Here is a 144179-nt window from a genome sequence, read left to right as displayed (position 1 = left end):
CTAGTTTAATATAATGTTACATTTGCAATTTGCACACATAAAACTGTATTACACCAGTATACACAGCTCCTTCTGAATGTCTGTAAAGATGCTTTTGTAGCCAGATGGTGAAGCTACAACATCTGCTAGCAGAGGCTAACCGGTCGAACTCTGACCCCTGGGCTCCCCCTTGGTGATGCTCTTTAAATAATCATATGGCAGAGCTGGAGTCACGGTCCTGAGACCTCTTGAATCTACATTAACCTGGCCTTCATCTGCCTCGGGGTCGAATACTTACAGCAGAGTCCTGGTCTGGGTCTCGGCTAACGGTCAAGATCACAGTCCACTTACAGCAAACTAATGGTGATCATTAACAGAAGACCATTTAAGATCTCGATCATCTGGTGTTCTGGATCTGACGGCAGTTTGTAGTTCCAGTCATATTTAGATATAATGAGGGAATAGTACATTGAATTTATATATCAATGCAGGAGAGACTCATTTGTGTTTTCAAATTTAAATGAATGGAATGTTCAAGTTATGAATGTTCAAGATGCTGCAAATGTTCTAGTTTACATTGACAAACAGAATAAAATAAAATACAATTAAATTAAAATAAAAAACACATAAAGAATACAATTTAATAAAACATTTAATAGTTAAACTAAACAAAAATGTATGTACATTTTATTTTATAATTAAATAAAAATAGATAAATAGTGAAGGTAGATGCTGCAAAATGCTTATTTACAGTGACTAACAGAATAAAATAAAATCATACAATTATTTTTTTTTAAATAAATATTTTTTCAAATAAAAGTTGAACTCAAAATAAATAAATAAATTTATAATAAAATTAAATAAAACATTAAATAATAATTAATATTAAAATCAATATCCGCATCAGTCACTAGAGGGCACTCTCATTAGACTTTCTAAAGATTCATTGCTTCAGTCACAGGACATCTGTTCGACATTTCCAGTAATTAAAGAGCAGTTAAACACTCCCTTTCTTCTGTGGGACATCTTATTACATTCTGATTTAAACTGACTCCCCTTTGTATCGTGGACACGTGTTTTTCTTGGATTTAGTGGGATTATATAAGTCTTGATGATTATGGCAGTGATTAGCTTGGTTTGAAGAAATCTGGACTGTTTTGGCTGTTTGTTTTATTATTATTACTACTGTGCCATTTACAATAAATACACAAATGGATTCAAGTCGAACAATGTCCTTTGATTTAACCCATGATAAAGTTGTGTGCCAGCATAAATAAATCATCCCTGATCTTGTGAGTTGTGATATATCTGATGTCTATAATCTCATCAAACGTCATGAAAACAGTACAACACACTCAACTTCTTCAGTGAAAGCCTGCAGCTATATAAACCTCATTAACATAAACCTCATAATAGGAGCACAGCTCATTTATAAGCTTGCCAACTGGATGCCGAACTATACACACACTCAAGATATTGAAGACAAACAGAGTACTCAACATTAGTATGTATTATATAATATAAACTGGAAAATAATATTAAATAATAGTAAAAAATTTAAAAGAAATATTAGCATCCAAAAGTTTGAGGATGGTATAATTTTTTTAAAGATTAAATTTGATTTATTTCCTTTCATACATAAAGGATGCATTAAACCGGCAAAATGCAAAAAAAAAGTAAAAGTGACATGTGGCGAGTGGGGCGGGGCCGAGAGGCGTGGGAACGAGGAGTGAGGCCAGGTGTAGTGATTGGAGATGAGCTACACCTGAGCCCCACCGCTATTATCGAGTCCCACGTAGGAGATGGAAGGATATAAAACTGGAGTGACGACCGTGAAGGACGAGAGAGGACCAGGCCTGGGACATTATTTTATGTTTGCTTTTTATTTATGCGCACCAGTCGGCCGTGAGGGGCTGGTGCGCTAGTTTGTGTTTATTTTTGCATTATTAAAATGATTTGATTGTGCGCCGGTTCCCGCCTCCTTCTTCCCGATGAGTATGGAGTTTGAGTATCATTACAGTGGTGCCGAAGCCCGGGAGAAGGAGGGACGCGCTGCTGAAGATCCCTCGCCGCTGTGGTGAATCCGCGGTGCCCTCGAGCAGGCGAGGTATGTGCCGCCAGGGACGCTCGAGGCGGTGGGCTGGAGCGAGTTGCCGGGGACGGGCGAGCTCGCTGCCGACCGCCCACGACAAGGAGGGGCGGCTGCCGTCCGTGAGGGAGCGGAGGAGTCGGCGCCGTTCGCCAGGGGGCCGGAGCCTGCCGCCTCCGTGACGGAATCCGGAGGGGCAGGGAACGGGGGACTCCTGCCGCTGCCCAAAATCGGAGGAGCCGTCGCCGTCCATCGGGCGGCGGAGGAGTGTCGCGCCGTCCGCCGAGGGCCGTCCAGTGCCACCGCCAGGCACCGCGGAGGAGATCACCCAGCTGGTGGAGGGCCGAGCAGCAGTGCGTCTGGGAACCGGATTTTTTTTTTTTTTTTTTTTTTTTTCCTCTCTCCCCTCTCTCGTCCCTGTCGCTCCTCCTTCCATCTCCTTTTCTCTCGCCTCGTCTGTCCTACCCCCAGGTTCCCGCAGGTCCCCGTGAGCGGTCCCCCCCGGAGGGAAGGGGGGGGGGGGGAGTAGAGCGCAGTCTCGGGAGTACCCCCCGGCCTGCGAGGGGCGATGGGGGTATGTGGCGAGTGGGGCGGGGCCGAGAGGCGTGGGAACGAGGAGTGAGGCCAGGTGTAGTGATTGGAGATGAGCTACACCTGAGCCCCACCGCTATTATCGAGTCCCACGTAGGAGATGGAAGGATATAAAACTGGAGTGACGACCGTGAAGGACGAGAGAGGACCAGGCCTGGGACATTATTTTATGTTTGCTTTTTATTTATGCGCACCAGTCGGCCGTGAGGGGCTGGTGCGCTAGTTTGTGTTTATTTTTGCATTATTAAAATGATTTGATTGTGCGCCGGTTCCCGCCTCCTTCTTCCCGATGAGTATGGAGTTTGAGTATCATTACATGACAGTAAAGACAATCCTGGAATAAATGTTTCATGATTTCCACGAATATATAAAGCAGCACAACTGCATTCAACATTTATTATGAAGAGAAATGTTTCTTGAGCAGCAAAATCTCATATTAGAATGATTTCCAAAGGATCATGTGACACTGAAGACTGGAGAAATGATGCTGAAAATTAGCTTTGCATCACAGGAATAAATTACATTGCATAATATATTCAAATAGAAAACAGTTATTTTAAATTGCGATAATATTACACAACATTACAGCTTTTACTGTATTTTGTGATCAAATAAATGCAGTTTTGGAGAGCATAAAAGACGTTCAAAATCGTACCAACCCCAAACTCATGCCATTCATAGCAGTTGTGATGATGATATTCCTCATCTCACAATAATAATGCTCTACAGATTTACACAGAATTTGAAAGCAATGATTAAAGCAATAGTTTACCTATTAATTTGCTCCATGTTTTATTACTGAAGGGAAGGCTATGTTTAGGTCAATAAAACATGCTATGAAATGGTTTCAGAAGAAATATTTCAAACACGAGGACATAATTTTAGGAGAAAATGATAACCTAATTTTTATATTTAATTTTGCACAGGTTGATAATGATCGGATCACTCCAGTCTCAGACTGTCAACACAACACTTAACTATTCTGGTTCTACTTTCAGAACAATGTGACAGTGAATCGTAACTGGTGGATTGTTTTGTTGCTGGGCTGTCAGTCAGAACAATGTGAACGCGTATGCTTTTCAGGTCTCATGATTCCCGCTGAAGCTCTGACACTAATGAGTGTATTACTGCGGATGGTGTGGGTGTTTCAGAACGGATGCTGCATGCCTTCAGTCCCTGTCTGAGACGCTGGGAGGGGGAAACTTTGGACTGCTTCTAATTATGACAGATAAAAGAGGAAAAAAAAGTTTTCAAATGTGTATCTCTCAAACCCTTTCCAACTTTCTAGTCTTTGAGAATTTTTTAATTTGATCCACAATCCTTAATTACTTTCTCCAGGCACGACAGAGCTCCAGTGCAAATAATCAAGTCAAAATTGCATCAGGCAACATGCAACACACATAAAAAGGTAGAAACCTCTAAAGATAGAAGTGTTTCCAACCCACATTACGTTCCAAAAGATCCAGAATCCTGAGGCATTCTGGCCATCATTACAACATCAGCGTCGCCCTTCCTTTAAATATACACGAACAGCTCTGCTCTTCTCTTCTCTCTCGATTGTGGAATGATCAAAAGCAGAAACATGAAAGAATCTCACACTTTATGAGAGCAAAGATTAAACAGTAGGCATGCAAAAAATGCTGTCTGAAAAGTTCAGATTAAATTATAACTCCCAAAAACCAACTTTTTTTTTTTTTAAATTAACATGATTACTCAGTTTTCAACAAAATACCATTGCTACTATAGCTAGTTATCGGATAAACTGAGGTAATTTGGTGTTATGAATCACAGTCAATAAACAGGTAACGTTAAATAGACAAAACAGCTTTTGACTTGCAAAGTTTGAAGGATTGCAAATTGCCTCAATTTGAAGAGTTAGGCTTCTGTTTACACTATTTACACATCACTTCTGAACACTATTTTCTGATTTTTCACATAAAATATTTAAAAGAAATCGATAAATTCTTGTTAAACAACGTTAAATGCTCTTCTGATTCTAATTGGCCAGAGTGTCTGTGTGCTTTTTCTCATTATAAGTTTTGTGGTAACTAGTTTCCTTATTGCACAACTCCACTTTTTGCTGAGCAGTCATGTATTATCCGGTTAGTTACTCACCAAAGCTAGTCCAACTGATACATCTCCAACTGGATCTGTAGATGCAAACCTGAAGAGACATTCTCGAATGTTTGTGTTGTTTGGAGGGAAGCTATGAACCTGCTGCAGCGTGCTAAAGTGCTTCCACGTGTCTCCACTAGACGGCGACAGTCATCGACACAAACACTCAAATAAAAACGTAAAAAAAAAATGTTTTAATTTTGATGCGTGGGTACTGACCTGATGGATGCAGTTGTATCATGGTTACAGTAAAATTATATATATATATATATATATATATATATATATATATATATATATATATATATATATATATATAATACTTAAAATTGCATTCCATTTGTTCAATAACCATGCATCAAAATAATAGGTGAACTTATATTTTGTGTTTGTGGTGATGAAATAACATTTAATTTAATTCAGTATTAAAATAACTTAAATTATTTAAATTGATTGCATTTAATAACATTAAATCACCTATAATAAATTATACATACTAAATTATTATTATTTTGTATGTATGATTTATTATAGGTAATTAATATATTTTTTTAAATCTTAAAGTGTGGACAACAGCAAAGTTCATGGTTTCCAAAGCCACATGGACTCATGCATGGATGCTTAATATTAAAATAGCTCATAGTGATTTCAACACTAAAAAATGTGAGCATGAGGTTTTAAACCCATTCAAATTGGGGTGATTTGCTAGTCACTGAAGATGCTCAATAACGGTTGTTTTATGTAGCAGATGGGTTGCTTGTGGACTCGTTTAATGTTCTGCTGTTGAGACATGTGGACACAAGCTTTAAAATGTGTTTGGTTAGTGACAAACTCAGATCCCCATGTTAAAATCCAAGATGTTTATTAAGCCTTTCATGTCTATCCAAATACATTCTTTTAACAACACTGATGAACAATATCTCAGTGAACGCTAGCCTTCAGACACAGCTTTGGCTTTTGGCTGAGTGACAGAAGACAACCATCACCAGATGATTATCTTTTATTAATAAATACGAAACAAATATACTGTAAGCTTTCAGAGATTTGAAATAAAATGGCAAATAGATACATTATATTGCTCACTATCATTAAAGCGAAGTTTTAGATTAAAGCTCTGAGACTTCAGATGTCTTTTATGAAGGCTGGTAAAACTTGGCAGTCAGCATTATCCCTTAGCATACTGTTAGTCTGCTCTCTCAATTAAAATTGAAATGATGCACAGGGTTTCTAGACCGGTTTTAGAGGGCCACTGAATTAAATCCATCGTTATACAGAACATTTACATTAATTAGGGCTGCACTTGTGAGAAACAGAGGCTTCATTAAATACTTGAACACTTATACCACACTTGTCATTGTGTTGCATAATAAAACACCCAAACCAACAGTGTTCATTTTAAAGAAATGTAGCCCAAGTTCACTTTTCAATATTAAATGACATTTATTAGGCTTTAAATTATCAAATTAACCAATTAAAAAATTATTTGGACTTTCAGACTTGGATCATGTTCATATGAACTATACTGTATGTGATCGATCTGATGTGTCTGCTGACTTTATAAGTATCAGATTAACACCAGTTCATTCTGAGAAAATTCTAATATATTTTGTTTGTTGATTTCACCTGGTTTGATATTTTTATCTAATACGATGAAAGTCACACATTTTATTTTAGGGGTGTTTTGCTGTTATTTATAGGACTGCAGAATGCAGAGAGAAAAGTGAGAGAAAGCTAAAATGGGATCAGGACGTGAACCAGGTCAGACTCAAACCAGCAGCTCTTATTTGTCCTGTGCACAACTATGCCACAGCACTAGCAAACTGTAAACGTGTGTGACCTTAGTGCTTTTATAGAACACTTCTAAGATTGGAATGTCGGAAACAACACAAAAAAAAATCGAACAGATCCGTTCAAAGTATTTTGCATTAGGCTCTGATTTATGTGTCTGAGATTGCCAGTGACATATTTTCCATTTTCTTCCAGTGACATTTAACCACAAATCAGTTGTCACATGCTTCAGAAATAAACAGCTGGATTTACAAAGTGTATGCCTGTTCTCCAAGTTATTCACAATACTGCTGTATAAATCAGTTTCCAAGCATTATAACAAAAACCAAGTGCAGCCGAATCTGTACTTTTGCATAGGCCAAACACACTTTATCCATGTTATTTTAACTTCTGACTCACTCTGGAAACCTAAACCATTGTTTCTAGAAAACCAGCTTAGCCATAATGAGCAGAAAAGGTTTGCATTTTACAAAAACACAAACAACAGCTGAAAGGCCTCTTCCAATCTAAAATGGAAAATCATACAAATTAGATGATTTATTTTCAAACAGAAAGTGCAAACAAGGTAAAGAAGATGAATAATGCTGAAATGATACTGACAAAAAAACCTTGTTGGTTCATTTCGATATGGATATCACTGGAAATAATGATCACTTAGTTAGGTAAGGGAGTCAGACGTTGCTTCAGTGCCTCGCTGGATTCAATTCAGTGAACAATTAATCAAACCTGTCTTTTTGAATGATTCATTCTTCAGTGACTTCATTCTGGTTGGGCTGCATGGTTTTGATTCACTAAACTGAACTTGCTCATAAGAGTCACCTGCGCTGAAACAGAATTAGCTAAACTGTTTAAGCTGTTCATCCACGATGACTTTATTAGTATTGTTATGTGAGGTATTGTTCATCATTGCTGTGTGAACATTTGTCTCAACATTGCGCTCAACAGCTCTGTGCGCTGCAGTGCTTCTGGAAACCCCAATCTTTTTTTCCGCAGCAGCAGCGGCACTCAGCTGAGGGAACTGTTTGGTGTACAAAGCTGAGGTGTACTGTAGCTCAGGTGTAATCAACCTCTGACAAAGCTGACGAGTGTCATTGTTTAACCCCAGTCGGAGGTTATAACCCTGAATAACTGCTACACCATACTGAAACGGCTTCAGGGATGAATCCTGGACCCGCGCAGGATCTACCGCCCCTCCTTCCTGAAGACATGTTTTCTCAAGCTTTCTCCTCTTTGCCCTCAGAAGTATAACTTCCTGTTGGAGCTTCGCCCGCCCGAGTGTGGATTCTATGCGTTTCCAGAAAGTGGCATTAAAGTGCTGATACAATCGCCAGTCAAGTGAATTCCACTCTTTTAACCGCTCTGCGGTCTCTGTCCTCAAGGGCCTGCGCGAGCGTTCACTGCGACTGTTGAGGCGGAAAGATAAAACGTCATCTAGTGACCAGCAGAGGGCATGTTTTAGAAGCACTAGCGATTCATCAAAATACTCTGAGATGAGGATCAGCGGAAAGTCACGTTCCACAGCGGCGATGACCTCGGCGCTACGTTTGTCCAGCTCGGTGTCGTTCTTAGGTGCTGTATTATCCAGACCGAAGTCAAAGGTCAAAATGTTACGTGCATAGTGGTTATAAGGCACAGACGCATTGTAGCTCCGCCCACCCTGGATCAGGAACTCCTCAAGGCTTTTGACACCACGGAAAGCTGGGATCGCTTTGTAGTAAACAAACAGGGATTCCATCATCGCCACTGGATTCCGAAGAATGGAAAAGTAGAATGTATCTTTAGGCATCACTTTCCTGACCTGCAAGTCAGAAAAGACAATACAGACTTATGAATAAAATATTTTATTCAGCTTTTCGTCACTCTTTAAGTACACTTTTGACCTCTTGCTAGAGTCTTAAATTGCTCTCTTAAAATTGTTAAAATATTCACCTCAAAGGTTATTGATAAAGGCATTTAATGTTAAATATAACATTAAAAACACAGAATAATAAATACAATTAAGTTTAAAAAAAGCAACATAATGCAATTTATTTAATCAAAAAGCGTCCAAGTTTTAATGCATTGTCATTTTTTTTACCTTGTGCTGCAAAAAAAACAGCCACACTCCAAATAAAACATTATAGATACAAAATAAATTAATAAATTAGTAAGTAAATATTAAAAATAAAAAAAACATTAAATTTTTATTTGTTCTTTTGCATCACTAGGATAATCGCTTTGCTGTCACCATCAACAGCCAGAAAAAAAAAAAAGTTTCCAACTCTAGGTCTAAATTGTAATATAAACCAGGTGAATGATAGATGTCAAAATCTCAAAATTGACCAGTGCATGAAAATTTTTTTTTGCCTTTTGTGTCTTAGCTTAATATCATGGATATTCTATTATTTATCCAATCCTGCAACAGCCTCCAAAGGCTGGGTAATGTGCTCTCGGACTGACCTCCTGTGATCTGAATCTCATGTGGTTGCACAGGATGTGGAACTCCTTCACGCTGCGAGACTTGACACCCTCCACAAAGCGTGCTGCAAAGAATGTTGGGTAAAATAACTGGCTCTGCATTTTCGCTGGCAAGGCAAAGGTCAGATTATGGCTTTCCCCATAACGATAGAGAATGTTCAGTATGGTGCTGCTGGCAGTCTTGTGTGTCTTGAGGAAGACGATATGATTTTTGGGCTGACACATCACAGTGTCGTCAACTAGTGATTTTACTGCATGTTTATCAGCTTTGTCATCAGAGGGTGGAGGTGTTTTCATTTTTGGGATCCTTTTGGGGAAAACTGGCCTCTGTGGTTTCTTTGGAAAATCTTGGTCAAGCCATAGTTTATTGGCCTCTATTAGTGGAGCTGCTTTGGTAGTGTTAGAACGCTTTTTTCTTGTATCCTCCAAGACTTGGACCCTCTCCTCTTCTGAATGAGGGTTTTCACTCTTGTCTTTTCTTTGTATGAAAGGTTGCTGGTCTACTGGTTCCTCAAAAATGGCTGCTGAGACGGACCAAAGATTTTTCCAGTCTCTGTTCTTTATGGGCCCGTGCATCTCTGCAGGCATTCTGACCAGCTGCTCGCTCACAAGTTTCAATTCCTTGGAGCTCCTGAGAGTGAGAATGAGAATATGAGAGAGAGAGAGAGATGCTGTCCCTTATGGAACCAACACAAATCAATCATATTCTATGTCCTCTATAATATAATCCCATTAATGTAAATATTGTCCCATGCAAGCTGTAAAATCAGAGTCAAATATAATAATATAATTTTTACGTTCATAATTAATTAGTAATTTTGACAAGATATTTACATTGCACATTGTTCAATGCAAGCTGTTAAATCTGAGATGTTTATAATACTTATATGTTTATAAGTTTGTAACTTGGTCAAGGTGTTTTTTTTTTTTTTACATTGCTTTTAAAACAAATAAAATAAAAACAATGCAAGCTGTTAAAAATAGATATTATATTCATATAACAGCGGTTCTCAATTCCAGTCCTCCAGACCCCCGCTATGCACATATTGTATGTCTCTCCGTTAACACACCTGATTCAGATAATCAGCTCGTTAGAAGTGAGCTCCGTGCATGAACTGTGCTCCCACTGAAATGGTCCCTACACAGTGTTCATTGCTCCCTGAGCAGGGGAAATCTGTTCAAGTTACCTCACTTCTGAACATTCATTCACGGATTTGCGCTGCCCAACGTCTTCACACACGAACAAGTGTGACATTATATACATCTTTAAATAAATACAATTTAAATGCATGTCTCGCACAGTTCAATGCACTTTAAATGGAACATATACATTCTCTTCGAAATGGAATCAAGGCGGAATATCCCGTGATGTTCACTTCTCAGGGCACTTATGTTCGAATGGAGAAGTGATCCTCATATCTGGCTCGCGAGTGTTTAGCTCTAAACCTAATCAAACACACGAGTTTGCAATGTCTTCAGGATCATTAGAAAATCACAGGTAGGTTAGTTTGATTAGGATTGGAGCTAAACTCAGGTCTACAGGACAGTGGATCTCCCGAGCCAGATTTGAGGATCATTGGAGTAGATAAAAGTGACATACAAAATGTGCAGAGCAGGCTGGCGCGAGGACTTTAACAATTTATTTGTATTGCCCTTAATTGAAATATCGTCAAATGCAAAGTTGAAGTCTTCCTCGGTCTGTTTATAATGTCGATGCATAAGTTACCATGAGTTACCTGGCCTGTCGGGCGACTCCCATCATCTGCAGAGCCACGCAGAGGACCGTCAGGAACATCAGAGAGAACCACATGAAGCGCATGCGACTACAGCACGCCGCTCTCACGCACCTGCAAACACACGGTTCAGAAAGAAGAACAGGTTCAACAGCAACCGTGAATGTTAGTGAGATATGTGCATAATATATGTGCATATACATTCTAGCTGAACAGACGATAAGGTCAAGTGTAATGTGGGAATATAAACGGCGTGGGAGATCGATTATCTAACCGTTGAACCATTGTGTTCAGCGACGCAAATATTGCGAAGGCATCAGCAGTTCCTGTTATTAAAGGGCATACTGCAGGTTAGACCCCATTAAGAAAGAAAAATGCACTTCAACAACGCCAAACCGGAAATTACGTAATGGGAGGGCGAGCGCAGATACATGCGGTTTTCCTCTGTATATGCTTAGATTTTTTTATTATCTTATGTATTAATTTATTTCTTTATTTTTATTTTTTTTAGTTATTTGTCTTTATTTATTTAAATTTGTTGGTGAAACTTTACAAGGTGTGATATGTTTTCCCTTGTTTGTAAAGTAGAGGTTCTAACTGTTCTGTATTTTATTTATAGTATTTGTTTAATGTTTGATGCATAATAATAAAAAAAAAGATTTATACCATAGGAAAACAATGGATCACAATGACAGATCAGACACTGAGGAAATTGTAAATGTTTATTTAGACTCGTCTCCAGCCATATAATTATGAGGCTGCTTTGCGGCCAAGAGAGCAGGGATAGGCCAGGCTTAGACAGAACAGTCAGAGATGACAAATATGGGTGGTGTGAAGACCAATTTGGTGCCCTATAGGCAAGATTTTAGCTTGTGCTCCTTCGGTGGCAGCCAATTTAACCACTGATCATTCACACAGAAACAGCATATATTTATGTCGTAAAACAAATAAAATATGACAAGACACACAAAATAAATAAATTGAAATTAACTCAGGTACTTGAAGTAGAGAACATTATCATCCAAAGGCAGCTACAATACTAACATTTAAATAATATTTTTTTTATTTCAGACATTCTTAAATGTAGGGATGATTTATAATGTATTTAAGCGAAAGACAAGATAGAATGAAAATATATGAGTAAAGGAAGAATATGGTTTGTTGCTTTATTAGCCTATATTTTTTTTAATCTAAATTAGACTGAATCATTTCAAAACTGAATGGTCTGAAATGAGCTTTGTGAAATTAGGCTACATAAAACATACCAAACAGCGGATGGGCTTAATGATAATGCAAATTCACTCTCTGTCAGCAGGTGGCGCTTAAGGAACAGCAGTGATGCATTGTTTTCTTGATTACAGGTAGGGTTGGGAATCGTTAGAAATTTTCCGGTTCCGATTCCGGTTCCGGTTCCACCTAATGGTTCCGGTTCTGATTCCGGTTCCATTAAAATCATTAAACAGTTATTAAGAAATATGGTAAGGAAAAATGCACAATACTCAACTACTCAATGTTCAACACTGTTTATTACTTACTGTCAACTTAATTTAAAGGTTGGCAATGTCAAAATGCAACATATATTACAGTGTACAGATCTTTATAAGTAGGGTGGGGTATTTTTAGAAATTTTCTGGTTCGGCTTCTGGTTTCATTTAAATGAACTATATTTTTTGTTATTTTACCTTCACTGAATGTAGCGTTTGCTGGAAGGTAGTAAGTAAGGTTGAGTAATGCTAGTCCATCAATCAGCATGTGTTTCAAAGTTGATGTTTTTTACACGATCAATAACGTTTTGCTTTTCAAGCAGGAATAAGCTTGTTGGCCAAATAGTCCCTTGAGGACACTTGTTAATTTCCCTTAATTAATGAAATATAAACGGTTAAACTTAAACATGTATACACACTCTCCATAAAGTCCCTATTTTACAAATAATAATGCAGTCAGGAGATGGTGTGATGCAATGAGTGGTTTCCACATTTTTAAACATTTAAAAATGCATTAAAATAAATATTTTCTATCACTTTGTTTATCACTCTTGAAATTACCTGTACACTAAATAATCTAACCCTCATACTTGTATAACAATAGCAGTCTATTTATTTAGTGGTCCAAGTTGAAGCCATTATGTATATTAATGACAATATGGGACAATTATAATGTAATTTAGTGGCGTCAGGTGCAGCGGGCTGGTATTAGATGTACAGTCAGACAAAACGATGTGCAGTTATCAAAGGTGCAAGTGCACATACAGTCGTGGAAAACAATGTGTTCGGCAATTAAAGACGGGACAGCGCAAAGAGTTTGTGGATGCACGTCATTGGAATCAATGTGCTCAGTAATTAAAGAGGCAGGGAGGCATGTCTGTTATTCAGTTCGTAGCATCCTTTTAAAGAACAAAACCGGTTCTGAATAAGAACCGGTTTTCGGTTCCCATCCCTAATTACAGGTGTTAACACTAAATGCATTATACTGAGGCAAGGTGAAAGGAAAATGCCATCTAAACTGTTTCGAAAAAACAGTCAGTTCCCTTCAGAGATACATTCATAATTTGCACATTGTGAACAGTGAGCTTGCTCTGCCTGCTAGTGCTAATGTATTTTCTCCTCTTTTTGTCACACCAGCCCCCACAGGAAATGGACCTAGAGGACCCCACCTCCTGGAGCGTGAACCTGTGGGGAATCCTCAAGCAGAAGTTGGAGAAGCACGGTGCGTCTAACATCCAGCAGCTACGTGATGTCATTATGGAGAAATGGAAGAGGATCCCAGCAAAAACCTCAGCAGCTCTGGTGAATTCCATGCCTAGGAGGATTCAGGCACTGCTAGATAACAATGGTGCTCACACAAAATATGGACACTTTGGACACTGTTTTGACATGATCACTTAGGGTGTACTCACTTTTGTTGCCAGATATTAATGAAAAGAAAATAATGGCTGTATGTTAAATGCATAGTACACCAAAAAATGAAAAATAAATTAATTACATACAGTCATCTACCAGGTTAAAATTAGACTGCGGCTGTCATTGACAGAACTTTCATCAAGTCACATACACACAGAGAATGTTTTTCTTCAGACCAAGGAAACCACTATTGCTGAAACAGTAGTCCTTCAGTACAAAAAACTCCAGCAGAACTGTTTAAGATCTAAGTTACTTCACAAAAGACAGAGCAAATCAGTCAGGGAACAGAAGACTTTAAATGTGTTAACACATTTTACAGCTTCATTTACCTATTCTAATATATGGTTTACTTCCCATGGCTTGTTGCAAATGACTACCTCTTTGCCTAATTTACTTTGTGTCTTCAACGCAAAGAGATCCAGTTTAAAGTATGTGTGGGTTTAAATTGAATTATATTGTCTAAATGAACTCCTGTCTAAGCATCCACAAGTTCATTTCATGATGAATACAGTCAAGGTTACAAAGTTAAACATATTTTCTTGTGGAAATATGAAAACAATACTTTTTAATGACCATACTGACTTGCATGAAATTGAGTTTGAAATGGAAGTCTGCATTTAATTCATCAAAAGATGAATAAAGGAGTGAGGTAAACAGCTTTAAACTATTTTCCAGCATGCTAACGAGAACAGCCTGTATTTATCTCTCTAAAAGATTTTATAACCTCATGAACAAGTTAACTGTTGAAATGCTTTATAAGAATTGGAGGGCATAAAGACATTTTAAACAATATTCCTACAAGTACTGAACATGTATGAATGTTTATCCTCAACATGTTTTGAACTGTAAAACACCACAATACATAGTAACTATTTTTCCCCCTCTTTATGAAAAACAGTGACTTAATGGAGGCTGTGGTCACAGAGAGAGAAACACATGCAAACAAGAGGAAAAAAATTTAACTAACAAAACCTATCAAGTGCCCTTCAGCCACAGAAACATCTAGAATAGGCAGCTCAACCTCAATCTCTTGTCACTTTATAACACATATGCACACAAAACACACTTGTATGCCATTTTGCCATAATGGTATTTAATTATTTAGGGTGTGAATAAATGAACGCATCTTCCCAGTATGTCATAATGCATCCATGGACCCCAACCAGATTCAGTATCTAACACAAACATCTGTTTCTTCAACAGCCTTTACATGCATATGAAACAATGCTGTAGCTTAAATGCACAATCGAGTATTGGATATCATAAATAAAAAGTAAACAATGAAATGAGACACTTTACATTATAGTTTACATGTTACTTTAAGTAATTAAGCAAACATGATTTCTGTTGAAGCTCCAAGCACACCCTACTGTGTCCATTGTCAACTTCAATATACATTTCAAATCTTAATTTTTTGATGATGATATTAGCACAATCACTGATCAAAAGGACCAATAGATAAAGTCACGCACCACCCCCCAACCCATTCCATCAAATGTTTTCTAACTAGTTGATTGAATATATTATATTTCGACATTATTATTAAAAATTACCTTACATTAGCATCAGCTAACAATATTTTTCAAATGGGCTATTAAAATTTTGTAATTCATACTTTTTGCTTACATTTTTTTAATTTTAAGCTAAAACAGTCTGTACTCTGATTTTGCCGTAAATGTATAAAGCAAATTTCTTTGTCACGGCCACCCCTGTATAAACTCTGGCCACCCCTGTGGCCACCCCTAGGATGATTTGCAGTGGGTACTATTAATTTAAATGCAGAATGTAAATTCACAATAGTTTAAGAAGTGAAAAAAATGCAGCACCTGCTGCAGCCACAGTTTTGAGTCTCTGAGCAACATTAAAGTGCTTCGTTCCTGAATGAATCAACCATTTAAATGATTCGGTTCAATCGCAATGACTCACTTATTAACAGTGACTCGCTGCCACCTATTGGCGGTTTTAATTTCACATTTTATGGAACCTTTTCATTTTTTTAATAATTTCTAACATCAGTTTTCAATGTTTTATCTTTAAAATATCAAAACATTATTTATTCATTTGTAACTGTAGGCTAAAGTATTCCATGTCCCACTGAGCTGCATTAAACAGTGTGTAAAAACATCTAAATGGCACTTCAGATGCAGCTTCTATTTTATCTGCATTGCAAAGATCAGTTTTGTTTATAATGATTGCATTTGCTTGGTAGAAGCCCGAATGCAAGTATTTGACCTAAAAGATGGTGCACACTTTTAGAAACAATGGTGTAAAGGTAAAAATAAAATGTAAAAAATCAGGTGTCAGCACAATTAAACATAAGATATAGGCACAATAACACTCAGCAAAATAGTCTAATTATCGTTATCGATAAAATCCTAGAACTCACAGAGATATAACTTTTTGTCTATATTGCAAACCCTTATTTTTTTTTCTTTTATTTTAATGTGCCACCCCAAAATTTACTGTGGCCTCATTTGGCCACCCCTGTTAAAATTTTCTGGGGGCGCCACTGGTCAGACTGGGGGCCTTTTACTCCACCTGCGGGGCAAAATGTTCCCTTTATACAAATACAATTTTTGTTATAAATTTGATAACATGAAAACTCTGGACATTTTTCATAGATGGTTTATGTCATTGTCAATACAATTATGGTACCTACTTTAACTTTTGTTTCACAGGAGTAAAAAAAAAAAAAATCTTTTGAAGAACAGAATACAGTAGGCTACATGGAAACTGAATACATGGAAACTGTATTCACAAACACAAATTAAATACATTAGAGAAAAGTAAACTAGAAAACGTATATGACATTAAATACAACTTAATTTGTGCGACTGTGGGATCTGTGCAGCCTATATATTGTCACTAAGTGAGAAATAAAACAATGAGACCGGATAAAACTCTACTCGGTTCTTTGAAACACAATAAACTAAGCGGTGAAGAGTTTCAGAAGGAGCGCGCGCATTATCGAGGTGACCCGGCGCGCCTCGCGCATCCAGCGGTGCACTCACAATTTTCTAAAACGGTAAGTAAGATGCATTCTGGAAGGAAAGCGAATACCGAGGCATCTATACTGTAAATTCAGAGTTCACTTACGTGGTCCACGGTGATGGGGTTCGCAAGTGAAATGTTCTCCGCTCTCGGCCCGCGATTCTCTGATGCGGGAGCATGTCGCTCGCTTGTACCGGAGACGACTCCCCCGAACAAGTCCCCCCACCGGACCTCGGACCTCCGGAGTTGTGAAACGCTCCTCCGAACTCGTGAAACGCCGCTATCCGTCCCCCAGGTCCACTGCTGGGACTCCTCCCGCTAACAACCGATTGGTTCTGAGGAAAAGAGAGAGAGCTAGGCAGAAAAAAGTAGCGAATGAAAGATAAACAAAGCTTCCATTGGCGAAATGTACAGCTATGACAGAAAAGGAAGATTTAATGTAGTAATACCGGGAAAGAATGTAGAAACCACGTCCTGAGTTAGAGGAGCACTCCTAAAAGCTTGATGTTTAAGACACAAGCAATGATGTCAATAGTAATGGTAACGGACGTAATCAACTTCAATGCCTTCCTGTGATCCTATAATTCTGAGTTCATTACAGACTGAGCACACCTGTCTTCCATCTCTCTCTCTCTCTCTCTTTCTGTGTGCACTGATGGCATTGGAGGAGAGCAAGAAGTATAATCCGTTCTATGTGCCCTTGTTGTTCTTCCCTTGATGCTGAAACTCTGAACACTGTGATTGCTTGGAGCACAAAGATACCTTTGTGCCCTAATAAAGATACTGTACACTGTAAAAAATGTACTGTAGAATTTACAGGATTTTACTGGCAAAAAAGTTGCCAATAAAATCCTGTAAAAATGATGTTAATTGCTGTAAAATGGATTACAGGATATTACTGCAAAGCAAATAACAGTTAATTGCTGTATGTGAAATACAGTAGTTTGTAGTATTTTTTACAGTAACATTGAATTTTACAAGTAGTTTATTTTACAGCAATATTTTGTAAATTCACTAAAGTACAGTATTTACCTGGCAAAAAAGTTGCCAATAAAATCCTGTAAATATATTTTACAGCATTTTTTTGTAATTTCATTAAATTACAGTATTTAGCTGGCAACAAAAGTTGCCAATAAAATCATGTAAATAGCCCTAAATACAATATGATGTTGTAATAATTTAACAATGAAACTGCTTTAAAGAATAATTTTAACAGTAAACTATAAAATACTGATATAAATGCATTATCATGAGCTCTATCTTAATACATTTACAAATGAATGAAAACCAAGTCAATGATGTTGCAAATAAGTATTTATTAAAACTGGCAGAAAGACATTGCAAGGCTTTTACTGGTAAAATACAATTTTCAGTCTTTCAACAGTTAAACCTTATCATAAAAATAGCATAGCATCACAAATAACTTAAAAAAAAAGCCATATTCAGAGTAGAACATTAAATTTCTATAAAAATGAAGGTCAATCAACAGAATTTGTATAATTTTTTTAAACATTTAAAAATTAAAAAAAAAAATGTTTTAAAGAAAAGGATTCCAATAAAATGCTGGAATCAACATTAAATCACAAATTCTGTTGTTTGAGCTTATGTTCTATTAAAATAAGAATATTCCTGCAAAAGACAATTTAATAAATACATACTGAAAGTCCATCAACTTTCTGAGATGAGCACACACATGAGGGAGACTTTTCCACTTGTTTTGCCTCCATGTGTCCGTCTTGTATCCAGTGAGTGTAGTGATTCCAAGAAAACATCTGCACATAAAGACAAGCAAAAGCATTAGGATAAAGTATTGAATGAAACTATCTCAATAAAATAAATGTCAAAATCCCACTTATACAATACAATCAGCATTTACCAGTACTTAAAAGGTTACTCCACCCCAAAATGAAAATCTTGCCATTAATCACTTACGTCCATGTCGTTCCAAACCCGTAAAAGCTTCGTTCGTCTTCGGAACACAATTTAAGATATTTTGGATGCATCCGGGAAGATTGTGACTGTCCCACTGACTGCCAGGTAAATACCACTGTCAAGGCCCAGAAAAGTATGAAAGACATCATCAGAATAGTCCATCAGTGGTTCAACAGTAACTTTATAAAGCGACGACAATACTTTTTGTATGCAAAGAAAACAAAAATAAGGATTTATTCAACAATTCACCTCCTCTGCGTCAGTGTAGTGCCATTTTTGGAGAGTATCTGTTGGACACACACTACATAGCCTGTTCTGTGTCAGCTGGGTCACATGGACATGCTTTCTATGTTTATTTACGCTTTGATTTGAACGAAAACAGCGTATCCGTGTGGTGTGGCTGACATAATCAAAAATAACGTCTTTTTGTTGAATAAAGTTGTTCTTTTTGTTTTCTTTGCATAAAAAAATTATTCTTGTAGCTTCGTGAAATTACAGTTGAACCACTGATGGCAGATGGACTATTCTGACGATGCTTTTCATACTTTTCTGGGCTTAGACATTGTTAATTGTTTGGCTGTCAGTAGGACAGACGCAAGCCTCCCGGTTCTCATCTGAAATATCTAAAATTGTGTTCCGAAGATGAACATAGCTTTTATGGGTTTGGAACGACATTAACAGTTAACAGTGATGAATGACTACATTTCACTTTGAATAAGTAACCTTTTTCGCGAATGAAATTACTTAAGTAAAACTTGTTACCTTTGAAAAAATTAATGTGTGCAAAAGATGCCTGCTCCCGGGACGCACAATGTTGAGGTATGAATTCACAACCATCTGACCCTCAAATAGTCAAAGCCACTGGGTGGACCTGAAATGAATAAATATAAGCAATAATGTAACCTACAATGCAGTATTTCAATATAAAATGTAATCTAAATTACAAGTTTATCAAATTATTTAAATAATTAATATATTACCTAATAAAATCAGCTTCAGAGTCTTGAAGCATCGAACATTTCTCCACATCAGCTGATATTCTTTGCACCTAAAAGACATAAAGAAAATTATCTTGTGATTTCTTTAAAGCATTATGTACTGTAAATGAGACCAAAATTAACACCCCAAAAGGCATATATATTAGAATAAACAAACTATTATAAATTATATAATTTATAATTATAAATTGTAATATTACATTGTAGGACTGTACCACCAATCAAATTAAATAATTAACAGTGCAAAATTATATGAAATTTGAAAATACAATTAATAAATGTTGGAAAAATGCAATGCTGCTTATTAAACCTGAAACTAATCCGCCATTAGGTGGCAGTAAATAACTTAATGAGGGAATCAACTGAGTCATTTATTGAACCGATCCGTTCAAAAAGATGAATCATTTAGCTCAAGTTTGGAGAGTTTTGATTTGAGAATGAGCAAAATAGTTTTGCTTTGGTCTTTGTTTGGAACTATATTCGTCGGTGAAATACAACAACAGTTAATATTGTGTCTAAAAAAGTAAGTAACTTGTTAACTAATTGTTTATTGAACTATGTATTTGCAATCGTGATACTCAGCAAAACAACTCACTTGTGATGCTTCTTATATGTTATAAATAAACTCAACAGCTGAACATTTAACTTACCTCATGTGTTTTCTGTGAGTTTATGTGTGCCGTTAAGCTTTTTTGATGTTGAATGAAACGTTAATATAATCAGAATCAGTCTCGCGTTTCGATGCTTCCTCAGTCTTTTTTTTTTTTTTTTTTTTTAAATCAGGCGAACTTGTCCAGTCGGGCATATAAAGATGTCTTTCATTTATTATAGTAAGGCGTCGAGTCAATATGGGATAGCTGAACACATATAAACGAATGAAATTTCAAATGTTGCTGTTCGTCAGTTATTTAGATAGATAGTAACGTTAGTTACTATGACAATCGTTCGCATTAGGTAAACAATACTTTTAAATGCTCTCAATAAGAACATTGTACTTCCAAAAATCGAACATTTGGCGTAACTATGCTATGATAGCAATTCCCAGTTTACTGCACAGAAGTTACCAAGGCCACTAAATGTCAGGATAGGAGGCTATTGTGACATGAAATCGCTTATAGATTAACTTAAATAAATATAAAGGGTTATATTTCTTAAGTATAATTAAGTGAACTTACCAGGAATTATGAATAAATCATCTTATCTTCAATCGTTCTCGGGCTGCTCCAGTCGGCTGGGTTTCTGAATTTGAATGATGCGCGCGCAATCCCATAATGCCACACTACAGTAAATTAGTGTAGGAAACACCTGCTTCTTGTAAATGAATTACAGTTGACGTGGAAATATACTGTTAACAACTGTAAAACCTTATTTGACCCATAATGCATTGCGAATTACAGCTGCATCTTGTAAAATGTTTATACAGTAAAATTCTGTAAAATTTTGCTGTAGAAACTACAGCAATTTTTTACAGTGTACTTATACCAGGAGAGCAGCAGGTAAAAAGAGGAGACAAGAATACAAGAAAGAGGAGGACGAAGTAAGCAAAGAATGGAGGATCTAAGTGTATACAGTACTTAAAGTCTTTATATAGAGTGACTTACAAGTTTCTTTTTTTTCACCCAATGCTTATCAGAAAATGTACAAATAATATATAGAAAATATATAGCTAGCCTATATGTACTGTATATATATATATATATATATATAAATAATGACAATTAAGGAACAAAATTTTTATATTTTTTAACTACCAATGGAGACACCCCTTTGTAAATAGCAAAATAATAATATACTAGTGATGTATCATTCAAGGACTTATGAGCACATGCTTTTACTGATTTCACTGTAAATTACAAAAAGTCTTATTAAAAATAGTTTAACACAAGTATGTCTTGTTGAGTATAATATAGGCTTGATTCTCTATATTATTATCATAATTCTTTTCAGTATTTTACTTATTAATAGTTTTACTGTACAAGCACACATTCCCACAAAAAGCTGAATAAACTACTGCGGTTCATAAAAAAACATTGTGCTGCGTCGCTCAGTGCTTCCTGCAGGGATTGCACTCACATGCATAATAAGAAAGGAAACACTTTCTATTTTGTTTAATTTCAGCCCACTGACAGATCAATAATGATGACATCATCACTAAAAGCCTGCAGGCTGACACTTTTCCACCAATCGATCAGTCGGGCAGAGAGCGCCTGCCGAATCGTCTGGGAAAGCTCTGCTGGCACAACAACAGCTCCAACAGGAAGCAGGACAACCGGCAAACCATAAGACACCCACACAGAATTCCCTCGCACTGTTCATCTGTGCAAATAACCCTGGCACGTACCATTCACCATCAGTGTACTGTATCACAGCAGCAGTTTCTAATGTCTGTAATGAGGACTTTCAAAACAACAACATTAATCACCTTTTTTTTTTTACATTTACCTTTTTCGATAAACCCACTGCCAGAATCGTTTTCCAGTTGTGAGAAGCAGTGTAAAACATGCTAGTATACCAGTATAAAAACTGCTGTGATTTGCAGTGCAGCAAAAGCGATATTAAACCAGCATGAAAACAAAAAATCATGAATATAAAGTAATATCACACCAGTTTAAAATGTGCAGTACGACACTGCATGTTATAGCTTTACATTAGCACAATAGTTGGATACAAAATTCTGTCTTCAGGCATCTCTCTATAAATAGCTGAAAATGAGAGGGGGGCGTTCAATAATTCAATTATTCTACCACATTAAAAATGAGAGAGAGAGAGAGAGAGAGAGAGAGAGAGAGAGAGAAGGTCATGTGTACAAAAAATATGCTGCTCCATTTCTCAGTTCATACAAAGACACACAAAAAACACACACAAAGATTGTGTGCTTGTTGCACCCAGGTGTAACTCCTCATTCAATTGAAATCATAACAAACCAAACTTGTGTACATTGAAAATCTATGTTAAATATATTAAATAAAAGGTCAAGACAATATATTTGAAAATATATATATTTTTTTAAAATCAGTTTTGTTCCTCATTTACATTGTAAGCAATCAGTGTTGAAGTGTGTATCTTGTCTTTGACGTGGGTGTATAAACTTTACGGTTTAGCATATTACACTCTTAAACTGAGGCAAGCAGTAGGGGAGAGCAGGGGCGAAAGTACCATTTTTCAGAAAAACATAATTTTAAAAGATAATGTTGTATACAGAGATATATTTCTGCTGTGGCCAGTAACTCAGAAGTGTGGTCTAACAATACCAGGTGGTATTTTGTAGAAATGTAGAAAGACTTCAGTATAATTTCACTTTGAACATAAGTTGAACATAAGCACATTGTTACTTTCGACCCCATCGGTTGGGACAAAAGTAACACAAAGGTGGGTCAAAAGTAACACAACAAATATAAGCTAGATTTTTTTCTGTTACTCTTATTTTTCTTAAGTATACCTGATTGTGACCTTGTTAATATGTAACTGCAAACATATTTAGTCATTTATCTTTGCAAAAAATGATTAAATTACATTTTCATATTTTCATTTTAAATTTAAGTTTCATCAGATGTCTTAAAACCTGACTGTATTTTTTTATTGTCAATTTCAATGTATTTTTATAAAACTTTGTTTTTTCTACAGAATGCACAATATAAAATTTTAATCACATTAGCATAATAAAAAAAAACTCTAAACATAATGTAACAGTAGGCCTGTTACATTCCATCCAGTTGTTTTTATGCATAAATTGAAAATATGCATTAAAACATCTGGAAACACTGCAGATTCACAGGTGGAGGTGTAAAGGCTAAGATATGGCTAAAACTTAAATATAAATGTGATGTAGCAGCTGCCCAGAGAGTGATGTTCCTATATGTCCAGAAACACCCTCTCAAAAACATCTGGACAAAACCAGACCTCTGTCTGTCTTTTTTGACCCTCACTCAGACATATTCTTTTGGTATAATATGACATAAACATTCGTAAGAAATGATGCAAGACACATAAATTCACAGTATAGCTTGCACTGGAAAAAAAATTATACTTTTTGTCACTGTAGCGGGACAAAAGTAACAACTGTTACTTTCATCCCAACAGGAACTCCTGACATTTAAACTCGATTTAATTTTATATATAAAAAAAAATGAAAATGCAAACTTTAGGATGTGTTAAAGCACGTTACTTTCGACCCCGCTCTCCCCTGCTCCTTTTCCAGTATGTGTGTGTGTGTGTGTGTTTAAACAGTGATGTGGGAGTATCATAAGTACAGCTGGGCCCTGGTGTTTGCTGATCCAACAGTGACGCTCAAATAAGAGCCATATATTTCCCTCTCTCTCTCTCTCTCTCTCACTGCCTTTTTTTCAATTTACCTACTCTTTAACCTCTCGAAGTAATGTGTGTTTATTGCTGTAATAAACAGCATATCCTTGAATCATCCAAGGTAAATTATTCTTATTTGATGATGTCACACATGGAATTGGAATTTAAAGTTTGACTGGGCTCAGATTTGCTACCATTAACACAGTGGAAACAGAATTACGCCAGTGTGTGAGCGCATGCTGTGAACGTGTGAATGTCCTGGTGGATTTCTGAAGACCATCTTTCACTGTCATGTGTGATTCAACATTATAACTACTTGCTAAAAGTACATAATGATATCCTGCGCACTGACCATCTCAGCCAAATACTCCCCACAAGTCCTGTTAAATCACCACACACTCTCCCACTACAGCCATTAAAAGTCAAACATCACCTATAACATTCAGTGAACCGAAACACACACGCAAAGGCAGAAGAAGAAGCAGGCTCTCAGTGGTTTAAAATAAGCATGTGTGTGTGTGTGTGTGTGTGTCCTGTGGTTGAAGTGGTGAATAATGCAACAAGCCCTTTAAAGTTTTATACAGAAAAAAGAAGTCTCAGAAACCAGATCTGGATTTACAGCCCTCTCTCTCCTTTCTCTCGCATTAATGCAAAGTCACTGACACGAGACAAAAACTGAAAAGAACCACTGAATTCATGAAAATTAACTATAGACAGAGAGACACACAAAATCTATAAACCCTGGTTTTTCTCAGAAAACAGGGCGGATAACAAGAATGAGGTGAACGTAAACAACACTCGGGACGCATAAAAGATGCAATCGGGTTTTGCTTGCCATGTATGTAAAACTTTCTCATTGTAAACAGCATTAGCACCATCACTGATTTTAATTGAAAATACCACTAGTAGGAATAATCATACTTGTATTAAGTTTTGGAGAAACCTTCATGTGCATGTCAAAAATGTGCAAAGCAGTTTAAACAATTAAGAAAAATTAAGTGAATAAGTGTAAATAGGCCATAAATATGAGAGCGATCAGTTCTCTAGACTTAATTCTACAAAGCAGGAGAAATTATTTCAGTCAAACTAAACAAATAAAAAGAGCAACAAGAGTTGGCATGTTAAAACCATTTCCACTTTAACCACTTTGGAACCTTTTCTATGACTTCCTTTTTCTCATTTTTCTCTTCACAGCCAAAAAAACTCAGTATGGACTACATTACCCATAAGCCCAAGTGCTGGACTCCATCAATTTGCTCTCCATCAGAACCAGATGCTTTCCCTCCCTGTTTGACAAATTGATGTTCTTTCAGCTCAGGAATGTCTAGCTCTCCATAATTTGGTCTTCTACATTGCTATTTTTTTTTTCTTTTTAAATGTACTTTTCTCTCCTCTCTTCTCTTATCTCATTCTTCCTTGTACAGACATGCTCACATAATGTACACGCTCATATGCTCAAAATCTCTCTCTGCCAACCACAAGACACTGGATACAGCAGTCCTTTTCAGAGCCTGTAAAGAGATAGATATAGAACAGTTAACATGTTAAAATAAATTAGGAGTGAAATAAATGGAGCACATGTGAAAGAAATAGCCCAATGGTGAAAAAGAGACTTTTAACATATGCAATAAATAGAACAACAAATTTGTTGAATAATAACATTTATATAATGGTTCAAAAGTCATAGATTTCATTACAAACCCAAACATTTCCTATAAAATACTTCCAGACCAAAATAATTAAACTATATAGCCACATTCATTTCATAGCCTAGCTGGAATAATTCACACAGAAATTTTAATTTACTCACCCTCATGCCATCCAAGATATGGATGAGTTTTATTTCTTCAATGGAACCGATTTTGAGAAATATTTGCTCACCAATTGATAATCTGCGATGAATGGGTGCCGTCAGAATGAGTCCAAATAGTTGATAAAACATCACAATAATCCACAACTAATCTACTCCAGTCCATCAGTTAATCATTATCTCTTTGATCTGTGCATATTTCTTTACTGTTTCAGACAAGACAACTTTTTCAATGGAGATAGCAATATTATGGATAGAGGACTCATATTTTAACCAAAAGCAACAGTTTGAAGTTGAAAATGTCTTGATGGACTCGGTTCTTACAAACATGCTGCTTTTCACTTCACAAAACATTAACTGATGGACTGGAGTGGTGTGGATTACTTGTGGGTTATTGAGATGTTTTTCTCAGCTGTTTGGACTCTCATTCTGGTGTGTGTGTGTGTGTGTGTGTGTGTGTGTGTGTGTTGTAGTCTGTTATGCTTTCTTGATGATTCACTCATTTTATTGAATGCTCAAACAATGCCAGCGCTGTCTGGGCCCCAGTAAACACACACACACACATAAAGTCCCAATGAATTCTAAGAAGTGACTTGCTCGAAGGAACATGTGTCCTTTTCCATGTCTTCTTGATTTCAGTATATTCAGAGCACTTAGTTCAGTTCTATAAAAGTAGGATTAGTATTTTTAGACCAGTAAACCTGAACAGCCCCAACAGAGGAATAATTCCCAAAAATCATACTTTTTTATCTCACTTTCTCGATCTCTCACTTTCCATCAGATCTAGTCAAGTCATCATCACAAAAAGTGTCAGAGGTCACTAAGGAGGCAGCGTTCCAATTTCAACTCTTTGGGGATTCATATTATGTCTGGCTTAGAAAAAACCTACTTTAGAGGCGAGGCCCAATCGACTCGAACAAAGCCAGAGACTTTTAATCATCCTGCTCCTCAAAGACAAGACCTGAAAGCAAATGTTGAAGAAAAAAAAATAGCTTTTAATCTTTTCACAAACATGTTAGAATGTTTTCTAGGTAGTGAGCAGAAGCATCTGAATTTGTTGATCAGCGAACAGACTGGCACAATTTACGTCTGATACAAATGTTGCTAGTAAAGTGAAGTCAGACACATTGACAAACAACTGACCTCCTTGAAATATTGAACACAGAATTGGGGAAAACAGTGTTGTACTAGGCTCTTGCAACAAATAGAAAGTCTTTCAAACTGGGTGAAGCATCTCCTGTCCTGAAATATAGAAGGCATCCACTGTTCAGGTCTTCATTGTGGATAGGAAAGCACCAAAACTCATAGAGGGAAAACATTAACATTCACTATAATACAGTTGGCAAACATTTAAGGTAGACATTTTTACATTTGATCATTTCTTGTTTTGCTTGGGAAACTTTGAGGTCAACTTTCCTCAACCAAATGTATTAAGTAAAGGGAATTGGCTCCTTCACTTAATAAATAAATAATGAATGTATCGACACAAAACAAATGGCTGGCAATATGTCTGAAAGAAAAAAGAAAGTATCTTTTTTAGGGCTAATCAATGTAAATAATTAGGGTACACTATATTTTAAGGACCCATTCTCACTGTTAATGTCTTATTCTGAATGATTTTAGATCCCTTAATCCATTATTTAAACTTAACAAACTTACAATCTAAGTAGCAAATTTAGCTTATAGGTTTGATTTGAATACACAGATTTGTGAATTACTTGTGAATAATATAAAGTTTTATCTGCTGTTTGAAAGAAAATGTCGTTTAACAATTAATAGATATTTCTTAGCTCAGAAAAAATATTCATAGCCACTTATTTTAGAGCAATACTGTACAAATAATAACGTTTTAGTGGACAAATATTGGTAATGCTCATGTTTTGCTCACAGTTTTGATGTGAATGCAATGCACCATACATCATTTGTTTAAAAAAATCGAAATATTTTAGTCATCCAGAGTTCAAATCAGATCTGAAAAGTTTTCACGCCCATGATTGGAACTTCATGCAACTCCATGGAATTCCATTGATCTCCATCAGGAATGAATGACTTCTGGACTGTCGTTTGTCAGAAATAGTGAAGAGTAAAGACATACTTAGGGTTAAGGGTTTTGCAAGCAGCTGTTGAAGCGAGGTCTGCTATTGTTATCTTGCTGAGGCAGACAATAAAATGTGCAAATATTACTATAGTTTTGCATTGACGGAGGGACCCTAGACCTATCTAGAGAGCTGAATATCATCCATAGATGCTCTTTTGACTTAAGCAACCATCCAGAGCACCTTAGCAGCCACATAACAACACTTACATTGTGGCATTGTTTTACATGAGATAGCAGTGCTCAAACTTTCTTCAGACAATGTAAAAAAAAAATCTTGTTTACTTTGAAAGTTTCTATTGGTTTACATTCCATTTCTCATCTCTGACCTCTCTTTCCATTCTCTCTCTCTGCTCACAGACCACCCGTCGTTTGTTTCTGCTACTTTTCAATTTCTTGGTTCTCTTGCATTCTGTTCTTCCCTTTCCCTTTGTCTCAGTCGGACAGTGTTCCTTCTGTGTTGTGACCTGCTTTAACAGTAACAGTAGAACTGAGCTAAAGCAATACCCCAGACTCTGTGAGAGTATATGTGTGTGTGTGTATTTCGACAATTCAGTGGACTAAATGTGTGTTCTCACTGGCTTTAGTAATTTGTTCATTATTCTTGTAAGTGGTGTGCATATACTGGGCATTAGGAAACAGGGAAATATTATTTAAATAACAGTCAAACCATCCAGTGTTATCATTGCACCCAGCTGACCCTGTGTCTGACCACAGAAGAGTTCACAATGATTTATCTTGAATGGTTCAACTGTCACAAAGCACCTATGCAATTAAATAAAGAACAAATTGACTTTTGGTGCAAAAAGGCATTTTCACCATAGAAATATATCAGAAGATTAAAACAAATCTCAAAAATATCTCAAACTGTGCTCAGATGAGCAAAACTAAAGTCTGCAGTCAAAAAACAAAGATTCCTGTTTTAAAAAACTTTTCTCATTTAATTCTTCCAAAAGATTTGAGTTGGTATCTACATTCATTTAATGTCTCATGTACTCATTCTGTCTGTTAACAATTGTCTCATTCATGGCTGTTTTTATTTCTCCTGAAGAGTTTTATTAGAAACATCTGTTAAAACATAAATGAAACAACCCAAATCCCCATGAAGTCTTCCTTGTAAGAACCACTGAGTAACGATTCTTCCTCTGGGTTTATGTAACACTCACACTAGTCCTGTCATGTTTGAAGAGGAATGTGATGAGGAAATTAGTTTGATAAGCCTAATATCTAGGGGCAAACAGTGGACTAGTTTCACAACAGTAATCAGAAGGTTTAAGTGTCTGGTTCCCAAATGTTTCAAAAAGGACCGAATACAGGAAGTTGGAGTTTCTGTTCCTTCAGCCAAACAGCACATTAGGAAAGAAGACAACAGGAAATTTTGTTCAAAATAGTCTCAAATTTGTTTATTGTGGCAAAGTTAAGCCAAGTAAAGCTCATTAAGTGTGAAGATCAGATTGCTGTGATTCATTTCCTGTTTTAAAATTAGTTTCCAAATGATAATGAGTAGTTTTTTTATTTATCTACCCGTGTGTGTATAGAATGTAATTGTATACCTATAATTCGCAGTAATCAGACACCAAGCAAAGAGACGTTCTCATTGAATACACACACAGTCTTTTATAGGTAACTGTGTGTCTATTGATTCACACATTTGTCTCTGTTAAAGTGTGCTTTAGAGCTTCTGTGAAACATTTGTTGTGTGAGGGCAATAAGTGACAGTGAAGAGAGAGTGTTTATTAACCAAAGCCCTTCCAGCTCAGATTGAATGATTGTGAGGTTTTGTTCGTGAATACAGTGCGCCATCTGCTGGTATTCACGAAAACACAATCAACTTAAAAAAAATAAAAAAAAAAGTTCAACGAATAAAGTTTGAATCGTACAGTAATGACTGATATTAATCAAGGTCTTACATCTAGTTCTAAGTATTATAAAAAATATATATTAGAATATCAACACATCACAGTAAAAATTATTATTCTTATTATTATCTCTCTCCAAACATTCCAAACATTTCTCACACTTCCTTATCATAATATTTTAGATTTTTTTATTAAATATATATATATTTATATAATTGTTTTTTCAAATATTTAAATTGTTATTCTCTTGACTATTACTATGTGATATTGACTATTTTTAATGATAACTTTCATTAGTCTATTATTACTGTAATACAATAAAAAACACCAGACAGATCTGATGAAAACCAGTATAAATTAAAATCAGTACAGCAAATACTAGGTTGATGTAGAAATGTAAGAGTTATATATATATATATATATATATATATATATATATATATATATATATATATATATATATATTAATTGTATTATACTTTTGGCATTTTATTGCAGAGTGAAGCACAATTATAAAGCTCATTAGTTACAAATTACTTAATAAAAAAATATGAGGGTTTTTAATTATCATGAAAATGTCACAATGAAAGAGAAAAATAACATACTGAAATTGCACAATTTTATTTTAGTGCCAAATTAAGCGCAATACTAATAGAGTATGGTTTCTCGATTATGGTTAATAGAGTACAAGTTACTTAAATTACTCAACAATTATTTATTTAATTTTATTATTTTTAATAGATATTTTTAATGAGAGTGCTAAATTGTCTTTTTAAATTATATATATATGTTTTTTTTTAGTTAAAATTTTAAATAAAAAGTATATATAATATGCTTATACACTCCTATAGTTTTAGACTACTACCAAGTTTGACTGTTCTGACTTTCAGTAGCTGATGATCAAATATCCCAAACCCATGAGCTGAAAAGCTCATAAATTACTGCTGTTGACTAAAAACCTCCAGGTCGTGTAAGTTCTCTGGTGCCTTGCATGCTCTGCACGTCTGAATTCTCCTCACAGCGCTCAAAGATGCAGAGGCCCAGCTTGGCCTCAGGACTATTGAGAGACTGCACAACTTTCACAAAGGCTCTGAACCGGCACTGATGCTCGAGGAGGCAACACAAGGTATGTTAAACAGGATCTTTTTCTGCAATTTCAGTTTGTTTTATTAGTAAATATCTTTCACTTACACTTATGTCTTTTGTATGACTGATACTTTCAAGGAAGACAACAGGTCAAACGATCTTCAAACTTCTCAAGTGTTGTTCTACAGAAGAAAGTTAATCACAGAGGTTTGAGAGTGATTGAGAGTGATGAGAGTGATTAAATTATGACAGATCTTTAGAGTGAAGCATCCCTTTAATCATGAGTAAATGTTGGAGAAAGAAGTCATTAATACATAAATATATCATTGGTATATTCACCTCACCAAATGATTGTAAATAAACAAGGTTTGCTCTGTGGCAACATACAAAAGTTAGCTAGCTGTTATCTGTTATCTAGTTCACAGGGAAGACCTTCAGATTTCTTATCATTGCAATAAACTGAGGCCATTGGCTGTGTGATGCAACTATTCTGTATTCAAATGGCAACTCACCGAAAATGATGAGCTTGTTTTGCCCCACGGGAAGCTGTTCATAAACTGCCATAAAAATATTTTATTTGTTGATATTTTTATGTTGATATACTTTTGTGTGGAGCTCTCATTTAGATAAGATGGCCCTGTTACAACACTACAGTTTCCCACAGGCAACTGTTTTTATTTGGAAATTTTCAAGTTAGCTTCACATCACCTCCAGAAATATCATTTATTGGCATTTTAGTGGCTTTTTAAGTAAAGAGCAACATTTATTGTGTGTGGTTACTTACCAGTGTTAAATTGTACAAGTGTAGTCTTGCACAAATCTTGAATTTCTCAATTCTTTCTTCTAGAAAGCACTGAGATTAAAGACAGACTTTGGAGCTTCTCATATTTTACTCCTGAGGAAAAGGAGCCCAGAAAAGTCACATTTTGAGTCATTTAGAGTTTCAGAAAAGATCTAAACAATGTCTTACACTGTGCTCAGGTCTGTCTGCAATCAGAAGTCAGAGATCCCAGTATGAACTTATACATTGCTTGTAAAGCGTTTCTAACTAAACCAAATGATCTGAGCTGTGCAAGCAATGCAATTAGAAAAAATATCTGAGATAAAGTTGATACTTACATTAAAGTATCTTAAGAAGAAATGAGCAACAACACTGCAAAAAAATAAATAAATAAATAATTAAAATCTTACAGTATTTTTGTCTTGTTTTACAGTACAAATATTTACACATTCTTGAATCAAGGCATATTTAATTGATAAGCAAAATAGCTCAATATATTAAGTATTGTTTAAAAAAAAATTAAAAACAAATTTAGGTTTCTATTTCTAAAACTAGAAATTGGGAAAAATATTCTTGTTTTCCCTTTGGATTATGTATATTTGTCTAACCTTATTGTTTTAAGCATAAACACACTTGCTTTTAATACATTTTGCAGAAAACAAGATTTTATTTTATTTTATGTCGTTTTGCTTCTATAGTAATTTTGCCTTGATTAAACAAATCATAAATATTTTTCCTGGAAAAGAAGAAGAAAAAAATAAATCAGAAATAGTTTTCTCTGCAGTGGACAATTAAATGTGATCACAAGGCCATCCAACTCATCAGCAATGTGAAAAGTGTGACCCTTTCCTGCAAATGAGCGATATTATGTAAGCATTAACACAGGCACTCATGCAGAAACTCTCACGCTGACCAACAAAAACAGGACAAAATCTGATTTCACTCCTTACCCGAATGAAAAGTTTGGATTGGGAGAAATTCATCTGTTAAAGCGGCTTCATAAAGATGGGTTAGAAAGACAATTACTGTACTGTTCCTTTCATCACACACACACGCAAACAAACACACACACACACACACAGAAGTGACTCTAGGTGTTCTCCTCCTCTCTCAAGCACTCCTAATTGGCCACATGCTGAGTAATGTGACCAATGAGTTTCAGGGCCGGCTCTCTTCATTGAGTGTGTGTTTGTTGGAGTTCATCAGTGCGTTTGACTCTTTGGTGTCTCCTACAGAAGGATCTGGATTGGTTTTACACTCCGGCCGAGGATCTACGGTTCCTCACGTTCTAGATCCTGCTTGAACATCTCTAAAAGTTTGACGCTCTGTCGAAAAACACTGAGGAATCCCTATTTAACCCCGAAGAGAGAGAATTGGTGAGTAAAACTGGTGTGTGTGTGTGTGTGTTTTATGCTGTGTTAGAGAAATTATTAGATAAGACTTATAGCTGGAAGAGAAAAACCAAAGACATTCTACCTTGGGTGACCATGACTAATCATAGTCTCAGCAGACAAACTCTCTATTAAAAGCAAATCAGCATCAAGATCTTCACAGGGCAGTGTTTGTGTGTGTGTTTTTATGAATAATTGTTTATTCATAAAGGATTTCCTGACATCTATTTTTTATCCCCCCCCCCCCCCCAAAAAAAAAGTCAAAAGCTACTGACCTTAATGTCATTCCTAAAAATGAGTTATTTATTTCTTTATTTATTTTACCTGAACACCAGAGGTGATAAAAATAAATAAATAAGTAAAAAATATTTCCAGACCAGAAACCAAAATGCAATAAGGACCGGGTCTGTCAAACTTAAAAATAATAAAAATAGCACCATAAAATCAGCCGTATAAAGATTGAAATGTAGGTCTTCCCCTCTGCCAAAGCTATGAAACGGAAACCAAATATATAACATTGTAATTTGACACCAAGCATCATTGCCCTGTAGCAAAAAAAAACTTTTAAATGATGCTCTATTTCTCACACAAAGCTATCATATGACTATGAATAGAGTGTATGAGTAATATAGACTACTTTTATAGTAATTTTATGATGCTTTTAGTCATTTTGGAGCAGATACAGACCCTTTTTCACAAAAAATGTGGCAAGGACTCTTAACATACTCTTAATATATATATACATATATTGTATTTCCAAGGTACATTTAGGGTAACTGTCTTTAAAATATCCATATCTCTCTCTATTCTCTTCTCCCTCTTTCACACACACACACACACACACACACTTGAAATAATCATTTACCCATGAGCACACCAGACTCATTTGCACTCTGACACATTGAACTGTGTGCAGTGGAGAATCACTCAGATTTAATCAGACCAAATCTCTGGTTAAACTCGTAACTAAAATCACCGAAACAAGACACATTTTTTCCATTCTAATTCAGCTTGAAGTTCACACAAGTAAACCATGCACGACATGTGCTAAAGTTCAGATACAGTGCTTACAGTAACTGACAGCACCATCTCAACCTCTCTCTCTCTCTCTCTCTCACACACACACACACACACACACACACACACAAAGGTCGGGGTTAATCTTATATCCAGGAATCAGCTACTCATTGTTTTGCTATTGTTTCTCATGTGTTGAAGAAAGCAATCACAAGGTGAGAAGTCATTGAGGTAGCTTAATAATTGCAAGATGTCAATCAAAGATATGACTGATGAAAGGGGAAAAAGAAATCAAAGAAAATAAAGAACAATTCCTCAAATGCAAAGAAAATGATGTTCTTGGCTAGATTTACTCAAATACATTATTTGATTTTTATATAATTAAATAATTTGTAACCTATGAAATATCATTTTGCTTTTCAAATAATTATGCCTTGATTTAGGAATGTTCTAAGTGTTTGAAAAATAAGATAAAAAAAATGTTTTTGCAGTGTATAAAAAACAAAACAAAACATTTTTTCATACAAACTTAGTACCATCTGTAAATATGACCAGCATCACGCTATCATCTGAAAGCCCATCATTCATAAGCTAATGAAACCTTGTATGGAGACAAGCAACAAGATGGTTATGTGGCAATGATTCATGCTCTGTCTGCAAAGGGTTTGTGTAAATGAATGGCATTTATACGTGGATCCATAGCATCAGATGTCCAGAATGTGCTACACTAGATTCACTAGAAGTGGATCCATGGAACCGGACACATAAAGAGACGTGTGTTTTAATCGCCCCGTGGCGGATCCAATCACATGAATTACATGCGCTGGAAACACACACACAGCTACGGTCTACTGTGATTTATCATGTGATGGATTCTCTCATGAAGTTTAGGTTAAGATAGAAAACGTTCATGGTCTTGTCTAATCGAATGTGTACTTCAGGGACCAGGGGTTATATTGTGCCAGAATGATCCTAGGGTGGTGTTAACTCTCATTGAAGAATTAAAAACAAATTATGATATAATTATATACAGTAACATTCGCAATAAATGTGTCCTCATTTCTGAGTATGTATATGTATATGTATATGATCTAAGTTTATAAATATTAGGATATTCGATGCATTTACGGAATGTACAAAATGGAAATTTATCATTCATTGTTTCATTGTTATTATTTTTAATAAAACTGTTAAAAAATTTTGGTAATTCAAATCAAACTGAAATAAACAAATATTACTTAAACTTGAAATCTTAAAAATTTTAATGAAAACCATTAAAAAAAAACTACAAAATTGAAATACAAGTCTACTTTTCAGTACTAAAATTACTACAGCTATCAATTTTATATATCAAAGTTGTAATGGATACAGTTACCACAAACATATGAAGAATCAGAACTGCTTTAAACATAATAAGAAATATTGTGGGCACCAAATCTGCATATTAAAATGATTTCTGAAGGATTATGTGACACTGCAAGAAATTTAGAAATTTTCCATTACTAGAATAAATTACATTTTAAAATACATTTAAATAGAAATTTTTTTTTTTTTTGCAACAATATTGCTATATTTTGGCCTAAATATATGTATCCTTGGTAAGCATAATTATCTTTTTTTTTTTTTTTTTTTTGCTATATATATAAATATATATTAGTATTATTATTATTTTTCTTTCAGTAAATATATTTATGTAGTAATATGGCAAAATGCATTCTACATTGAAACAATCATGTCATATCTTGTCTAAGTTCACCAGAAAAACCCAGAAATCCCATTTTAACCTCAGATGGGGATCAAGGTCAGGGCACAATTTGTAAAGATTGAAAGCAAAGCTCACTCATCTTCAGGCATGAGGAAAACATTCCCTCTCCTCACCGGGAGAGAAGCCGGAGGGCAAGTTAACATTTGTTAAATGAAAATGTGACACTCTCCTCTTATTTACAGTTTAACCTGAAGTGTTGGCCTCCAAACATCCTCAGGCACTTTCATTTAGTGCACCAGCATAATATTTACAGACACATTTAACTTGTTATACAAGGGGCTGGTACATTATTCTTTCTCATGTTCTCTAGCACACAATCTAATATCATTAAGCAGCGTGACACATTGGAAAAAAAACACATTCCTTTTTTTATTATTATTTCAGTGTATTTTTTTTAGTGTCAGACTAACTACTTGCAGTCGCCTGGTAGAGCTAAAAAAAAAAAAAAAAAAAAGTGGATTAAACACACATTCCGGCTGTCTTTTCCACACACACACCCCACTGAGAAACATCACTAATTAAATCCCATCAGTGCAGAAGTACACACACTACACATCTCTCTCAGTAATAACACAGGTGACTAATGTTCATCCTGCTGGTTAAATGTCAAAGGAATAGTTCACCTGAAAATCTGATGCCGTCATCGTAGTTCCAAACCCAAAGAGAGAAACTTTTTATATTTTGACGGCTTTCAAGTTCCAAAAAATGATAGAAATACACCATACAAGTAGATTTTGTGTTAATACATAACTTAGGCACTATTTCAAGTTTATTTTTTTCTATCAGTTTCCTTTTAATTTTGTTGTGTGCTCTGGTCATTTAGTTTATATATATTTCTTTATAGGTTTAATTTTTATTCCTTTAACAATGTGTTTTTGTCATCACTTTTTCAGCTTTAATTTCAGGTTTAGCCATTTTGGTTAGTTTAGTCGTTTCTGTTATTGCTTAGGCAACAGTTCCAATTTTCATTTTCATAATTTTCAAGTTTTTGAGGTTTAGATTGTAAGATTATGATTTTAATCTATTATTTATATCATATTATTTCAGCTTTATTCCAATTACAGAAATTGAAGATTTAGTAAGATATATATATATAAAAAAAACATCAACCTTCATCCTTCATCCATTTTCTGTTAATTACATCAAATCTGGCACCATTTTTAGATTTTTTTTAATTTAGCAGTACATCACTTGTTCACCAGTGGATCCACTGCAGTGAATGGGTGCCATCAGAATGAGAGTCTAAACAGCTGATAAAAACATCACAATAGTGTGTGTGTGTGTATATATATATGTAATGTACACCACTAAAGATTAGATTGGTCATATAAAAGTTTGGAGCATCATACATCTGCATACAAATTCTTCAAAATCTCTCCTTTTGTGTTTCTTAGAACTGAATAGTAGGTAAACATACAGGTTTAGATTGACTAGTGATTGAAATTTCATTTTCATTTATTTCATTAGAAGAGGTGAACTTTCCCTTTACAAACATCAGATCTTCATACGCAAAAGTGCTGAAACCCAGCATGTGTAACTGATATCAGGTGGTCTTTGCTCATTTTTCCAGGTGCCAACCGTTCACCAACTTTCCATCACCATGACAAGCACCACCAGTGACCAAAAGGCCGTGTCCTGCGCCCTGATGGCCAAACCTCAGCGTCAGCGGCTGGTCAGTAAGGACGGACGGAGCCTGATGCAAGGCAATGCCCCGGGCTCCAGAGAGACGTGGTTCGGGGCCATGCGGGACATGTGGGGGACGTGGCTGGCGCTGCGCTGGCGATGGGTGGTGCTGGCGTTCTGCGGCTCCTTCCTGCTGCACTGGCTACTGTTCGCTGTGTTGTGGTACCTGCTCGCCCGTGTTAACGGAGACCTGGACGTGCTCGACCATGACTCCCCACCACCCGGCCACGTGCTGTGTGTCAAACACGTGACGGGCTTCACCGCCGCCTTCTCTTTTGCTCTCGAGACACAGCTGACCATCGGGTACGGCACCATGTACCCCAACGCTGACTGTCCGACCGCCATAGCCCTGCTCGCCCTGCAGATGCTGCTGGGACTCATGCTGGAGGCCTTCATCACTGGTACACCACAGTCTTCTTCTTCACTGTAGAAATGTGCATGAAGTCTATATAAGAGATTTAACTCTCCTTGGAAATGAGGTTTTTAAATTAGTTTTTTATTTACTGGAATATTATATTAGCTCAATCGACAAGCACCTGCATAATAAGAAAAAAATCAAGGCTGCATTAAAAAAACGTTTACAATAACTCTTATTATAATTTGTTTATCATTTGTCTTGTCAAATCTACTTTTTTAAACAAAACAAAAAAAATTACACAATAACAAATAAAACAAGTTATCATTTATTTTTATTAATTGTATTGCTTTACTAAATTTTTCTATTTGCAGTTTTGTTCTTTCAGTTCCTTTCTATTCTATTTGTTCTACATTCAACATTCTGACAGAAATGAAAAAAAAAAAAAAAAACATAAATCTCACAATGACCTATAGATGAGGACTTCAGATATATGTAGAGTCAGTCATGGGACTGAGTTCCCATGCTTTTAGGAGAGCTCCAGTAAAAGACTCTTTTATGGGTATATTTTAAATAAAACCTATCACGAGTAGACTGCCTCTGAACTACAGTCAGGGCCGTGCACAGACCTTTTGAGGGGCATGTGCTGAAACTGAAAAAGGGCACCCCCCTCCCTTTTTTATATCAATTATATATATTCTCTTTTTTAGCTATTCTGTTTGGTTTTATAAGCTAATTTGTATTATTTGGTTAACATGATTATGAATGACATTGAGAAGGTGAGCAATGAGTCAAGTATTTTTGACAAACTTTTTTGAAATATAATTTAAGTAATTATGTCCAACTCAATTCCAGATTATAAGAAACTATAGCCATACCGATACTATAACATATCCAACATGTATCCGCCTTCCTGGCAAAAATTTGATACTGTGGTGGACCAGAAATGTTGGTCTCTTGAAGGTCTCTTATTCACCACACTTTCCCTAAAATAAGCCAGCAATGAAAAAAATAAATAAAAATAGTGTGAAAAGTACAGTTGCAGTGAAAAGCATTTCTGAAGGATCACGTGACACTGAAGAGTACTGAACTGTAGTAATGATGCTGAAAATTCAGCTGTGATCACAAAAATAAATTACATTTTAAAATATATTCAAATAGAAAACAGTTATTTAAAATTGTAAAAATATTACACAATATTACTGTTTTTGCTGTATTTTGGATCAAATAAATGAAGCCTTGGAATGAATCATGAATTACATCTTGCATGATAAAATATAAAGATTTCACAGTGATCTTCTGTAGTTGTTTTTAGTTACTACTACATTACTGTAGTAAAACCATGTTTTACTGCATTTTATACATGTGAGGACGATCGGAGAGTATACCATAACATGATTAGCCTAAATGTTAATAAATTAAGTGTATCAGCAATCATAAATCAAAGAAGAAATTTCTCAGAAATATATGTTATGTAGGTGACGAGGATCATTCGTCAATATATAGTTTTTGACCAGCGAATGTGTGCAAATGTGAATTTATGTTTTGTCCGTCATAGCAGTCGATTCTGTTCCCCTCGGAATGTCTGTTCCCCTTTACGCAAACATCTTGCGTAGTTGCCAAGTTACTATACGTACGATCAGAACTAGCGTGCGCAAGAAGCGTGACTGGATGTACGGCAAGTCAAATAGTTCAAAATACCGTCCTAAATCTTAAACTTAAATAAAATAAATTTAAGACGAGAGGTTTTTCAACTTGAAATGGTTGAAAACATAAGACAAAAATAACAACTGCAAGATGAATGAATAAAAAAAAAAAGAACATAAACGGGAGTGTGAGAATCATTTTACTATGCTGTAGCAAGAAATGTGTCCCTTTTTGCTTTCCTTACATCCAGGTGTGTTTGGTGTATTTTTATGCGGGAATGTGGCCAAATCCGCAGAATTTAGGCTACTTTGGGAAAATGTTTGATTAACTATTTGGTTGGGTTTATTACACGGACCTGGCAACCCGAGGGGAAACAGAGATTCCGAGGGGAACAGAATCGACTGCTACACCGGCATCACATTACATTTTAATCTACAGGTTATAAACTAGTTTTTGTAGCTATATAGACGGAGCGCTCAGTTTTTCCTGTGGTAAAATGCATTTGACCAAAATCGCATTTTATAAAAGATGAAATGCTACTGTATGCACAGGCTATTTAAGTGTTGGCTATGTATTGGCTATGACTAGATGGCAAATGCTAGCCCTCTCTCAGGCGACGTCCCACATCTCTCAGTCAGTGAGTCAGTCAGACATCAAATAAATAAAATATGAGCCTTTATAGACATAGTGTTTAGTAGTACTTATTCACACAACAAGATATTTATTTACCCTTCACAAAACTTTGTTCAGCTCAGCTGTTGTCTACTGTGCGGCTGCTGTGGAACCTCAGTTGATTCAATGAATATAGAGGGGGCGGAGTTATCAGCTGACAGCTTGAGGATCCAATAAGATTTACACAAGCTCTTTTTAAGAACTTTCATTTGCGAAATATTTGTAAAACAGACAGAAAGACGTGAAGGGTAACCAACAGCATTGATAAAAAAAAAAAAAAAAAAAAAAACACCAAAAAAAGGGCACTTCGGAGTGTAAGGGCAAAAAGGGCATGTGCTCTGCACAGGTTGAGCCCTACCTGTGCACGTGCCTGACTACAGTACAGGGTAAATGTAAACGCATCACAAATCTGGCTTTGTAGAAGACAGTGCTGCTACTGAAGTCCTCAGAGGAAATGCAAAAGGGCTTGTAGATGACATCTATTGAACTAGAAAATATAAATGTATGTAACAGTATGCACTTGATCCTACTTTAGAGTTTTAGTTTAGTTTTAGAGCCACCCATAAACACAAATACTGTAAGTGAACTGACAAATGAACTTTCCAAGATAGCAAGGGTCACTTACACAGTCTGCATGCTGCCATCTTGGCTCAAATGCAGCATACATAAGACAATCAGCTGAGCTGCAGATGTCATGTGACTAATCACTCTGCTAGAGGAACTATCCTGTGCTTTGATACCAAAGACAACAGACAGAGGGCAAGTCCATTTACAAACATTTATTATAATTTAATGAAACATTTGCTTACATACATATCACACACACACATATATATATATTTACTGTCAGCATAGAAAAAAAAATGTAGTTGCAGATTCTACCAGCAGGGGTTGACTGCTCATGTAAACTATATGGGTACTTTGAGTGTTTTTGACCAGGATTGGGCAAAATTCAGAATTTAAGAATTATGATTGTGAACAAGAGGTTGAACTGTAAATAAAGGAAGGGGAATTCACTGAAACACAATTCAGATAATGGTAACAGATAAATGCAGTTTAAGAAAATTAAGGTTTTTTATATATTGTTTATTTAAAATAAATCTAATGACATTTCAAATAAATCTATGTCTGTAAAGAACTTTTAAAGACCTTTATTTCTTGAATTATTTATTATGCATTGTTTTCATTTTAATTCCTTAAATTCAGTTTCATCTCTCATTTGTGGCAAAGTTTTTATTTATTTACCCTTTTAACCTTTTTACCTTACTTACCTTATTATTATTATTGTATACACATGTTCTATTAATATTATTATTGTCATCATCATTAATAGTTAAATTATTAGCAGTTTTATTAAGCTTCATTTAATTTCCTTTTCATCATTTCATCCTATTTTTCAATTACTTCTTATGTGCATTTGTGCCAAAGTTTGTCCAGAAGTATAAATCTTCTATTGTTATTATTATCAGTATAAATACTTTATTTATTAAATAATTTATTTTGCAGTTTATTTACTTTATTAAATATTATTTAATTCCATTTTTTCCCTGTCACTGCTCAGGTGCATTTGTGGCTAAGTTCTCCCGGCCTCAGAAGCACTGCGGTGGGATCCTGTTCAGTCCTCAGGCCGTAGTGTGTGAGGTCAGAGGTCAGCGTTGCTTGATGTTCCGTGTCTGTAACCTGCTTCCACGGCCGCTGGTGGACGTGTGTGTGAGCGCCGTTCTCTACGAAGAACATGACGATCATGAACTCCACCAAACCGCGATTGAATTCAGCGTCGATAACCTGGGGTCACGACCTTGCCCCCTTTTCCTGTCACCTCTGACTTTTTATCACCCTCTAACACCATCCAGCCCTCTAAACAATGCCCCAAACACCAAACACTTCGAGTTGGTGGTGTTCCTCACCGCTTCTCAGGAGAGCACAGGCTCTGGGTACCACAAGAGGACGTCCTACCTGCATGACGAGATCCAGTACGGCAGCTGCTTCACCAAGGTGACGTCTCAGCACGGAAAAGGCCAGAGCAAAGCCAAAAGCATGCGCTATTTTGACACGCAGCCCTGTCCACTCACGCTCCCAAACACACACACCAGAGATGCACTGGAGAAAGAGCACGTGGTGGTCCAGATCAACGGAGAAGGCAGTGAACGGGTGGAGTAGCAGTGCTTTGTTTTTTTGCAAAGGTGTATGATTTCATAAGAATTCTCCAATCATGAAACAGCCATGTCATTTCACAAAACAACCTCCAGATTATGACTTTTTAATCCCAAAAGACACCCCGTCCTGTTAGTAACCAATCAAAACCATTTTTGCTGCTACGGACACACTTGTGTTTTCCAGAGCAACACAGATGAGTGACGGCTGATTGAGATATTGTTTTCATATGGCAATAAGAGGAATCTCCAGTGTTTTATGATTGTAACTGACCACCTTCACCCTGAATCCACTGACACCACAAAACCAAGTTTGAGCCCTCATATATTCAGTACCTGAACATAGTCACTGCAAAACCTGTCTGTATCAGAGTCAAGGGCTTGTTTTTTAAATATGAATTATTAAAGCACTCCTCAAAGTGCTGGGTAGATTACTTACAAATTATAATCCGTTACTGATTACAAATTACATGATGGAAATGATAGTGTGCAACACAAACTATTGGATCACACATACTTTTGATTTAAAATATAGTCCATCCATGAAGTGTATAAAACATTACATTATGCCAGAGATTCATGAATGAACTACAGGGGGGTTGTGAATTAATAAAAAGCTGGAAGACTTTCTTTGGCGTTATTTCCCTGTCAAATGTCGAGAGCGCATAATTGTAGCGCGAAAGTACATTAATATGGTGCGCGAGCGCGAATCTCTCTCTCTTATGCGCTCTCGACATTTGACAGGGAAATAACGCCATAACTTTCCAAATGCATGAAAAAAGTAGAATTTTAAAAATGAAAACGAGAGAGAGAGAGAGAGAGAGAGCGAGAGAGAGAGAGAGAGAGAGAGAGAATAATAATGGCAATCAAATTATGAATAATTTACTGCCATTGTGTGAATAATATGTTATAATGTTATCTACAAAAAAGTAACTGTAATCTGATTATGAGCATTTTATAATGTAACATTCTAATTACAAGTACTTACATTTTATAATCTGATTACATAATCCAGATTACATGTCATCAGCTACCCAGCACTGCTTACACAGACCAATGTCAGCCTTGTCTATAAAGTATTTTTATCAAAATGCATGAATGTTAGGGATAGTTCAACCAAAAATGAAAACTGTCATCATGCACCTGCCATCATCTCATTTATTAAGAGTGTTTGCAGTGATGACCCAGAAGTTCACATCACCCTGGTTCCCTCAGAAAAAAACTCAATAGCATGTTTCCACAGTTGTCTCTATTACTGCATAAATTGAGTTTGGTGGGCAACAAAAGTTTATTATTCTTACACATAAAAAGTAATACGCTTAACATGGGCTGTGAATATTGTACACCATGGTTGCATAACTTTAATGTCACCACCATTAATCTTCCAACAACTCTTTCAGTCTTTATTTATAACATTTTCCCCGAAAGTCTTGAGTTGGAATAGTTTGTAAGAGTGTGATTATAAACACAAAGAGGCTGTAAAAGCAGACTAGAAGTGAGAAGATGAGTTTATCTGTTCTGTGTGAGTGTTTAATGTCCCGATCAGCCTCTGCTGTCCCATTTAGACACTTGTTAGCGACCTCCTTTGAAAAAAAGTACACGAAAAATCACAAAGGAGTAATACTGAAGGATTTTTATATTGTAGAGTAAAATATCTTGAGCTTGTGTTAACCAGATACCTAAAATTCATCTATTTAACCAAAACCCCATGCAAATAACCCATTGACTTCAGAAACCAGACATGCACAAATGCTTGTTTCTGGGTTTTGGCCTAAAAAAAAATTATATAAGCTCTGCAACACTTTTATTATTATTCAATATTCAATGAAAAAATATATATATTTTGTCCTATTTGTTTGAACTATACCTTTAAAGTGTTCATTAACACCCCTATTAAGTGCCTAAACTTTTCTTTTTTACCAAAGTCATGAAATGGGCTTTTGTATGGAGAGAAAGAATATTGAACTGAATATAAACAGTGATGTAAATAATAAAGTATATAGATAAATAAATAGATTATTTACTAGATTCTTTTTGGGAAAGAAAATCTCAATATTATCAGTGCAATGCAATATATGCAATACAACTAATCTAGAATTAGCACAGTCCTGCTGGTGCCACAACACTGGATGATTTTTTACTCTGTAGGTGATTATATAGCACATGTATTGTCTGTCTGTCAACCAGGAAACACTGATTGCTTTCACTTTATTATTATATGTATAAAGCATGATTGTTAAAGTCTGGAAGGCTGGAAAAGAATTGTAGTAATTCAGTTTCCTGCAAACAGGCAACTAATCTTTTTTTTCAAGGTACACTGAGTGAAAACTGATCTGTAATAGAAATGTCTTTATTTTGATATGTGGAAAACAAGACTGGATTAAAAAATCTGTGAAAATGTTGTTGTTGTTTTATCCTTACATAACATTTTATGCATTTTAACAATAATACTATATAATTAACACACACACAAAAAACACTTGCCATATAGTGTCTATAATAGTATATATGTATAGGGTTGATGAGAAATGCAAAAGCTGAATATAATATAATATAATAAATAATTTTTAAAAAACTATATTAGATCATATTTCAATATAATATAAAAAAAATAATTCACTGAAATATACACAATAAACTCTAATAATAATAAAAAAAACTTGCTTTTTTTTCTTTTCTTTTCTTTTTTTTTTGGAAAAATACATTAATTTAATGGGCTCTTTATAAATTGATTTAACTAGCAAAATACATGCTTTCTTTTTTCTCAGTTGGTCATGATCAATAAAGTCCACAACACCAACTTTGCATGTATTTAAAATTATGATTAACACTGAATAAGTTTACAGTAGTTTTACAACTTTTTAGTTTTTCTAAAAATATATACTGTAGTTGCTTAGATTAAAATAGAAGCACAATCTAGTCTATTAGAGTTTAAATCTCCTGAAATTTACTCTGGTCCTCTCCTCAGCCGTCACCAGCAAAACAAATTCCTCATATGTATTTCAGGATAGCTGTAAGCGGCTAATAATGCTAATGCTACATGTTCAGTGTCCGGCTGTGGTTTTGATTACACATAGGTGTGAGATACGAGAAGCAGTGTGTGCATGCGTGTGTGTGCTTGTGTGGTTGTGTGCAAGTAAACTGTGCTCTCTAAAAGATCTATAGTTTAGGAGCAGAATGTGGACTGCAGCTCTTTAAATGCAGCACGCCGTTGTTTTCTTTCCAGTTCCATCTTCTTCTCTTCCTCTCGTATCTCTGCCTCAAACTTACTGAGCACAGACAGAGCCTGAACCTACCAAACACACACAAAATATGAATAAAAAACATTTCTGTTGAATGTGTCATTTGCCTACAACATGAAAATAAATGTATTACTATTGCTGTAGTCCTGCTAAAACAATTTATAAATAAAAAATGTTCTTGTTAGGTGTTACTGAACTTGAAGCTGAAAACCATATAAAAAACTAAAAGTACTAAAAACAGTTTTCAATAACTTAAATTAAGCAGAAATAAAATAAAATATTAGATTTAAAAAAAAAAATGTTGCCTTGGCAATTATTTAAAATAAATGAGTACTAAAATTACTGCAACCAAAACTGAAATAAAAATCAATGTAATTTTTATATTAAAATGTATTACAATTATTATATTTTATAGTAGTTATAATATATATAATATACATATACATAAACATATATAGTGTTTAAAATAACACTTGCCATACAGAATCTATAATATCAAATAGCAACATTTCCCAAATAAGATTATGATAATGAGAAATGAAAAATGCTCATTATATTAATTTTTAAAAAATACAAATATAATATAACTATTTAAATAACTACTAAAAATAAAAATTGTGCATAATAATATTTCATTATAATAATAAAAAATGCAATAAAGTTCACTAAAATTTAATAACCTTACAAAATAATATAAACTTATAAAAATAATAACCCTATAACCTAACCTAAACATTCAAACATTGTTGTAAAAATTGTACACGTTATTTAATACAAAGATTCAGATTCAGATTCAGATTCAACTTTATTGTCATTGCACATGTGGGCACAAGGCAACGAAATACAGTGGACAGGGGAAGAGATAACAGCAAAACATTAGGAAAGAGAGGAGAAAAAAAACCAGCACCCAGACTGTGCTCCTATGGGAGCACCGTTTGAGAACAGTAAAAACACCACAGCACAAATGCACATAATCAATACACCATAAACACACGACTAGCAACTGGGGATGGAAATTTGGGGGGTCGAGGTGATCCAGTCCAGGCAATCAGCATCCGGTCCAACAGCCATTACAGCGCTGGTCACAGGCCCGCTTGCCAGACTGGCGGAACAAAGCGGCGAAGGCGAGGGATGGGGGTGTGGGGTGAGTGCATATCTGTAAATGTGTAAGAGTTTGTGTATTTGTAGGCCTGGAGAATTGCGATTCTCTCTAGATGCCTCAGTCCGCAGATTATACAGCGTCACAGCAAGTTGCCATGGAGACAGCCTTGGTCAGGTCCTAGACAGAGTCAACAATCAACAGGTGTGGGGGGAAACGGGTGAGGAATGCAGAGTCTCTCGCTGCCGTGCTTTCCAAGGAGAAATTTGTTTTCCAGCCAAGGCCAAGCTGGTAGTGGAGCCGAAAGAAGATAAGATACCAGTTGTTTTGGTCTAGTAGCCGCATTTCTTTCACGGTCACTATGATTTTTCATTGTCCATTGGTCTCCAAATTCTCCAATTTCTTTTCCAAATCCGTGAGCTTCTTCACGATGTTATCCATATTGCGGTTAATAGTCTCAGTCTCAATGCTGACCGCTCTGCCCACTACTTCAATCATGACGGGCAGCCTTGTGAGGCTTTGGACGGCTGTTCCCGTCTTCTTAATTTTCCGATAACCCAGGGCAAAGCCTAATCCAATCAGCAGAAGACCTGTTATCATGGTTCCGAATAGGTAGATGTCTTCAATGTCCTCCACGGAAAGAGTCGCCAGACACACGACCCGCCAATTCGCCCACGCGTCCATCGTGTAGCCAGCTGCAAACGTTCCGGCAGGGCAGTCAGGTTCCCCCGAACCCAGGCTTCTCGTCGAGAAGATGGTGTCAATTGCGTTGAAAGACCAGTTTATCAAAAATAATGTTTTAAAAGTTTAACATTACTAAAGTTATCAGAATGTACTTTAAATAAATAATTTAAGACACACAGTTGTCTTATATATGTGTTTTATAACAACTGTCCTTGATGTGTTCTTTTCAGATGTCATGCTTTCATGTACTTACTCTACATGACCACAGGAGGGAGCCTCAGAACATGAGAGTAGTGCTGGCCCATGCGTCAAAACACACTAACCTTTGCCCAGGAGGCAAGGAAGTCGACCAGAAGTTGAAGTCGGATGCGTGCTGCCATCTTGTAGCAGAACTTAATTGCTCGCAGGCAATTAACTTAATATGGCGTACTGGCGTTACATTTTAAAATACTTTATAAAATAATTAATCAGAATACTTACTCCTGCTCACTCACGCCAAAGAACTCCCCGCTCAAGCTCGCCGTCTCTGCAAGATTAACGATGGCAGTTTGCACACACAGCTACTAGAAGATTTACATCTGTCAGACAGGTTGCTGATGTCGTCAAGCTTCGTTTGAGTCTGCGCGTCAGAAACGGAAGTGCTAAAAAACGCTAAAAATGGGCTTCAATTGTCTCAGTTGAGTTCCAATGGGGTCGCTGTGTCCATTTCTTTTACTGTCTATGCCTTTGTCTCAAAGAAGTCTCTCACTCCAAGAACCCCTTCTGTCGAGACATCGATCTCTGAAAGTCGAGCCAGAGCCATCAGTCCGCTCTCCTCCTGCAGCTCACCTGCTGCGGCCCTCCGGAAGATCAGCAGGAACTGACACACAGATACACAGATTAGGGTTATAGGGACATTTCAATGGCTTGGAAGGTTATCAGCATTTCTATGCTATTCTAAAAACAAACACAAAAGAATCAGATATCAGCTGTGCCATGTCCACACTTAAACTGAAAGATACTGCAGATCTTTTCCCTTTAACAACTATAGAGTATTTAGTAAAGAACATTTTCTTTAGTATATACTGTATCGAGAGCAGCATCTGACACACAACAGACAGACTGTACTGAACACACAGCTGCCCTGTCAACGAGAAGGGCCTACCTGCAGACTTGCACTCTCAGACACTTGCACGTCCGCTAGTGACGTCACTTGCAGTCTTTATTTTTTTATTTAGTTCTATTTATTGATAACTGTTTGTTTGAATCTCTCAACATTTTACAACAGTAGCCAGGTGGCCAAGACAAGAATTTTTTTTTTTTAAATTACAATGTCACTTGCAATCTCTACTTGCACTCTCCGCTACCTGTGACGTCACTTGCAATCAACACAAATCGTGCATGTTGCCAATGGAGACAAGAAGCTGTGGTGGTGATTAATTAGTGCAAGTGCAAGTCTGCAGCCAGACCCTCTTGGAAACACCTGTTCGAGTGTGCTGTGGGTTACTACTCTTTTTGTGATGTTTTCTCAACACTTCAACACTGCATCAACTACTGATGAACATTAATATTTATTTGAATTATTACTCAGTAATTTATTTCACCATGTATTACTATCTCTTTGGAAGACTTTGGAACACATTAAAATGCTCAAATTCACATTATTTCTTATTTACATGTAATGCAGGGATTCCGAAACTTTTTTTTTTTATCAGCCAAATCTCTTTCACCTAATATATTTATTTGAAGTCCCCCTGAGATTTTAGGGAAATAGAGATTTTAATAATAAAGTAACACATTTACATGCTCACGGTTTTCTGACAATGGTTATTGGTCACATGACACGAAGGTAAACAAATTATTTATTTATTTTTAGTAATTTATTTATTTTTAGTAATTTAAGCTGCACTGAAACTGCAGTTTGGACCTTCAACCCATTAATCACCATTGAAGTCTATTATATGGAGAAAAATCCTGGAATGTTTTCCTCAAAAAACGTAATTTAATTTTGACTGAAGAGAGAAAGACATGAACATCTTAGAGGAGATGGGACTGAGTGAATTATCAGGATTTTTTTATTTTGGAAGTGACCTAATACCGTATGAGATGTTGTTGCTAGGATGTTCTGAATGGATGCTTGGTATTCCTTGTGATATTTAGTACCTAAATGTGTGGATCTTTTGTCATATAGATCTGGCCCATTTATCACTTGCCAGGTGAGAATCATCTAGGGTGACTAAGTGTGATTGATATTTAAATGTGAAACCACATCAGAGCTGTAATCAGAGATGTTTTCTCTCACAAACGTGCTGTGATCGGATCATCTGAGTAGGTGAGTCTGAAGTGTTTCCATGGAGTGTAATCACTAGATTAAATCAGTCATCAGGGACGATGACAGACCTATCAGAGCTACACACACCTCCCTGTAACTGAGTTTGCCGTCAAAATCTTCATCCACCTCCTGGATCATGTTCTTCAAGCCCAGATGAGTCTGTGGAGCTCCAAGTTTCTCCATCATCAGCTTCAGTTCCATCAGATCAATGAAGCTGTCTTTACCAGAGTCAAATCTACACACAAATACATGTAAAAAGAGCTGTAAAGGAAAAGTTAACCTAAAATTAAAGTTCTGTTATTGTTAACACTCATAATGGTACTATTTTTCCATTATGATGACAATTACATTAATCAAAATCAGTCAATAAAAAATGAGTATTATTAGTAAAACAGTTAAAATATGAATATTTTCCTCATTAAGGTCATTATTACATGGCTTCATAAGAACTGAAATATAGTGAATCAGACTGACTGTTTTTAAGGTGACGATTTTAGTTTAGTTTAGTCATTTTAGGAAAATGTTCTGCATTACAAGTTTGGAACAACATTAACAATAATTATTTTTGAGAAATTAATTATTTTCTTTTTCCAGCAAAGATGGATTAAGTTGGCAAAAGTGACTACGGTAATAATAAAAAAGTAATGTTTCTTGAGCAGCAAATAAACGTATTAGAATGATTTCTGAAGGATCATGTGACACTGAAGACTGGAGTAATGATGCTGAAAAATCTGCTTTGATCAGAGAAATAAATTACATTTTACAATATTTTCACATAGAAAACAGTTCTTTTAAATTGTACTGTAATACTTTTTCACAACATTACTGTTTTTACTGTAGTTTTTGATTAAATAAATGCAGCCTTGGTCAGCATAAGAGACTTTTGCTCATTACAAAATCTGACTGACCCCTAACTTTTTAACACCAGTGTATATATGCCGTTTCTGAACATTTTATCAATGCAAATTGAATTCTAGCATATGTATTGTATCAACTTATATACTAGTGACACTCAGCAGTGAGTGTTGACATGAAGGTTTATCCAGCCTCAGCAGAGGGAGGCCAAAAGAACAGCAGGTGGAGAGTGATGGCAGAAACAGCAGGAAAAAGAGATTCTAACAGAGGAGAGTATTAACAGAGTCTCACCCAGCTGTTGCCACACCAACCAGCAGGACTGTGTGTGTGTGTGTGTGTGTGTGTGTGTGAGAGAGAGAGATAGAAAGAGAGAGAGAGAGTGTGTAGTGTTTGTCTTGAACACTGTGTGAAAGTGAAGAGGCTGACATTGCAGAAGTGGGCACGTTTTTCTATTTTGGCTTGAGTGATGCTTTAAAAACGTGACAGGATAATACAGGTGAACACAACCACATCACCACTTCTCTCCCTCTCCACATAGGAAAGAAAAGCATGGATGAGATTGCATTAACATTATCCTAGACAGCAAAATGGAGAAAGTCTCATGTTTCTCGTATTTTTCTGCCAAAAAAAGTAACAATAATCTTACATATTTGTTGAAGTGATCTCATTATAAACTTCAGCTTTGCTTGACTTGCTCACCAATAGATCCTCTACAGTGAATGGGTGCCGTCAGTCCAAACAGCTGATAAAAACTTCTCAATAATCCAAAAGCAATTCACACTACTCCAGTCCATCAATTAACATCTTGTGAACTGAAAATCTGTGTACTTGTAATAAACTGCTGCTAAAATAGGAGTTCTCCATCCATAATAGTGCTTTCTCCAGTGAAAAAGTTGTGTTGTCTGAATCAGGAGAGAAATATGCTCAGATTAAGCTCTAAACAAATTGAGTTCCAAACATGTTGGTGGATTTTGATGTGAGAGACAACAGCGGATGGACTTTTTCATTGGAGGAAACATTATTCTAGATCATGGATTCAGATTTTGCTCAGGAACAATGGTTTAAAAAATTAGTTAATAAGTTAAAAATTCTTCATGATGAATTAGTTGCTTATATAAACAAACAGTTTTTCATCACTCAAGACATTAACTGATGAACTGGAGTGGTGTGGACTATTGTGGTGTTTTTATCAGCTGTTTGCACTCTCATTCTGACTGCACCCATTCACTGCAACTAAATCTATATTTCAGCAAATGTGCATATTTCTCCAAAGATATTTCAAAGAGAAACATTTGAGACAACGTGAACATTTATCAGAGTGTTTCATATCTTTGCTCTGAATAGCCATCTAATCTAGTCTCCAAGCACATTGTTTCTGAAAGGTCATAAACAGCTCAGCCTTCACTGTTAAAGCACTGCATGAAAGCCAATTTATTAACAATTTCACCCAACTTCCTCACTTTCTTTCTTTTTCCCAACCCCCATTAAGACTTGCCTGCCCTGATTAAAAAAACAACTGGGAATCTGCTGACCGAACAGCAACTGCTTTCAGCAACTGGCAGCACACTCATACACACACGGCCCTGAAATGTGTGTGGATGCATGAAAACACAAACGGCCCTGACATAATTGCGTGTGCATCGCATGTATTTGTATGTGGACGCTCTCTTTGTCCTCTTTGGTTTCCTGCTGTGGTATTTATAGATGCCAAGGCTCGGGGCAGAGATGCAGCTATAGGGAATTGCATTCAGAGCAATGCAGTCCAGTAACAGCACTCAGGCTGATCCCAGATCTGCTTACATCTGCAGACTGCATTATGAACTACTTGAAGCAGCATGAAACAGGTCAGGGTTTACAAGATTGACCTGGTATGTGAGAGAAAGCAAAAGAGAGAGAGGAAGAGAGAATAACAAACAGAAAGCGGAGGATGAGGTTGGCATATTGGTCCCATCCTCTGCATGCCGGACACATTCCTGGTCAACATCCTTCTCTGTGCTAAAGTGTCACGAATGGCAATGATAAAGAAATATACACACTTACACATAGAAATAATACATAATATACAATATTGTTTGGGGTAGAATCTCTTCTGCTCACCAAGGCTGCATTTATTTGATAACAATAACAGTAATATTGTTTAATTTTATTACAATTTAAAATTACCTTTTTCTATTTGAATACGCAATTTATTTATGTATATGTATTGCACTAGACTAACCAGGACTAACTCATATAATGTTGCTCTTTTGTTGTTTTGATTGCTTCTACTGAAACTTTTGATTTTATTATTATTATTATCGATGTTGAAAATTCATATTTATATATTTGTAGAGCCAATGATAAATATATATTTTTCTTTATGAATACAAAGTTCAAAAGAACAGCATTTATTTGACATAGAAATAAATCTTTTATAACATTGCAAATGTCATTACTGTCACTATAGATCAATGTATGTATTTTTGCTCAATAAAAGTATTAATTTCTTAAAAAAAAAAAAAACTTAATGATTAATATGTTATATTATATATATATATATATATATATATATATATAATCTATATTATGTGGATATATAATTAATATATTAATTTCTATTTATCTATTAGATCTAGGGTAGTGTGCTATTTAGGTGTGAGTTGTGTTTATGAGTGTTAACTCTGCTTTTGACCCATTTTCCTCTTATAAATTGCATCTATTTTCATCTGTGATGAAACTGGGTTGAACTGATCTGAAGTGGGCCAGAGTATTCTACCTAAACAGACACACCTTGCGGTCCTGACGTATATGCCGCCATACCGCCAGCACATCATCCACCTAGAGGCCTTCCATATTCGCTGCTTACAAAAAATCCTCAGCTTGTCCTGGAAAGATCGAATCCCCCATACAGTCATCCTCAGCAACACCAACTCAATCTGTATGGAAGCTGCTGTGGCCAGAAAACATCTGCGTTGGATAGGGCACACCATACGCATGCCTGAACATCGCCTGCCCCGCCAAGTCCTTTACAGTCAACTAGTGGGTGCGAAACGTTCCGCTGGAGGGCAAAAGCGTCGTTTTAAGGACTATACCAGGGACCTCCTTAAGCGGGCAAACATCCCCCTCACGAAGCTAGAATCTCTGGCACTTGACCGATCAGCCTGGCAGGCCACCTGTGCTGCTGCGGTCTCTCAAATACACCAAACCAACCAAGACCAACGATCCATGAGGCGAATCAAGAGACACCAACGGGCGGCTGGTACCCCCCTGGTATCTGGTTTCCCCTGCTCCATCTGCGGTCGAGTGTGCGGATCAAGGATCGGACTTTACGCCCATGAGAAGTGGCACCAGCGGCAAGGCTGCTGAACCCCCACCCCCCATCCCTATCCCTGGAGCAAGCGTTATCATCGAACACGATGGACAGCTAAGAGATATGTTCTCATAGGACATCCACACTTTCGTATCTTATACATTTTTGGTTAGTTTCCCCAATACAAACAAGCACAATACAATCTAATAGACTCGACTGAACAACACTGTTAATGATGCGAAGTGCAAATCTCTAGAACTATATTTAGTACAATGAAACATCTACCTGGTCTTAAAGTCACTGTGAGGCATAATCAACATTGGGATCAGCTACAAATTAAAAGAAAAATTATAACAAGCTTATGTGTGCATAACTCTGGAAAAATCATGACCTGGCAGCAGATGAGGGTTTTGTTGCACTACTAGAGACCTGGTTCTGAATTTGATGCCATTAAATGAATAAAAACATTTAATGATATTATAAAAATGAATGGAAGGAATTTATTTCATCTCTCTAATCATAGATTCCTCCAAACACATGCACAAACAGACAAAGATGGCATTGTTGCTCATGGAGTGGGTTCCATGGGGACTTCGAGTTTGTGAGTGGACCCTTGTACTGAAATAATGAGAGAAAGCAGGACAATGGCTGTTCAGGGAGAGACCCCAGAGCAAAACATTATTTTGGCACCATACAGGGATGCTCAGAGAGAGAATTTGCGTTTATTTAATCTGAGCTTCAGAATATATTCTGAATTTATTAGTCATTTTACACTCACTATAATTTTTTTGTAAACAATACTCTATTTGCTTTATTATTTTATATAGTTTTCAATGCTTTTGCAGTACAAATGCACCTGCCACTATAAAGCAAAGATTTATTTTAAACTCATGTTTAATGTTACATTCATATTCATTTTTATCTTTCAACCATTGTTTTAAAGGGTTAGTTCACTAAAAAAAAAAAAATTATGTCATTAATGACCCTCATGTCGTTCCAAACCCGTGAGATCTCTGTTCATCTTCGGAACACAGTTTAAGATATTTTAGATTTAGTCCAAGAGCTCTCAGTCCCTCCATTGAAGCTGTGTGTACGGTATACTGTCCATGTCCAGAAAGGTAAGAAAATCAAAGTAGTCCTTGTGACATCAGAGGGTCAGTTACAATTTTTTGAAGCAACGAAAATACATTTTGGTCCAAAAATAACGACTTTATTCAGCATTGTCTTCTCTTCTGGGTCTGTTGTGAGCACGTTCACAACACTGTGCAAACGAATAATTCGATTTAACTGGATTTTCTTGAACCAGTTCACCAAATTGAACTGAATCATTTGAAACAGTTCACATCTCCAATGAGCATTAATCCACAAATTGAACTGCTGTGAAGAGAGAACTGAAGATGAAGACTGAACCGAGTCAGATAACGAACAAAAGATTGACTCGTTATCTAGTCAAGAACCAGTTGCATCAGTTTTCGGGTCACTATAGTGATGGGAAGTTCTGTTCTTTTTTCGCGAACCGGTTCTTTTGGACAGTTCGATTCAATAAACCGGTTGAAAAAAAACAGATCACCGGTTCTTTTGCGTTCTACGTAATGACGTCATTGCCGATGATTGCCCTTGATTGAAGCCTTTGGTTTACCCGCGCTCATAACATTAGCACAGAATCAGTTCAGAATCAATCACCAAAAGAATCAGTTCGGTTCAGGCGCTCTGTGTGTTAGTCTGCTTCACGCTGAATCACACATGCGCAGTATCATCAGCTCCTCGGTTCTCGAATCGGACGCGTCTTACAGGAACGGTCCTTGACTCGTGAACGAGTCATTATCTGGCTCAGCTCGGTGTTCATTTTCAGCTCTCTCTTCACAGCAGTTCAGTCAGTGTATTGTTTGAGTACATGAATTACTCCGGGATATTGGTTTGTTTGAACTCAGAGGGAGTGTCAGACACATTAAAAAAAGTTAACAGCTTAAGTAATTTGTGGATTAATGCGTATTGGAGTCGTAAACCGTTTAAAACGATTCAGTTCGATTTGGTGAACTGGTTCAAGAAGATCCAGTTACATCGAGTGAGAATGCTGAATAAAATCTTAGTTTTTGTTATTTTTGGACCAAAATGTATTTTCAATGCTTCAACAAATTCTAACTGACCCTCTGATATCAAATGGACTACTTTGAAGATGTTTTTATTACCTTTCTGGACATGGACAGTATACCGTACACACAGCTTCAATGAAGGGACAGAAAGCTCTCGGACTAAATCTAAAATATATTAAACTGTGTTCCGAAGATAAAAGGAGGTCTTACGGGTTTGGAACGACATGAGGGTGAGTCATTAATGACATAATTTTTGGGTGAACTATCCCTTTAATACCCTGCATTGTTTTATATTTGTTCAAGTTTTAAGTTTGTTCAATTTACACAATTTTATTTAATATTTTACTATTTTGTACTAAAGCACAGTAAATTTTAATTCAACTTTAATTAAAGGGACAATTAAGAATATATTTAATCAAGAAAATTATAAACAAAAGATCCAGAAATGAGGGATTTAATTCAAGAGATGCATCATCATTCTGATCCAAGAACACAATGATCTCAAAACTCTCCTTCACAAGCAAGCACCAAAACTTCACTTTTGCTGTGACCTAGAATAAGATTCACCAAATAGTAATTCAAGACAGTCCTATTGAGGAACTTGTATAAATCTTATTTTAGATTTAAAAATAAATAAATAACATATAATAATAAATAACTAAATAATTGGTAGCAACAATGTGGGTTTTAGGATGGTGTAGCCTAAATATGAACTGACCTCTTGAACATTTTCTCCATGTCTTTGATCTGTTTGCGTGAGAACTCTTTAAACTCGGAGTATGGGTTGAAAACCTTCATCTGTTTGGGTTTCGCCGTGCTGTCATGGATGTCCAGTCTGCGGATGAGTTTCTCCGTCAGTTCAGAGCTGGCGTCACCGTTCACGGCAGTGCTGTGTCTCTCCGGCAGCGGCTGCTCCTCGTCTGCTCCTGTCTGCTCCTGTGAGCCGGGTTTGGGGTCACGCTGCTCGGCGTCCAGCCCACGCTGCAGCCTCCGTGCGAGCTCCTCGGATGACATTGCGGACTGATGCTCTCTGCCTCTCGCGATCTGAACACTAGTCTCGAGTTGAGAGAGAGGCGGGGCTGAAGTCTCTCAAGGCCAGTGGGATTCTGACTGCTGTAAAAACCGACCCTGGAATAAATTGTACACAACTGTTTTCAACATTGATAATAATGACAAATGTTTGTTGAGCAGCAAATCAGCATATTAGAATGATTTTGAAAAAAAAAAAATGTACAATGTAATTTTTTTAACAGTATTTTGGATCAAATAACCGGAGCCTTGGTGGGCAGAAGAGGCATCATTTAAAAACATAAATAAATCTTACTATCCAAAAAAGTTTGACCGATAGTGTATGTAATCACTGATTGTAACCCAAATGAATTACCATGCTCCAGGATGACATCTTTGGTGTGGCTTCTTTTAGCTTACAAACAGTGGTCCAGCCTGCACAGCCCACCAAACTAAAACATATTCAGCTCACATCTTCATCCCTTAATTATTCCTTATTTAAATGCAAGCTACAGATATTTCAGCGATAACATAAGAGTGAGAAATATTTATTATTTCCTGATTTCAATTTTCCTCTCCTATAGATGAGATGAAACAACCACTGTCTTTTGCTCCCTCTCCATGAGCTGATGGTACAGGTACCATCAAGGCAGGTGGTCTACTTTTTGTCCTGGACCATTTTCAGTGGACACAGCTCATGGGGGATTCCATTGATGGCCTTCTAGCAAAGCACCATGTACAGAAAGACCTTCTCACCCAGGTGGATGTAGAGTATGCTGCCCTTGTGCAGGCTGCCTCCAGGGATCCCAATAGAAAAAGAATACATCTTAAATCAGCATCGACCTGGTCTGATGCTTTCAAAGCGTGATTGTACCGCCTAGTGGTGGTCACAGTTCTTATTTATAGGCGGTCTATATGCAAATTGGAAGCAATTGTTTGTTACAATGTAACAGTCTGTCTACACCTATATTATTTTAAACCCACAGAATATTTCCTCAGTAGTGTTCATTTTAATATACTAAAAAAAGCTTTAAAATTACGTTGGTCAAATTTTTTTTTCACGAAAGAAATGTAATAGTCACGGCAGGGTAAGGCCAGTTTATATAGCACATTTCGTACGCAATAGTAACACAAAGTGCTTTACATAAAATAAAGTACAACAATCATTAAAAAAACAATAATCATTCAAATAAAACTAGGAATTAAAAAAACTTCGAAGATTACTTAAAAATGGATGAACATTGAATTTCAGTTAAAAATAGAATATGATTATACGTACATATAGTACAGTGCAGTCAGTTCGGCTCATTCAATAAATGCACAGCTAAACAGATGAGTTTGGAGTCTAGATCTGAATGTGACGTGTTATTACATCCGATCTCTTCTGGAAGCTGATTCCAAATGAGGGCGGCAAAATAGCTAAAAGCAGATTTCCCTTGTTTTGTGTGAAATCCTGGTATTTCTAACTCGATTCTAATGATCTGAGAGGTCTGTTTGGTTTATATTCAATGAGCATATCTGCAGTGTACTTAGATCCTATATAGGCCATTGACAGGCGGAGAGTAAGGCTTTGCTCCCATCTGCTGGACAAAAGGAAAAAATGAAATATATCTATATATTTATTCACTCATTTGTTTGTTTATTTATTTATCAATAATTAATAATTTTACAATAATTAAAAAAGATTAAAATGATGTTTATTGTATAATTCTTGATGTTTAGTTATAGAAATGCTGCATGACATAGTGTGCATTAAACATTAGAGTATGCAGAGACCAGAAAAACATGAAAAACAAAGAAAGTCAACCAGAGAATTCGAAATCGAATTATCTAATAAAAAAATAAGTAAATGTTCATATATATATATATATATATATATATATATATATATATATATATATATATATATATATATATATAACAGTTTAAAATACTAATTGAATGTTTTATAGGTTGTTGGGGTTATTTTCAGTCACGTGATGCCCGACCATAGACTGCCTGACGCACTAAGCAGAAAGCGAAGTAGCGAGCGAACTCCATTTTGTTCTTTCGCACGTCACACTCTGGCTTCATAGTGATCTTTTCGGGAACAGATGGCAGGAAAAGATAAAATATGAGTTCAGGCGATCGGGACCTGCTGCCGTATTTCACTTTATTAAATGAAGATCAGTCACCAGACGACAGGAAATATATAGAACTGAGGATATATAACTTCTGAACAAAATGACCACGGAGAAGCGAAAGTGAAAGTAGTCCTAACGTTAACTAAAAGCTCGTATCAGTATTTCAGTCAAGCGTATTCAGAGGTTATCATATTAGTATTTGTCAGCTGGAACAAGTCTTTTAGCAGTTTATGAAGCGTTTGTTTTTACATTTTAACACATTTGTCCAGTGGTTGACTCGACGTCTAGGCCATGGAGCCGAATAAGGTACGTATAACGTTACAGGAAATCTTGAAGATTGCCTTTTTAATGCTTATTAAAAGGTTGTGGCTGTTTTAATGTTTAAATTTACTTATTTTGTGGGAATTTAATGTCCCTGATAGAAGAGAGTATAGTAAGATGAGGTCGTTTTTCAGTTAGATTGTCATTAAGGCGAGGATGAAGTATATTTTTAATCACACGCTTGCGCAGTAACTTAGAACATTTCTGGGAGGTGTGTTTATTTCTGCAGTGCTCCCTATAGCCGATGTGATATGCTATTTGATGTTAACATTTACAGCAGCATGGGCGATTACCACGTTTTCTGTGCTGATTCACAGACCTCTAGATCTGACACTTTTTGAATTTATGGTCGAGTAACAAACATTGTGAACTCAATTTTCCTTTATCTTATTGTTTTTAGAATTTTAGTTTTATGTGTTATTTGTTTATCCTCTAAAGAGTGCACACTTGAGATAACTGCTAAATGAGGCTATGGACACACATGAAGAGGAAGATGATGTGGGGACGGTGGAGAGTGAACGGTAAAATATTGCAGTTTTATGATTTATTACACTTTATTTATTTCTCAATAGGTCTTGTGTAAATTGTCAAGAAACTAATACAAGAATATTTTTTTTACTAGTCATCACACTGTCCATGGTCTTTTTGTCTTTTCCTTTTTAAAAGTCATTTATCATTGACTACTTTTCTGCTTCATTTAAAGATTAAGAGCAGATAAAGCAACATGTCCATCACCTTCAGTCACATCTCTACAAAGTGACCAGTTACTGGATCGACCGATATTGTTCAAAGATGGATCTCAGAGTTTCCTGGTGATAGAAAGGTATGCTAATTTAGAACTGGAATGCCAAACTCCTGTCGATTTATGACCAGAATGGAAAAATTTCATGTTCTTGTTCTTATAACCATTTTTCTCCAAACCTTTAAAAATTAGGTGTAAATGCACATCAGTTTAAAATGTTAGTATGAAAATTATTTAAAAAGCCTTCCCCCACTAAAGGTTGAGAGAAGGTCAATCAACATCTCCAGCACCGTCAGTCACATCCCTACAAAGTGACCAGTCAATGGATCGACCGATATTGATCAAAGATGGAGCAGAGTGTAAAGGGGGGAATAAAAGGTGTGGTACTTGCATACATTTTCTCAATATAAATCCGTGTCTTGGTTTTGTAATTTATTGTTTTTCAGGTAATTTAAATAATTTACTATAAGTATGCAATATTCCACTTTCATTTGTGCTGTTGTACTAAATAAACGTCTTAAAACAACGACAAAAAAACACTTATCCTCTTGGTTTCTGCTCCACAACACTCACATACTTTGCTTTGAAATACGGAACACATAGGAAAGCTTTGAAAACAAACAGACAAGTTAAATGTCTTTATGTTGTTACTGTATATTAAATATTACTCCATGAATGATGCTTTAATGTTTGAAAGCAAATATTTTATTAAAGTTATCAATGCAAATTTCATCTTCATGCTGCAAATGACATGAATTGTACGTTGTTAGTTTTTTTGTTAGGGTTATTTGTTTTGGAAAGTAAGAACACACTCACATTTTTCCTCATTGTTTCAAAGGTCGAGACCAGATAAAGGAACTTCTCCAGCACTCTCCTGTACATCTCTACAAAGTGACCAGTCAATGGACCGACCGAAACTGTTCAAAGATGGAACTCAGAGCAATGAAAGGTATATGAGGAATAAGAGTTTGGGTCCTTATTATGCATGCACTGGTTTACACAACAGATTTTCCTGGCGTGCTAATTTGATGGACAAATGTGATTTACCTACCCTGGTGTTATTCTAATGCAGGATTCTGACTTTTTCTCACCACAAAAGGAGACATTTCAAAAGCAAAATGCTCAAAATCTATATAATGGCAGTGAACAGTGACCACATTCAAGGTTTAAAAAGAATGCAGAAGTATCACAGAATGATCCCATACAACTAGAATTATTATAAAATAAAGTATGATTAAAAATCTTTGACAAATTATTTTTTAATTTCTGTCAGGTAATCTTATGCATTTGCAGAGAAAGAGACAGAAAACTCCTCTACACTGGAGAAAAACTAAGAGAAAAATATTCTTCTTCCTATTTTTTACCCAAAATAATGTGTTGTGAGAATTAGTGAGTTCTGCACACATGCAATATGTTTCATTCATACTGGGTGCCCATTCACATTAAATCCATACATGCCAAATCCCAAAAAACACTCAAAGAAGCCATGAATAATATGACATTCCATGAAATCCCTAATATGGACAAAGGCATAGGTATCGCATAACTGAATAAAATGCAGATAGAGCATTTAAACCGATGAAAAATGGGAGACAATTAACATCTTATTCCGATAACCAGCTCGTTAGAAGTGAGCTCCGTGCATGAACTGTGATTGATATGATCCCTACACCGTGTTCATTGCTCCCTACTCCCTGAACAGGGGAAATCTGTAGACGTTTACTTCACTTTCATTCATGGATTTGCGCTGTGCCACCACCTGCAACATCTTCACACACAGACAAGTAGACATCATATACCTCTGTAAATAAATACAATTGAAATTCATATCTTGCACACTTTAATGCACTTTGAATGGAAAATATACACTCGTTTCAAACTGGAATTATGTTTGAATATCTGGTGATGTCCACTTCGCAGTGCACTTATGGTTGAATAGAACAAACATTATACATAATAAGAGATACGCAGAGGTTGGGGAGGTGTTGTGAATTACTAAAAATTCAATTGACAACCTCACTGCTATGGGGCCCTCTCCTTAGAGGCAGGGCCCTAGGCGACCGCCTGTACTGCCTGTTGGACGGGCCGACAATGCCTGTACTACTAATAGACTTTACTTATCTTTAACCTTGTTCTATTGTATTTATCTATGCTTGTATTTTTTTTTTACAGACTTATAAGTAATAAATAGAAAGCAATGTTATTTTTGTTGGATTTGCTTTTTTTCTGATCTGAAAAATCATAATATGATCTGAACGATGAGTTTTGTGATCTTTTGCACACCTAATATGCGCATTGCATGCCTCTTATCTTGCACTGTATTTTAGCATCCGTTCTTTTTTTCCCCCAAAGGATAAGACCAGATGAAGCAACATCTCCAGCACCGTCTTCTGTATCTCTAAAAAGTGACCAGTCAATGGATCGGCCAATACTATTTAGAGATGGTACACAGGGTATATGGAGGATTAAAAGGTATAATTTACACTCATGTCCTTTGATAAAAAAAAAAAAAAAAAAACCTATATTTTTAGGTCTGAGTAAATTAGTAAATTTTGTCTTATTTGACAACTTTATCATTCTGTTTCCTAAAAACTGGTCAGAAAGGTCTCAACGATTTCAAAAGCACCACTGCAAGTGTTAATATTGTGTACTTAGCATGAACACAACAATTACACAGCCAGACACTCTGCAGTGAAACTTACATTTTGAATTATTTTAAATAGGCAAAGTTTAAGGGCAAATTTAAAACAGGCAAATTTAATTCTGTTCAGAAATGAAAGCGAGTATAAGGTATGAAAACCTTTTAATTAAAATCATTTTTAAGGAAGAGTTTTATTCTAATATAAAAAAAAATGTTCTTGTATCAAAGGCTGAGACCAAATAAAGCCACATCTCCGGCACCGTCCAGCACATCTCTGAGAAGTGACCAGTCAATGGATCGACCGATACTATTCAAAGATGAAGCACCAATAAGGTAGGTTACGGACTAATGCATGTTTAACCTGTTAACCTGCACCCCGACGCCGGCATCCTTGTTTGCACTTGTCAATATTTATGAGTAGATTAAATGAAACGGGACAAATTTAATCTTGACGAACTATATATCATTATAAAGATCTAAGCCTCAAGTATCGATGACAGATTGCATCTAAACATCTTAAAAAACAACAACAATGACAAAAAAACACTTATCCTCTTGGTTTCTGCTCCACAACACTGACATACTTTGCTTTGAAATACGGAACACATAGGAAAGCTTTGAAAACAAATAGACAAGAAGAGTTAAATGTCTTAGTGTTGTTACTGTATATTAAATATTACTCTGCGAATGATGCTTTAATGTTTGAAAGCAAATATTTTATCAAATTTACCAATGCAAATTTCATCTTCATGCTGCAAATGACACAAATTGTACGTTATTTGTTTTTTGTTAGGGCCATTTTTTTTTTAAAGTAAGAACACACTCACATTTTTCCTCATTGTTTCAAAGGTCGAGACCAGATAAAGGAACTTCTCCAGCACTCTCCTGTACATCTCTACAAAGTGACCAGTCAGTGGACCGACCGATACTGTTCAAAGATGGAACTCAGAGCAATGAAAGGTATATGAGGAATAAGAGTTTGGGTCCTTATTATGCATGCACTGGTTTACACAACAGATTTTCCTGGCGTGCTAATTTGATGGACAAATGTGATTTACCTACCCTGGTGTTATTCTAATGCAGGATTCTGACTTTTTCTCACCACAAAAGGAGACATTTCAAAAGCAAAATGCTCAAAATCGATATAATGGCAGTGAACAGAGACAAAATTCAAACATGAACTTTGAATTAAGAAACCTAAGACAGAACTTCTTAAAGCAGTAAAAAAAAAAAAAAATTCAATGGTGTTCTGTTCAAATAAGTTCAACATAAACACTAGGGTTTGTTTAGTTTACCTACAGGTTTTTTTCTAAAAGCACCCAGAAGACAAAGGAGATCATTGTGGACTTCAGGCGGACTAAGAGTTATGCACACAGTCAAATAATTTGAGCTCTTTACCAACTTATGTCCCAAAATTGATTGCAAAACACTAAATTCAGTATTCGTGCACTGTTACAGATAGTGTTTCATTTAGCATGCGAACATGGAGTTGAGTTATCTTTTGCTTGAATGGAAACTATTTTAAAATACCCGTTTTGGGAAAAACTCATAAACAGAGACAGTTAAGGGCTTAAATGACCATATTTGAGTAAGAAATCATAGTATATTGGATATATCAGATCTGTACTTTAGGTCTTAAAGTTATGGCAGCCTGTGAATACCTGCTGCTGTCTATGTCATTAATGCTAATAAAACACAATCTGTTTTATTTAGATAGTGATCACTATGCAGTTATTACACATTTGATTATCCAATTTTTGTACCTGTGCTACTGATAGACTTTACTGATCTTTAACCTTGTTATATTGTATTTATCTATGCTTGTATTTTGTTTTTATAGACTTCTAAGTAATAAATAGAAATCAATGTTACTTTTGTTGGATAAGCTTTTTTCTGATCTGAAAAATCATAATATGATCTGAACGATGAGTTTTGTGATCTTTTGCACACCTAATATGCGCATTGCATGCCTCTTATCTTGCACTGTATTTTAACATCCATTCTTTCTTTCCCCCAAAGGATAAGACCAGATGAAGCAACATCTCCAGCACCGTCTTCTGTATCTCTAAAAAGTGACCAGTCAATGGATCGGCCAATACTATTTAGAGATGGTACACAGGGTATAAGGAGGATTAAAAGGTATGAGTTACACTCATGTCCTTTGATTAAAAAAAACAAAAACAAAAAAACAGTAAAATAAAAATTAGTAAATTTTGTCTTATTTGACAACTTTATTAGTCTGTTTCCTAAAAACTGGTAAGAAAGGTCTCAACGATTTCAAAAGCACCACTGCAAGTGTTAATATTGTGTACTTAGCATGAACACAACAATTACACAGCCAGACACTCTGCAGTGAAACTTACATTTTGAATTATTTTAAATAGGCAAAGTTTAAGGGCAAATTTAAAACAGGCAAATTTAATTCTGTTCAGAAATGAAAGCGAGTATAAGGTATGAAAACCTTTTAATTAAAATCATTTTTAAGGAAGAGTTTTATTCTAATATAAAAAAAAAATGGTTCTTGTATCAAAGGCTGAGACCAAATAAAGCCACATCTCCGGCACCGTCCAGCACATCTCTGAGAAGTGACCAGTCAATGGATCGACCGATACTATTCAAAGATAAAGCACCAATAAGGTAGGTTATGGACTAATGCATGTTTAACCTGTTAACCTGCACCCCGACGCCGGCATCCTTGTTTGCACTTGTCAATATTTATGAGTAGATTAAATGAAACGGGACAAATTTAATCTTGAAAAACTATATATCATTATAAAGATCTAAGCCTCAAGTATCGATGACAGATTGCATCTAAACATCTTAAAACAACAACAACGACAAAAAAACACTTATCCTCTTGGTTTCTGCTCCACAACACTGACATACTTTGCTTTGAAATACGGAACACATAGGAAAGCTTTGAAAACAAATAGACAAGAAGAGTTAAATGTCTTTATGTTGTTACTGTATATTAAATATTACTCTGCGAATGATGCTTTAATGTTTGAAAGCAAATATTTGATCAAATTTACCAATGCAAATGTAATCTTCATGCTGCAAATGACACAAATTGTACGTTATTTGTTTTTTGTTAGGGCCATTTTTTTTTTTAAGTAAGAACACACTCACATTTTTCCTCATTGTTTCAAAGGTCGAGACCAGATAAAGGAACTTCTCCAGCACTCTCCTGTACATCTCTACAAAGTGACCAGTCAATGGACCGACCGATACTGTTCAAAGATGGAACTCAGAGCAATGAAAGGTATATGAGGAATAAGAGTTTGGGTCCTTATTATGCATGCACTGGTTTACACAACAGATTTTCCTGGCGTGCTAATTTGATGGACAAATGTGATTTACCTACCCTGGTGTTATTCTAATGCAGGATTCTGACTTTTTCTCACCACAAAAGGAGACATTTCAAAAGCAAAATGCTCAAAATCGATATAATGGCAGTGAACAGAGACAAAATTCAAACATGAACTTTGAATTAAGAAACCTTAGACAGAACTTCTTAAAGCAGTAAAAAAAAAAAAAAAATTCAATGGTGTTCTGTTCAAATAAGTTCAACATAAACACTAGGGTTTGTTTAGTTTACCTGCAGGTTTTTTTCTACAAGCACCCAGAAGACAAAGGAGATCATTGTGGACTTCAGGCGGACTAAGAGTCATGCACACAGTCAAATAATTTGAGCTCTTTACCAACTTATGTCCAAAAATTGATTGCAAAACACTAAATTCAGTATTTGTGCACTGTTACAGATAGTGTTTCATTTAGCATGCGAACATGGAGTTGAGTTATCTTTTGCTTGAATGGAAACTATTTTAAAATACCCGTTTTGGGAAAAAACTCATAAACAGAGACAGTTAAGGGCTTAAATGACCATATTTGAGTAAGAAATCATAGTATATTGGATATATCAGATCTGTACTTTAGGTCTTAAAGTTATGGCAGCCTGTGAATACCTGCTGCTGTCTATGTCATTAATGCTAATAAAACACAATCTGTTTTATTTAGATAGTGATCACTATGCAGTTATTACACATTTGATTATCCAATTTTTGTACCTGTGCTACTGATAGACTTTACTGATCTTTAACCTTGTTATATTGTATTTATCTATGCTTGTATTTTGTTTTTATAGACTTCTAAGTAATAAATAGAAATCAATGTTACTTTTGTTGGATAAGCTTTTTTTCTGATCTGAAAAATCATAATATGATCTGAACGATGAGTTTTGTGATCTTTTGCACACCTAATATGTGCATTGCATGCCTCTTATCTTGCACTGTATTTTAACATCCATTCTTTCTTTCCCCCAAAGGATAAGACCAGATGAAGCAACATCTCCAGCACCGTCTTCTGTATCTCTTAAAAGTGACCAGTCAATGGATCGGCCAATACTATTTAGAGATGGTACACAGGGTATAAGGAGGATTAAAAGGTATGAGTTACACTCATGTCCTTTGATTAAAAAAAACAAAAACAAAAAAACAGTAAAATAAAAATTAGTAAATTTTGTCTTATTTGACAACTTTATTAGTCTGTTTCCTAAAAACTGGTCAGAAAGGTCTGAACCATTTCAAAAGCACCACTGCAAGTGTTAATATTGTGTACTTAGCATGAACACAACAATTACACAGCCAGACACTCTGCAGTGAAACTTACATTTTGAATTATTTTAGAGGCAAATTTAATTCTGTTCAAAATTGAAAGCGAGTATAAGGTACGAAAACCTTTTTTACAAATCCTTTTTAAGGAAGAGTTTTCTTTTAATATAAAACAAAAATGTTCTTGTATCAAAGGCTGAGACCAAATAAAGCCACATCTCCGGCACCGTCCAGCACATCTCTGAGAAGTGACCAGTCAATGGATCGACCGATACTATTCAAAGATGAAGCACCAATAAGGTAGGTTACGGACTAATGCATGTTTAACCTGTTAACCTGCACCCCGACGCCGGCATCCTTGTTTGCACTTGTCAATATTTATGAGTAGATTAAATGAAACGGGACAAATTTAATCTTGACAAACTATATATCATTATAAAGATCTAAGCCTCAAGTATCGATGACAGATTGCATCTAAACATCTTAAAAAACAACAATGACAAAAAAACACTTATCCTCTTGGTTTCTGCTCCACAACACTGACATACTTTGCTTTGAAATACGGAACACATAGGAAAGCTTTGAAAACAAATAGACAAGAAGAGTTAAATGTCTTAGTGTTGTTACTGTATATTAAAAATTACTCTGCGAATGATGCTTTAATGTTTGAAAAGCAAATATTTTATGACATTTATCAATGCAAATTTTTGTTAGGGTCATTTTTTTTTTTTGAAAAAGTAAGAACACACTCACATTTTTCCTCATTGTTTCAAAGGTCGAGACCAGATAAAGGAACTTCTCCAGCACTCTCCTGTACATCTCTACAAAGTGACCAGTCAATGGACCGACCGATACTGTTCAAAGATGGAACTCAGAGCAATGAAAGGTATATGAGGAATAAGAGTTTGGGTCCTTATTATGCATGCACTGGTTTACACAACAGATTTTCCTGGCGTGCTAATTTGATGGACAAATGTGATTTACCTACCCTGGTGTTATTCTAATGCAGGATTCTGACTTTTTCTCACCACAAAAGGAGACATTTCAAAAGCATATTTAAAGGTGCCATAGAATGCATTGATACAATATTTTAAACTGTTTTCTGATATCGTCAGAGTATGTATGTAAAGTTTTATCTCAAAATACCAAACAGGTAATTTTTATAGCTTCTGGAAACTTCCACTTTTAGGGGTATGAGATAAAACACCTTTAAATGAAAATGAGCTGGTGCTCCCGCCTCTCTTCCAGTGTTGTCAAGTCTGCGGTTTTCCTGTATAATTGGGCTACTTTAACACTGTTGCCGTGGGTTGCCTTTAATGTCTGCTGGAGGTTTTATTGTGAAAATCTGGCAACCATGCTCCCTTCTGAGAAGAGTGCGGAGCTTCAAGAGCTCATGCTCGCGGGCATACTGGTGTTACGGTGAATGTGTTACTGACCTCATACATTGCTTCTAAACACAGTTTTTAACTACTACATTCCTATTTACAATCTGGTAGCATGTGAAGGCAGCATTAGTGCAAACAGGCAGAGACAATGGTAGCTTTAGCAGCATTAGACTTACAGAGAGCCAAGGAGCTTTTTTGGAAAACAAAATATGACGTATGACGCTTTGTCTGGAGTCTGGACATTTGAACACGTTGGTATCAATCTCTCTTTCAGGAGCAGTCTTTGCACAACTCCAGCACTGAACTGACCCTCATTTGTGAGGCAGTTTGGTGTAAAAGCAAAGAGTATAGGACTTTTCCATTTTTTGGAGGGACATTTCATTCAAAAATGAAGGCTAACCACAGTGTCCTCAATGGTCTATGAAAACTCCTATATTCCTTGGTGCATCCCAACACACAACACTTTTAATAGCTATTCGGTTCTGACATTGTACCTCTGGCAGCTACAGCAAGACAACAGTAATGGCGGACTGCAGCTTTTCACTCAGGACTGTGTATATGCTAATAAGGCAGAGAGCGCCAACAAAGGGGTTGAACTTTCACCAACTATGTTGTCATAGTCTGGAACTGCTTGTGTAGAGAGACAGGTGCGCGTGGTCAGTAGGCTTCAAAAGCACAATTGTATATGTGGATGCAGTGTGAAGAAGCCCATTGCTACTCGAACCTGTGCAATCCGTCAATAAAAGAATGTAAAGACAGCCAGATGTGCTATAATTTTGGGCAATTGTTTGTTCACACGTGTGTTGCAGAGCAGACCATAAGCGTATGCTTTCGCAAGTATAAATGGAAGTCTGTGCCCGCGCTGGCCATGTCCGCGTCTGGATTGCTCATGCGGAAAGTATAACACAGGCTTTACAATTGCAACTTCTTTGTGCTGTTAATCCTTTCGAGCCGAATTTCACAAAATTGTTCAGCTCCCGACAGCATCAGGTGTTTTATTTATATGGGGAGTAGAATTATTTATTTATTTAAATGAATGTAATCGATTAGATGTCATAATATTTATGCTATAATATTATAAATCAGGTTGGTTTGTATTGGTGATATAATATGTAAATGATATGCGTGCGGCCCACGAGACTTGCACTTGGACCATAGTGCGGCCCGGTGGGAAAAAAGGTTGAGAACCACTATAACATAAGAGTTATGGAAATTAGAACGACAGTACATTGAATTAAACTCCAATGAAGTTACAAACGATCCACGTCATTAAAGAGAATAAGCTTCGAAATAGATAAAATAAATAAAAACGAGGATCAAACTGAAACTTTTCAAGTGCGACAATAAAATTAGCCTAATGTTGTGTTTGTGGACTAAAGAGCCGCGGATCAGTAGCGGACTGGAAATGCGTCCTGTGTGAAAGCACAATGAGTCCGTGCTGCTTCTGCACCACATACGTAACTCACTCGGACTGCATACGCACTGCAGACGGAGTATGTGTGAAACAGGTGTAACTCTCATACTCATGCGACTATAACTGGCTACTACTGTTATCACGTGAAAGGCTGCACGCTGAACTGGATGTTGCAGCAAGGGAAATGATAATATTCAAGCATATATATATATATGGCTAATTCTCCAAAAAAAACAAAATATGCTACAGAGCTGAAGTGCTTAAATATGAGCCAAAATCATCACAATTAAAAGAACCAAAGACTTAAACTACTTCAGTCTGTGTGCATTGAATTTATTTAATACACAAGTTTCACAATTTATGTTGAATTAGTGAAATAAATGAACTTTTCCATGACATTGGAGTTTATTGAGATGCGCCTATATGTATGTATATATTAATTTTTTGTAATGTTTCTTTCTTTACCTGCCCTGTAAAAGTAAACTTTTTCTTCTTTTCGAAGGCTGAGATTAAAAGACCCAACATCTCCAGCTCCTTCATGCACATCTCTGAAAAGTGCCCAGTCACAGGATCGACCGATATTGTTCAAAGATGAAACACCAAGCTTCCTGAATGAGGAAAGGTATTCAAATTTAAACAATAATTAGACAAAAAAAGTTTTACCAGTTTTTCCTCTGTTTTCAAAAGGATTTGGGTCTCATTTATAAAAGTCTCCATATATTTAATCTTATAAGTCTATGTACGCACAAAAGTTAGCAGTTTTATAAAACCATGTGTACGCCAGAACCTAAGCGGCCATGCATAATTTATTTTCTTCCTTCTTGTTTTCTCGTTATAACGACTTAATTTTCTTGTGATCTCGACATAAGTTGTTTTCTCATTATAACAATTTAATTTTCTCGTTATCTCGACATAACAGCTGTTGTTTTCTCGTTATAACGACTTAATTTCCTCCTTATCTCAACATAACCAGAATTGTCTTCTCGTTATAAAGGCTTAATTTTCTAGTGATCTCAACATAATGACAGTTTTTTTTAACAATGATGGTTTGATCTACTGTTGCTATAGTAAAAAACTCAACTTTGACAGGCATCTGATGGACAACCAGGCGCTCTTACTGTAGCCTCTATTTCAGCAAATTTTGCTTCGCCTAGGTAATAACGTTCACTATACATAAATAAACGCTGATCAATCACTGTTGATTTTTTTCAGAGACTGTACACCAAACTTTTTGTTTTTGTAATTAACATGTTTAAATGCAACACCGCAAACACAGGCGGAGTGCCTCCGGAGGAGGATCCAGAACTAATCTAAGATATTTTAGAGCTGCTTGATTAAACTTATTTGTAATACAATTACATATAATTTGTAATTTTTAGTAGTCATTAAATGCTGTGACAGATATTATGTGTGTGTGTGTGTGTGTGCAGAAAACAAAAGATTACAACACTATAGAACAACACTGATTAAAATTAGCATATACACTTTAAATATTCATCACATTTCTCATCAATAAGATTAACAATAAAGATTAATAACTAGGAATAGAGGTACATTACAAATAGCCTACGTCTTTAAATCCAGTCCTACTGTAGATAAACAGAACATCTCCACTTATTAACTACCAATCATGTTCCTCAAAGAAGCACAAATAAAGATATAGGTGCAAACAGAATACAGTGATGTCAACCTTGGTTTTGATAAGCAGTTATTTTATAACCCAGAACGCGTTGGTGAAACTTATGCATCTAGCAAGAACTTAATACACAAAATAATCATATTGATTCAAGCATTTAACATTTATGTATTAATTAAATGTCAGTAATGAACAATACTGCACATATTATAGCGATCACAAGGAAGGTCCTATTCTATCCCAAACGCTTTCAGTAAAGTGAATATACCGTATACAAGACCACATCACTTATATTCAGGTCTATAGTGCCACCAGTTGGCGCAGTTTTGTAACTTCTTAGATAACAACTTTTGTTATGTCGAGATCATGAGAAAATTAAGTAGTTATAATGAGAAAACAACTTTTGTTGTGTCGAGATCACGAGGAAATTAAGTCTTTATAACGAGAAAACAAGAAGGAAAAAAATTATAATGCATGAAACTTCCGTAAGAACCTGCACAAAAATCCCTTTATAAATCTCAGTCATGGGAATATGTGCTAACGTGCATCTCCACCCCGACTCCTCACCAAAATCACCATATATGGAGCTAACAACGCCTACACTGTGTGCAGAATTATTAGGCAAATGAGTATTTTGACCACATCATCCTCTTTATGCATGTTGTCTTACTCCAAGCTGTATAGGCTCGAAAGCCTACTACCAATTAAGCATATTAGGTGATGTGCATCTCAGTAATGAGAAGGGGTGTGGTTTAATGACATCAACACCCTATATCAGGTGTGCATAATTATTAGGCAACTTCCTTTCCTTTGGCAAAATGGGTCAAAAGAAGGACTTGACAGGCTCCGAAAAGTCAAAAATAGTGAGATATCTTGCAGAGGGATGCAGCACTCTTAAAATTGCCAAGCTTCTGAAGCGTGATCATCGAACTATCAAGCGTTTCATTCAAAATAGCCAACAGGGTCGCAAGAAGCGTGTGGAAAAACTAAGGCGCAAAATAACTGCCCTTGAACTGAGAAAAGTCAAGCGTACAGCTGCCAAGATGCCACTTGCCACCAGTTTTGCCATATTTCAGAGCTGCAACATCACTGGAGTGCCCAAAAGCACAAGGTGTGCAATACTCAGAGACATGGCCAAGGTAAGAAAGGCTGAAAAACGACCACCACTGAACAAGACACACATGCTGGAACGTCAAGACTGGGCAAAGAAATATCTCAAGACTGATTTTTCTAAGGTTTTATGGACTGATGAAATGAGAGTGAGTCTTGATGGGCCAGATGGATGGGCCCGTGGCTGGATCGGTAAAGGGCAGAGAGCTCCAGTCCGACTCAGACGCCAGCAAGGTGGAGGTGGAGTACTGGTTTGGGCTGCTATCATCAAAGATGAGCTTGTGGGGCCTTTTCGGGTTGAGGATGGAGTCAAGCTCAACTCCCAGTCCTACTGCCAGTTTCTGGAAGACACCTTCTTCAAGCAGTGGTACAGGAAGAAGTCCGCATCCTTCAAGAAAAACATGATTTTCATGCAGGACAATGCTCCATCACACGCGTCCAAGTACTCCACAGCGTGGCTGGCAAGAAAGGGTCTAAAAGAAGAAAAACTAATGACTTGGCCTCCTTGTTCACCTGATCTGAACCCCATAGAGAACCTGTGGTCCATCATGAAATGTGAGATTTACAAGGAGGGAAAACAGTACACCTCTCTGAACAGTGTCTGGGAGGCTGTGGTTGCTGCTGCACGCAATGTTGATGGTGAACAGCTCAAAACACTGACAGAATCCATGGATGGCAGGCTTTTGAGTGTCCTTGCAAAGAAAGGTGGCTATATTGGTCACTGATTTGTTTTTGTTTTGTTTTTGAATGTCAGAAAAGTATATTTGTGAATGTTAAGATGTTATATTGGTTTCACTGCTGAAAATAAATAATTGAAATGGGTATATATTTGTTTTTTGTTAAGTTGCCTAATAATTATGCACAGTAATAGTCACCTGCACACACAGATATCCTCCTAAAATAGCTACAACTAAAAACAAACTAAAAACTACTTCCAAAAATATTCAGCTTTGATATTAATGAGTTCTTGGAATCATTGAGAACATGGTTGTTGTTCAATAATAAAAGTATTCCTCAAAAATACAACTTGCCTAATAATTCTGCACTCCCTGTAGTTTTACAATGTATAACCTAATTATTTATATAATTGCCATGCATATTCCCATCCACGTGACACCATATTTGACACTGTTAAAGGTACAAGACATTATGGAAATATGAGATACGATTATTTAACAATAACACCTTCCTAATCATCGGTAAGAAGGAGGCGGGAACCGGCGGACAATCAAATAAAGACTTTAATAACAAAATAAACACAAAACGGCGCAACAGCCCCTCGCGGACGACTGTCGTGCACAAATAAAAAGCAAACACAAAATAAAGTCCGGGCCTGGTCCTCTCTCGTCCTTCACTGTCATCACTCCAGTTTTATATCCTTCCAATCTCCTCCGTGGGACTCGAGACCGGTGGGTCGAGCAGGTGTCGCTCATCTCCAATCACTCCACCGGCCTCGCTCTTGTTCCCACGGTCTTCGGCCCCGCCCCACTCGTCACAGATTATAAATGCCATTTTTATTGCTAAAAATCATCCAGTATTCTTATGTTTTAGCTTAAATGTATTAAAATACATAAAAACTAAACTGTTTAAAATAATTCTCAGATAAATATTTTAGAATAGACTTGATCTCATTCCTTTAAAACAATTCAAATCAAGTTTCGCCTTGATTCCCATTCACCTCCATTATATTACTGACAGACTGCAACGTTTTGAGTAAAAAATAATTGTTTTTGTTCTAATGAAGAAACAGTCACCTACATCTTGGATGCACTTGGGGTAAGCAGATAAGCCTAAAATTTTAATTTCGTTTTTTATTAAAAATTTTAATTAAGTATAAATTCATCAGGGCTGTCTAGGGCCGGGTTTTTCTTAAAAAAAAAATATTTATGCACGTCTGGTTCGTATAAAAAGTAATTCGGGTCAGGTACAGATTTTAGGACCCGGGAAGACTTCTAATCACACATTTTGCTCAATCTATCCTGTTCCATGTCAGTCGGTCACTCTCGACATCACTTTGGATGACAGATGAATTGCGATCTATATTCGAAAGACCAATCTACTTTGAGTGTAAACTAAATGAGCCAATTCACATTGGTATGCAATTATTGCAACTAGGGATGCTCATATTGACCGTTTAACCGTTAACCGAAAGTAAAAATTTTGACCGAATAATACTATCAGTTAAACGGTTTAAACGTTTTTTTTTTTTTTTTTAAGGTTCTTTTTTTTTAGTTTGCGGCATGGTTTAAAAATAAAATAGCCTACTATATAGCTTATTTATTAACTCACGGAGCGCGTTGGCACGCGCAACCACACCCGTGACACATGCCTGCAGAATTTTTTTTTTTCGAGCAAGGGAAGTAAAATGAAGCGAGCGAATAGAAGCACTGTGTGGGATCATTTTAACAGAAAGGGCGACGAAGTTACCTGTAAATTATGGGGCGCCGTATTAAAATACAGCAGTAGCACAAGTAGCACAAGATCCTCCTTCTCTGGATATTAATCCTCTTGTCTGGTGGAAAGCAAATGAAAGGCGCTTCCCGAAGCTGGCCACTCTAGCGAGACGTTACCTGTGTATTCCCGGTACATCTGTCCCACCGGAGAGGGTGTTTTCTGCCTCGGGTCTAACTGTCAACAGGTTGCGCTCCAGACTGACCCAACATCACGTTGATATGTTGCTTTTTTAAATAAAAATTATACAAGGTGTTGAGGTAGGGCTGCTATTTTTATTTAACGAAAAATCTTAGTCTAATGGAAAAAAATCCAGTTTGAAAGCTTCGTTCAAACGAATTCAGTGTTTTCTTTTTGTCATCTTAATTTGTTAATTATTTAGGTTAAAAATATATATTTAGTGTAGGCCTATTTTGTTTTTTATTTGCATTATTTTATTCTATTTTTCTCTCACTGTCAGAAATGCTGCAGGTGCGTGGAAATTTAAACTGAATCCAGGTTCTGTTGTTGATCTGTTCTGTATGCTGCTGTTTGCATTTTGCACGTTAAAATAAACCCTTTGATAAAAAAATTTTTTTTTTGTATTTTTTAGAGGTGGGCATAGATTAATTTTTTTAATCTAGATTAATCTCACTGTGATCTTGAAATTAATCTAGATTAATCTAGATTAATCTAGATTAAAATGGCTAATTCGAATTCTGCCGAAGGCATTCAGAATATGTGTGTTACCCAAATAAAATTGACAAACAGTAAGTCTTTGAGAAGGGGTTTATCAAGCTAGGTGGTGCATTAGAAAAGAAGCTTGTCTTCTGTTTCCAAAATGCATCACAAAGTGCTTGAAAAAGCTGTAAACTAATTCCACATTGCACAAGGTGCAAACAACATTACTCCTGTTTCACACCAATGTTTAAGTTTTTTTTTTTTTTTTTTTTTTCAAGTTTGTAGGTGTCAAAGTACAGAAACCAAATAATAGCACTGGATAGTCTTCAATGAAAAAAATGAAATATACAATCAAACCTACATTTATTCAGACACCTTCAACATTTCTCACATTATTACAGTTTTGCTATGTATATCAAAAATTATATCTGGTTTCTGAATAATTTTTGGTTTGACTGTTAAAACTACAAAGAAATTCAGTCAAGAGCAGTGAGTGATTTTCATTTTCTTGGATTAACATTACAGCAGCCAGTAGCTAAATTAGGCGCGGTCACTTTAAGAGACCATGAACGCATCCAATATAATACACATCCCATTTTTTTCCTCAACTGTTTACTTTCACTTAAGAAATAACTGAGTTTCCAAGGTGGATGTGAGCGCGAGCCCTGAACACCAGAACACCGTGGTTTGAATTGGGCTCTTTCACATCTTTTTGTTTGTTCAAACTGCGATTTGCATTTCTTCGTTCGGGTGCAGGAAGAACTTCGAGGAGAACTTCGCAGAAGAGAGCTCCCAGTTCAGTGTCGCTGTCCGTGATACGCGGCTCTCTCTCTCTCTCTCTCTCTCTCTCTCGTGCGCACCTAATGGCACGTGCTACTCTGTTCAGTTTTTCCGCGTCTAGTTTTTGGATGCTTTAATGTTTAAATCGACAAGCGGTACGGCTTAACAACACGTGAGAAAGATAAGCTTTCGTGACGATGTGCAGCAGTGGCCCGTCAACCGTCCTGTCATCTTTTTAGGCTGTCCTCAGCGAGTCAGTTATATAAAATATCAAGGTGAAAGTCATCATAGCTTGCTTAGTATAGACCCAGCTCCCAACCCAACTTTGAGAATAGATTAACGGCGATATTTTTTTTATCGCCCGATAAGAGTCTCGCGTTAACGCAGCACGTTAACGGCGATAACGGCCCACCACTAGTATTTTTTTTAATGGGTCACAGATACGCGTCAATTTTATTTGTATTTAATGCCAATTCAATATTATAATCTTATCAGTTAACGGTTAATAATCGAATAACAAGCGGCGGTTGTCGGTAGGGAAAATTAATCGAAATGAGCATCCCTAATTGCAACCATCTGCCGCTGATCAAAGTATGCCCAAAGACCCCTAGAGCAGGTCTTTAGGCATACTATGGCTCACACGGATGCTTCTACCTCGGGCTGGGGGGCCACGTTTGACAGGCTTGCAATGTCAGGGGTTTGGACGGTCCCCAAATGCACTGGCTTATCAATTGCCTAGAGTTGCTGGCAGTGCACCTTGCCTTGATCTCAAAGGGCACTTACGAGGAAAATAGATCAAATAGAGTAATTGTTTTGATAACTTTTTGCCAGAGTAGTCTAGGGCTGACATTTGCAAGGTTTGGTAAAGAACTGACAAACAGCCTAGGAGGTTTTCAAAGAGGTAGTTTTTTTCATGTTTGAGGATATGTTAGAATGTCTACCAAAGAACACTCATACACAATTTTACTTTAATGCATCATGGTTGCAGAATTATTATTTTGTATAAAAAAATGGCAGAATTTTTTGTTGTTGTTGTTGTAGTATGTGAATCAAGGTTTCAATGGAAAAAGGTGTTTTATTCTAGAGCTTTTAGTTCCAAAGTTGTTATTCCTTAGTATAGCACCACCTAGTGTCCGAGAGATGTGTGTCTTTTTGCCTGAGTAGCAGTGAGCATTTGGGACTGAGTTCGGGGACTCTATGGTCTCTTGACACCTACAATATTTTTACGACAGTATAATAAGGAAGAAGAAAATAATTTTCTGAAATATGCTATTTACAATCAAAATATTAAGTGCTAATTAAACATTTTAAAATATCTTCACAGTATTCTCAAAAAGAGGGCAGAGGAACCATTCGATAGACACATTTCATTCCGAAATGATACGCTATCTCCAGATATCAGGTACTCCAGATGTGGAACCTTTATTTTATTTTACTTTATTGTATATATTTATTGTAGTTAACATGTATAGATTATACTGATTTAAATTAAGTTAAATAATTTCCACATCATTTCCAATTGTGATTATATCACAGCACACTTTCAGCCAGTCTGCTGACAGAGGATCACTACAAGTGTCCAGTGTGCACAGAAGTCTTCAAGGATCCAGTTTCCATGCCCTGTGGACACAGTTACTGCAAATACTGCATTGAGATCTACTGGAGCAAACCAACTCAAGCTGGAGCTTACGCTTGTCCTCAGTGCAGAAAGAGGTTCAGAGATCGCCCTGTGTTGAATGTTAATGTGGCTTTGTCTAAACTGATTGAGGAACTTCAGAAGGCAGGGTTTAGTCCTGCTCTTCCTGTCCACTGCTACGCTGGACCTGAAGATGTGGCCTGTGATATCTGCACTGAGATGAAACTCAAAGCTGTTAAAACTTGTTTGACCTGCACTGCATCTTACTGTGAGACACACATCAGACAACACTACACAGTACCAGCACTGCAGAGACACAACCTGGTGGAGGTGATTATCTCTCTGTCACTGAGACACAGCAATGATTAAATTGTTTACTCTTTTAACTACTTGATTAATGAACATGCCCAGGATGCTAAACGGTCACCACCGAAGTGACTGTACATTGGACTTTGTAAATATTATAATTGCTCATCTGTTAAGTTCACAAATAAATTAATTAAAAAAAAAAATTAACCCTTGGCTTAGACTACTAATGCTTTTTATGTGCTCAGGCTATTCATTTACCAAACAAAGAAGAGAGAAATTCACAAGATGAAAACAGAGAATTGACTGCAAGAGTGATTGAACTGGAAGCGGTAAACATCAGATGCTTTTTATACAACTCACCTGTTGGATTAAATGATAGTCTAAGTATTGTTCAAAAGATTTTAATTTATGTATTGTTTTTTTCCTCAGACATCAAAACGTTTGTGTAAAAGATTTGAAATTCACTGTAACGGTGGGTAAAAACAGCATCTTGTTTGATTTAAATGCACGTTTCGCTTACAGAATCACTTCACTTATTTAGTTATTTAGTACGGATAAATTAAAATAAATCAAATCATTTTATGAATGATTAATGTGTTTACATATATTTTCTGTGGGATAAAGACACATTACTCTAGAAAAGCTTTAAATGCAGTTGTTAAATGTGTTTATCAAATATGTTTTTTGTCTTTTATAAATTTCAGATTTTCCCTCAGATGTGATTGAGATGGCTGCTCTAAGTCGGCCTTTGAGGCTTGGAATGTTGTATGACAGTCAAAGAAATTCCTTTTGCCAAGGTGAGGTTGGAGAAGTAAAATTTTAAGTAAGCACGCAGAAGCAATTGTGGCAGAAAGCAAAATGTTATGATTAAACATTTTTTTTTCCATCTCTCATGTCATTTATATTGCGGTAATTTAAGAGTTTACAGAATTTTCAAAAAGGACTGAAAATGTTAAAATTAGTGCAATTAACGGGGTCATATGATGCTGCTGAAAAGAACATTATTTTTCTGTATTTGGTGTAATGCAATGTATTTATGCGGTTTAAGGTTCAAAAAACACATTATTTTCCATATAATGCACATTATGGTTTCTCATATGTCCCGCCTTCTGAAACATGTGGATGCATACTTTTAGGAGTAACTCAATAAATCGAGATATTGGTATATTTTGCATCAGAGGGATTGTAAGGCATATTTATAAACTGAATAACGTAAAAAATTTTTGGATTACTGCGTATTTTTAGGAGACGCAAACCATTTTAAAACATTCAGTTCGATATGGTGAACTGGTTCGACCGGTTCAGAAAGAAGATCCGGTTAAATAACTTTATAAACAGCCGTTGTGCCACAGATGCATTGAAGGCTACTGGTTCAGGAAACGTTCAGGAAAGTTTTCATCCTCCATAAAATGTGCAGCACATATCTGAATATTTGTGTTGGACAGTTCTGTAACAGAAGTCTACATGCTAATACCTGTCAAACAGCGCCTGTTTATTGAACAAAGTTATCTTTTGTGCTAATACTGTCAAAACACACAAGGTTTTCATGTAGACTCAGTTGGTTAGGTCTAAAATGAAAGTAAACAGTTGATAGAAAAATGTATACGTGTCTGTATATCGATGTGTGCAGTTCTTAAAGTGACAGTAGCCCTATTAAACATGCAGCCTATTGTCATTGCTGTCAAGGGATAAATCACCCTAAAATTTAATTTCTGTCATTATTTAGTCAATGCCACATTGTCCCAAAATTTTATTAATTTATTTCTTGTGCTAAATACAAAATATATTTTTAAGAATGTGGGTAACCAAACAGTTACTGGTCCACATTGAATTTGATAGTAGCAACAACTACTATGAAAGTCACTGTGGACCAGGAACTGTTTGGTTTTCCATGTTCCTCAAAATAGCATTTATGATCAGAAGAAGAAGAAAAAAAACTGGTGGTATAAATATAAAACACTATGACAGAATTTACAGACAGCTGACAGAATTTTTCTTTTTGGGTGAATTATTTAACATTAATAAAACAACAAAACACAAAGAGAAAAAATCACTCACTGCTCTTGACTGAAGAGATTTAATACAGTTGCTTTAGGAATCAGTTCATATAGTGTTTTATTGTAATATTTGTTCATAAAATTTATTTAATGCTCCTGGTAAATACACCTATTGTACCTGAAAATAAAACAAAGGTTTTTTTTTATTTATTTGTATATTATGTGTAGTTGTAATGTGTATCTTTGTCATTCTTTCATCTTTGTTATTAAAAAATAAGAACAAAGATTTTTATCATTGGCCTAAATATCTGCCATTCCTTTTTTTACCTATTACCTTGAAAGGCTTTGTCTTTATAATAGGAAATTAGTTTGGCTGTAAAGCTAAGAAAACTTGCAAAATCGTAAAACAAACATATCCATATTGCCCCCCACCCCTAACTCCACCACATGTGAGCAGCGGCAACAGAGAGAATAAAAGTTATGCTTCTTTCTTTGTGTGAGCATTTGGGTGGCATTATGCAAATCTTTCCACATAGTGATGTAGAGATGTGGGGGCTTGTTAGAATGAGCCATTTTAGGGGGACGTGGTTGACTGTTAACTTTTATAAAGAATATTTATTTAGATTTGAGACTTTAGTCTTTGCAACTTTATAGATCTTTATGCACCAAGAGATTATAACACTCCAAAGAGAAAGGAAATATTTAAATGGCATCATATGACCCCTTTAATGACATGTACATTACCTGTACATAAAAAAATAAAAAAAGCAAATAGTTGTTTAGTGAAACCATATGTTTTATGTGTTTGCAGATATCTTTATGTGGGATGAAGATACATTAGCCCGTATGAAAGTATCTTTGCCTCGACCACAAACATATGTGAAAGTCCTGGAAAATGATTCCCCTCAGGATAGATTCAGAGTCCTTGAAATGTCCCCAGTGTTACAAAGTGGCACCCAGACTGGACAAATAAAAATGAATGGGGCTGCAGCTTTTCTAAGCCACCCAGAACAGTCTCAACATCAGGAAAGAGTTACACTACACTACAGAACCACTACCAGACTGGACATGATCAGCCAAAGACTGTTACAGGAGGCAGCACCCTCTGCATTAGTTGGTCACACCACAGCAACACATGTGGTCACCGCTGTGTACTTTGGAGCTCAAGCGTTTTTGGTTTTTGATAGTGACCGCTCAAACCATGAAAAAAATGCAGAAATTGTTGATGTTTTAAAAATAATGACTTCTACATTTTGTCCAAACCATATAGTTTTCAAGCTTGAATGCTGCTGAAAAAGCTAAAAGCTCATTACTTGCTTGTAGTCTCTACATTGATGTGGGTGATTGGAAGAGTCCAGTGTCTTTTGATAAGGCAGTGGAGATCTATGGTTCTCTCCCAACACTGCTCGGATCTAAAGATGAGAGAGCAGTTCCTCTGAAGGTCTGGCTCTACCCTCTGAAGAAACTGGACAAGAGCTCTTTGTGTGTTGCTCTGAGTGGAGTCAGTGAAAACCTGATGCATCAAGCTGAGAGCATTCTGGAACATCTGAGAAAACAGATCAGGATCTGTCAAGACATTATAAAAGATTACATCAATGTAAATGTGATTATGCAGTTTCTGACTCTGGAAGATAAACTTTTAGTGTTTTTAGAGCTTATGCATGAATACCAGACAAAATTTCAGAAAGAAATTAAAGAAATTGTTCACATCAAAGAAGGAAAAAGAGAGAGAAGTTTACAGGATCTCCTAAAGAGGCACAACCAATCACCATTCAGTGCACAGAAAACAAACCAGTGGCTGGAGAATAAAGAAACTGAACTGAAGATTCTGAATGACCTTAGAGCTGCAGACATCACTGTTGTGAAATCAAAGGCAGAGTTGCAGCAAGTCATTAGTCATTCTCAGAAAACCAGAGTAATGTGTCTCACTCTTTACTCACCAGATGTAGAAGATTCCATCATCACTGCTCTGAGGCAGTTCAGTGAATCTGATGGCATTATACATAATGATTCACTCCTGTTTAGGCCTGTTAGCATCAATGAAAAGACGATTATTAAAGTACAACTGTTTATTGCTGCAAATGAAGATGCAGAGCAAACCAAGTTCATTGCTGCGATGATACCTAGTGATGATTTTCCAGAATGCTCTGTGCAGTTTTATCAAGATGGAAGGATTGTGAGCAGAAATGTGAAGTTTGGAACAAAATCAGATCTTGTCCAAATATCTCACATAAAACACACCAGTGTGTCCCTGAAACTGAGTCTACCAGACACCAAGATTGAGAGTTATATAGTGGAGTACAGGGCTTTGGGTGATGATGGAAGTAACAACGACACTTGGAAACAGATCGTTTTTGATGCCACAAGTATCAGAGAAATCTGTATGATATCAGGTCTAAAGTCTGGCCATCACTATCAGCTGAGGTATATATTTTTTGAGCAGGACTGTATGAATTTGAGCAGGATTATGAACTTTCAGACAGTGGTTACAGCAACACCTGGGAAACCCTTAGTGAATAAGTTAGACCGAGACACTCTCAGAGTCACCTGGTTGAGGGCTGAAACTGATGAAGATCTTCCAGTGCTGCAGTATATGGTTGAGTATAAAGAAGCAGGACTCGAGGGCTGGTCATCAGTACACACAGAAGGATCTGAGTGTGAATGTACTTTAACTGTACTTCACAGCCCCTGCTATAGAGTCAGGGTCTCTGCTGTCTATGAGGACATCACCAGCAAACCTAGTGAGGAGACACCAGTGGCAGTGGATGGTGAGATATATGTATATGTAAAAACTATACTTTTGATTTAACCAATTTTTTGTTCTAATTTCATTCATCTGATTATGTTGTATCCTGCAGTTTGGAACATTAACCTCTCGGAGAGAAAGAGCTCCATCCTCCTAGAAGTGCTGAAACTCCAAACAGAGAAGAAACCAGTAGAGCTGATAGACTGGACAGATGAAGAGAGTGAAGTGAAGGGATTCCTGCAGTGTCTGCCCTACATCTCACAGCTGAGGTGAGAGTCTCATGGGAAAAATACCACCTAGTGTTTGATTTAGTTGTGTAGTAGAATTTAATTTTACACCAGATCAGCAACTGACTGAACTGAAATCAGATGCAGTTGTGTAGATCCCAGTAGTGCTGTGGTTAGAACTATGAGAAGAACCTCAAATGTTGCCCCCACACCCCATTCTTACCACTGCTGTATTTTACAATTATTGTATTTATTCTTTTTTAATATTAAGTTTATAATGAAGTATCCATCATATTTTTTTTTTCGATTTTATGTCTTCACAGGTTTGATCGTTTTGTTTACTATAAGAAGCAAAGCTCTTTCCAGTTCCTGGTGAATCTGACTCTTGCAGCATCAAAGTTTGAAACTGCTGGACAAAATTACACTGAATGTTTCACATCTGTGTGCAGCTACACATCTTTCCCCTTCAGTGAAATCATCCCTAACCATCAGTGTGATTTCCTGCTGGATCTGTGTTCACATGTGAAGGACTATGAGACTCAAACAGGCAGGAGTGTCCTTCCAGCATTACAGCCAATTTATCAGTCAGCTCCTGCAGTCTGGAGAATAAAACTCTCAGAGAGAAAGAGCTCCATCCTCCTAGAAGTGCTGAAACTCCAAACAGAGAAGAAACCAGTAGAGCTGATAGACTGGACAGATGAAGAGAGTACGCTGAGGGGTTTCTTCCGGTGTCTGCCCTACATCTCACAGCTGAGGTAAAAGATGTTTTGTTTATCCGTTCATCATATTTGTGTTATGTTTTTTTGTGAACAGCGGGTTTTACAGAAAGTTTCCTGTCTTCATGTTGGTGCTATTTGTAATCTATTTACAATATATTCACCTAATATCTCAGGTCTGGTGAGGATGTCGAGGGCTGTTAAAGGGAAAATTAATGGACCAAAAACTAATAAAAGTAATGTTTTTATTGTATTGCTTCAAAAAGTGCAAGTGTCATTATTGACATTTTGCACAATTGAAATCTTATTTATATAGGGCTTTTATATGGAAACTTTCAAGTTGACATTCTAATGATGGGAGTTCTTGACAGATGTTGATTGTTATTATTTTTTTCCCAGTCATAAAAAAAGTCACACAGGAGTAATAAAAGATAGCTTGGTCCATAAGTCATGGTGGTCCAGGTTTTAAATCTCCCTAATAACTCTTTCATATTGTCTCTAGTTTTAAGTCGTTTTTTCACTTTTTCAACTTTAGTTAGTGTGTAATGTTGCTGTTTAAACATAAAGATCTACAAGGTTACAAAGCTCAAAGTCCACACTAAAAGGATACTTTTCAAGAACTATAACAAACGTTATAATACAAACGTTAACACTGTTAAAAAGACAAAGAAACAAATAGTCTGTATTATCGACAACGTCAAAAAATAAAAATAAAATGTCAACAAATATTTTTGTTGTCGAATAGTCGTTTCGATCACATATGACCTAATATATAAGGGCCTGCAATAATGAGATTTGTCCAGTGTGGCACTGTAGTGCAGTACTGTAATTCACCCCTCCTTGCTGCAATCCAATAGAAGAAGCCACTCTTCGATGTGCATGCTTGCACCAGCTTGGCACTCGGCACTCCAGTAGAGTCATGTCATGTTTATTTATGTAACACATTATGCAATAGATTGTTTTAAAGCAATCAGCTTTACAGTATCAGGCCGGTTTAACAGCGCAAGCGTGAGCGGCACAAATTTTTTTTGGCATGCATGTTAACAAATGAGTGCATTTACACCAGGAGCAGGAGTTTCAGTACCACGCTCAATTAAAGTGAAAGCACACTTTTGATGGACAAAATAAATATGATTTAACACAAAACATGCAAAAAAGCACAAAATAAGCATGTCTAGTGTGTTTTAATACAAATTTGAGTATGTCAGAAAAGAAAATGAAGAATTAAAAATATGTGTAGAAGATTTACCAATTTGTACTTGTTTAAAATTTTTAATTGCCATAAGCAAATTATAACTTAAAACTAGGGCTGAACGATTAATTGCATGTGCAATAATATCGCGATATGAAAAAACATGATTTTCCAATCACAGAGGCTGCGATTACAGTCGGTCATGTGACACGCAAGAGTAAAGAGGTGTGTTTGACTGGACTTTAAGATCGATCGGTGTATGACATCAAAGTACAGTGAGAGAAAGCTATCACAGTACTTTGATAACACACACCGATCGGTCAAATCAGTGCTTCTTAAAGTCGAATCTAAGCAGTCTTCAGAGGAAGCATCAAGTTGGTACGCTACAGTCGATTGGGCAAGTTTTGAATAGAAATTGGGACTGTTTTGTTGTGAAAACCTGGCAACCCTGGCACGCTACACGCGGAAATGTTTGAAAGCGTATATAATGCACATTGAAATTTTTCAAGCATTAAATGTGTTATGGTGCATTTCCTTACTGAAGACTTCAAACTTAAAATAATATATATAATAAGATAATATATATATATATATATATATATATATATTCTTATTTATTTAAAGTCTTTATAAAGCAGTGGTTCTCAAAGTGGGGGTGCAAAGGCCATCAGCAGAAAAAGAAAATAAATAAAACACTAAACAGCCAAAGGACGTAACTTAGAATGAGAGATGGATTGGTTTGTGAAAGGAAAGAGAAAAGCCATAGATGTCACACAGACCCAGGCAGATGCCGGTCATCCAAAACCTAATGCAGAAAATATGATGAGATATATCTTGCTCTCGCTTCTCTCTCTGTGTTTGTACCGGTTTGTACCGCAACAGCTCTACTGTACACCAGACGCGACAAAGCGACCGTTGCAAGTCATTTAACTTTGTGTCAGTACATCATAAATAGAACAAGGCATCAGTTTTTTATTTTTTTGCTGAACCTTTAACACATTTATTTAATCTTTCTATCTCTTCGTGTGAACTTCCAGAGATCTGGAAGACTGCCTTCGTTTCTCCTCTATTAAAAGGGGGTGACCCATTGCATTTAAATAACTATAGGCCAATATCTAAATTGTGTGTCTTATCTAAACTTTTAGAGAAACTACTGAATGAACAATTAAAAACTTATCTGGAATTAAATCAAATTCACTCTCCCTTCCAGTCTGGGTTTAGAAAACAACATAGTACCATTACAGCCGCAATGAAAGTGCTTAGCTATATAACTACTGCTTTAGATGGTAAACTAATTTGTTCAGCTCTTTTCCTCGATTTATCAAAGGCTTTTGACACAGTTGATCATGACATCCTATTAAAAAGACTTGTCACTGTTGGTCTGTCTGATTCTGCTTTAAATTGGTTTGCTGACTATCTATCAGGTAGAACACAGTCTGTGGTCTTGAAAGACTGTATGTCATCTGTCCTGTCAGTTTCAAAGGGTGTCCCTCGGGGATCAGTTTTGGGACCTATTTTATTTTCGTTATACACAAATAATATTTGTGATAACATCCTTAACATTAAATATCATCTTTATGCAGATAATACTATTATTTATTGCTTTGCGCCATCAGCTTCGCAAGCACTTCAAGGCTTACAGTCAGCATTTAATACTGTTCAGTCTCGCCTTTGTTAAGCTGGTTTTAAATATAGATAAGACTAAATTAATGATGTTTTCAACCTCTAAAGTTGAACCAAAAAAAATGTCCTGATATTTTATCATTGCAAGGCACTAAAATTGAATGTGTTACGTGTTATAAATACCTGGGCATTGTATTGGATAGTCAGTTAAGTTTTCCATAGTGCCTTACGTTTTATTACTGGGTGTAGCTATCAAATGCATCACTGCATTTTATATGAGAAGGCAGAGTTACCATCCTTGCATACCCGAAGAAGTTTTAATTAGTATTGTTTTATCTATAAATCGATTTGCAGTCTTAATCCACATTATTTGCCTCTCAACTTCTCAAACTCCAATGGACGCTACAATCTCCGCTCAAATGATTTGATGCATCTCAGAGTCCATAGGGTTCGAACAGAGATGGGGAAAATAGGTTTTACATATAATGCTGCCTCCTCTTGGAATTACCTACAGGATACCCTAAAGCTTACCACGTTACCGTCACTAAATGAGTTTAAGCTACTTTTAACAAATTAAATGTTTTATCCTTCGGTAAATTTTTGTTGTGATATATGAGTGTTTTATGTTTTTGTTGTATATTGTATACTTTTACTATTTGTTGCTGCCTTCTTGGCCAGGTCACTCTTGTAAAAGAGATTTTAATCTCAATGAGTTTTAACCTGGTTAAATAAAAGAACTGAATTTTAATCTTGGGTTACATCCGGTGTAGACAGCCTTACTGGGTTCTACTGTATTTTGCTGCTCGCTTCCGGTGTAGACATGGTGTTTAAAGGTGCCATAGAATGCATTGATACAATATTTAAAATTGTTCTCTGATGTCCCCAGAGTGTGTATGCGAAGTTTTACCTCAAAATACCCACAGATAATTTTTTATAGCTTGTTGAAATTGACATTTTTAGAGTATGAGCCAAAACGGTCTGTTTAAGTGTATGTCCCCTTTATATAAGAATGAGCTAGTGCTCCCACCTACCTTCCAGTGTTGCAAAGTCTGTGGTTTTCCCATGTAATTGGGCTACTTTAACTGTTGCCACTGGTTGTTTTTCATGTCCGCGGGAGGGTTTTGTTGCGAGAACCTGGCAACCCTGCTCCCTTCTCAGAAGAGTTCAGAGCTTCAAGAGCTCATGCTCGTGGGCATACCGGTGTTACTGTGACCGTGTTATTGACCTCACACATTGTTTCCAAATGCAATTTTTAAATACTACATTTCTGTATACGATCATCCTGGTATGGTGTGAAGGAAGCATTAGTGAAAACAGGCAGAGACAGTGGTAGCTTTAGCAACATTAGCCTTACAGAGAGCCAAGGATCTCTTTTAGAATACAAAATATTATGCGTGATGCTTACTTTGTCTGTAGTCTGGATGCTTGCGTACAAAGTGTTGGTATCAATCCCTCTTTCAGAAGCAATCTTTGCACAACTCCAGCACTGAACTGACACTCGTTTGTGAGGCAGTACGGTGTAAAATGTTAGCACAAAGTATAGGACTTTTCCTTTTTTTTCGGGACATTTCCTTCGAAAATGAAAGTGAACCACCGTGTCCTCAGCGGCCTATGGAGACTCCTATGTTCATTGGTGCATCCCAACACACAACACTTTTAATGACTCTTTGGCGCTGACATTGTATCTCCAGTAGCTACAGCAAGAGAACAGTAATGGCGGACCGCAGCTTCTCAATCAGGGCTGTGTATATGCTAATACGACAGAGAGCGTCACAAATGGGCGGGACTTTCACAGACTCTGATGTCAGAGTCGTGAGAGATCTGGAACAGCTCGTGTGGAGAGACTTTTATGATTCTTTTGGTGTTATAAAGCAATGATTTAGTGGATTTTTACCATTATAGGCTAGTTGTTTTCACTGCGGCCACACAACTGTGTTCAAACACCTTATAAAAGTGATTTTTGCATTCTTTGGCACCTTTAATGTTGTTGGTGAGGAATGCCTGCATGTGTCCTATGCCTTAGCGGACAGCATGAAACCCACAGTAAATAAATAAATAATAGAGAGAATAATAATAATAACAGTTATTCTCTCTATGCTATTTTTCAATGTTTCAAGTGATGCAAGTGTTTTTCCCTGTAGTTTTTTTAAATTAAAAAAAGCATTATTTTTTTATAATGTTTAGTGGAATTATTTGGCAAGACCAAAAAAAGTTGGAGAACCACTGGTCTAAAGTTAACAGACAGTGTTTAAAAAGTGCAGTCCACATGTTTACATATGTTTTTTACAGTTAGGGCTGGGCGATATATCTAACGATATGATCATGCGCATTTAGTCAGTAAATCTGGTTCCTTGATTACCGCTAAATCGTCATCACCTGCTTTTAAATGGAGTAGCATTTAATAGACAGAGCCGTAGATCACTGACAAGCTATGTAGTATCACATTCATTATCTCAGATGAATTGCCTTCGATAATGAATTCGATACTTCATAGCTTGTCAGTGATCTACGGCTGTGTCTATTAAGTGCCACTCCATTTAAAAGCAGGTGATGGCGATTTAGCGGTAATCAGGGAACCAGATTTACTGACTAGATGCGCATGATCATATCGTTAGATATATCGCCCAGCCCAAATTACAGTGACTTTAATTAATTATAGTGTTGTAAAGCTACAGATTTGTTTTTATATTTCTGCAGTCTACTTTAGTTTGTGGGATTTTGTATATTACTGTTTACACCAGGCTTATTTGTCAGTGCTTTATGTTGACATAATTATTACATGCTTACAAGGTTGGAAGTTCAACAAATCAGTCAATATATTACTGTGATTGTAGTTGTTAAAAAAATGTCATTCATATAATGTGACGATTCGTGTACCCAGAAAGACACAGGGAGAGCTAGATCCAATTGCTGGTATTTAATATGGTAATCCAAATAGTAGTTGAATACAGCAAATGACAAAAACAAAAAATGACAGTCCAAACAAAACAAACAAAATGAAAGGGACAGGAAAAGGGAACTCGGAATGCGAGAAGATTGGAAGGACGAGCAGACAGGGAGAATCTCGGGAGACGAGAAAGCTGGTAACACGAAGGGTAAGGACTCCATACAAACAACAGGAAAAGACAGGAATATATAGGGAGGCTAATGACAATAGATTTCTGCACCTGGTGCAATTAACAGGAGTGAAATTACTGTGAAGACAGGACCAGACTAGAGGAATTCTAGTGCCTACGGTGAAGTGCCTAAGGGGAAGTGAGCTCACTAGTGGACACCCAGGGAAACCGAGACTAGACAGCGTGACAGTACCCCCTCCTCCACGGAGCAGCTGCCAGGTGCTCCACCCGAACCCAAGGGAAAACCAAAGACACAAAGAGAATAGGAGGGAGGTGGAGCAGCGGAGGATCAGGGGGAGGGACGGAGGACCAGGTAAAATGGGGAAACAGAGAAAAGAGAAGTGCAACACAAAACAAGGAGTCCTGGAGGGTGGTGAACCGGCGGAGGATCAGGGGGAGGGACGGAGGGCCAGGTCCATAGGAGGAAGAGAGACAGAAAAAACAAAAACATAAGTCCATGAAGGACATCACGTGACACCCACCAGGGCGGAGCAGAAGACCACCACAATCGTGTGGTCAGGGCGGAAGCCCCCCCAGGGCGGAGCAGAAGACCACCACAACCGTGTGGTCAGGGCGGAAGCCCCTCAGGGCGGAGCAGAAGACCACCACAACCTTGTGGTCAGAGCGGAAGCCCCCCAGGGCGGAACAGAAGACCACCACATCCTTGTGGTTGAGGCCGGAGTCCCCAAGGATGGAGCAAAAGACCACCACAACCATGTGGTCAGGGCGGAAGCACCCCAGGGCAGAGCAGAAGACCACCATAACCGTGTGGTCGGGACGGACGCCCCCCAGGGCGGAGCAGAAGACCACCACAACCGTGTGGTCGGAACGGGTGCCCCCCAGGGCGGATCAGAAGACCACCACATCCGTGTGGTCGAGATCGGAGTCCCCCAAGGCGGAGCAGAAGACCACCACGTCCGTGTGGTCGAACCAGACGCCCCCCAGGGCAGAGCAGAAGACAACCACCTCCATGCAGCCGGGCCAACGGGAGGACAAGTCTGGTTGGGCAAGTCTGAAACATAAAACATGAACTTGTTAGGGGTAGCCTCCGTGGCCACAACAGGAACAGTCGGGTGCTTAGAGAGTTCGACTGAGACATGATGAGTCTCTGGATGTTCCGCAGAGGCGAGAAGAGACTCTGGTAGTTCATCAGAGCCGTGGAGAGGCTCGTGTAGTTCCACAGAGAAGTGACGAAACTCTGGTAATCCCATGGTGTTTATACTGGATTCCAGAAGATCGGTGCTGACTTGACTCTGCTCAAGAAGATTATTGGTGACTTGCCTTTGTTCATGAAGATCAGTGGTGACTTGACTCTGTCCTTGAAGATCACCAGTGACTTGACTCTGTCCTTGAAGATCACCAGTGACTTGACTCTGTCCTTGAAGATCACCAGTGACTTGACTTGACTCTGAAAGGTCAATGGTGACTACCCTTGACTCTGGAAAGTCCATGGTAACTAGACCTTACTCTGGAAGGTAAAGGGTGACTAGTCCTGACTCTGGAAGGTCAAAGGTGACTAACCCGGACTCTGGAAGTTCAACGGTGACTAACCCTGACTCTGGAGGATCCACGAGCACCTGACTCGACTCTGGAGGGTCCACGAGCACCTGACTCGACTCTGGAGGGTCCACGAGCACACGACTCGGCTCTGGAGGGTCAACCGGAACCTGACTCAACTCTGGAAAATCCATGGGCACCTGACTCGACTCTGGAAGGTCAACAGGAACTAGCCCTGACTCTGGAAAGTCAACGGTGACTAACCCTGACTCTGGAAAGTCGACGGTGACTAACCTGGACTCTGGAAGGTCAACGGTGACTAACCCTCACTCTGGAGGGTCCATGAGCACCTGACTCGACTCTGGAGGGTCAACCGGAACCTGACTCAACTCTGGAAAGTCAACGGGCACCTGACTCAACTCTGGAAGGTCTGTTAGTTGGTTAGTTGGTGCTAAATGCATTAGTTGTCATACATACAGCAAGCAAGCCAAAGGCAACGGTGGTTAATAAGGAAAAATCTGTAAGATGTCGATACTGGAGTGAAAAAACCTTTGGAGAAACCAGACTAACCAAAAAAACTGGGGACCAGTTCTCCTCTGTATATTTAGTCTGAACATTTGGTACAATATCATTGGTAGTTAACAGTGTTACTGCATTGATTCAGCTGTAAGGTTAGAGGTTAATTGTGCCATGTACAGGCAGCAACATTGTTTTCTCTGTGGCCCAGGTGAGGCATGCAGTGGCAGTGAAGAGTGCTAAGGTGCAGTCATCCATTCATAAATGCTTCCTTTTTTCGCTGAAACTAGAAACAGTTCATCCTATGTAAAGTCCATTGTGGAAGATTGGGGAATCATCAGTCTCAACGTAACTTGAGAGCGTCTCTGGACAGAGCTTCTGTGGTAAAGAAAAATATAAAAATGTTTAGGGACTGTAATATAATAACAATTTTTTTACTCTCTGCCTTTGTAATATACAGTATGCTGGAAGACTTTCTTGACATCATACAGAACGGGTTCAGAATACAACAGAAGCAGGAAACATCAAAAATCACTGTTAACTGTAGAGCATCGGTTTACAATTCTTGCAAAAAACAAGTTATGATTTATGTGTATGTTGTTATTAAAACAGACATAAATGTAATCTGTTAAACTCAGTCTATTTTGCATTCAAACATTGCTTTAAATAAAGAGACAGGTGACTTATTTGAGCAGAGCTTGTTTTCTGCCCCCACTATTTGGAAAGGCTAATACGAAAAAGAAAAATAATAATAAAATTATATATATATATATATATATATATATATATATATATATATATATATATCCTATTTTCTATTAAACAAAAAACTGCTGCAATGAAAATCTCCTTATGATTTATTGTGCCTTAATTTACTATTAATTTCATTCATAATTATTCACTTACTGAATGCTATTATAAAAGTATATGTCTTTGTTTATGTTAAAAGATAAAAGATAAAAGATAAAAATGAGAAGAGTCGTATCTTCACCTAAAATGCATCTTGAACAATCGGGTCCCACCTAGCGAGGACCCCTAAGATGGCGGCCGCCGCGATGCCGGTCAACCAGTCCAGTATTAAAATAGTCCTTAAGGGCCGCATCATTGTACCCCATGCCCTCGGCCAGGGACCAGAACACCAATGCCATGGCACCCACATCATTGCCCTCTTGGCGGAAGGAGGTCAACTTTAAATATTTATCCCTCCGCTCCACCATGCTGTTTGGGGAGGAGACATGAAGAGACGATGATACCACTGGATCTGTTGCGATGGAGTCCTTCTGTGACGATTCATGTACCCAGAAAGACACAAGGAGAGCGAGATCCAATTGCTGGTATTTAATATGGTAATCCAAATAGTAGCTGAATACAGCAAATGACAAAAACCAAAAATGACAGTCCAAACAAATAAACAAAATGAAAGGGCCAGGAAAAGGGAACTCGGAATGCGAGTAGATTGGAAGGACGAGCAGACAGGGAGAATCTCGGGAGACAAGAAAGCTGGTAACACGAAGGGTAAGGACTCCATACAAACAACAGGAAAAGACAGGAATATATAGGGAGGCTAATGACAATAGATTGCCTGCACCTGGTGCAATTAACAGGAGTGCAATTACTGTGAAGACAGGACCAGAATAGAGGAATTCTAGTGCCTACGGTGAAGTGCTTAAGGGGAAGTGAGCTCACTAGTGGACACCCAGGGAAACAGAGACTAGACAGCGTGACATATAAATTCATGCATCACCTAATTTCATCGTAACAGAAAACCAGTAAAAGAACATTTCTGTTTAATCTTTGTAATATTGTGTTGGTCATACAATGAGTTTTAGCTTGTCTTTGTTGAATAATACAAAACAAAGAGGTTTAAAAAATAATTGCATGTTAAATTGCAATATTGGTAAAAGAAAAATCGCAATTAGATTATTTTCCAAAATCGTTCAGCCCTACTTAAAACATTTTATTAAACTCAGAAAGAACAATTCATCTTGCTCAGGATCTTAAGTTACAATGGCGTATATACATAAGAAATTCATTATTCATTAATTATTAACAGCTTCTGTAAATGTTGCACACGTTCACTTACGGTTGATGTGACAAACGTACACCTTTTATTCATTTTCAGTTCCTCAGTTACAGAAATGGAGCTACAGTATAGACACAATAAATGCACATGAAACATACTGACATCTTGAACATTCGGCCTAATAAAAATATTATGAACACTCGGAGTGTTCACCTTGGTTAAAAACACAACTTTTTATTTTTTAAATGAATCTCTATCAACAAAAGATTACTTAAACATAATATTCTCACTTAACAATTAGCTAAAATAGAATGAATAATTATATTGCTCCAGGTCTGCAGTTACAATAGCGGACAACAAGGCACAAATTACAAACAAGGACGCAAGATGAACACAGACACAAAAAATCGTATAAATCATATTTACAGCTTCTAAGAAAAATATTAAGCTTTAAATTACGATTGGCTAGAAATGCATAGCCTACTTTTTTTTATTCAGCTCTAGATAAATAATAATTTAAAATATTTTGACATTCTTACTTAGCCTAATGATTAGTTAAAATCCAACAAATAATTCACATTTCTCCCAATTGGTTACACAAATGGAGCTTAATCAAAAGTAATTTACAAACCCGATTCCAAAAAAGTTGGGACACTTTACAAATTGTGAAAAAAAAAACAGAATGCAATGATGTGGAAGTTTCAAATTTCAATATTTTATTCAGTATACAACATAGATGACATATCAATGTTTAAACTGAGAAAAAATATTATTTTAAGGGGAAAATAAGTTAATTTTAAATTTAATGGCATCAACACATCTCAAAAAAGTTGGGACAAGGCCATGTTTACCACTGTGTGGCATCCCCTCTTCTTTTTATAACAGTCTGCAAACGTCTGGGGACTGAGGAGACAAGTTGCTCAAGTTTAGGAATAGTAATGTTGTCCCATTCTTGTCTAATACAGGCTTCTAGTTGCTCATCTGTCTTAGGTCTTCTTTGTCGCATCTTCCTCTTTATGGTGTGCCAAATGTTTTCTATGGTTAAAAGATCTGGACTGCAGGCTGGCGATTTCAGTACCCAGATCCTCTTTCTACGCAGCCATGATGTTGTAATTGATGCAGTATGTAGTCTGGCATTGTCATGTTAGAAAATGCAAGGTCTTCCCTGAAATAGACGACGTCTGGATGGGAGCATATATTGTTCTAGAACTTGGATATACCTTTCAGCATTGATGGTGCCTTTCCAGATGTGTAAGCTGCCACACGCACTCATGCAACCCCATACCATCAAACAGGGACGGACTGGGACAAAAAAATGGCCCTGGACTTTGACTAAACCCGGCCCAAAGCAATCGTTGTGCGGAAACTCGACAACAGTCGTTCTGTGCCATCTTTGAGTTTGAACACTCTCTGTACTGTCAGGTATTTTGTCTTCTTATTAGGGTGGTTTGACAAAAAAAACCTCTAGGATGTGACTATGTAACTGTTTTTATAACAGCATATTATACAATCTATTCCATGCTGTCTTAAAATTTATTTATTACTTAATAATCTTAATTAATTTATGCAGTAATTTATCTTACTGCACAAATAATAATACCACATCCAAATCAAAACCATTACACCATTACAAATGTAACTTCTGTATTCAAAATCTTCAAAGTTTGTAAGCATTAACTGTAACGTTACCAACAAAGTAAAAGCACAAAATATTTCTTAATATTAGCTACTGCATGTGGCATTTTACTAAAACATTAGTAGTGTTTTAACTACTGTAATCATTTAAAATGTAGCAACCTGAATATCACTTCCTAATAGGACTGAACGATATATCGTTATCGTATCTATATCTAGATATGAACTTTCAAGATATTAATATCGAAAAAAGCAACGATATAGACGATATAGATTTCCCCTCTCCGCGCTCGCCCTGCATACAACTCTGGCAGTCACAACAAACATCAGTTTTACGAGTGCCCTTGACTGCACCGCTAAAGCCAGCGCGCACACATTAGGGACATGGGAACTATATTGTGAGGGGGGGCGGCGTTTCCAGGGTGACCCGTCATTGCTTGTCACGTGACACACCGCAGCAGGAACAGCGCTGAATGAATGATGATCTGCTTTTATATCATTTTTCCTCTTTTATTCAAAATATTCTCAAATGTGTTAGTTATGGCATGAAATATCTGATATTCCGATTGTCAAATACATGCAAGTGGAAGTATATTGTTGTTTAAACACCTTTATAACGATCGCATTAGTTGAGCTGTATGCGTGATGGGCGCCGCCATGCGTAGACGCAGTACAGAGAATCGGATCTGTTGGATTTACAACCTCTATGTTTACAACACGTGAATTCATCCACTTCTCCCGAAATACTTAAAAGTGGCTGGTGAATAGAATATGTAAACACTGAAGTTACTTACACAATGTGTATCTGATATGAATAAAACGTGTCGAATTATAATGGAAAGGATTATTATTACCTCTTCCATAGACATCAGTGTGTATTTTACAAACTCTAAATGTATTGTTTTTTAGTACTTATGTGAATTTATTTGTTTGAAAACTAAAATAAACAGTATGTGGTTGAAAACACTAAAAAGTTGTGATATATGACAGCTCTGAGTAGGGCTGTCACTTTTAGTTCGAAAATCGATTGCACAATCAATCGGACCAACCAAAAAAGTTTTAAAAAAATGTAAATAGGGAATCGATTTTAACCAAATATGTACACTATTAATTTTAAAATAATTAAACAATTAAAAAAATAGATGTAACAAAACTCACAAACAAGCAGAAAAAGAAAAAGAAATCTGAAAGTGCAGAATGCCTTGCAAGAGCTAGACAGAAAATACCAGCAATTTTAAGCTCCTGTAAGACCCAGTGATGTCGAAAGCGACCTCTTCGTCTGGCGCGAATGATTTCAGTGTTAGTCAATGTAAAGATGCGTTTACGCGCGCCTGGAGGTCTCGCGGCCCAGTAGACGAGTTATGAGTTATGAAAAGGACCATTGCAAGATGAGAGTGACCGGCTTTTGGAGAATTGGCAGTAATACCCCCACCTTGCGCAGCTGTACCTGAGTGTCCCTGGGACATCAGTGCGGTCGGAGCGCGTCTTCTCAACAGCTGGACATATAGTGAATAAAAAACGATCTGCTCGGGACCCCGAAAATGTTGATCGACTTGTTTTCCTGTCCAATAAATTTCTAATGGCCTTATTTTGCGCCTTTTTGCGCATTACAATATGCCTGCCTAGTGTCGGTTACGTTCAATAAAAAAACACACATGGCCTGTTCTCAAGTCCATTTAAAGTTTCATTTTTTGAACAGTTTTTTGAAATGGATTGAATCATTATTAAAAATAATCTTGGAGATTTTTGAATTGCCTAAATCATAAATGTAGCCGGGTTGAAGCCTGCAGTGATGTTTTTATTTTGTTATGGCAGCCGTCCCCTCTGCATATATATTTTTTCGAGAATGTTGCACTCTTGTTGCCGTTTGTTATTGTTCACGAAACTTCATGCCAATAAATAAGAAATATTGCTGACTTGTGCGTTTCCAGCGCTCTCTTTACGTTCGTCAGTTATTTGACGTTGAAAAAGGAAACCTTTTTTTTTTTTTTTTTTTTTTTAGACATGGAAAATCGATTTTACAATCGATTCAATGAACACTTATGTCTTAAAAATCGAAAATGATTTTTTCACAAAAATGACAGCACTAGCTCTGAGCGCGCCTGTCTCTGGCCGCCCCCCCTGTTTCAACGTCTCTGTACAGTGTAACACTGTACAGAGACAGCGGATAAATTAGAAAGAAAGAAATGAGTGCAGGAGATAATGCGGCCGGTGGCAGTGCAGAATCTGACTTGGTGCCAAAACATAAATCATCTTCCATAATTTGGAAGTATTTTGGATTCAGAAAATACGATGTAAACCAGAGTGACTTGTTGTGCAGGTCGTGCTTAGCAAAAGAACACGTAGTCATATCGTATCGATATCGAGATATCTGGCATGAAAATCGAGTTATGAAATTTTGTCCATATCATTCAGCCCTACTTCCTAACATCATCCCTAGCAAGTAACTCTCTTTTTCCTCTCATGTTCCATACTTCTACCGTATTTTCTGGACTATAAGTCACACTTTTTTTCATAGTTTGGCTGGTACTGCGAGTTATAGTCAGGTGCGACTTATTTATCAAAATGAATTTGACATGAACCAAGAGAAATGAACCAAGAGGAAACATTACAGTCTCCAGCCGAGAGAGGGCGCTCTATACTGCTCAGTGCTCCTGTAGCTTACCACTGAAAACAGAGAGCGCTCTCTCGCTGATGCTTCTTAATAAATGCGACTTACAATCCAGTGGGACTTATATATGTTTTTTTCATCTTTATGACGTATTTTTGGATTGATGCGACTTATACTTGGGTGCCACTTATAGTCCGAAAAATACAGTACTTGCCTTGGATCTGCCTGTGGAACCAGCTCATCTTTCTGTCCATCATCATCACTGGTAGGATGTTGCTGCATATACGCATTTATGCTATAGCTGTCTGGCTCATTTCTTCACTGCTGCTAATATTTAACTGCGAGGTGCTACTGCTGGAAAATATTGCTATATACTTCAGTTAGTTTGCGACACTTAGCGGATTCAGTATCTAAATTCCGCAATTTTTTTTCTCTCCTTCTCAGCCCAACCTTTTTTTTTTTTTTTTTTACCTGTGGCCGCGTTATGCATATTGTTTGTTTGTTTCTATGCTTTTTCTGTCTTACGTCTTTGCTGTTGGTTTCTTCCTACTCTTCCACTTCTTCTTCTCCTTACTTGGCAGGCACGGCATCCAACTTAAAGGTTCATTACTGCCACCTACAGTACTGGAGTGTAAAACAGATTCGTGGTGGGGGGACAGATGATGACAGCGTGCGTGGTGGGAAGTGGGCCGGCCCGCCGGACTTCCTGGAGTACCGGCCGTTCTGTGATTCTCCAGCTCACACAGATGGCCAGTCTGCCACTTTGCCACAGTTCATTTTAAATTAACCTTGGCCTAGAGAAAACACCTGCGCTTCTGGAGCATGTTTAGATATGGCTTCTTTTTTGACCTATAGAGTTTTAGCCGGCAATGGCGAATGGCACGATGGATTGTGTTCACTGACAATGTTTTCTGGAAGTATTCCTGAGCCCATGTTGTGATTTCCATTACAGTATCATTCCTGTATGTGATGCAGTGCCGTCTAAGGGCCCAAAGATCACGGGCATCCTGTATGGTTTCCTGCGTTGACCCTTACGCACAGAGATTGTTCCAGATTCTCTGAATCTTTGGATGATATTATGCAATGTAGATGATGATAACTTCAAACTCTTTGCAATTTTTCACTGAGAAACTCCTTTCTGATATTGCTCCACTATTTTTTGCAGCAGCATTGGGGGAATTGGTGTCTTCTGACTTCTGAGAGACGCTTCCACTCTTAGAGGCTCTTTTTATACCCAATCATGTTGCCAATTGACCTAACAAGTTGCAAAATGGTCCTCCAGCTGTTCCTTATATGTACATTTAACTTTTCCGGCCTCTTATTGCTACCTGTCCCAACTTTTTTGGAATGTGTAGGTCTCATGAAATCCAAAATGAGCCAATATATGGCATGACATTTCAAAATGTCTCACTTTCAACATTTGATACGGCACTTTGGATCCGCTGCTGTGATGCTGTACAAACGCTTTCAGTGTGAATACTGTGGCTAGTCTGCAGCTGTAGTTACGCTGACACGAAGCTGCCGTAAAACTCACGCTTGCGGTGTGATACGGGCATTAACCATGAAAAAAAAAAACAGTTTCAGTGTCGCTTTTAGTTAGAATTACATTACAGAAACTGAATGATAACTACTGTATAATGTATGGCAGAAGAGCACTTCACAGCAATTCGACCTCGGCGCAGTAATATCGTGATGTGAAAGTGAAAGTTACATGACATACAGCCAAGTATGGTGACCCATACTCAGAATTCCTGCTCTGCATTTAACCCATCCAAAGTGCATACACACAGCAGTGAACACACACAAACACCATAAACACACACATGGAGCAGTGGGCAGCCAGTTATGCTGGGGCGGCCGGGGGCAGTTGGGGGTTCTGTGCCTTGCTCAAGGGCACCTCATTTGTGGTATTCAATATTCGTGATGATATTACCTCGGCGCAGTAATTTGCAGCAGCACTTTTGCCCTTTTTGTCACCATACTTATTCCTGTAACTACTCATGTAACCGTCTTTAAATAGGGAAAACATGGAAGTGTTTGGTGGCTTCTAAATTCATCCCTGTTTGGATCCTAAGGAATGAATAGTGCTAAGCTAAATGCTAGCATACTGGCACCGTGCCTTACAGCGATTAAGTGCAAGCACTCAGATGGTAGAGGTACGTATCAACTCGTCTAAGTTGAGGGAAGAACATACTGGAATATGGAAAACGGCGTTTTCCTTTAAAGGTCGGCAATGTCAAAAATCAACATATATTTAACCTATTTAACCTTCATTGAATGTAGTGTTACTGGAAGGTAGTAAGTAATGTTGAGTAATGCTAGTCCATCAATCAGCATGGGCTTCAAAGTTGATGTTTTTTACACAATCAATTTTGCTTTTCAAGCAAGAATAAGCTGGTTGGCCAAATAGTCCCTTGAAGGCTAAGACACTTGTTCATTTCCCTAAATTAATGAAATATAAACTGTTATGCTTATAACCATGTATACACACAGTCCGTAAAGCCCCTATTTTACAAATAATAATGCAGACAGGATATGGTATGATGCAATGAGTGGTATCCACATTTTTAAACATTTAAAATGCATGAAAATAAATATTTTCTATCACTTTATTTATCACTCTTGAAATTACCTACACACTAAATAATCTAATCCTCATACTTGCATAACAATAGCAGTCTATTTATTTAGTGGTCCAAGTTGAAGTCCTTGTGTATATTAATGACAATATGGGACAAATATAATGTCATTTGCACGCTGCCCCTATATGTACTGTACAGTCAGCCAAAACGACGTGCATGGTTATCAAAGGCACGAGTGGGAAACGTTGTGTAGGGCAGTTAAAGACACGACGCTGTGCTGCACATCTGTGGAGTGCACGTCATTGGAAACAATGTGCTCAGTAATTAAAGAGGCAGGGCGGCGTTTCTGTTATTTGGTTTGTGACATCCTTTACGGGAAACGCAGAATCGTCAGAACACCAGCGCAAGGCTTCTCACAGCGGTTGGTCACGTGTGCACCAGAACTGTCTTTAGAATCAAAACATTGAAATTGTTCACAATTCCGATTCTTTAAAAAAAAAAGAAGAACCGGTTTTGAAAAAGATCCGGTTCTCAGTTCCCAACACTACATTACTATGGTTGGCTGTAATTATAGGTTATGTAAAACTTTTTTATATATATATTATTGCCTAAAGACATGAACTATAATTACAACTTCAATAATACCAAAAAATATTATCTGTCTGTCTTAAATCATTAAATAGAGTATAACAAAATCAGAATATTGTTTGGTGTAGAGATGGCACTTCCTCATTGATTTTTCTTTTGTTGCTACATTCAAATGGGTTTGGCTTTACTGTGCTTTGAGATGGCGGTCTATTGAAACATTCAAATGCTAGGTTTCCGCTGCAAGTTTATAGTCAGATAGTGCTGTTTTTGAGTGTTTTACTTTTCATACTTTTCATACTTTTCAGGAAAAATGGTCCTAAGTGCCTGTGTGTAACTATTCTCTTTCTACAGGTTTCCTCATCAACAGACGGGGTCTTCCAGTGAGACAGAAATTAAAAAAAGGTTACTGGCATTGAATCTGTCTTTTGAAGTGCCTACTCTGCCAAAAGAAGTGATAGAACTATCTATGGAGGCATTATTCTCATACATGTACTATGGGAAGTGGGATTTCCTGCTGGATCTGTACTCACATGTGAAGGACTATGAGACTCAAACAGGCAGGAGTGTCCTTCCAGCATTTCACTCAGTTTATCAGTCAGCTCCTGCAGTCTGGAGCATAGATCTCTCAGAGAGAAAGAGCTCCATCCTCCTAGAAGTGCTGAAACTCCAAACAGAGAAGAAACCAGTAGAGCTGATAGACTGGACAGATGAAGAGAGTGAAGTGAAGGGATTCCTGCAGTGTCTGCCCTACATCTCACAACTGAGGCGAGTATCCCAAAACTAAAACTTATTGTCCATGGTTGAAAAAAAACAGTTTATATGTGAAAATGTCATTTGTGACATTGTGACGCGATTATAAATTTACATTATATTATTTGACAGATTATGAACATGAAATAACCCATAGACATGGTTCTTTAATCTAAATTGATAGAGGATTAAAAGAGGATTAAAAGAATAGTTCATCCAAAGTGAAACGTCTGCCAATTTACACTTACCACGTCATTTCAAAATTGTGTGATTTTCTTTCTTGTGTGGAACATTAAAGAAAATCTTATTGACTGAGTGATTCGCCATTCACATTCATTGTATTTTAAGAACAGCATTAACATTACTTTCTCCTCTTGTATTCTACTAAAGAAAGAAAATCACACAGCTTTGAAACAGATACAATTTCTACATATGTACATACGTTACACACACACACTCATATTGTACATACAAATTTTAGATACCAGTTCAGTTTTCTAATTTGTGATTCCAATTTTGATACCAAAGCAAAAATGATTAGCCTAATAAATATAAAGTTCAAACATTATCAAAGACATCTGAACAGTCAGTAATAAAAATAAACAATTACAAGCAATAGCACAAGTAAGTTGAACCATGATACAAATGAAACAGTGTTTTTCAGTTTCGTAGGTTTCCGGGTACAGACATTGAATAATCAAATGTAAAATAACATTGCATAGTCTTCACTTTATATATTAAGCTACAAAAGATTTTTAGTCTCTTTCTTTTTTTTTTATTATTTACATTAGGAACCTGACAGCTCCTAGTAAATTAAGCTTGGTCACTTTATCAAACAATACATAAATGCAATATGATGATTCACATCCAATCAGGACGTAGCATCTAGGTATGCACGTGCATATGTGCCTGGGCGATTGGAGGCCACTAGCACAAGCTTTAGCCCAAAGTATACAGTTCTTAAGTTGTCCAAGTCTGCGCACCATTGCATAATTTTCGTCATCAGGAGCTTCGTGGACATCCACACACGCCATACGTGTACAGCCCAAATTCTGTGACCGCGAGGACAATAGTGCATATGATAGTGATTGAGCGCTTGAAAACAAAAGTCCACTAGATAGTGCACACATGCCGAAAGCATCCCTTTCATGCTCATGGCAAAGGAAAGGCTCGTCTTCGGAACACAATTTGACCTCTTAAGACCCTGCGGCCTCATATGAGGATATTATCCTCATGTACATGCCCAACTGTTTTAAGTCTGGATGTCCTATACAGAGCACATTCAGGGCTTTTCAGAGATACCAAATGAATGAATGTTTCACCATGACCACTCCCTCTCCTTGGTCATCAAAAATGTCTGAAATTAATGTAGTGACACTGTTATGGAAATATGATAATATTTTTGTAATTATCATATAAATCTGTCTAATTTTTAAATTGTGTGTCATAAATCAACATCTCAGGAAAATGTTATGGGGTTTCAAATCAAAATATGACTTTCTGTTATGAAACAGGATGTTGATTTCATACATGGCCTCATATGAAGACACCGGGACAAAAAGCATGTTTATTACGCATTTTGGAGACTTAAAAAGTGAATAGGGAAAGAAATTATATATCAATATTCTATGAAATATTATAAATTACTGTGAAAATTTTGTCAACTATTACTCCCATCATTACACTTCTTTTTTCATTACATTTAGCTCCCAAAACACATTCATATGCAATTTAGATTTAGTTTATAGAGACATTGGGTCTCATTCATGAAACACGAGCAGAACAAATTTGTGTGTAAATCGTGTGTAAAGTGGTTCTGGCATAAATTTTCGGATTCATTAAAATGTCTCCCGGAAATCTTTTAGAATTCTACCAATCCAGAGATGACTTCGACACTCCTGAAGTGTTTCAACTTTTGTGTCCCATATGCATCAGACGTTTAGCCAACGGTCCATGGGCGTAAGGTCTGAGGCTGAGACTACACATGACTTTCCCCCATTCATCTCAGTGAGCCTCCAGAAAAGTCACGCCACGCTTAGGGGTCTCTGTAGAAAGTCAATGGACCGAAGGGAGACAAGACTCCGTTGTAACTTTACCTGTGGGTGTCGCTGTTTGACAGTGTTACTTTAAAAAAATAAGTTACTTTTAGACTTTAACTATCATATTTAGACATATATGCGCTGTTTTATTTTCTCATCCAACTTTTTGAGGAGACACTGCCTCCCTTGCCCCCTCGGAGGAAGCTCCCCATATATATACATATATATACCATATAGATAATATAATTGTGCCGTCCATTGCAATGACACAAGAGGGTTCCCTTTATAATCTCTAAAAGCTTTCTTTTTCTAACTTAATCCACTTAATCTTAATTTAATCTCTGATTGGCTGTTGGGTTCAAGAAATCAACAGATATGTCTGTGGTTGGCTACATTGCTCAACACTGAAAAAGATGTTGAAATAGAAACCGATCTGCAGAGCGCAAACCATAATGCACCAGATAGTTTGCCAAATCTGCAATGAAATGCCATTTATTACAGCATTAACTGATGTTGCTATTGATTTTTTTTGAGGGTGCTTAGTACCCTCCAGCACCCCTGTAGAACCTGTAAGGGAAACAGGTCAATTTAGCTCAAAGGGAATCATTTAAGATTTTAAAGGGAATTTGAACAGAATCACTGTTTCACGGCTGATCACTGAGACGCCCTGCGATTCACTGAACAAGCTGTTTAACATCAAATCTGCACTGGATATTAATATCCAAAGTGTAGAGAAAACACTATCAATTAACACAGTAAAAGGATCGGCAGTTTAAGACATTAACTTGTAAGCACAAAACACAAGATTCAATATGAACAAGGCTTTATTAGATAAATCCAGTGATGGACGAAGTACACAAATCAAGTACTTGAGTAAAAGTACAGATAGTAAAAGTACTCCTTTTTCAATATTACCCAAGTGAAAGTACAAAAGTACTAAATTGTTTATGTACTTAAGTAAAAATGTACTGAAAGATAGATGTTTGCAATTTTATATAGGCTATTTCATTTAATTTTATATTAGCACATCTTTTTTTAAATAATCCTACTGCTCAAAATACCTGGGATTTTTTCCACAATAACCACTATATGGAGTCAAGATATATTTTTGTTGTTGATATGGACTACGTTGACGAGAGTGATGTTCACTGTGAAGCTTACACTGTGATGTACCTTAGAGAAAACAGAGATGACCATCTGATTTTCACCTGTAAGAACAAAGTATTACAGAACATCACAGTTATATATGACATGATAATAAGGCCTGAAGTTAGGAAGAACATTTTAAGGAAAATATAATTATATTTTCATAATGATTTTTTCCTTCTCAAATCTTGTCTGTGGTGTAAAAACACACCTGGCCAAACGGGGTGCATCTCTTCCCCTCTTTGATAATTACTGTAGTTACTAGGGATGTCAAATTTCGATTATTTCCATGATCGATCGTCGTTTAAATTAACGATCAATTAATCGATTAATCGTTAACCATAATACTGCAAAATGCGTCTATTGCAGGCACGCAGTCAGCGGTATGACAGGATGTGCAAAAGCCACACACACACACAAAACGCTTTCTCACTTGAATTAAAGAGGTTTTAGTCTGAATAAAATGCTAGTAGCAGGATTATAAAATGAATAGATGCGATTATGATCATTTGATAAAATGAAGAGAGCGCGCCATACTTTTGAGGTCATTTTACTTTGTTGACAGTTTCCAATCCCGCACGGAGAACGCTGAACGCGCATCTTTAAATGGTTTTGTGGTGCTCGTTGTTGTATTTTAAAGCACAATTGCAATGTTTTCAACTGACATTATTGTATAAAATTATCCGAAATGTGGAGCGCGTGTGACTGCGCTGCACATTAAGTGAACTACATCGGCGCTGCTGCACCAAAACACACTGTTGCTCACATTAATTTGATCCTGCTGGATTCTGTCCTAGAAAATGTCAGATTTTTAAAAATCCGGCATACAGCGCATTAGATCGTGACAGTGCATGCGTGCAGACGAGGATGAGCGAGCGCGGCTTAGGCTAGATTTATTTGGAGGTTATTGCTCATGTCTCATTCGGCACAAATCGAAATGTTTCCATATTCGCAATGTATTTGAATGTTAAACTATTATTTATAATGTAAACTAGGCTTGTACTTAACACGCATTCGCATATAGACGGAAAAGATGATCCTCTTCATATGAGCAAAAACGTCCTTGGCATAACAGCAGATTGGACCGGTATACTACGGTCTATTTAAACTGAATGCCCCAGGAATGTGTCGGTCACAGCACCTATTAATCGCTGTTTTGAATCCAGCAATTATTTATTTAGAAATGATAAGATCTGATTATAAAAGTGTGGTATAAAAGCTTTGTTTATTAGAGGAATAATAGGTTAACTGGAAAATGTTAGATCGCGACCATGCTTTTGGACCCCATAGTCTTCATTTACGCGGCTTTGTTCTGGTTTGCCGGTTGGTCACGAATTTCCACAAATTCAGTATATTTAGGCATTGTTTCTTTTCCCAAATCTTCATAGTCTAACCCTCTAATTTCCCAGGTTTATTTTATTATCTTTCGCTTTTAATAACTGTTTTCGCATCTCTTACTGTGGTAAACATGGGAAGGGAAATTAAAGATTTCATGAATTAAGAATTCGTTCGATTTATTAATTTGTTCCCTTATTTCACTTAAATCATGGGTTATTAAGGGAACAAAATTAATGAAACATGGACAATTGCCACATTAATAATTCGTAGGAATGAATTAACAAGTTGTAGGAATGAATAGACTACCTGTCCTGTCACTGTGTCCCGCAGCCCTGCAAAGCGCACGATATAAAACAGTTATCTGATGAAATGATTAGTAACTACATTTCTATTGCATTTAATGTTGAAGAACTTTTATGTTGTTTCTATTTTAATGTACTTTAAAGTTTAAATCACACTAAAAGCTTAATTTGTACATTGTGAATGAATGATGATGCTTTTATATATCGTCACCGTCACTCACAGCCGCTCGCACGTGTTGAGTGCGCATGAGCCGCACGCAGCCCAACAATGAATCGGTTAACCGACCATCGATAGCCTTAATCGATTGCATCTCTTATCGACAATTAATCGATCATCGATTAATCGTTGACATCCCTAGTAGTTACCATGTTCTGAACATCACATCCTTACCTTTGTCCCTAGATGTAATCTATATATATATATATATATATATATATATATATATATATATATATATATATATATATACACATAGGTGGTTGAATAAAAATATTTGGACATTATTTATAAAAATTACCTCAAGTTAGCACCAGCAAGCTTGTTAGCTAGACAGTTAGCATCAGCTAACAATATTTACTTATTTTCAGTACAGTTATGAATAAACATTCATGTCTATCTACTCGTCTAGTTAATCCGAACAATATAACGTTACTGTTGATAAACAATATAAAAACAGACATCATGGTAGCATTTTAATAAAACTGTTAATATTACGGCAGCGGGAAATTTGAACATGCACGAGTTATTTTATTTAATCTCTGTTAGTTTAATGGTGTTTTTTTATTTATTTATTTTTTACCTAAAACACAGAGACGCTGATTGATGTGTCGGCATCGTCTGCACTCGAGCATTTCAGTGGGCTTAAACAGATCACTCTTTACAGCGGATTTAGTTCCCAAACAACTGACAATTTTGACCTAAATATGATTTTCAGTTACAATAATTAATCCTAAATTTCGACATTAATAACTAACTTTTAGCAACATCAGACGGACGCGCGCTCACAAGATCTCCCAGTTCTTACTTCTGGAGACTCGCACTAAACGGTTCATTTGAATCAGTGAGTGGTCGATTCCAGAACAGCTGCAATCGGATAATTTTAATTCGTAAACGAATCGTTTGGTGCGATTTGCGATCCGATTTAAAAGTATATTTTGAAAGGACTCATGATGAATCAGACACCGCTTCTGCGTGTCGGAGCATGTGATATTATAGGGAGTAACGATATGTTTTATGAAATGTAGTGAAGTTAAAAGTATGATCTTATGCTTTGGAATGTAGTGAAGTAAAATAAAAGTTACTCAAAATAAAACTACTCCAGTAAAGTACAGATACTTGAAAAATTTACTTAAGTACAGTAACGAAGTAAAGCTACTCCGTTACTGTCCACCACTGGATAAATCTAAGACATATAAACTAATCTAACACAAAGCACACACACTCATACATTCACACAAGTCGCAGGAAGATCGAAAGTTAGGGAAAGATTAGTTTAAGAGAATGGAAATGTGGAATCCCAAGTTTACAGCAATATGTGAAATTGCATAGACATGAACAGTCATCAGTCACTTAATTAACACTTGCATTGAGTTCCTCAATGAGGTTAAAATTATATTAGATACACCAGTACAAATGTCTGAAGGTACATTGCCTGTGTAAAGGTGTCCCTTTGTTGTAGTTGAAAGGGGGTTTCCGATGTCGCTGATTGGCTGGAAGTTCAGTAGTCGCTGAAGTGACGTCTTGGGCATTGGCTGAAGATGCAGAGTTGTGTGGCTGGTTGAATTAGTGATGGGAAGTTCGATTCTTTTCTGCGAACCGGTTCTTTCGGATGGTTCGATTCAATAAACCGGTTGAAAAAAACGGTTCACCGGTTCTTTTACGCTCGAGGTCACTGGTGATGACTTAATGGTTGTCACGTCTATCATACATTAAAATATATAAAGTCAATAATCATAACCTTAGTCAGTTAAAAACCTCATAATCATGAAAAGTTTACAATTAAGTTTTGCAATAACGCACCCAAATACAGTAACAGCAATAATGTGCATACGAGGAATTAAGTCTTGAAGATATAAAGTAAATAAATTAGGTGTCATCAGCGCAGAAACCATGATCCACTTAATATGCATAATCCATTGCGATGTATTTGTTATTAAATGAACTTACATCTCATAACATTAGCAGAGAATCAGTTCAGAATTAATCACCAAAAGAATCAGTTTGGTTCAGATGCGCTGTGAGACAGTTGGCTTCACGTTGAATCACGCATGCGCAGTATCATCAGCTCCTTGTTTCTGTGTACTGATGATCCGAAAAACCGATGCAACCGGTTCTTGACTCGAGAATGAGAATCGCTCTAACCGGCACATGCTGCAGTTCAGTATCATCAGCTGCTCTACTCGTGTTCATGTTCTGTTTACTACAAACTCAATTTGTGAATGTGTCATCATTAACTTTAAATACAGTACAGATATTTCATAAATCATCCCTCATTCCTATTAATCATAGGGTCTTTAGAGTCTTAATTATTGTCCAACTTCCCTGAAAACCTCTTTGGCCTATACATAATCTACAATATACAAATTAGAAAAATTCAACTTAAAAAAAAAAAAAAAAATTATTTTTTCACACTTTCCGATGTTTAAAAAAATACTTGAAAAATTACATGCATGCACAGTATCATCAGTTCATCGGTTCTCAAATTGGACGCGTCCGAAATCCGATGCAACCGGTTCTTGACTCGAGAATGAGAATCAGCTCATCGGTTCTCAATTTGCACGCGTCCGACAGAAACGATTCTCAATTCAGTGTACTGGTGATCTGAAAACCGATGCAACCGATTCTTGACTCGAGAACAAGAATCACTCCAGCAATGGGCGTGTTCGCTCATCATCTGGCTCGGCTCGGTGTTCATCTTCAGTTCGGTCTTCACAGCAGTTCAGTCAGTGTACTGTTTGAGTAAATTAATTACCCTGGGATATTGGTTTATTCTGACTCAGAGGGAGTGTCAGTCACGTTAAAAAAGTTAACAGCTTCAGTAATTTGTGGATTAATGCTATTGGAGACGAGAACCATTTCAGTTTGATTTGGTGAACTGGTTCACCCGGTTCACTAAGAAAAAACGGTTAAATTGAACGATTCGTTCACGAATCGGACATCACTAGTTGAAGTTGAACTCGGTTACAAAACTTAACTCAGAACACGAAACTCTCAAACGGAAAAGAAAAGAAGTAAAGTTTGACGAGACTAGGTTGTGTTTCTTCTCATCATGGCTAAGTAGCAGCAGGCGTGCAGGACGAAGCATGCTGGAACTGCGCTCAAAGAACAGTGATGACTAAAAGCTAGGAAGCAAAAGCTAGGAAGCAAAGCTACAAGCTAAAAGCATACTAAAAGCAGGCATGACTAATAGCAGAAGCATAGCTAAAAACTAAAAGCAAGATTTTATGGTGTCCTAAGTATTTAAACTGGCCTGTTGGCCACACCTCAGATGTTGTCTTGACCAATCAGATATTGTTTTGGCTCGGGGGTATCATAAATCACATGTTATCTTATCAAGCAGATGGTCCGAATTTTCCCGCTCTTGCAGGGTCTAATTTTGGACATGATTCCTATAACAAGAATATGATACATTTGACAAATAACTGATGGTCATGGCTGTTTCAAGCTAACAGATTCGAATACATACATACTAGACATGAATATGTATCCTTAAGCTATCCAATAGTTATTAAAAGACATACACAATAAGTGATTATAACATGATAGTCAAATGTGTATGTTACATATAAATGAATATGGAGTGAAGCGATGGACTGATATTCATTTATTAGTCTTTTTGAGTTCATTTTGGTCCATATATATATGTAGAAAAGACAGTTTCTTTGTCATTATCTGACAAAGATTTCTGTGGAGACCAGAGGTTCAAAGCCCCCCCCCCCCCCCTTCCCTTTAGGAATATCAGTCTGGTTCTGCTAGGTGGGGGAAGTGTTTAAGGATATTGTGTATAACTCTCATGGGTTTACATGTGATGTCCGGTGTTGCATCTCAATTAATTGCGCCAAATTTGACAATCTCTTCTCCGAAATGAAATTGTCAATAATTTGAATGTTTTATGACCTCCGGTTGCCTTCCTGAGGAATTTGGCTCATGTTTCAACCACAGTCCTAATCGACTCTTTAATTTGTCTGATTCGGGTCAAATCTGCTACAAACCATTCACCTCATTTAGGGCATGCCCAATCTCATACACCAAACCAATGAAAGATCTTTGTTGCAACCTGTGTTCTTATGTTCAGGAATAAAGCTGGTCTATAATAATGATAATGTTATCAATTACTTGCAATATTCATGTTGAATGTACTTAAGAAAATCGTTAAGAAGTAGACCACTAAAAATGGTCCATGCCATGTTTTAGGGAGGATCTGTTGGATCTGACCGGTATTCGCTTTTCTGTAACTTGTGTAGTGGGTTTCTGAAAATAATGCATGCAGTTTGACTGTTGGAATAATGTAAGTAATACAGTATTTTAAATGGGTCGCATTTAAGCTTACATGTTTTTCTGAAAAACTAGTCTACGTCTGCACATTTTGGAATATTGCACAATAATAAAATCTCCAAAATGTAACTCGTATAGCCGCTTAAGTGGATACTTTTTTTTCAACAATAAAATGCACATAAACTGTAATAGAAACATATTTACAAAATATACTCCTTGTAAATTCATTAGGAATAAAAGAGTATTGCATTAAAAAGTCTGAATTAATAACTAATTCATAACTGGAAAAATCTTCAGACTCAGCATCTGAAATGGTCCCAACTGGCAAAGAACATCTCAGGAACCGCACTCCAGTGGTTTGAGTCTTACCTATCAGCAGCATCTAACTACTGGGTTGCCTCGGGGCTCAGTTCTTGGACCACTTCTCTTCTCTGTCTACATAGCATCATTAGGTTCTGTCATTCAGAGACATGGCTTTTCATACAACTGCTATGCTGATGACACTCAACTCTACCTCTCATTCCATCCTGATGATCCAACGGTAGCTGCTCGCATCTCAGCTTTTCTGACAGACATTTTTTGTTGGATGAAGGACCATCACCTTCAGCTCAACCTTGCCAAGACAGAACTGCTTGTGGTTTCAGCAAACCCATTGTTTCATCAAAATTTCACCATTAAGTGACACATCAACCATAACTCCTTCAAAAACAGACAGAGTTATAATGGATGATCAGCTAACGTTCCCAGACAACACTGCTAAAACTGTCGGGTCCTGCAGATTTGCTTTATTCAACATCAAGAAGATCAAGCCCTTTCTTTCGGAACATGCTGCACAACTCCTTGTTCAAGCAATTGTTCTGTCCAGGCTGGACTATTGCAATGCTCTCTTAGCAGGTCTTCCAGCCAGTTCTATCAAATCTTTACAATTAATCCAGAACGCGGCAGCCAAAATAATAGACGTCACACGTCTGTTTATCAATTTGCACTGGCCACCAGTAGCTGCTCGCATAAATTTCAAGGCATTGATGTTTGCCTACAGAACCACCACTGGCTCTGCACCCCTTTACCTAAATTCATTACTTCAGACTTATGTGCCTTCTAGAAGCTTGCGTTCTGCAAGTGAATGTTGCTTGATTGTGCCATCCCAAAGAAGCATAAAGTCACTTTTAAATTAAATGTTCCCTCATGGTGGAATGACCTGCCCAACTCAATCCGAACAGCTGAGTCCTTAGCCATCTTCAAGAATCGGCTTAAAACACATATCTTCCATCTTTATGTGACCCTCTAACTTTAGCACTGACTATTCTAATTCTATTATTTAAAAAAAATCTAACTAGCTTTCTATTTTTTTTTTTTTGTATTCTATGTTTTCTTTTCATTTGTTATACAATTAAAGGGATAAAAAATGAAAATGATGCCATTAATGACTCACCCTCATGTCGTTCCAAACCTGTGAGGTCTCCGTTCACCTTCGGAACACAGTTTAAGATATTTTAGATTTACTCCGAGAGCTTTCTGTCCCTCCATTGAAAATGTGTGTACAGTATACTGTCCATGTCCAGAAAGGTAATAAAATCATCATCAAAGTAGTCCATGTGACATCAGAGGGTCAGTTAGAATTTTTTGAAAAATAGAAAATGATCTCTGCTGAATAAAGTGCTTCATTCTTTTTTTCTGAAGAAATTCAAATCTCAAATCCTCAACCACATCACATCTTTTTGGGGTGAATTATGTCTTATTCCTCTCATCGCAAAGCAAACAGTAAAATAAAATAACTTGAAGAACAGTCTTGCTGCGTTGACTTCTGTTGTGGGCGTTTACAAGCCACGCGTTTCACTGAAACATTAGAATCTGAATAGCACGTTCAGTGCAAGGGCGTGGTCACATTAGAAGATAATGAAGGGAGACATGAAAAACAGACATCGCTTTGTTTTCATATGGATTACTTTATCACAGAATATCTGTTTTTGGCAGCTGTTTTTGTTTAGTTTAAAAGTAGACATGTCAGGCTTTCTATAGATATCTCCTTTATGTCTCTTCGTTGAGTATTCACTGAGTTACAGTTCATTTTAATGACGCATGTCTAAATGAAGATCAGTGCAGACAAAGGCTGCAAACAGCACACCTTGTTTGTTGTCTTTATTTTATAAATGCACAAAGTTTTGTTGTTATTATGTCCATATGCAAAAAAAAAAGTAGACCCTTTACAGATTCGATTGATGTATTGCTCTTATCTGTACGTTATTTTGAATCTTCTTGCACTTGAATGCTTTAAAACTGCAGTTGTTTAAATTGGCAAATGATGCAAATGTTAACTTTCATGATGATGCAGCAGTGGCTTTGATGAGTGTCTTTCATACTTGCTTTGGGCTATCGGACAGTCCTTATTGTTGAGCCCTGACAGATATTACATAATTTAAATTAACTGCCATTGTACATTAAAGTAAAATGGTATTTATTTGTCTCCACAGATTTAATGTGTGTTCTTTTAATGATGAGATGCAAAAGACTGCTGTACAGTTTCTGGTGAATCTGAGTGTTGCAGCATCAGAGTGTGATGAAGCTACAGGAGAGAGTTTCACTACGCAGTTAATATCTGTGTGCAGCTACACATCTTTCCCCTGTGCAAATAATAATGGTGATAACTGTGACCATGGTTATGTGGAGTGTCAGATTAAACACTCTGATTTCCTGCTGGATCTGTATTCTCACATGAAGAACTATAAAATTCAAACAGGCAGGAGTGTCCTTCCAGCATTACAGCCAATTTATCAGTCAGCTCCTGCAGTCTGGAGCATAGATCTGTCAGACAGAAAGAGCTCCATCCTCCTAGAAGTGCTGAAACTCCAAACAGAGAAGAAACCATTAGAGCTGAGAGACTGGACAGATGAAGAGAGTGAAGTGAAGGGATTCCTGCAGTGTCTGCCCTACATCTCACAGCTGAGGTGAGTGAAAAAGGCAACCCATGCTTGTTTTGTTATATTCCATGCCTACGATTAAATTAATGTAATTAACTTTAATATTCATTAAGCAATATAAATCAGAACTGAATTTTTAAATATTTAATTTTAATTTGTTAAATGAATTTTGTAAATGTATTTCGTTCCATACAACTTTTGTACTGAAGAAAGAAAACCACACGGCTGGAGCTTTATTACCAGTACAGGATGAGTTTTTGTTACAATTTGGAGGGATGATGTACATTTAGATAATAAAGCCTTGCAGAAAAAAAAGAAATTAAGTTGTTGATTCTGAGTATACAAATGATACAATTTGAAGTCTTTATAAAAACATATATACAGTACAAGTAGTTTAAAAGTGTAGGAAGACACATAATCGTTACATCATTCATAAAGCTTTATGGGAGGGGCTCCGTCAGCACCGTTTTGTAATTCTATGATTCATGGAAATTTTCCTGCAGGGTCATGAGTTGTAGTTCTTCACCAGAAACTGCCTGATAAGAATTTATTTTTAGAAATTAAGTTTAATTAATTTACTCCATGCCTACTCCCCGTTATTGTTAAATGTCAATTTAACTGTGAAGAAAAGTGTGGCGAGTGGGGTGGGGCCGAGAGGCGTGGGAACGAGGAGTGAGGCCAGGTGTAGTGATTGGAGATGAGCTACACCTGCACCTCACCGCCGGTATCGAGTCCCACGTAGGAGATGGAAGGATATAAAACTGGAGCGACTATAGTGAAGGACGAGAGAGGACCAGGCCTGGGACATTATTTTATGTTTTGGTTTTTATTTTGAGCACACCAGTCGTCCGTGAGGGGCTGGTGTGCTGTTTTGTATTTATTTTGTGATTATTAAAATGTTTTGATTGTGCGCCTGTTCCCGCCTCCTTCTTCCTGATGAATAGGAAGTTTATATAATTACAAAAAGATTTTGATGGTTTTTTTTTTTTTTTACTTCTGGAGCCCAACTGTTGCACAACATTTTTATAACACAATAACACATCTCTAACAGAATCTTGTTTCACTCTTTAGATTTGCTATACCATACAATAAAACAACTGAATCATGGGACAAAAGAAAGATATCATTCATACTGGATTTGTGTCTACAAGCTGCACTCCATCAGAAAGAGACAATAGAAGAAACTGTGAAGAAACTGCTATCATCTGTGAATTATGAGAGAACTGATTTCCTGCTGGATCTGTGTTCACGTGTGAAGGACTATGAGACTCAAACAGGCAGGAGTGTCCTTCCAGCATTACAGCCAATTTATCAGTCAGCTCCTGCAGTCTGGAGCATAAAACTCTCAGAGAGAAAGAGCTCCATCCTCCTAGAAGTGCTGAAACTCCAAACAGAGAAGAAACCAGTAGAGCTGAGAGACTGGACAGATGAAGAGAGTGAAGTGAAGGGATTCCTGCAGTGTCTGCCCTACATCTCACGGCTGAGGTGTGTGTTAAGTTGTTTTTATCAATCCAGCACAACTCAGTTTTTATTTTCAGTTGTCAATTTCCAATCTCCATGCTGGTGTTGCATTTTTGACATAAATGTATGCAACAAAATCTTTCACTGTTTCTCTAGGTTACCTTCCTCAAAAAATGAATACATGAAAGTGATCGACTGGAGATTTAAATTAATGGTACTCGATGTGTGTCTGCAAGTGCCTTTTTTAAAGGAAAAAATCACAAAAACATCAATGGATATATTATACTCTTACATCTCCTATGGAAATTGTGATTTCCTGCTGGATCTTTACTCACATATGAAAGTCTATGGGACAAAAACAGGTAGGAATGTCATTCAAGGATCACAGGTAATTTATCAGTCAGCTCCTGCAGTCTGGAGCATAGATCTCTCAGAGAGAAAGAGCTCCATCCTCCTAGAAGTGCTGAAACTCCAAACAGAGAAGAAACCAGTAGAGCTGAGAGACTGGACAGATGAAGAGAGTGAAGTGAAGGGATTCCTGCAGTGTCTGCCCTACATCTCTGAATTAAGGTCGGTATTTAATGCTCTTTAACTTAAATTTGATATTGGATAAAAACTTTGTAATTTGTGCATGTTTTAAAACTATTGTGCATAATTATTTTTATTTGACAGTGCGATTCCAAACTCTAAAATCTTTTAATAAGCTTTTTCTCTCAACTAAAATAATCCATTTTTCTGAATCAGTTTTTATTTGGAGCGACCACACTAAAGAGCAACATAAAAACAAATAAAAATACAAAAGTAACAAGACTTGACAAGATGTATAATTAAAATGTTTATTAATTATTAATGTTTATTAAAATGTTTATTGTATTTACAGTATACATCATACCTCAATGCTGTGTTAATGTGTTTAACAGGGATGTGAACAAGTACTAGAGTACTCAGACTTGACAGCAATGATTCATCATTTTTTAATTTCACTGCAATCATTTCATGATTACTCATCGCTGTCAAGTCTGAGTACTTGATGATAACCTGACTTTATTTGTTTCTCTTTTTCTGACTGGTACTTGAGCTCTGATTAGTTAGTGTAAGGACAGCACGCCATGCAGACAAAATCAAAACCACCAGTACCTGAAATAAAGAATACTGACATAATTGTGTAATACAGTGAATACAGCAGGTTAATGTCAGTACCCCATCATCCACTAGTATGCCCTTTTTCATCGCATGGAAACTGCTACTGGTGGTTCAATGAATTCCCGAATTCACAGTCCCTTTGATGAATGATTGAGGCTGGGTACAAAGGATCCTGTAACAAAAAAAAAACAACAACAAAAAAAGACAATTTCATTAGTTTCTAGTTTAGCACAGGTATAATGACGCGAAATGACAAACAAAGATAATGGAAAGGTATTTTTAAGCTGAACAGCAGTAAGAATATAAACAAAATCAAAGCAAGTCAAAGAATTTTGGAAGTTCATCCATCCACCTATTCACTCTCCAAACCACTTCTCCTCTGTAGGGTCGTGGGGGTTGAAGCCTATCCCAGCAACTTGGGCCAAAAATGCATCCAATTAATGATATTTAAGCAATATAAGCACTAGGTAACAATGTTATACAATACCTGCCAAAATTATGGAAATATAACAATGTTTTAAAAAAAAACAAATAAACAAACAAATAAAAATATGTTCTGCTCACTAAGTCTGCATTTATTTATTCAAGAATACAGAGAAAATAGTAATATTTTAAAATTTAATTACAAATTAAAAGAACTGTTGTCTATTTTAATAAAATGTAAATTATAATTTATTCCTGTGATAAAAAGCTGAATTTTCCATATCATTATTCCAGTCTTCAGTGTCACATGATCCTTCAGAAATAATTTTAATATGCCGATTTGCTTTTTTTTTTCTTTTAAAATAATTTTACATTTCTTATTCTTAAAACAGTTGAAAACAGTTTTTTTCTTTTTAACATTTTAGAGCCAACAATATTTAGTATACAGGCAGGTTTATTTTAAAGGAAGCAAGCTATGCCAGAAGTGAATGCAAATATAAATAATAATAATAAAATATATATATATATATATATATATATATATATATATATATATAAACACATACACGTCTGTGTTACTTATAGAGGAATCTCGCTCTACACTTTCTGGTCATTTTTAAGAAACAAAAATTACATAAAAAATTCATTTTTTTCATTCATTTTTTCATTTTTCAAAATTCATCAAAGGTTTTTTTTTCATAATATAACTGAAAAAAAAATATTTTTTTAAAAACATAACAAGTGGTCCTGAAGCTCTGAGTGACGTCTACCTAGCCAACAGAGGACCTCCATAGACTGCAATGCAACTGTGTGTGCAAACATAAGGGCAATTGTACCAAGTGTTTCTTTACAATCTAACTATATTTAAATGCAACTCTAAATTTTTAAACATTACCATTGAAGAAATATTCTGATAGAAATCCAAAATGTTTAATAAATTAGTATGACGTTCAGATATTTCCTGGGCTTGACACTAATACAAATACATTTCTCAATATGTGAATGCAGTCACACAGACATATGTGTGTGTGTGTTTCAGTCAAACCAAAAAATATTATGACACTATAGTTAATTTGAGGATAGCAAAAATAAAGAGCTTTTTAAGGTAACAATTGCATGTCAATACTTTTGACAGTAAAGAGTGCATTTGTTAAATAAAATGACTTTGGTCCCCAGTTAGATGGTGATGTGCAATGCCTGTTAGGCTGAATCACCTCTTCTTGCATCATAGACACATTGTAAATAATTTGGAGGTCAAGAAACAACTTTATACGTTAACTTGCTGCATTGAAAAATTTTAATTGAGTTCATTAAAATACCTTTTAACCATGGCACTTTAGTTGTTTAACACTTTCATTTTTCAGAGGCTCCATTTTTTTAAGGGTATTATCAACATTGCCATTATATTCAGAAATAAATAAATATATGTAAAATGTAATTTGTTAAATGTAAAGGCAACCAAACAGATCATGTTTTTAAATAGATAGATAGACAGATAGACAGATAGACAGACAGATAGATAGATAGATAGATAGATAGATAGATAGATAGATAGATAGATAGATAGATAGATAGATTTACTGCATTAAAATCATCAGTTGGCTCCAGTAAATTAGATGAACTAAATGTCTTTTAACATTTGCACCTTTGTAGAACCCACTGAAATTTTTAAATGCAACAATCAATATATAATTTTGAAAAACTGTGACATATTATACCCAAAAATTCTTCATAAAGTGGACTACCAGTAAATTCAATATAAATTTGGGACCAAAAATTATTCTGACAATAGACCTGACCATTTTTTGCTTAAGTGCTATCTGACATTATCAAGATGAATTTGTTCTGACAGGTTAACTCTGAGTTCTTGTCATATTTTATTACCATTTTCTAAACTATAGCAAATAAACTTTGATAATGTGTGAAATGTTCAAGGTGTCTGAATATATTTAGTTTTTACTGTATAAATATGTATACATAAACATTATATGCATATATAAGTAATATAATACTTACACATTGAGAAGTGTCATTATAGTTTGTTAGTACCTAGTTTCTTTATTTTTCAAATAATAATAATAATAGTAATAACAATTGTAATATAATTAATTTATATAATTTTTTAAAAACATTTTCTTGGCTAGGATAGATAGATAGATAGATTGATTGATTGATTGATCATGATGGGGGAGGGGCCTGCTGCAGAGTGTGTTTGTGGATTTGGGGGCGGAGCTTCAAGATTGCTGCACCTTTAAGTTGAAGACATTTTGACAGAAATATCTTACTACTGTACATTCTTGTCAAAGTACAAATTAATAATAATACATTTATTAAATCATAACTTTTTTAAAAGAATAATCACACCATTTCTCTTCCATGTTTTAATTTTAATAGTAAATCTCTGTTGAAGTAATAGTTACAATTTCATTTGAGTACATTTTAAAAGTGAATGTTTCATGCCTTCATGTGATTACCACCATTTTTGATAAAACATTTTTATTAAATCAAGAATCCAGAAAAATAAAATTAAAACAGACAACACAGAATTTCTAAAAATGCATACATGCATACAGCATTCCACAGAATCATATTATTGTAAAAAAATATATAATAATTATGTATATAAATAATTAATATATGGCAGCCCATAGAACCGATTGCGGGAAAGTTGTTTTGGTTTAACATTCTGATAGAGGACAGTGCCAACATTAACTACACCAATTTTGGTGTGTCTAAGACATTCACTCTAGCGCCACCAACTGTCCAAAGTTTCACTTTAATTTTGTTAATAACATTTTAACGGTAAGGCCAATCAACTAAATTATGTTTTCCTCTGATTTCTGAGCTCATGCCGATTCGATTGCACCCTATGAAGTCATTTTCCGTCATAGAAATATGGCCGCCATTTTGAATTTTTTGAAAACCTACCTTTTCGAACTCGTCCTAGACGGTTTGTCCGATTCACACGAAAATTTAACCAGATCATCTTCAGTCAGTGCTGACCAAAATTTATGCAACTCAAATTGATTCGTCAAACCATTTTCGATAAACGCTCAAACAAATTGTACGTAGCACTTACAAGATCAGTCATAAGGCTGTATCTCTGCAAATATTTATCATATTCAGACGAAACTTGGTACATGTCATAACACGTATGACCTGAGGCTACATGCTGCGTTTCAGCGCAGCACCACCTACTGGTCCGGAGATATGAAAAACTGCTCTTTTTGCTTATAACTTCTAAACAGTTTGTCCAAAAATCATCAGGGCAACATGCCGAGTCGACTGATATCCAATTTTACCATTTCGGCCATTTTGACTGTCGGCCATTTTTAATTTTGTGCTAAAATGCTGTATTTTCAGAACGCATCAACGGATTGTTACGAAACATGGTATGGGTCATCAGCACAATGTCCTGAAGGAGCGTGAGAAGTTTCGAAACAGCGCCACCTAGTGGTGATCATCTTCTTTTAAATGCTTATAACTTTGGGTGTGGTCGACTTATTTTCACGAGACTCATCGAATTAGACTCCTGAATCCTTACCGAGTCCTACGATACCAAACATGCTAGGTTTCGCCTTACGGTTTGTGTAGCGTTGTGATTTAGCGCTTAAAAAACATTTGGCTATATCTTCGAAACCGCTTGTCTGATCGAGACGAAACCACCGTCAGAAGTTCGGAAACATAGGTCGATAGTTTAATATCACTGCCCAAATGCGAAAATATTGAAAGTAAGGGGTAGTACAATTCAATCAAAGTCAAGAGTCAGTCATTTTTTACCTGTTTTTTCATATAAATGTCTATAACTCTGAAGTGAATTGAGATATTTTCACCATTGACACACACATGTATGGGCTCACTCTGAGGACACATACAAAAAATGGTGGGACTGAGCCTCTTGGTGGCACTATAATAGAACAAAACATGAAATTGCCATTGACTTCATTACAGTTTTGTGAAATAAAATGCTATACTATACAAATGCATTGGTGTAACATTACGAAACTCATAATGTGCCAACAACACCATTCCCTGAAGGTACTCAAAATATTTCGAAACAGCACCTAGTGGTCAAAAGTTATAACAAAATTTCAAAAAAGGCTAATAACTTTTGAATAAATCTGGCTATTGAAATGTCACTGGTCTTATTAGATTCCTTGGGTCAAGCTGAGAACATAGACACCAAGTTTTCCTTATTTGACCGAGCTTCCTGTCCACCATATTGATTTTCAGTTAAAACCTACTTATTCGAACTCCTCATCATCCGTTTGTCCGATTTTCACCAAAATTGATTCAAATCATCTTCAGACTGTGCTCACAAAAAGTTATGGATTTCGTGTCGATATACAAAACGGTTCTCATTTAGCGCATCAACGAATTTGCTGGAAGGATGCCAACATGCATTTGAGGCTGTATCTCAGCAAAGCTTTGACATTTTTGTAACAAACATTGTGTTTCATTGTCACCTCACACTGACCATTCCACACTAATTTGGTAACAGCCCCACCTATTGGTTACATGTGATAAGCCAATAAATTATATTACTAGTTGTTGTGTTTATTGTTTTCAAGCCATTTTGCCTAAAATAATCTTAAAACGGTTTTAATTACTCATTCCTGCCATTCGTCTGAAGCTTGCTTCTTTAGTGCTTGGCCCCATTATTGCTGCTTGCAGCTATATTTATTATTATTATTATGAATGATAATTTCATTAAATATTTATTTACTTTAATTAAAAAGGTTGATTTCTGCTGTTGTAGGCTCATTTAGTAAATGTAAGCAAATAATTTGGACAAACTCAAACTGAGTGCCGGTCATGTTTCTTCAGAAACAGAGCCACAAACAAAGTTACAAAAAATGCTGTGCACAGCTCCACGAGAAATGGGGTCTTGAGCACTCAACGTCTGTCTAATTTTAACAAGACATAAGGAAAATAACCTGAAAGACTTATTTATCTTTAAATATAAATTTTTATTTATATTTAAAAGAAAGATAAGCATTCTTCATTCAGACCCTAACAAACACGTACAGTATATGTCATATTAAGTTTCAGTTGAATATAAGAAAAAATCCAGAACAGCTATTACTAATACCGTATTTTTTGGACTATAAGTCACACCTAAGTATAAGTCGCATCAGTCCAAAAATACGTCATGACGTATGTAGTCTACACTGAAAAAAGAAGCGCCCTCTCGCGGCTGTAGACGGTAATGCTTTCTCTTGGTCAATTTCTCTTGGTTCATGTCAAATTCATTTTGATAAATAGATCGCACCTGACTACAAATCGCAGGACCAGCCAAACTATGAAAAAAAGTGTGATTTATAGTCTGGAAAATACTAAAGTTGATTAGTTGATTTCTCTCGTAAACAGAGATGCTTATAAGTTTGATGTCATTGGGTTATATTTTTAAAATATATATTCAAGATCATCAATCAAGTTGAAGACATTTTGACAGAAATATATTACTATTGTAAATTTTTGTCAAAGTATTAATTAATAATGATACATTTATTAAATCATTACTTTTAAAAGGAATAATCACACCATTTTAAAAGTGAATGTCTCATGCCTTCATGTGATTACCACCATTTTTGATAAAACATTTTTATTAAATCAAGAATCCAGAAAAATTTAATTAAAACAGACAACACAGAATTTCTAAAAATGCATACATGCATACTGCATTCCACAGGGCCCTATTATTGTAAAAAAAAATTATAATAATAATCATAATAATAAAGTTGTTGTTATTTTGATTTCATTTAATTAGACATGCTTTAAGATTTCTACAATTTAATTTAATCATTAAAACAGAGTCCAGAATAATTAATACAGGGAGGAAAAAATAATCCAGAAATTTTTAACTGAAGTTCCAATGGCATCTGAAAGTATAAATTGCTCTAAGCATTTGCTCAGTCACTGCCATAATTATGAGAGAGTCCTTGTATTTTGCCGGAACAACACTCAGAACTAGTGCCTTGTCAGGACTGTCATCAGAAGAATCTGTCTACAGTAGAGCTGCAAACACTAAAGTAACTGAACAATGTTGTTGTGTTGTGTTGTGTTGTGTTGTGTGTCTATTTTTTGTAAATATGTTTTATTGAAATAAAGTATTTCTAACAACATTTGTTAACAATAAAGTTTAAAACTAAAACCTATAAAAGTTACCCAATTTTCATATAATAATCCCTGATCTAATTATAGTCCTATTTAAGATGTTCATCCCTGTCTCGGATGCTAACCTTTCTTTACTGATTTAGATGTTTGTCAGTTTGGAGGACACACGTAACGATGTGGTATTTTTAGTGCACTTCACCAAACCTACACAAAAAAAGAATGACAGAATCAGGTGAAACCAAGTAAACCTTGAGATTATTACTTGTGACATTAGAACAAAAAATAGATATGAGCACATATACATATATAAATAAATTAAACAACAGTCCCTTCAAAATTATTTCTGATTTCATTGAACATTTTCATATTATTATTATTATTATTATTATTATTATGAGTGATCATTTTCATTAAATATTGACTAACTTTAGTTAAAAAGGTTTATTTCTGCTGTTGTAGGCTCATTTAGTAAATGTAAGCAATTAATTTGGACAAACTGAGGGCTGGTCGTGTTTCTTCAGAAACAGAGCCACAAACAAAGTTACAAAAAATGTTGTGCACAACGCCACGAGAAATGGGTTCTTGAGCACTCAACGTTAGAGTAATTTTAACAAGTAAATGTAAGAAAAATAATCTGAAAGACTTATTTATCTTATATTCATATTTAAAAGAAATATAAACATTCTTCATTCAGACCCTAACAAACACATACAGTATATGTCATATTAAGTTTCAGTTGAACATAAGAAAAAATCCAGAAAAGCTATTACTAATAGTAATTGATTTTATAATTGCATTTGATTAGTCTCTAATACAGAGATGCTTATAACTTTGATGTCATCGGGTTATATTTTTAAAATACATCAAAGTGCTTTCGAGTCTAGTGTTTTTTTTTCTCCACTTACATTTGAATATTCTTTACTCTGTAATGGCTGTGCTGTATGATCTGTGTTATTTAAATAGTTGTCTCCCTCTTCATATCCTTTAAAATTTTAAACGTTGTTTATACTCTTTTATGTTATACTTTATTATATTATGAGTTGCTACAGTCTGTTTTATTGGTATTTGTCTCCATCTTCATATCCTTTACCTTCTTTCACTCTTCAATTTTCCACAGCTTTACACAATCATTTCTTCAGTTTTTTAATCTGAGGTGATTCATGACACCTTATTGAAGCTTTGGATTGGTTTACTCTCATGATTGGAAACTGTTACAGATTTAGCTTTATATTCAATTCAATTCAAGTTTATTTGTATAGCGCTTTTTACAATACAAATCATTACAAAGCAACTTTACAGAAAATTATGTTTCTACAATATTTAGTAGTAGTTTATAAGTGGTGACTGTCAGTTTGTGCACGAATGACAGGATATTTAGAAAAATTAATACAAGAAGTAGTCAGCCAGATGATGAACATTATTAATATTATTAATAATGTTAATCATCTGATTCAATGACTTTACTTTTAAAGGAGTGTCTTCAACAAAACCTAATTAAATTACTTTTTTTTTTTTTTTCTTTAGGAGTCTTTAGGTTGATTTATTTTTTTATAAACCAGAGGCATAAGAAAATAAACCTCCAAGAAAGACTTACAAAATCTTAGGATACATTTTATTAACTTATGATATTTTAAAGTAAGATAAACATGATTAATTTGGCTGCTAAAAAACAAACCAACTGTGATCATTTATATTACAGTACATTGTTTAATATTATCCAGCTCTGGACATTAACGTGATTATTTTGCTTGTCTCCACAGAATTCATGAACCTGGTTACAGTATTGCGAGAAAATCTGCTGCTCAGTTTCTGCTGAATCTGACTGTTGCAGCTTCGAAGTGTGTTACAACTACAGGAGAGATTTACATTGAGCTGTTAGCATCAGTGTGCAGCTACAGATCATTTCTCTGTTATTATGATGATGATGATGAGTATATCAGAGAACATTGTGATTTCCTGCTGGATCTGTGTTCACATGTGAAGGACTATGAGACTCAAACAGGCAGGAGTGTCCTTCCAGCATTACAGCCAATTTATCAGTCAGCTCCTGCAGTCTGGAGAATAAAACTTTCAGAGAGAAAGAGCTCCATCCTCCTAGAAGTGCTGAAACTCCACACAGAGAAGAAACCAGTAGAGCTGAGAGACTGCACAGATGAAGAGAGTGAAGTGAAGGGATTCCTGCAGTGTCTGCCCTACATCTCACAGCTGAGGTGAGACTTTCTGTGTTTGTTTCTCTGTGCTTCTTGTTTGTTCTGTGAACAGTGTGATTGTGTTCATCTGTTTTCAGCACACACTGATGTGATGTAACACACAGGACACAACAGATCTACTGTCATGATAGTCTGAACACAAACACACTGTAGAAACTCTCTGTTTGACAGTTAATATTAACTTAGTTAACTTAATATTAACTAATTCAGTGCCTTAAATCATTTTGAAAGAATGTCTCAAAAAATTATTTAGATTATACATTTTCTTTCACATTTTAAGTTTCAGTTGATTTTTTAGAAAAAAAAACATAAAAAAGGAATTTACTGTATAATGTAAATGTATAATGTCACCTTGAGTGAATCTTGGATGAATAAATCAAAAGCAGGACTCTGCACTTAATGAAATATTGACAATATTGACTAGTGTCTGTGAATATAAAAGCACAAAAGACTGCTATTTAAATCTAAAGTTTGTATGTTCTGCTCGTCTCTGAGTGAATGAATGTTGTGGTTCCTCCTGCTACACACACACTGAAGCAAGTGCTGGTGGTGTTTTCAGCTTCTGTCATCTAACTATGACATGAACACATGAACTTCATCTTTAGAGCTGCTCTGAGCATCACTTCTTCACAAGCATTTTACCATTTCACTTAAGAAAACTATCAACATATTATATACATAGACAATCAAAGGTATTCAAAAGAAACTGTCAAAATAAAAGACCAGTTTAAAGATGCAGTAAGTGATTTCTGAGAAACTCTGCTGAAAGTGGATCACACAGTAAGGGGCGTGTCCACTCATGGTGGGGAGGGGCCTGCTGCAGAGTGTGTTTGAGAATTTGGGGGGCAGAGCTTCAAGATAGTGGTGTGATTATTTTGGGTAGGAGTGTGTTTGTTTTGGTCATTTCAAATATCAACAGCGTTTCTCAGAAATCATTTAATGCACCTTTAAGTTGAAGACATTTTGACAGAAATATATTACTATTGTAAATTTTTGTCAAGGTATTAATTAATAATGATACATTTATTAAATCATTACCTTTAAAAGGAATAATCACACCATTTTAAAAGTGAATGTTTCATGCCTTCATGTGATTACCACCATTTTTGATAAAACATTTTTATTAAATCAAGAATCCAGAAAAATTAAATTAAAACAGACAACACAGAATTTCTAAAAATGCATACATGCATACAGCATTCCACAGGGCCCTATTATTGTAAAAAAATAAAATAAAAATAATAATCATAATAATAAAGTTGTTGTTATTATGATTCCATTTAATTAGACATGCTTTAAGATTTCTACAATTTAATTTAATCATTAAAACAGAGTCCAGAATAATTAATACAGGGAGGAAAAAATAATCCAGAAATTTTTAACTGAAGTTCCAATGGCATCTGAAAGTATAAATTGCTCTAAGCATTTGCTCAGTCACTGCCATAATTATGAGAGAGTCCTTGGATTTTTCCGGAACAACACTCAGAACTAGTGCCTTGTCAGGACTGTCATCAGAAGAATCTGTCTACAGTAGAGCTGCAAACACTAAAGTAACTGAACAATGTTGTTGTGTTGTGTTGTGTTGTGTTGTGTGTCTATTTTTTGTAAATATGTTTTATTGAAATAAAGTATTTCTAACAACATTTGTAAACAATAAAGTTTAAAACTTAAACCTATAAAAGTTACCCAATTTTCATATAATAATCCCTGATCTAATTATAGTCCTATTTAAGATGTCCATCCCTCTCTCGGATGCTAACCTTTCTTTACTGATTTAGATGTTTGTCAGTTTGGAGGACACACGTAACAATCTGATATTTTTAGTGCACTTCACCAAACCTACACAACAAAAGAATCAAAGAATCAGGTGAAACCCAGTAAACCTTGAGATTATTACTTGTGACATTAGAACAAAAAAATAGATATGAGCACATATACATATATAAATAAATTAAACAACAGTCCCTTCAAAATTATTTCTGATTTCATTGAACATTTTCATATTATTATTATTATTATTATTATGAATGATCATTTTCATTAAATATTGACTAACTTTAGTTAAAAAGGTTTATTTCTGCTGTTGTAGGCTCATTTAGTAAATGTAAGCAATTAATTTGGACAAACTCAAACTGAGTGCTGGTCGTGTTTCTTCAGAAACAGAGCCACAAACAAAGTTACAAAAAATGTTGTGCACAACGCCACGAGAAATGGGTTCTTGAGCACTCAACGTCTGTCTAATTTTAACAAGATGTAAGAAAAATAATCTGAAAGACTTATTTATCTTATATTCATATTTAAAAGAAATATAAACATTCTTCATTCAGACCCTAACAAACACATACAGTATATGTCATATTAAGTTTCAGTTGAACATAAGAAAAAATCCAGAAAAGCTATTACTAATAGTAATTGATTTTATAATTGCATTTGATTAGTCTCTAATACAGAGATGCTTATAAGTTTGATGTCATCGGGTTATATTTTTATAATACATCAAAGTGCTTTCAAGTCTAGTGTTTTTTTTTTTCTCCACTCACATTTGAATATTCTTTACTCTGTAATGGCTGTGCTGTATGATCTGTGTTGTTTTGATAGTTGTCTCCCTCTTCATATCCTTTAAAATCTTAAACCTTGTTTATACGTTTTTATGTTATACTTTATTATATTATGAGTTGCTACAGTCTGTTTTATTGGTATTTGTCTCCATTTTCATATCCTTTACCTTCTTCCACTCTTCAATTTTCCACAGCCTTACACAATCATTTCTTCAGTTTTTTTATCTGAGGTGATTCATGACACCTTATTGAAACTTTGGATTGGTTTACTCTCATGATAGTCAGCAAACACAGATTGGAAACTGTTACAGATTTAGCTTTATATCATCTGATTCAATGACTTTACTTTTAAAGGAGTGTCTTCAACAAAACCTAAGTAATTAAATTACTTTTTTTTGCTTTAGGAGTCTTTAGGTTAATTTTTTAGAAACCAGAGGCATAAGAAAATAAACCTCTATGAAAGACTTTTAAAATCTTATGATTTATCTTATGAACTTATGATATTTTAAAGAAATAAAAACATTCTTCATTCGGCTGCAAAGAAACAAAACCAATTATGATCATTTATGTAACAGTACATTTAATATTATCCAGCTCTGGACATGAACATGATTATTTTGTTTGTCTCCACAGAATTGATGATCCTGATTCCAGTATTGACAGGGAATCTGCTGCTCAGTTTCTGCTGAATCTGACTGTTGAAGCTTCAAAGTGTGTTACAACTACAGGAGAGAATTACATTGAGCTGTTAGCATCAGTGTGCAGCTTCAGATCATTTCTCTGTTATGATGATGATGATGATGATGAGTATATCAGAGAACATTGTGATTTCCTGCTGGATCTGTACTCACATGTGAAGGACTATGAGACTCAAACAGGCAGGAGTGTTCTTCCAGCATTACAGCCAATTTATCAGTCAGCTCCTGCAGTCTGGAGCATAGATCTCTCAGAGAGAAAGAGCTCCATCCTCCTAGAAGTGCTGAAACTCCAAACAGAGAAGAAACCAGTAGAGCTGAGAGACTGCACAGATGAAGAGAGTGAAGTGAAGGGATTCCTGCAGTGTCTGCCCTACATCTCACAGCTGAGGTGAGACTAGTAACATAACAAATTACATACATCCTACTTTAATTTGAGCTTAATGAAGTCTCCCTGTTGAGATAATGTAAGTTATGTTTTCATTCAGATTAAATATTTTTTTCTTTGTCACCTTAATTTATATAGCGCTTTGCTTGTGTCAAAGCAGCTTTACAGTATCAAAATAGGAAAATATTATGTCAATGCAAAAGCACAATAGTAAACACTCAGTTTTCATACTTTGTATGCATCAACCCCAACTACATTAAATTAAGAAAAATATGAATGACATTGTGAATGGAGAAAGGTGCTCTTTTCAGCCACATAGTGCAGTTACAGCCAGGTTAAAAAATGAACTGTTCCATTAGGGAAAAATGAAGGTAATTTGTGAGGGCAATTTTATCCGGAGTGTCTATTTACACTAAAAGTGCAAATAGCCCACCTTGTTGGCTGAAGATATTTAGACTAACTCTGCCCACCAACGTGTGAGTCAGCCAGTGAACATTACAAAAGACAACCACCAGTTGTTAGCTCCAGTGGGGCAGTTGGTAAGATGTGTGACGTGTTCATTTTGATGCGATCGACATGGGCTCGAATTAGCATTTTGGCAAACTTTTTTTTTTATCTTTTCAAATTTCAAATCATATCAGAAAAGCATTTAATTTAAATGAAAATGAAGAAATATAATCAAAAAGTTGAATAAAAAGTAATGGGTAGGGTAAGGATAGGTGTAGGGAGGGCTTTATTGTCCCAATAAGTTGCCATCGATTGATTAATTTGAATTAAAATTAAAATTTACAATCAATAAGTTAATATTGCATACTTTTTTAAAATGTACTACAATACTGAGGTGCAAATAATTGCCACTATTTGCAGTAAGTAGTAACATTTTAGCTGAGGTAAGACTTTGTGTTTGTTTCTCTGTGCTTCTTGTTTGTTCTGTGAACAGTGTGATTGTGTTCATCTGTTTTCAGCACACACTGATGTGATGTAACACACAGGACACAACAGATCTACTGTCATGATAGTCAGAACACAAACACACTGTAGAAACTCTCTGTATGACAGTTAATATTAACTTAATTAACTTAATATTAACTAATTCAGTGCCTTAAATCATTTTGAAAGAATGTCTCAAATAAATTATTTAGATTATTTGTTAATTTTCTTTCACATTTTAAGTTTGTTGATTTTTTAGAAAACCAAAATATAAAAAAAAGGAATTTACTGTATAACGTGGAATGTCACCTTGAGTGAATCTTGGATGAATAAATTAAAAGCAGCACTCTATGAAATATTGACAATATTGACTAGTGTCTGTGAAGATAAAAGCACAAAAGACTGCTATTTAAATCTAAAGTTTGTATGTTCTGCTCGTCTCTGAGTGAATGAATGTTGTGGTTCCTCCTGCTACACACACACTGAAGCAAGTGCTGGTGGTGTTTTCAGCTTCTGTCATCTCACTATGACATGAACACATGAACTTCATCTTTAGAGCTGCTCTGAGCATCACTTCACAAGCATTTCACCATTTCACTTGAGAAAACTATCATCATATTATATACATAGACAATCAAAGGTCTTCATAAGAAACTGTCAAAATAAAAGACCAGTTTAAAGATGCAGTAAGTGATTTCTGAGAAACTCTGCTGAAAGTGGATCACACCGAGCACCAAAACACACTTCTAGCCTGTTACCAGTAAGGGGCGTGTCCACTCATGGTGGGGGAGGGGCCTGCTGCAGAGTGTGTTTGAGAATTTGGGGGCGGAGCTTCAAGATAGTGGTGTGATCTTTTGGGTATGATTGTGTTTGTTTTGGTCATTTCAGATATCAACAGCGTTTCTCAGAAATCATTTCCTGCACCTTTAAGTTGAAGAAATTTTGACAGAAATATATTACTACTGTAAATTCTTGTCAAAGTATGAATTAATAATACATTTATTAAATCATAACTTTTTAAAGGAATATTCACACCATTTCTCTTCCATGTTTTAATTTTAATAGTAAATCTGTTACATTTTCATTTGAGTACATTTTAAAAGTTAATGTTTCATGCCTTCATGTGATTACCACCATTTTTGATAAAACATTTGTATTAAATAATCCAGATTTTTTTTTTAAAACAGACAACACAGAATTTCTAAAAATGCATACAAACAGTATATACAGAGTTCCACAGGGCCCTATTATTGTAAAAAAAAAAAAAAAAAACTAATAATAATAAAGTTGTTGTAATGATTTCAATTAATTAGACATGCTTTAAGATTTCTACAATTTAATTTAACCATTAAAACAGAGTCCAGAATAATTAATACAAGGAGCAAAAAAGAATAACTTTTTTTTTTAACAGAAGTTCCAATGGCATCTGAAAGTATAAATTGCTCTAATCATGCGCTCAATCACTGCCATAATTATGAGCGAATCCTTGTATTTTGCCGGAACAACACTCAGAACTATGTCTTGTCAGGACTGTCATCAGAAGAATCTGTCTACAGTAGAGCTGCAAACACTAAAGTAACTGAACAATGTTGTTGTGTTGTGTGTCTATTTTTTGTAAATATATTTTATTGAAATAAAGTAATTCTAACAACATTTGTAAAAATACAATAAATCTTAAAACTTAAACCTATAAAAGTTACCAAATGTTCATATAATAATCCCTGATCGTATTATAGTCCTATTTAAGATGTTCATCATTGTCCCGAACACTAACCTTTCTTTACTGATTAAGATGAGGGTCAGTTTGGAGGACACACGTAACTGATATTTTTAGTGCACTTCACCAAACCCACACAACAAAAGAATCAAAGAATCAGGTGAAACTCAGTAAACCTTGAGATTATTACTTGTGACATTAGAACAAAAAAATAGACATGAGCACATATGTGTAAAACTAAATTAAACAGCACTCCCTTAAAAAAATTCTGATTTCATTAAACATTTTCATATTATTATTATTATTATTATTATAAATTATCATTTTAATTAAATATTGACTAACTTTCAAAACTTTATGGTTTATTTCTGCTATTGTAGGCTCATTTAGTAAATGTAAGTAATTAATTTGGACAAACTCAAACTGAGTGCTGGTCGTGTTTCTTCAGAAACAGAGCCACAAAAAAAAAAAAAAAAAAATGCTGTGCACAACTCCACGAGAAACAGGGTCTTATGCACTCATCGTCAGACTAATTTTAACAAGACATAAGGAAAATATCCTGAAAGACTTAATTATCTTATATTCATATTTAAAAGAAAGATAAACATTCTTCATTCAGACCCTAACAAACACATACAGTATATGTCATATTAAGTTTCAGTTGAACATAGGAAAAAATCCAGAAAAGTTATTACTAATAGTAATTGATTTAATAATTGCATTTGATTATTTCATGATAATTGTTAGTAGTCTCTAATACAGAGATGCTTATAAGTTTGATGTCATCGGGTTATATTTTTAAGATACATCAAAGTGCTTTAAAGTCTAGTGTTTTTTTTTTTTCTCCACTCACATTTGAATATTCTTTACTCTGTAATGGCTGTGCTGTATGATCTGTGTTGTTTTGATAGTTGTCTCCCTCTTCATACACTTTAAAATCTTAAACCTTGTTAATACTTTTTTATTAAGTTATACTTTATCACATTATGAGTTGCTACAGTCTGTTTTATTGGTATTTGTCTCCCTCTTCATATCCTTTACATTCTTCCACTCTTCACTTTTCCATACATGATACAGATTTAACTTCATATCACCTGATTCAATGACTTTACTTTTAAAGGAGTGTCTTAAAAAACTAATTAAATTAATTCTTTTTTTCTTTAGAAGTCTTTAGGTTATTTTTTTAGAAACCAGAGGCATAAGAAAATAAACCTCCGTGAAAGACTTACAAAATCTTAGGATACATTTTATGAACTTATGATATTTTAAAGAAAGATAAACATTCTTAATTTGGCTGCGAACAAACAAACCAACTGTGATCATTTATATTACAGTACTTTATATAATATTATCCAGCTCTGGACATGAACATGATTATTTTCTTTGTCTCCACAGAATTCATGAACCTGGTTCCAGTATTGCGAGAAAATCTGCTGCTCAGTTTCTGCTGAATCTGACTGTTGAAGCTTCAAAGTGTGTTACAACTACAGGAGAGATTTACATTGAGCTGTTAGCATCAGTGTGCAGCTACAGATCATTTCTCTGTTATTATGATGATGATGATGATGAGTATATCAGAGAACATTGTGATTTCCTGCTGGATATGTACTCACATGTGAAGGACTATGAGACTCAAACAGGCAAGAGTGTTCTTCCAGCATTACAGCCAATTTATCAGTCAGCTCCTGCAGTCTGGATCATAGATCTCTCAGAGAGAAAGAGCTCCATCCTCCTAGAAGTGCTGAAACTCCAAACAGAGAAGAAACCAGTAGAGCTGAGAGACTGGACAGATGAAGAGAGTGAAGTGAAGGGATTCCTGCAGTGTCTGCCCTACATCTCACAGCTGAGGTGAGACTTTCTGTGTTTGTTTCTCTGTGCTTCTTGTTTGTTCTGTGAACAGTGTGATTGTGTTCATCTGTTTTCAGCACACACTGATGTGATGTAACACACAGGACACAACAGATCTACTGTCATGATAGTCAGAACACAAACACACTGTAGAAACTCTCTGTATGACAGTTAATATTAACTTAATTAACTTAATATTAACTAATTCAGTGGCTTAGATCATTTTAAAAGAAGGTCTCAAATAAATGATTTAGATTATTTGTTAATTTTATTTCACATTTTAAGTTTCAATTGATTTTTTAGAAAACAAAAATTTAAAAAATGACTTTACTGTATTATGTGGAATGTCACCGAATTTGAATGAATATTTTATTGAAAATGAATGTAAAAATATAACCAATAATATAAAAATATAGCCAATAATAATAGGATAATATACAAATATTACGAGAAAAGGACGAACAGTTAATGGTCTTACAAGACTGTAAGATGGATAAACATGTTTTTATATTTCATATTATGGACTTGATGTAACATTTATTCATGATAAACTTTATTTGAATGCTGACGATCGCATGTAATACAGCCCCGTAGCCAAGGCCTGTGGTTAATATAATAATTTATTAATGTAATAATTTCTATCATAAATAATATAATCATTTATTAATTCAAAATAAAACATTAATGAATCCATCTCTGATAATCCTGGGTTGCTATGGTCACACAGGTTTGTTTACACATTAAACTCGTGGCCACATAACAACTTGAGGCCACGATATATCAAGTTCCCACGAGTTATTATATCATGGACAGAACAAAACTAAGTGAACCGACCATGTCTCCTTAGGGGCACCGTAGTTCATCCCTGTCCTGAACGCTAACCTTTCTTTACTGATTAAGATGACGTAACAATCTGATATTTTTAGTGCACTTCACCAAACCTACACAACAAAAGAATCAAAGAATCAGGTGAAACCCAGTAAACCTTGAGATTATTACATGTGACATTAGAACAAAAGAACATTAGATATGAGCATATATATATAAATAAATTAAACAATAGTCCCTTAAAACTTTATTCTGATTTCGTTAACCATTTTCATATCATTTTTATGAATTATCATTTTCATTAAATATTAACTTTAACTGTAATTAAAAATTATTATTTCTGCTATTGTAGGCTCATTTATTAAATGTAAGCAATTCGGACAAGCTCAGACTGAGTGCTGGTCATGTTTCTTCAGAAACAGAGCCACAAACAAAGTTACAAAAAATGCTGTGCACAGCTCCACGAGAAACGGGGTCTTGAGCACTCAACATCAGACTAATTATAACAAGACACAAGGAAAATAACCTCAGTGAAAGACTTATTTATCTTGTGTTTATATTTAAAAGAAAGATAAACATTCTTCATTCAGACCCTAACAAACATGTACAGTATATGTCATATTATGCCCTGCGCATTACACATCTCCACAGAATTCATGATTGTGTTCATATATTTCTATTGTAGCAGTGTTAACACGTGTAGTTATAATTAAGTTACAGTACAGTGGGTTTTTGCAAAGTCAAGCTACAATCTTCATCTCTCTGTTCATGTAAACATCACACAATACATAATCGAATATTATTAAAAATACATCGCACATTACCTCTGTCTTTCAGAGCATGTGCACAATGATGAGGTCGACTGTTAAATGATTAACATGAATACATATCAGAATAAAGAAAAACTGCAATCACAGTATCTAGTTTGGTTAGTTGAACTTCAGAAAAAAGTATGTGACAAATTAAAAAGTGAATAATTGTTTTAGTCTGTTTAGTCTGACTAACATCACACATGTAAAGTGCACGTGAATGTGACACAGAACACAATAGTTGACTTTAATGGAGCTGTATATTAAGTGTTCACTGTCATGATAGTCAGCACACAAACACAATGTCTGAACAGAACAGAAACTGTCTGACCCAGATTCACCTTCATATCAACTGAATATGTGCCAGTTACATGTATTTTAAATTAGAATTTTAAGGAAATTATTTAAATTACACTTTAATAAGTTTAGATTTCACACTTTACACTTTACTATTTATTCACTTTAGGATTATATTTAAAACACAGCATTCTACACAGTCAGCAACTAGAACTAAAATACAAAGTGCAATTGAATCTTTTCAAATGATTCCATCAGCTCTCATATGTATTTTATATTTAAATGATTTAATTTGTCACCTGCAGTATTATTGTTCATACTGTACATTGAACATTGAAGTGATAATTATTTGTGTCTCCACAGGTTTGACTCGATGAGTGAACCTACTATAAAGTTTCTACTGAAACTGATTGTTTCAGCATCAGAGATCGATACAAATCAAGGAGAAAATTACACTGAACTATTAACATCTGTGTGCAGCTACACATCTTTCCCTTTTAATGAGGATTATTTAGATGATTTAGATATTCAGACTGATCAGTGTGATTTTCTGCTGGATCTGTGGTCACATGTGAAGGACTATGAGACTCAAACAGGCAGCAGTGTCCTTCCAGCATTACAGCCAATTTATCAGTCAGCTCCTGCAGTCTGGAGCATAGATCTCTCAGAGAGAAAGAGCTCCATCCTCCTAGAAGTGCTGAAACTCCAAACAGAGAAGAAACCAGTAGAGCTGATAGACTGCACAGATGAAGAGAGTGAAGTGAAGGGATTCCTGCAGTGTCTGCCCTACATCTCACAACTGAGGTGAGAGTCTCATGGGAAAACATTACTCTGGATTTGATTTGATTCCATATTTCTAGCTCAGTTAGAAGCATTGGCTAAACTTTTGTGACGTGAAGGGATTCCTTCAAGGTCTGCCCTACATCTCACAGCTGACGTCTGATAAATACTGCCTTTTATTTGACTATTGTGACATTGTGCTTTTTCCACCACATACTGTAACATTAGCTTTACACTGTGCAAATATTTAGACTTAAGATAAAACAATATGCTTGAATATTACTAGGGCAGGATATTGTATATTGTTTAATTATTATATGTTTGTCCTGCAGGAATGCCGATCGGTTCATCCCATCTCTGTGTAAAGTGTTTGGGTCCAGAGTGAAGGCAGATCAGGTCACTCCTCTACTTCAGGCTTTGGACTTCACTGTCACACTGAGTGGAAAATTACCCAGCAGCACCTGCAGATCTGTGGGGAGAGTTCTGGGTCTTTCACTCTCAAAACTAAACCTGACTCTAAAGCCACAAGCCATTTCTGTCAGAGGAACCAGACTGCTCTTCAGACACATCAAACACCTGCAGAAGCTGAGGTCTGAGATATATCATCTGCACTCAAACTGTTTACATCATAACTGTTTTTGATTAACACATCCTGGAATCTGATGTGAATGTTTCTTGTGACCTTTGATTTTGTTTTTGACAGTCTGGAAGACAAAATGTTAGTGAAGATGGTCAGAGTGCTGAGGTCATGTCCTGTTTTACTGAACACAGAGGAGCTTTCACTGATCACTAAAGACTCAAAGCAGAGTCTCTCTCATATCCTGAGCAGATTGACGTCTCTCCTGAGACTGCTGTCTGTCCAGTGTTTGGATCTTACTGAGTGTAAATCTGAATCTCTGTCTCTCACAACACTGTTCTGTGTCCAGGATCCTCTGTCTATCAGGTCTGTGTTCAGCTCTGTGTTTTGGTTCATGTTTTGTCACTAAATCAAATGTTTCACAAGACCTGTTCTGTCTGTGTGTTCAGGTTCTCTAAAGAAACTCTTCAGCAGCTGGTTTCAGTGGTGTATGAAGCACAGGATGATGAACTGACACGCTCTTTCCTGAAGAAGGTGTCTAAGGATCTGACTTTCTGTTCACTGACCTGGGAAGTGATTCATTACCTGCTGCAACATCAAGCTCTGAATTTAAAGCTGGACTTCAGGAAGATTAAAATCACTTGTGAAATCAGACAACTGTTACCCTGGTTGGGCACAATTCAGCTGAAAAGGTAATAATCAATTTAAATTTAAAAGTAATTTAATCTAATTAGTTCTATTTAGCTCAGCTTCAAGCAAAGTAAGATATGTGATTAACATGAATTCAAGAGATGTTCCCTATTAAACCTACAATATAAATTACACACTGTCATACCTCACATGTGAATTTTGAAAAAGAAAATTGCATTAAAACATAGTTGCTGTAATGGTTCATGAAACTGATCTTATTCTCCACAGGTTGAGCCCCAGCTTTACTCTGTCCATCATTATGGAGATTTATGAAACTCGTTTTCCTCAGTATGTGTCCATTCTGATGAGTTCTGTGAAGAATGACATCAACCTGAATGGCCGAGTGTTGGACTCTGTTCACTGCGCTGCTCTGCGCTTCACTCTGCAGCACTGCAACACTGTCAAACTCAATCTGCTCTGGACCTCCATACCAGCGGAGGAGCTAGAGAGCTTTCTGCCTTTACTCAGCAGAGTCACACAACTCAGGTTTACTGATAGAACAGCACTCATATCACATTAAACATGACTGTTCTGTTGTGTGTGTCTGTTAACAGTATCTGTGTGTGTGTTAGTGTTGACAGGCTGCTGTTGCTGAAGCTGCTTCATTGCTGCAGTTCCTCTGATCTCCAGCAGGAGGCAGCAGATGTTCTTCTCTCTGCTCTTCACCACAGACTGGACTTCTCCTGCTGCTCTGCTCTGGATTTAACAGACACACAGGAGAACCAGGAGCATTTGAAACTAACGGAAAAAGTCTGTAGAATAATCTCGTCTGTGCTTCAGAAAACTCCAAGCATTGTGAAGTTGATCTTACAGGACTGTGAGCTCTCTAATACAGCCCTGAAACAACTTTGGCCAATCCTGCCTCAAGTCCAGCTGAAGTAAGACACCTGACAGATCCATTTCATTTCTAATATTACATAGTGCATTAATTTATCTCCATATGAAATCCCTGTATATTATTCTCACGTTCATGTTTATCGTTGTGTTCTTCTTCCTCTCGTCAGTTGTAGTAAAGCTCTGCTGCTGCAGTTTCTGGCTTGTATTAGTAAAGATGGATCTCAGAGAGGCTCTTTGAGGAGGGCTGAGGCTCTTTCACAGGCTTTTGGAGGAGAGATGGACCTCAGTCACACTCAGATGGACCCGAGAGCTTGTGAACAGCTGGCACTGTTTCTGGAATATTCTGAAGGACTGACAGAACTGGATCTCAGTCACTGCAAACTCACTGATCTCTGCGTGGAGCCGCTGCTGCCACATCTGCACAAAACCCAGACTCTGGAGTGAGTTACACAGACACGTCAGGAATAGAGAGAAAAAACACAGTATTCATACTTGTTTGCCTCATGTTTCTGTTGAAACTTTTAATCTCACTTCTTCTTACAGCCTGAGTCACAATAATATCACAGATGAATCAGCAAAGAGGATCCACAGTATCGTCTGCACTCACAGCAATCTTCAGACTGTACGGTAAGTGTGTGTGCGTGCGTGCGTGTGTGTGTGTGTGTGTGTGTGATCTGTGTGAGCTGTGTTTTATTAGTGTAGGTCTTTTAACCCTCTATGAAATTTACTTTTAGTGACTAACTAAACAAAGGATAAATAATTTGCATTTTATGTTAATAAAATCATATGGTTCTGTTTAATTCAATCCAAGTCTCAAATTTTGTAATCCAGAATAGTTTCATTACAATAATGTAAAAAATTATAATAAATACAGTTAAGTCTGTGTATCTAAAATGCATATTTAAAATGACATTTCAAATTTAAATGACAGTGGTTAATTGTAGAATACATGTTTTGCAGAGCTTTACTTTACACTTGGATGACTGAACAAATTTGATATTACTCATCCTCATTTTTAAGAGATGTAGATGAACTGAAACACATCAGTTGATTTGTATATCATGTTGTGGTCAATTTTGTGTTTGCAGACTCTTCGGAAACAAAATCAGTGAAAGAAAGCAATTCACCAGAGACAAGCGATTTGAAATATGGTGAAGATCCTGGACCAGAACCTTAATGATTTAACATTAGGAGGGTGTTTAGTATAAGGCTTGACTCATGATGAAACAAACTTTGAAGCACTAAACAGTGTTCTGTGTAGAAGTTTATTTTTATGATTAATTACAAATAATAGCTTTATATTTGAACCAGATTTATTTAAATGAAATGTTTATTACAAAGCTATGATGTTGTATATTTTGCATTGTGTTAGGCAAGACTTATGTTGTGGATATGTAGCACTACTAGGTTTTGATCTGTTTTCACTGGCTACCGTTCACCGCTCACATTATGTTCAAGACTTTGGATGCTGACTGGAACAAATATTTCTGTTTCATATTGTTATAGACAATGTTTAGAGCTTCTAGACGATCTTTAATACTTTATATTGTTAGCACTGCATTGATCTTCAGGATAAATATATTTGTTATACTCCTGAATTTTAATTTTCCTTGGTTAAAAGCATCACCTAAATGAATGAATACTCCAGTAGTCAGCCTCTTTTAAAACATGTAATCGAGCTGTAAGAAAGAAGTGGATTTTATTATTATTATGGTTAAGATTTTCATACTGTCTTTTTATCTCTTTATATTTTATTTTTCTCGAAGCCTTTTGCATTTATAAGGTTTTCATGATTACACTATGTTTTGAAGCAATTTTACATAGCCTTTAACCGTTACTAATTCTACAAGTGTAATTTTGAGAAAGACAACTATTATTATTCAATAAAACACAGTTTCATATTTACCAGTTCTTCGTCTCCTGCTTTCTTCTCCTCAGCCTTGCTCCTTTTGGACTTGTAGAAAAACTAATATAACAAGGTGTTGACTTACAAAAAAATGCAATGCGGATCAAACCTGGTTTCAAAGACCGAGTCAATTTTAAATTATTTTTTTATAAGATGTCATGATGTTCCCCAGTGTTTACCCTTAAAGATGACATATTATGCCCCTTTTTACATCATGTAATATAAGTCTCTGGTGCCCCTAGAATGTATCTGTGAAGTTATCGGCTCAAAATACTCTTTTTATACATTTATTATATAATTTTGAAAACGCCTATTGATGTTCTTTAAATGCAAATGAGCTATTGCTCCCCGCCCCCTTTTCAAGAATAGAGCTACTAAAACATGTTTTGGTTCTGACATTATTATCATGTTTATCACGCTGAAATTATGCGTTTTAAACCATATTTTTAAACCCTCTGATATAGGGTTTTCTGAGTGCACACATCTGAAGCACATGGACAGAAAGCGGCTGTCACAGCATGCGAGTAGTAAACTAAGTTATCAATCAAACACAAGTCTATGTTAAAAACACGAGTTATGTATGTGAAGGTTTTAGATCTGTGTGGCAGCAATATTCAGAAAATAAATCATTAAATCCACTGCTCCCTTGTTTCCTCTGAGGCTGGTACACAGGATTGATCCCATTGCCATGTCACCACCAAGGGAGGGAAATCAGACTCGCTCGTTTTCTCAGACGCTCGACAAAATAAAGTTACCGTGTTAACCCTTTTCACGTTTCTTTGGTTGGTATATGCACCGGGGACCTGATTATAGCAATCAAAACCTGGTTTATGTGATGTTGTCCTTAAACTATGTATGTGCAGTATATGGATATGGAACACACTGTTCTTCGTGGCTCGTTGGTCTAGGGGTATGATTCTCGCTTAGGGTGCGAGAGGTCCCGGGTTCAAATCCCGGACGAGCCCAACGTGGTTTTTCTTCTTCTCGTTCTTTACAATATGGTGGATTAATAAACACAAAAATGTTTTACAACCATACTGATTTATTGAAATGTTGGATTTAATGAAGTAAAAAAATCGACTTCTGTCATATTACTTTACCATGAATCGGTGTGCACAGTGATAGCTTTTACTTAACGGCTCCAAAGCCAGTTGTAATCAACGGCCTGTATCCCACCAAAGCGGTGGTATGATTATGCTGACAAAATACGTGTTGACAAAAACTGCTTAATCATGACCCTGACGTGATTTGAACACGTAACTTTCTGATCTGGAGTCAGACGCGCTACCGTTGCGCCACGAGGTCTCAACAAGCTAGTTAACAGAATAACGCCGTCTTATAAACAAGTACTGTGAAATATGTTGTTAAGCGAAAAGTTGATTCAGAGAACCGTAGTTTTAATGAAGAATGGACTGATAAGTACGTATTCATAGTTCCTACTGTTAGAAATGCTGTACCTGTGTGCCTCATTTGCATTTTTTTTTTCATTAGATTTATAAATGAATAAATATGGAACGGACCCGAATATTCGAATAATCGTTCGGTGGGTTGGTTTTCGATTTGAAATTTTGACATTTCTTGTATTTCAAATGAATATGTGCTGGAGATTGAGGCAAACGGAGCCCACGGCAAAATACTTCCTCAAAACCACAGTACGGAACAAGGCAGATAGACGGTGGGCCGAGAGTCCGTATCTGCTTTACTTTTCGAAATTGATGATCCCCGTGGAGGGAGAACCTGGTTTTGTAAAGTTGGGACGGTTGTGTTATTCTCAACTATACGAAAAGTGTTGCCACTCCCATTTATTGCACATTTTCCCCGAAATCATAATGCATGATCCGTAAATATGCAGGCAAACGCGGTTGCCTACTATATTAGTTGAGCCAATAGCGCGGCAAAATACTGACCCAGGATAATTACTATCCAATCAGATGTAGCTTATTTAGAACAGCTGTTACACGAATGATTTAGCTATCAGACACGAGCACCAGCAGCGCATTGATCGTCAAGGACATTCTTTGTGTGTCTAAATTTCTCCCAACTTATGTCTGTGAAGGGAATGGTGGTCCACCACTTCCCTCAAATATATGCATACAGCACTTCATGTTTTTTCATTTCATCCAAGTAAACATGGGCGGGAAAAAAAGTATTGTCTGTCTCATTTTTTCATGACGCTGTTTCCAAGCAATACCATTATGTCAAATGTGTTAAATCAGAAGGTTGTATTTATTAAAGATTACAAAGAAATGACAGGATATCGTATGACAAAAGGTGGTTACATAAAATAAAAACAGTATACATGTATAAAGTAACCTCTACATTATAATTTTGTGTCAAACTGAATATGTAGCAAAATTAGGTAAAATAGTTATAATCTTAAATACACTTTCCACGCACGCTATTGGCTGAAGGCAACAAATACGTCATGCAGGTCGGACCCAGCACGTAGCTGCTTGCTCTATTCGCCTGGAAAATTACCTGGAGAAAATTACCGATATTATAGTAATGGGCAAAGTGTTTGAGTGGCAACAATTTTTATTTGCTTTGTTGAAAAGCGTAGCGGTTACATATAAAAAACTGGGTTATCCCTCGCCACAGATCGTTTGAAAACACGAAATCTCCCCTCGGCCCACCGTCTAAGAGCAGCATGCGCGAGTCTGGTTCTATAGAGTCTAACTTTAGCACTCACTAGTCTAAATCTATTCTTAAAAATGGGAATCTACAGAACAAAACAAACAATGGCCCGTACGGGGATCGAACCCGCGACCTTGGCGTTATTAGCACCACGCTCTAACCAACTGAGCTAACCGGCCGTAGAGGACTATTCAGAAAATGTCATTTCAAAAACTTACATTACTCACATTTGCTTAATTTCAAAATTACCAATCACGTTGTCGTATAAATATTAACACTATTTATCTTAATTGGTAACAAAACAGCTAAAGGTTTTTTTCTGCAAACTGATGAATATAATAGAAAATGTTAGTAACCCAGCCATAAACGCCTTTAATAATTATCTATATTTAAATTGAGGCAGTACTATATGTCACTCCAGCAGATGTTGAGTTGTAAATCAAGTCTCAAATGTGAGGTAGACGAATTCATTTTTAATGCACTTACACAGCTGTGATTTTTTCCCCCGCCAGGTGTCAGTAAAGCCACTCGCCTGAACTATTTCTTAGCACAATGCTTATTTATTAGAAAGCTTAAATGTTTTTGTTGTTGTTGTTTTTATTTTCAAGTTGACTTGAACCTGAGGTTCAGTGCAATTATAATTGTTTACAGATTAGAGTATATTAAAATCTTCTCTTTTGGTTTAT

At 36.2% G+C, this 144179-nt stretch overlaps 7 protein-coding genes and 2 non-coding genes across 11 annotated transcripts; 6 read left to right on the top strand and 3 right to left on the bottom strand.

The window, feature by feature from the left end:
* Positions 1-7397: 7397 nt before the first annotated feature.
* On the bottom strand, positions 7398-10838 carry LOC113080890 (galactose-3-O-sulfotransferase 2-like). The gene is made up of 3 exons (XM_026252939.1): positions 10756-10838; positions 9002-9650; positions 7398-8360 (listed from the first exon to the last, which is right to left on the bottom strand). Exons 1-3 carry the CDS (start codon positions 10836-10838, stop codon positions 7398-7400), a joined length of 1695 nt encoding a protein of 564 aa, XP_026108724.1.
* Positions 10839-37269: 26431 nt separating this feature from the next.
* LOC113080888 (inward rectifier potassium channel 13-like) lies at positions 37270-42196 on the top strand. Its single transcript, XM_026252936.1, has 2 exons — positions 37270-37763; positions 41598-42196. Exons 1-2 carry the CDS (start codon positions 37280-37282, stop codon positions 42194-42196), a joined length of 1083 nt encoding a protein of 360 aa, XP_026108721.1. The 5' UTR covers positions 37270-37279.
* A 3159-nt stretch (positions 42197-45355) lies between these two features.
* Positions 45356-56776, bottom strand: LOC113080892 (EF-hand domain-containing protein D1-like). The gene is made up of 4 exons (XM_026252940.1): positions 56481-56776; positions 49613-49760; positions 47939-48073; positions 45356-45481 (listed from the first exon to the last, which is right to left on the bottom strand). Exons 1-4 carry the CDS (start codon positions 56774-56776, stop codon positions 45356-45358), a joined length of 705 nt encoding a protein of 234 aa, XP_026108725.1.
* A 2011-nt stretch (positions 56777-58787) lies between these two features.
* Positions 58788-70668, top strand: LOC113080887 (uncharacterized). Of its 2 annotated transcripts, XM_026252934.1 has the most exons (14): positions 58788-59199; positions 59653-59735; positions 59918-60037; positions 60215-60334; positions 60795-60905; positions 62826-62930; positions 63447-63557; positions 64617-64736; positions 65130-65234; positions 65749-65859; positions 66922-67041; positions 67403-67507; positions 67983-68093; positions 70509-70668. In XM_026252934.1, exons 2-14 carry the CDS (start codon positions 59686-59688, stop codon positions 70651-70653), a joined length of 1434 nt encoding a protein of 477 aa, XP_026108719.1. In that variant the 5' UTR covers positions 58788-59199; positions 59653-59685; the 3' UTR covers positions 70654-70668. The 2 variants fall into 2 exon arrangements, with proteins under 2 accessions (XP_026108719.1, XP_026108720.1); XM_026252935.1 differs by lacking the exon at positions 66922-67041.
* Positions 70669-77179: 6511 nt separating this feature from the next.
* LOC113080886 (uncharacterized) lies at positions 77180-81899 on the top strand. Its single transcript, XM_026252933.1, has 6 exons — positions 77180-78045; positions 78180-78609; positions 78834-78917; positions 79018-79060; positions 79293-79385; positions 81397-81899. Exons 2-6 carry the CDS (start codon positions 78259-78261, stop codon positions 81876-81878), a joined length of 1053 nt encoding a protein of 350 aa, XP_026108718.1. The 5' UTR covers positions 77180-78045; positions 78180-78258; the 3' UTR covers positions 81879-81899.
* LOC113080889 (uncharacterized) lies at positions 81879-102441 on the top strand. The gene is made up of 4 exons (XM_026252937.1): positions 81879-83353; positions 83444-83600; positions 83882-84313; positions 102009-102441. Exons 1-4 carry the CDS (start codon positions 82102-82104, stop codon positions 102439-102441), a joined length of 2274 nt encoding a protein of 757 aa, XP_026108722.1. The 5' UTR covers positions 81879-82101.
* A 31422-nt stretch (positions 102442-133863) lies between these two features.
* On the top strand, positions 133864-140858 carry LOC113080893 (uncharacterized). 2 transcript variants are annotated; one of them, XM_026252941.1, is made up of 10 exons: positions 133864-134135; positions 136433-136873; positions 137182-137439; positions 137553-137792; positions 137876-138118; positions 138345-138602; positions 138689-138994; positions 139121-139393; positions 139497-139580; positions 140042-140858. In XM_026252941.1, the coding sequence occupies exons 1-10, from the start codon at positions 133891-133893 to the stop codon at positions 140106-140108; spliced, it is 2415 nt and encodes an 804-aa protein (XP_026108726.1). In that variant the 5' UTR covers positions 133864-133890; the 3' UTR covers positions 140109-140858. The 2 variants fall into 2 exon arrangements, with proteins under 2 accessions (XP_026108726.1, XP_026108727.1); XM_026252942.1 differs by lacking the exon at positions 136433-136873.
* Positions 140859-141752: 894 nt separating this feature from the next.
* trnap-agg (transfer RNA proline (anticodon AGG)) lies at positions 141753-141824 on the top strand. Its single transcript has one exon. It is a non-coding gene; the product is annotated as a tRNA-Pro (tRNA).
* Positions 141825-143598: 1774 nt separating this feature from the next.
* On the bottom strand, positions 143599-143672 carry trnai-aau (transfer RNA isoleucine (anticodon AAU)). Its single transcript has one exon. It is a non-coding gene; the product is annotated as a tRNA-Ile (tRNA).
* Positions 143673-144179: the final 507 nt, after the last annotated feature.

The sequence above is a fragment of the Carassius auratus genome, unplaced genomic scaffold (genome assembly GCF_003368295.1).
Source record: "Carassius auratus strain Wakin unplaced genomic scaffold, ASM336829v1 scaf_tig00032445, whole genome shotgun sequence".
Classification (NCBI taxonomy): domain Eukaryota; kingdom Metazoa; phylum Chordata; class Actinopteri; order Cypriniformes; family Cyprinidae; genus Carassius; species Carassius auratus.
The sequence above is the reverse complement of the archived record's forward strand: the minus strand, read 5'-3'. Positions and strand labels throughout refer to the sequence as shown.

What these genes read in the sequence shown, in the direction of transcription:
- LOC113080890 (XM_026252939.1), bottom strand. Translation starts at nt 10,838, where the DNA reads ATGCGCTTCATGTGGTTCTCTCTGATGTTCCTGACGGTCCTCTGCGTG. An exon ending in GGAGTCGCCCGACAGGCCAG is followed by an intron (nt 9,651 to 10,755) that starts GTAACTCATGGT and finishes TCTCACTCTCAG; the next exon opens with GAGCTCCAAGGAATTGAAAC. An exon ending in TGAGATTCAGATCACAGGAG is followed by an intron (nt 8,361 to 9,001) that starts GTCAGTCCGAGA and finishes TCTGACTTGCAG; the next exon opens with GTCAGGAAAGTGATGCCTAA.
- LOC113080888 (XM_026252936.1), top strand. Translation starts at nt 37,280, where the DNA reads ATGACAAGCACCACCAGTGACCAAAAGGCCGTGTCCTGCGCCCTGATG. An exon ending in GCTGGAGGCCTTCATCACTG is followed by an intron (nt 37,764 to 41,597) that starts GTACACCACAGT and finishes GTCACTGCTCAG; the next exon opens with GTGCATTTGTGGCTAAGTTC.
- LOC113080892 (XM_026252940.1), bottom strand. Translation starts at nt 56,776, where the DNA reads ATGTCATCCGAGGAGCTCGCACGGAGGCTGCAGCGTGGGCTGGACGCC. An exon ending in GCAAACTCAGTTACAGGGAG is followed by an intron (nt 48,074 to 49,612) that starts GTGTGTGTAGCT and finishes TCTGTGTGTCAG; the next exon opens with TTCCTGCTGATCTTCCGGAG. An exon ending in GAGACTTCTTTGAGACAAAG is followed by an intron (nt 45,482 to 47,938) that starts GCATAGACAGTA and finishes TGTGTTTGGTAG; the next exon opens with GTTCAGGCTCTGTCTGTGCT.
- LOC113080887 (XM_026252934.1), top strand. Translation starts at nt 59,686, where the DNA reads ATGGACACACATGAAGAGGAAGATGATGTGGGGACGGTGGAGAGTGAA. An exon ending in AAAGATGAAGCACCAATAAG is followed by an intron (nt 62,931 to 63,446) that starts GTAGGTTACGGA and finishes ATTGTTTCAAAG; the next exon opens with GTCGAGACCAGATAAAGGAA. An exon ending in AAAGATGAAGCACCAATAAG is followed by an intron (nt 67,508 to 67,982) that starts GTAGGTTACGGA and finishes ATTGTTTCAAAG; the next exon opens with GTCGAGACCAGATAAAGGAA.
- LOC113080886 (XM_026252933.1), top strand. Translation starts at nt 78,259, where the DNA reads ATGCCCTGTGGACACAGTTACTGCAAATACTGCATTGAGATCTACTGG. An exon ending in AGAGACACAACCTGGTGGAG is followed by an intron (nt 78,610 to 78,833) that starts GTGATTATCTCT and finishes TTATGTGCTCAG; the next exon opens with GCTATTCATTTACCAAACAA. An exon ending in ATTTGAAATTCACTGTAACG is followed by an intron (nt 79,061 to 79,292) that starts GTGGGTAAAAAC and finishes TATAAATTTCAG; the next exon opens with ATTTTCCCTCAGATGTGATT.
- LOC113080889 (XM_026252937.1), top strand. Translation starts at nt 82,102, where the DNA reads ATGCATCAAGCTGAGAGCATTCTGGAACATCTGAGAAAACAGATCAGG. An exon ending in CCCTACATCTCACAGCTGAG is followed by an intron (nt 83,601 to 83,881) that starts GTGAGAGTCTCA and finishes ATGTCTTCACAG; the next exon opens with GTTTGATCGTTTTGTTTACT. An exon ending in CCCTACATCTCACAGCTGAG is followed by an intron (nt 84,314 to 102,008) that starts GTAAAAGATGTT and finishes CTCTTTCTACAG; the next exon opens with GTTTCCTCATCAACAGACGG.
- LOC113080893 (XM_026252941.1), top strand. Translation starts at nt 133,891, where the DNA reads ATGTACTCACATGTGAAGGACTATGAGACTCAAACAGGCAAGAGTGTT. An exon ending in CCCTACATCTCACAGCTGAG is followed by an intron (nt 134,136 to 136,432) that starts GTGAGACTTTCT and finishes GTGTCTCCACAG; the next exon opens with GTTTGACTCGATGAGTGAAC. An exon ending in CAGGATCCTCTGTCTATCAG is followed by an intron (nt 137,793 to 137,875) that starts GTCTGTGTTCAG and finishes CTGTGTGTTCAG; the next exon opens with GTTCTCTAAAGAAACTCTTC.